We start from the raw sequence: 121,782 nt of genomic DNA, 5'->3' as shown, positions 1-121,782 counted from the left end.
CTGCAGCAGGATAGTACCTGTATTTTCAAGTACTGCCCCATTGCAGAGTTCATTAGCTTCCTGTGCCCTAATACAGACACACGTGTCGACACTGAGAGGTTTCCTGCAGGGCTAAATAGTAATCTCTACAGTAAACATCTCATGTAGATTCAACCACACAGGCACTACTTGTCCAAGGTTAAATGTAATACTTGTTCTTAGCTTAAGATAAATGATTGAACATGCTCTAGAGACACGTCTATTGATGCCAAGAAGGACAAGTTCATGTAAAAATGTTACAAAATTGAGAGTAAAGTTCATTTTCTATCACCCATCATTCAAGCACATATCTTTAAATTAGCCTGACATTAATGTTTTGCTTTGTGATTCATACACTAAAAGCTTCTTGGTTTTAAAGCTTTCATAATCTTTGTGCCTGCTAAATTATTTTGAATGGAGAGGAAGTAATTACATGTAATATATTTAAAAGTGCTGTTCATAATGTTTATTTGATTTTAATGAATAGGTCAGACTCATTTAACCAGAATTTCAATTATTCAGGTATAAGATCAAAATCCTCAGACATTAGGAAATATCTGATATAATAGTAGTTGAGTATCCAACCTGCACACTGTGTTTTCAGTGCATGGATAACAAAGGGATAGAGGGATTAAAGGATAGAGGTTCTATCTATTTATGTAGATAGATAGATATTTTAAATGATATTTCATATCCCTTTGTTAGCCATGCACTGAAAACACAGTGCGCAGGTTGGATGCTCAAGGGGGTGTATTAAGATTGTATTAAGATATATATAGATATATATCTACATATAGATATATAGATATAGATATAAACATGTTATTAAAGGTTCCTTGGGTGAATTTGATATCTTTTATTAGACCAACCCAAATGGTTGGAGAATAATTATTAAGCAAGCTTTCGGGTTCAAAAACCCTTCATTAGGCTAAGAAAGCTGCAGCAGTTGGTGTGTGCTCTTCCTGGATGCAATGAAAAGTAAAGAAGCCAGGGGCTGGGCTGGGCGGGGAGTCAGTTGCCAGGCAGATTGTAATGTATCAAAAATCCAATGTCTGTGTTTAGTCCCTGATCTCTAGTATCCTGCAGGTTGATGAAATGGAGCTCATAGGCTTGTCTCTGGGAAGTGTTGTGTAAGTTTCCCTTGAGGATCAGGACAGAGAGAATGGAGAGAGAGTGGCCCTCCTGTGAGAAATGTGCCCCCACCGGTAATTGGGTGTTTCTGTCTTTGATGGATTTCCGGTGTGCGTTCATTCTGCTGCGCAGTTGTTGTCTGGTCTCTCCTACGTATCTTCCATCAGGGCATTTGGTGCATTGGATGAGGTATATCACATTCCTGGAGGTGCAGCTGTAAGATCCTGGGATGCTGATGGCTCTGTTGTGGGGTGTAGTAATAGTGGGGGTGGTGGAAATGTGGGGGCAGGTTTTGCATTTCTTGTCATGGCACGGTCTGGATCCTTTTGGTGTGTTCTGGGGTTAAGGAAGTTTGCTTCTGGTGATGAGGTTGGCGAGGTTTGGTGCTTGTCTGAAGGCTAGGATGAGTGGCTCTGGGAAGATCTTTTTAAGAATAGGGTCTTTTTCTAATATGGGTTGCAATTTTTGAAGGATTTTCCGTACAGGTTCAAGGGATGGGAGATAGGTCATAACCAGCGGTGTGCGATTTGTGGGTGTTTTTCTTCTGTACTGCAGCAGTTATTCACGTGGTATCCAGGTGGCTCTTTCAAACGTGCGATCTACCTCTCTGGAGGAGTGTCCTTGTTGGGTGAAAGCCTTTTTAAGATTGGTGAGGTGGCAATCCCGGGTGTTCTCTTCAGTACAGGGCAGTGAGGGGCAGTGGGGATTGCCCCCTTGCTGGGCAGTAGCTAGTAAGTACAGGCTTTTTTTTTTAAGAGTCAGGAGTTGGGGCTGGGCAGGGCAGCCATGGGTGGGTTTCTGGGAGAGCGGGTGAGGTTTGGGGAGTGCTCAGGGAGGCTGGGGGAGCAGGCAGGAGATGGGGCCTGGCAGGGGTCCCCCCATGGTCTCCTCTCCCCTCCTCCAGCCTCCCCTTCCCTGCCCCCTACTTACCAGCGTGGTGTCCGGGTCCAGCTCCCTGCTGCAGTGAGCAGAGACTGCCCAAATCATCAAAGCTCTTTGAATCTTTTCTGAATCAATTTGGAGAACTTTGAGTCAATTCAGACATTTTAATTGGTCTCCTGATTCGATTCAGATTCAGAGATTTGGCCACCAAATCGGGCCGAATCTCCTCCAAATCAAATCAGCACCCAAAGCTTTGCACAGCCCTAGTGTTTATGCACCGAGTCTGGGGAATATAGATGTTGTAGGAGCTCAGGTTGGACCTTTCCTTTCCTTTCCCTGCTAGTGCTGCTCTGGATGAATTATCTTCTGCTAAGGATTTACTGGTGGCCTTGGCTCAGTCAGTGATATTGTCAGGTTGCTCTTCTTTTCCTAAGGAGCATAAGAGATGGGAAATGGTGTTTTTGAACTATTTATGACTCATCCAAACCTGAATGTCATTTTAGAGAGCAATGAGGAGGAAATTCTATAGCCTGAAGGGATTCCCTCTGTTGAATATCAAAGCACAGATGCAGCCTTATTAAATAGCTTCTGAAAGAGAAGGTTGAAAGGACTGTATACAGGGAAAGTGTGAGAGAGCCAAAATATAGGGTTCGATATCACCTCCTCCCTGAAAAGGGGGAAGAGGGCCACAGGATTGTAGGTTTTGCATATTTCCTTAATGCTTTTTTCCACATGCATCAATGTATACATTGGGAGTGAGAGTGACACATAAGTCATGTCTCCTTCTTTTTAAATTAATGCACATGGGGTCAATTAATGAGGTTACAGGATATCTTGATGTGTATGAATATTATTTTTAGTTTGGTGAAAAGGGCATGGGGCATGATAGCTGTTTTCAGGTATTTGAAAGACTGCCATAAAGAAGGAAAGCAACTCTTCTTCCTTGCCACAGAGGGTAGGAAAAAAGGTAATGTGTTTAAGTAGTGGAAATGCAGATTTAGATTACAGATCAGGAAAAAACAATCTTTTCTGTCAGAGCATTAGGAAACTGGAACATGCTGGCCAAGAAAATCTTTCACTGAAGGTTTTGAAAAAGAGGTTGGGCATTTGTCTGGCATGGTATAGAAATACTAGTTGCTGCATTTCTTCAAGGGGTTGGGCTAAGTGACCCTTGAGGTCCCTTCCAAACATTACTTTATGATGAAGCCTACAATTCAAGACAGCATGCCACTACATGTTTGAAAACAACAAAATAAAAGCATATATTTAAATGTTTTCCTGAATCAGAACGTAACTTATTACTTGATCTGTTTGGCTCTTAGAAACTAATGCAGACATGGGAACTGGAACTATAAAGTGAAGTTAATTTTTCAAAAAACAAATAAATCATTCCTGATATGATTTCCAGTAAGAGACTGGCGCAGTGTCAATTCAATGGAAAGATTCCCCCTGACATCATTGAATCAGGCCCTATGTGAATAATACAAAGTACAAAGCATTTGCGTATGAATTGCCATTTTTTTCCTGTAATTGTTCTATTGTGCTTGGGAGAAAATCAGAATTTTTCAGAAGATTTCATGTAGGGTGACTCGGCTGATCAGGAGTGAAGATGAAGACTGGATTGGTACCAGGACATCATTATAGAACTTTTAAATAACTCAGATTCTTTTATATTTGGGGTCCAGAGGGGCCATTATAATAATCTAGTTCAGTGGTGCGTAACCTTTTGGCTCCACATGGCAGCTGACTAGCACAGAGGGTGCCTATAGGCCAAATCAGGTCCTGGAGGCCTGGCATTGCCTCTCCTTCCCCCCATGTGTGCTGGGATTGGGCCCTGGGGGCATGGTACCACCCCCTCCAACCCTCCTCATACTGTGTGCCAAGAAAAAAAACCCTCTCACCCCCCTGCTAGGATTGGGCCCTGGCACCCAGTGCCCCTGCCCAGCCCTGGGATTGGGCTCAAGATCCACAGTCCCTGGGGCTATCCATGGATCCAGAGATTTGGCAGCAGGGAATCAGTGCCATTGCTTCCCCACTGTCAAATTTCCAGACCCATGAGGGGCACGACAAGTCTCTCACTGGGGTTGTAGAGAGGCAGCAGCAAGGTGCCAGACTTCCATGAGTAGACCCTGAGACAGTGCAGAGTCGCTTGGAAGAACTGGATGCCTTTAAGTTGGCAGGCCCGGATGAGCTCCATCAGAGGGTGCTGAAGGCACTGGCCGACATCATTGCAGAGCCACTGGCGGGAATATTTGAATGCTCGTGGTGCATGGGCCAAGTCCCGGAGGACTGGAAAAGGGCCAACGTGGTCCCCATTTTCAAAAAGGGGAGGAAGGAGAACCCGGGCAACTATAGGCCAGTCAGTCTCACCTCCATCCTTGGCAAAGTCTTTGAAAAAATTATCAAGGCTCACATTTGTGAGAGCCCGGCAGGACAAATTATGCTGAGGGGAAATCAGCACGGGTTCGTGGCAGGCAAATCGTGCCTGACCAATCTAGTTTCTTTTTATGACCAGGTTACGAAACGCCTGGACACAGGAGGAGGGGTGGATGTCGTATACTTAGACTTCAGGAAGGCCTTCGATACGGTATCCCACCCCATACTGGTGAACAAGTTAAGAGGCTGTGACTTGGATGACTACACAGTCCGGTGGGTGGCGAATTGGCTGGAGGGTCGCACCCAGAGAGCCGTGGTGGATGGGTCAGTTTCGACCTGGAAGGGTGTAGGCAGTGGGGTCCCGCAGGGTTCGGTCCTTGGACCGATACTCTTTAATGTCTTCATCAGTGACTTGGGCGAGGGAGTCAAATGTACTCTGTCCAAGTTTGCGGATGACACAAAGCTATGGGGAGATGTAGACACGCCGGAGGGCAGGGAACAGCTGCAAGCAGATCTGGACAGGTTGGACAAGTGGGCAGAAAACAACAGGATGCAGTTCAACAAGGAGAAATGCAAAGTGCTGCACCTAGGGAGGAAAAATGTCCAGCACACCTACAGCCTAGGGAATGACCTGCTGGGTGGCACGGAAGTGGAAAGGGATCTTGGAGTCCACTAGGACTCCAAGATGAACATGAGTCGGCAGTGTGACGAAGCCATCAAAAAAGCCAATGGCACTTTATCGTGCATCAGCAGATGCATGACGAGTAGGTCCAAAGAGGTGATACTTCCCCTCTATCGGGCGCTGGTCAGACCGCAGTTGGAGTACTGCGTGCAATTCTGGGCGCCACAATTCAAGAGGGATGCGGATAACCTGGAGAGGGTCCAGAGAAGGGCCACTCATATGGTTAAGGGCCTGCAGACCAAGCCCTACGAGGAGAGACTAGAGAAACTGGACCTTTTCAGCCTCCACAAGAGAAGGTTGAGAGGCGACCTTGTGGCTGCCTATAAGTTCATCACGGGGGCACAGAAGGGAATTGGTGAGTATTTATTCACCAAGGCGCCCCCGGGGGTTACAAGAAATAATGGCCAGAAGCTAGCAGAAAGCAGATTTAGATTGGACATTAGGAAGAACTTCTTCACAGTTACAGTGGCCAAGGTCTGGAACGGTCTCCCAAGGGAGGTGGTGCTCTCCCCTACCCTGGGGGTCTTCAAGAGTAGGTTAGATGAGCATCTACCTGGGGTCATCTAGACCCAGCATTCTTTTCTGCTTATGCAGGGGGTCGGACTCGATGATCTATTGAGGTCCCTTCTGACCCTAACATCTATGAATCTATGAGGAGCATTGTGGGCCAGATCACACAGCGCTGTGGGCTGGATGTGGCCCACAGCTGTAGGTTGAGCACCACTCATCTAGTTTATTTAATCTCTTCCATAACAACAGTATCTCATCCAGTAATCATTGAATAAATCCCTTGAGCTTTGTTTCACCAAAGCATGTCATATTTTCTTGCATACCACATGCCCATCCCAACGAAGAGACATCTTTTTTTTGGCAGGCACAGTGTAGAAACAAAAAATTCCACTCATGGCTGGTTGCATGACATACAGTCTCCTTGGAAGCATAAAGTGTGGCAGTCTGGGTATGACAGTCAGGTTGAGGCAGCAGACACTTCCTGTAGCAGGAAGTGGACAAGACTAAATCCCAGACCTTTGCAACTATGGTAGCAGGACTGCTGCTTCTTTTCTGTAATTAGTTATTTAGTTCTTATAAATAATGAAGTGCTGTTTCCACACCACAAGTTCAGCAAGACACTACAGTCTTCATGTGGCAGTGCACTTGCCCTAAGGTAGCTCAGTTGGCCTTTTCTGTCAGACCACAGGTCCTTCCAGTCCATTATTTTGTCTTTTACTGACCAGATGCTAAGAGCTGAGACAGAATGATGTATTCCTTGCCCCCTTCCTCCTACAACTTCAAGTATTTATTTTAGAGGGATGGAAAGTTTGGAGGTTGAAGCCTCCCTATCTCTGATACTATCATTTGAACCTTTTCAAAAGAAAAGAATTCAAATGGAAAATTGGAATAAAATGTTATTTTGTTGTTTAAGCACCAACAACATGGTTGGTGCTGTATATGACACACTAGGACTTGGGAAAAGCCCAAGACAGTCAAAGGAAAGGCTTTTGTTTAAAACTCTAGTGAGTTTTGAATCAGATCCAAAATGAAGACAATCCTTGTCCCACGGGGATAAAAGACACAAAGAGAAAGAATGCATGGAAAAGTCTTTGGAAGGTATTAACATGGTATTTTGGAAAGTATTGTCATGTGAGCTCATTTCTTGTCCTAATCAGAAGAAGTTGAAGGAGGAAAAGGAGACGATGACGATAAAGTAGGTGAAAAAGAAGAAAGCTTAATTTTCTTCTCCATCACATTAGGGTTAATTAGAAGTAATTCCAAAGAAGATTCAATAGGGAAGCACGCAAAAGCTCAGCCGCACTTGAGCTAGAATAATTAAGAGTAGCAGATGCATAGTAGTCTTCCACTCTCACAGAGACTGATGGCTTGGACAACAAAGGTGAAATAAAGCATTAGTAGAACCTATGCAACTTGTCTAGCAAGTATACACATGAGTCTTGTGATGGAAATGATGCAAAGCTTGGTAATTCTGCTGGCTGAGGGACCTGGTTCTCTGTTTTTTTCTTGCCCAGTCTTCTGTAAGACCTACTCCAAAAATAATATATCACTATGGGTCTTTTGAGAGATTTGTGATAGAAGCAACCAAGACTGTATAGGTTTTTATGTCTGTTTACATAGGACATAATGCTACCACTTCTACTCCACAAACAGTGTCATCAGTTTCTCTTTGTGAGTTAGAGTGGCAAAATGAGGAAGGCGCTTAGGTTTTACTGGTTTTTATTTTAAATAGCCACCTATGTTAAGTATTTAAGAGACACTGTTTTTGCTTTTATCTTTATAGAGACAGTAGAATCCTGCATTTTCATTGTACTGTGTGAATAGAGCCATTGTAAAACTATAATTTTCAGCTTTCTACAGTTAGCTGTTAAATTGATAGTAACTATGTCACAATAGATATTGCATTACATACATTGCACAATTATATGACTCCAAGCAAATTATTGGAGTGTGTTGATGCTAATTTTTTTTATACAGATGGTAAAGAAGCCAAGTGGGGGTTAGAAAGCTCTTCTAAACTTGCTGCTCACAGACAAAGAGGAATTGGTTGAGGATATGAAGGTGGAAGGTACATTGGAAGACAGTGACCACAAAATGATAGAGTTCAAGGTACTATGGGGTGGAAGGAAGGAGAACAGCAAAATAAAGAGAGTGGACTTAAGAAAATCAGACTTTAGCAAACTCAGGAAACTGGTGGGCAGGTTCCTTTCGAAGGCAAATCTGAGGGGAGAAGGAGTCCAGGCAAGTATCCTGTACTTTATGGAAGCCCTTTTAAGGACACAGGAGCAAGCTATCTTGAAGCAACAAAAGCAGAGGAGGTTCAAACAGAGACCATCGTGGCTAGACAACAATCTTTTCAGTGAGCTGAAACTCCAAAAGGAATCCTACAAAAAATGGAAACTTGGTCATAGTACTAGGGAAGAGTGTAAATCTATTGCAAGGTCATGCAGGGAGAAAATTAGGAAGGCCATGGCATAGGGTAAGATGAAAATTGCAAGGGACATAAATGGTAATAAAAAGAGATTTTACAAATACGTTAAGAAGAAGAACAAGGAAGCCATGGGTCCTTCATGGACGACAGAAGACAGTTTAGTTCCGGAGGAGGAAGAGAATGTTGAAGTATTTAATGCCATCTTTACTTCAGTCTTCACAAGTAGGGTGTAGTAGGGCACTAAGGTGCCTGCTACTTGTAAAGCAGGCATAATTACCCAGGTACAGGTTGCTAGAGGCAACCAGAGTGAGCTAGTGACCCACACCTGCCAGCGGTCAGCTGACCGGAAGGGACAGGCTTGGCTCACATTTAATCTTCAGGCCTAAGGCCAGGGAGGCAGTTCCCGGCCAGCAGCCAAAGGGGGAAGGAAGTCTCCCAGAGAAGAAAGGAGAGGCCTGACTGTAGGAGAAGCTTCTGACAATGCTGAGGGATGGAGTATTCCCTGGTAGGCTTGAATGATATTTTAGCCGAGCAGCTTGAATTTATGTTACAGCCCAGGGGCTTCTGTTTTGTTGCTGTTTAAGGACCAGAGGTTTGGGTGAAGCTATTAAGGGACAGAGGAGGCCTCATTTTGGGGGGCACAGACCCCAGTGCTAGTGAGGGCACAGCTTTTTGGGGGGCACAGCCCCAGCGCCAGTGAGGGCCCAGTTTTTGGGGCACAGACCCGAGCACCAGTGAAGGCGCAGCCTTTTTGGGGGGGAGGGCACAGCCCTGGCACCAGTGAGGTGCACAGTGAGACAGGGCTGCAGAGAGCCCGAGTGCCAGTAAGGGCACAGTTTGGGGCGACACAAATCCTGGTACTCAAGGAACAATTGTAAAGGGCTGGAGAGGCCTGGTGCATCTTGGGGGTGTGGGTATATTTTTGTTTTTGTTTGGACTGGTGGTGTCACGCCCTGGTTTTGAACTTACAGCTCCCTTGCTGTGGGGCCGCCAACCATGCCTCTGGGCTGGGGAGTGCCATGCTCCAGAAGGGAGCAGGAAAGGGGTCCATGAGCCTCCAGGCACTGGAAGGAAAAGCTAGAACCTCGGAGTCAAACCCTGGTTGGTGGGTTTGGATGGGGAGGCCTAGCTAGAGGAAAAAGGGGTCTAACCATCCTAGGAGAGACCTCAACATACCCAGTATAATAAGCAGTCTCCTGCTCGCATAAGAATTTTCCATCAAGACGTGGCAGCCAAGGTTAGGGTGGGACAGAAGGATTCCTAGAGGGCTCCAAGAGCACCCCAAGCAGAGGGTGCGAATGACCACGAAGATGGCACTGGGAGGAGTGAACTGTGACATTGGGTTTGGATGGGGAGGCCTAGCTAGAGGAAAAAGGGGTCCAGCTATCCTAGGAGAGACCTCAACATACCCAGTATAATAGGCATTCTTCCGCTTGCATAATAATTTCCCATCAAGATGTGGCAGGCAAGATTAGGGTGGGACAGAAGGATTCCTAGAGAGCTCCAAGGGCACCCCATGCAGAGGGCACGAATGACCAGGAAGATGGCACTGGAGAGGGCAAACTGTTACATAGGGGTAGCTATCAGATGATGAGGGCGGTTGATAGCAAAGACAGGGAAAGCCAAACAGCTTAGAGTAATGGCAGAACAGGTTAGGGAATACCTGGAGATGTTAGATGCTTTCAGGTTGGCAGGGCTGGATCTGATGCATCCTGGGCTGAGATAATTTCAGAGCCAGTACCTATACAGTACCTAGGGATAACAAGGAATAACGGCCACAAGTTGTTGGAGAGCAGGTTCAGATTAGACATCCGTAGGAGCTATTTCACAGTTAGGACGGCTAGGAGCTGGAACCAACTTCCAAGGGAAGTGGTGCTGGCTCCTACCCTGCGGGTCTTTAAGAAGAGGCTTGATGCCTACCTGGTTGGGGTCATTTGAGCCAGTTTTCCTTCTGCCCAGGCAGGGGGTCGGACCTGAAGATCTACAAGGTCCCTTCTGACCCTACTTCTATGATTCTATGATTCTATGATCCTCTTTGAGAGCTCGTGGAAGTCAGCATAAATGTAATGCGCAGAGGGGTCATTTATCTGCCATTTATCTGCTAAGGTGTTGCTCTGAGGTGGTGCCCATGACTTTATGACATTATTCTCATTCATCTTGTTTTGCTACAGACTCAAAGAGAGTTCTTTCAGTTGCTACACATGCACAGCCTTCCCTTGCATGTGGCTGGTCTGAATTGTGGTTCCCTGTTTTTCTGCTGCTTTCCTTCTACGTGGCCTTCAGTTGTGATTTTGTCCTGTGGGGTTTGGCATTCTGGAAGCAAAAATGAAATGAAGAAGGACTTTCAAAAGTGTACTGAGAAAGATACCATATCCTCTGAGATCTAGATTGAAGACCACACAGACAACCTGATTAAGAGTTTGGAAAGTGAGTGGTGAAATGAGTGGGGCACTGAAGTGTGTTGGAACTTCTATCTCTTTCTCCAAAATGTAGACACCTGGCTCAGGACTGAATATCAGCCTCCTTCATCTGACAGGCTCCAGAACTCTAACTTGTCTTCTGATAATAGATGTGTAAACAGGGTGTAGGCTTCAAGGCTTGGTATCAATGTCAGGATAATGTTTAATTTTTAGAGCACTCTCCTAGTAAATGAGAGACCTGAGTTTTAGGCCCTTCTCCACTTGAAGGTGGTTCAAGCCTAAATTTCAATAATCCCAGAAGAGTGTCCATAACACCAGGGCATCGAAGTGTTTCCCCTGTTGAAGCTGGTACGTAAATGGTGAGCATGCACACCCCTGAGTTTTTGAGTGAAATGGCCGTGGCTTCTGCATGTATGTACTGACCACATCTAATGGAGCAGGCCTCTACAGGGCTGAGGTGTTTCACCTCCATTCTGGATTGCAATGGAAGTTCAGCAGGGCTTAGGAAGTTATTTGATCAGTCATTTGGTTATTTGAGTTCTGCTGTGAAATCACAGATGCCTAAGTTCAGGTGAACAGGACATAATGGGTTTATTTTTTAGGTGCCTAAGGGGTTTTTATGGCTCCTGGAGTCATGGTTAAGTTAGATCTCAATTCTACCTTAGTCCCATTTAGACAGACTTCCATCCAGATCAGAATGGTAGCCTTTCCCAACCATGTCGATATCTCCCTACATAATGTTAAAGTCTGAAGTGGGTGGAAAAACAAGGTCAATGAGAGGCCCTGGTGGAACGAAGAACAGGGAGAGGGAAGGGGCTCTGAAGAAGGAAGTTTAGACTCGAAATGAATCATCTAAGTGCCCAACCCCATGAGCCAAGCCAGCTGAAGGGAGTGTAAGACTGATGCTGTAGCTATATTTTTCTGTATAGCAGTAGAATTAGGAAATGTTTTTATTGCATCCTGCCTGGGAAGATATACCACTCAATGAACGCACACAAAATAGGATTTATATATCACACACACCCCATCCCACCCCCAGCATGATGGCTCTTTTAGACTTCCAAGCCAGCTAAAAGTAAAATCAGGGATACTTTGATGGGGTTTATATTTTTAATCCTTATTTTATCTATATGTGCTCAGGGTGCCTCTTGGAGCCATCTATGTAGTTTAAAAGCACTAAAGAGAATTTCAGTTTAAGAAAACCTTAGTCATGAGAGAAGCATAATTAAGAGAAGCATCTTGTCACATCTAAAATATAATGTGTGGACAAAACGGAATAACTCTTCAGTTATTGGTCTGTCACACTACAGCTCTGCCCGGTTAGTCATGCCCATCTCGACACCAGGGGAAGGAGAGATGAAGCCCTTAATGACAGTTGTCTAACAGCTTTCACTTAACAGTTAATAAGAGAGGATGCCAACGGGAATGGCTCTAGTTTGCTTTTCCTGACAGCGCCACAACTACTTACAGCTGAGCGAACCTACCAGTTGGGGCTGTATGAGAGACGCTCATTCTGGCCTTTATAGCACTCAGACATCTCAGCCTGCGCAGTCAGCGAGGCATTCTCCCTTGCTATGCTGGATACTGTGGAAAATGCAACAGGCACCTTATCACACAAAGCAGAAGCCTCCGGCCTTATCATGAGATGCTTCCACCTCCCTTCAAACCCAAATGTACTGTCTTTCTGTAGCTTTTCAATGTATAGTAAGGCAGCTACTACCTCTCATATAGATGTCCATTAAAAAGGCTTCCTAAAACAGGGAAGTGATGGCTAAGTTGTGTCTTCCAGAATAACTGGAGGAATCACAATGTCAGTAATGCCTCTAAAGGTTTTAAGAGAAAAAAAAAAAAAAAAGGTCTCATTCCTCATTGCATAACACAGGGCTGAGTTTCTAAATTGCTTGGCATTATGCACCTTTCTACATGAATGTTACTGAATCTTCCAGAGTACTACCTTCCATGTAAGTATTATGGAGCAGCTGTCACTGCAGTATGAGAGCTACGCCCACTTAAAATTACAAGTGATCTCCTTTTTTATTTTCATTCTGCAAAAGGAATTGCTTGCTTCATATAAAAAGTCTCTTCTTCACAATGTTTGATCAACTTTAAGGCAGGAGGAACACTTGCACCTTCTTGCCTCATCTCTAACCCTCCAACTACTCTCCTTGAGTCCCATAACTTTTGTTTGGCACAAGCATATCTTCCTGGAAGGTATCAGTCTTGACTCAGACACTTCAAGGAAGAAAGGCTCCATTTCCACTAATGTCAAGCTACCCTCAAGCCATATATACATGTTAAATAACACAATTTAAATAGCCTAATTTGGACTGCCCCAGTCTGCATGAACTTTAATCCTCATTGAATGTGGATTAGTTAATTCAGGATGGATCTGATTTTAATTCAGACTACAGATGTCCATGTGTATATAGTAATGTAGCCTGGATTAAACCTAGACAAATGTAATGTTTAAAAATGGCTATAGATGCTGGTTGCTGCTCTCCCTTTCCATGCTAAATTCAAGTACTATAGAAGAGGTTTTTGATGTGCTTCCCTCTTTTAACGGCAACATCTCTGTCCATCTTAGGCTCATTTGCACTTCACTGGTTTCACTCAGGTGCTTACTTCAGTGGGCATTGGGAGCACTGGGAGAAGAATAATTTATGTTGGATATGGACAGTATATCAAATCACTCCCTGAGTTTTTGTTAGGAAGAGTAGCATATAAATAATATAAATAAACTGTATCTTAGTAATACATCTACCTGTGTTGCCTTGCCAATGGTTTCTTGTATCTGTTGAATACAAAAGGGTATAGAATAAAGCCTTACAGACACCCAAAGGGGAGGATTCTGGAGGAAAAGATACCTTTAATTAATCTCTCAGTTTGCTTTGACAGAAATCATTCAGATCACTTTAGGACTTTTCTAACCTCAGAAGGTGGCATCAACAGAACCAAGTCATGGTACATTTAATGGATTTTAGATCCAAGTCTAGCTCTGTACTTTGTAAATCTGAGACCTGATCCTGCTTCCACTGAAGTCAATGGAATTTGCCATTGTCTTCAGTGGAAGTTGGACTGGCCTGCCTTATTCCTGAGAAGCATTAATAATACAAAGGAAATCTTGACACCGAGGCTATAGAAAACTTTTATTCATGATAAGGAAATAAAGCATTGCAAACCACCTCCTATATTCATCAGTTTGCCGGATGCCTAATCCTAGGACTTTGACAAATGTTAAAAGAGGTCTTTGTCCTTTATTTTGCTTTTATTGTGTAGAGACTATTTAGAGAGAGAGCAAAAACACAGGCAGAGGCTGGCAAGGCTGTACTGACAAGCTGTTGGTTGAGCCACAGTAAGCTGCAAGCCAGAGATAAAGGGTCGGATTCTTGTTTATACAAGGATGACTTCATATTGGTTTTTATGGTGGAAAAGGACACTAACAGGGGCATAACTGTAGTTAAATCACACACTGAAGCCCTATTAGCCTGACAGAGAAAGGTACTCCAACAGGAAATGAGAAATAAAGCCTAGTGTGCTCTTTGCTCCGAAGGCATAGGGAGGATTACAAGCTTCTTTTCCCCTTGTCTGTTGAAACAAGTGTGCCACCTAGTTCCTGCCTCTCCTCTGTGCTTATCTCAGCTGGGTGTGGGAGAGAATCTACTTATGTCCTTATCAATTGAAAGAGCCCTGGTTAAGTATTACTCTCAAATAGGCAATGAAAATCAGTGCCAAGAAGCTGGAGTTGCACTTGTAAAAAGGGATGGATGAAGTGCTTTTAAGTACTGTGAATTACGGCACCCAATGAATCAGAGGAGTTAGGCAAAATAAAAACCTACTACATATTTCAGCATGTCCTTCCCAATGTGGGATTGCCCTGTTTGATACACAATTAGATTTGGGTGAGGAGGATTAGAGGCAAAGGAAAACACTTGTGAGAAGCAGTGTGTCTGTGTCAAGGTCAAAGGCTTGCCCATAGCTTTAGCATGGCTAAGGTACAATTTCTGGAGCCAGCAGGTCATCCGGGAGTGATGCACCATCCCTGGCTGCCTTTGACACCTAACCAAAATGATCAGGTACACCTGGCTTGACTGGGGGCAACCTTTGAGAAAAATCAAGAATGAGGCTTTCAACTCATGCATTCTCAAGCTGTATTAGGATGGCTTCACCACTCTGCCATCACTCCTACTGGTATGTTGTAGGCTGGGACTAAGAACAATTGAGTTCTCACTTGTGTGACATCAAGTAAGTTACTTGCATTCTCTGCATTTCACTTACCTTTCTATAAAACAAAGCGGGGCTGGTTTACATTTGCCAGCTTGGCTGCCATTTGCACGTTCTCTTGGCCACAGAAGCTGCACCAGACTTTTAACGATTAGTTTTGTGTTTCCAAATAGGGATGTTTCTCTTAATCGATGCAATGCCACACTATTACCTTCTATGTATGCTTCATTAGCCATAAAGAAAGTCTAGAATATTAGTGTAACAACTCTAACAACACTGCTCCTCTTTCCTCCTTAATAACAAGTCATGTTCTAATCATAGCTACTTCATTGCACCCTCCACCAGAAGTTTTAACATCCCTCAAAACTCTTCTCCATAATGTTTATGGCACATACTAATGATGCAGAATGTCCAGTAATGATACAATGCTAAGTCCAAAGCCATAATTCTAGTGGATGTACAAGTAGAAAGACAGGGATTTTACCTTAAATGCATATCGGGCATGTCTACACATGTGCTTTACTGCTCAGTAGCCTAATTTACTACAATGAAGCATCACCCTCTATATGTGTGCTGTACATTAATTTACTTCGGCGTAGGATAGTCCCATCAGACACAGATGCTATCTGATGGCAGACTAAATAACTGCGCTTAAACACATGTGTGGACAGTGACAGTCATCAGGATCAATTTACTTTGGCTCAAATTATGCCAGAGTTTATTTAGTTGCATTAACGGCCTGTGTAGCTGTGCCCATTGATTTCAGTTTGCCTGACTTCATCTACCTGTGGAATTTTTGTAGTGAAGTTTGGCACTAGTGGAAAGCAGCTTCTTTTGTTGCCCTGTGGGATCAGGCCAACTCTCAGGATCTCAGTATTGCGCTGTTAGACAGGAGGGTGTAACACAATTACACATATACAAACACACAAATCAGTTAGGTACTGACTGGTGTATGCACACTACCAGCTCAGGCACATACACATTCAAACCAGCCTAGGCACATGCATACCTATTACCAATTCAAGCACATACACTATACACCCCAAAAGATAGACACAGATCACTAATTTGTATATCATGTACACAACGCCATATATATATATATCTATATATATATATATATATACACACACACACACACCCTCACACTAGCAACTCAGATATACACACATTCAAAATAAATAGTTTAGGTTCATGCACACCTATCACCAGTTTAAGCCCATACACACTACACGCACCAAATTTTGACAGAATCAGTTACCAGTTACCAACACCTGAACATCCAATACACATACGTGGATTACTAATTCATATACCACACACACACACAATAATATCTATATAGGTATATATATATGTGTGTATTTACTAATTTACACACATCCCACCCACCTACACATACACACAGGTGAGTTCCTAAGTTGGGTGTTGTGATGTGTATGTATGTATGTGCTTGGTATACTTGGGATACTTGGGGAAAGGTTAAGATAAGAAAGTAGAAGTGTAGGGAGTTAAAGTTACCAGGACCAGGATTAGAGCTGGTAGACTACAGGAGCCTGGGCTGAAGAACTGAGGCTTGGGGGTAACTTTAGTTAATTGATCTTAATTGATTAAAAGACAATGCCCAAAGCCTGAACAACAGGGAAGTGATCCTGGCACAGAGGCTGAGACTGGGACTGGAGCCAGAGCTATGGGGTAGTTGAAAAGGTAGGTGGGGAGAGGGAAAATGAGACTAAGGGAAAGTGTGGGTGTTAAAAGGGGGCTCTGGATGTGGGGAGCCAGAGGATGGCTCTGGGGCAGCTAGAGAAGGTGCAGGGAGCAGCAGTAGGTGCTGAGAACTGAAAGAAGGCTCCAGCTGCTGGAGAAAATTGAAGGACAGCCAAGGGGACCTGGGAAGCTGCAAAGGAGGGGTGGGGGAGAGGACTACACAAGGTGCGGGGGAAGCCTGGAAACAGAGAGACAAACAGCAGAAAATCACAGGAAAAGCAGCAGGAGAGACTGAAAGGTGGCAGAGTCAGTGGGAAAGCAGAGAAGGGCAGCAAAAAGTCACAGGGAAAAGGCAGTAGGAGCATGGGAAGCAGGGGGACAGCAGAAAATTACAGGAAAAGTGGCAGGAGAGACTGAAAGGCAGCAGGGACAACAGGAAAGCAGAGAAAGGCAGCAGAAAGTCATAGGAAAAAGGCAGTAGGAATTGAGAGGAGACTGGGAAACTAGTGGAGAGGGGTGGGGGAGCTAGAGCTGAGAGAGAGAGAATGAGGCTGGAATTTAAGATAAGGAAGGGATTGGGATTCAGTAAAACATGACCCACCTCGGGGTTTCAAATGACAGTGGTTTTATTGAACAGGGGAGATGGTGACACAATGTCTTATTGGTTCCTGTGCACCCACACCCACACACATAATGACAGCAGGGGTTAGAGAGGCTTGGTGCAGGGACTGAAATCCACTGAAATCCAGGAGGAGAGAGAGAGACAGGGAGAGAGAGTCCAAATTGTAGGAAAAGGTGTGCAGGCAGTATCTACCTATCCAGGCTGGAAAGGGGTCTTTGTCCAGTAGGTGTTGTCCAGAGGGGGGGTCACTGGCAGGGCCTCTGGGTGGATAGGTGGTGTGGCATGGTGCTGGTTCGGATGGAGAGGGCCTCCCACTGGGTCTGTCTTTACTGCCCCTTTTTATAGGGGCAGACTTTGTGTGACTCTAGTGACAGGAGGCACGCCCAGGCAAGGTTCAGCCTCTGGTTTTGCTACACTTTGGGTTCTTCACTCTCTGATCACAAGGCCATGGCTCCCATCATCTGACCAAGGCTCCCATCAGCTGTTTAGAAGCCACAGCACAGTGTCCCTAGAGTAACTACTGGAAAGCATTTTGCAGCCGTACTTTCAGCCTCACCAACGCAGTAAGTCATTGACCAGCTCTACAACTTTACTTTACAAATGAAGCATTCATCAGGGAACACCAGGTCTTGATTTGCTCTGTAGGCACTTAAGTGGACTTAGGTGCTTAAATGTGACCCTATTCCCGCTTGATCAAGTCCCAGAAAGAATGCAAATTTGAGGGGGTCATCCTCTTTATGGTAATGGATTTTCTGTGGTTTGCGCAGGGTGCCTAATTGGTGCAACAGTGTCTGGCCCAGAGATACCAGCTATTTGATACTGACAGATCTTTGAGCAATAAATGTTCTATGCTACATCTAGAAGATGCATCTATCTGAAGTAAAAGCCAGTTATTTACTTCTGTAGACATTATTCTTGACCCACGAATATCATTAAAATGGAGATATTTGACTTGGATCCTAAATGTCATAAGCTTACTTTTAATTTTTACAAAAATGGTGTATGTTATTCAGACTTACAGGATTCAACAATTACTTATTTTTCCCCTCAAATGACTAAATATTAGGGAAGGAAATACTGGTTTGTTTGTAGCTGGGTGTAGACAGCATTAAAACCATTCCTTTTGATGTAAAAAAATCTACTTATATTACTTTTTAAGTAAAAGGAAATAGGTATTAAATCATACTGAATCCAGCTGTGACCTAGTGCTATTGACCTGACTAGATTAATATATTACTTCCTTGAAAGAGGGTAAAAGTAATTCAATGCATGGCTATAACTCAACATATTATCTAATACACATGCCTCCTTCCTGGACAATATAAAAGTGGAGGGGCTTGTGTGAATGAACACAGAGTCAATTGGTGATTAATCATAAGTTGTTGTCATTTGAAAGGGCAACCGCTCTAGCAGAACCTATGGAGAATAGTTTTAAGTTTTAGTATTCTGAAACTGTTTAGAGTTTTACGCAGCTACATGATGACAAAGTTGGCCTGTTTTGCTTCAGTAAAACTGTGATGTTTCTACCATGCAGACTATATTTCATACAACTTTTGGAAGGGATATAAAACAATATGTGATCCTCATTTTGGTGACTTTTACCTCCGGAGAAAAAAAAATGCAGGGAGCCTTTTAGATTGTAACATACCCCCAGGAAACTATACAGAAATGATGAGGAGGATGTCAACTGGAATTGACCCGAGCAGGGTGTGAGGCCCAGGGAAACTCAGCCAGTGTGGGGCCCCGCTCCTGGACATGAGGAAGCCAGTGGTGGATGATTTAGCGGTGGGGGGGGGGGGGTGGTGCAAGCAACCAGACACAACAGATTCGGCAGCAGATTCAGTGGGGAGGGGGGGAGGGGGGAGGGTTGGCCAGACGTAAAGCTGGTGGCAGCATGGAGTTACCATGCCACTCCGCCCAACTCTGTGGGGCCCCCCACCAAAGCACAGGGCCTGGGGCGGTCACCCTGATTCATCCCCGTCAGTCCCTGTCCCCTCCCCGCCCTCCCCCTCCCCACCCAGGGACGGCCCTCACTGGAATAAACTTGACAACATTTGTTTTGATCACTAACTTCATTGTTTTAAAAGAATGTCTATAAATTACATTAGAGCGATTTAAAATGTTCTGCCATTGCTCTATTGGGCAGGGAGAAACCAATATTGGCAGGTTAATTAAACAAATAAAAGTCACAGTAGAGCGCATATTGTGCATTTGTTTGTGAATGGAAACATGCATATACATATCTTATTTTTACCGTTATTTCAGAGGACCAGCTGGACCAGTCTGTGCAAGATACAGTTACCATCCTATTTTCCATCACTTGCCTTCTATCCCCCTTACTTTCTCAGGCATGCCACTAAATTAATGGTTCACTAATAGGAAAAAAGCTTAAGAAAAACTGTACCAAAATCTTTCCTGTCACAGTCTCAGTTCAGTACGTGGCCAGATTGCAACTGGGTATAAATCAACATGAATCCAATCTTTAAAGTCCCTTCCAGCCCCTAACAACTATGAAACTATGAAAGTAAATGGAGCCTGATAGATTTACATGTGGCTTACAATAGAAAAATAATGCTAGCATTTAAGAGTTGTCAAAAGTAAGAAAAAAGAATGATTTTTTTTTGCCATTTTTATTTAAAAAAAAATAATTTCCTAGGGTTTACTGATTACCAAAAGGATAAAGTGATTGTCATGCTAACTAATTAAAACTGGATAATTATCTAAAAATTGCTTGAAGCAGCTAATAGGATGTGGGATCAATGCTTTCCTTCCTACTTTTCTGAATTCATTTAAAAGTGATACACTCAGCAGAATGACTTAAAAAGGAAGGGGAAAAAAAAAAAAAAAAGGGCTCAGTCCCTCTACTAAAAAAATGAAGATGATCCATTCATCTGAAGTTGTCACACATGGATTAAAATCAATTAATTGTGTTGTATGCAGCATAAAAGATGAGCCATAAATATTGAAGAGTCAGAGTGGTGGAGAAAAAAATTGGGAGAAAAGAAAGATGCAAAAATTCTTGTGGTTGATATCTTTTACTAGACCAACTGCATGGTTGGGATAGACACAGGGTGTAAATGGCACTGTCTTGGGAGCAGAGTCGGGTAGGGTCATGGGATGGGTCATGGCACAGTCGATCTGCTTCATTGGCATTTACAGATGTAAGCTGGCAGGCCTGTGTGAACAGCAGGTCTGTGCAAAGTGGCTAGTATTCGCTTTGGCTTTGGATTTGGCTGGAAAAAAACCAAACATTGCATTCACCAGCTCCTGCCAGGCTGGGCGGGGACTGGGGGGAGTGATCCCTGCTGCCCACCACTGCCCTGCTTTGTGTGGGGGGCTGTGCCACAAGCCCCCATCACCCACCCGCTCTCTCAGTCCTGTCAATGACTGCCCCGCCTGGCCCCAGTGTCCTGGCGCTTTAAAAATAAAAGTCCTACACTCAGCAGCTGCTGCCAGGTGTTTGTGTGTGTGTGTGGGAGGCGGAATCCCCACCTCCCTGTGCTACCCCATGCTGCATGGGGGGGGGGTGTCTCTGCTACAAGCCCCCAGAAGCCCTAACAACTGCTGCAGCAGCCAGTGAGTGCATGGCTTTTTTATTTTTTAAACAGCCAGGACGCTGGGGCCAGGTAGGGCAGCCACTGACAGGGCTGGGAGAGCAGGCGGGGGATGGGGACTGGTAGGGGTTCCCCCATGGCCCCCTCCCCTCTCCCTCAGCCCCCTCTCCCCACCCTCTACTTACCAGCACGGAGTCCGGGTCCAGCTCCCTGCGGTGGCAAGCAGGAACTGCCCGAATCTTGAAATCTCTCTGAAGCTCTCTGAATCTTTTCTGAATTGATTCGGAGAACTTTGAATTGATTCAAGCCTTTTTGTTGGTCTCCCAATTCAATTCAGATTTGGAGATTCAGCCGCTGAATCGTGCCGAATCTCCTCCAAATTGAATCAGCACCCAAAGCTGCGCACAGTCCTAGCTAATAGGAAAGTATTTGATTTGGATTCGAATTTAGCTGATTCAGAGAACAGTGATTTAATTCAGAGATTTGGATCACTGTCCTGAATCAATTCAACCGAACTGGCTATGGAAGATTCAGCACTGATTCAGAGAGATTTGGTGATTTGGCCATAGACCATAATGGGGAATCACTGAAATACCTGTAACTTTGTCAGTTTTTGGCAGATTTGGATGAAAGCAGCAGGGATGGTAGCTCCTTCTGAGGGCATGAAGCCTACCAAGTTTCAGGGAGATAGGTACAGGGGTTTCTGGGAAACTGTACCTCAAACCACTGAAAGAAAAACTCATGTCGTGTGTGTTAGCCCTTTCGGAGGGCATGAGACCTGCTAAGTTTCAAGGACATAGGTACAGAGGTTTCTGGGGCACCTCAAACTCTTTAAAGCAAAACTTATGATGTGTGACTTTGTGTGTGTGTTAAGGCACAGCGGGATGAAAACAGCAGGGATGATAGCCTGTAACAGGTGGCCTTCCTGGTGCTGGTTAGATCTTTGCCCACCCAGCTGTTTCTGGGCCAGCCGCCTGCCTCTCTTTTGCTCTGGCAGAACTGCTCACAAAAGGGACAGAAAGGCTCCAGACAGAGGCTTATGTGCTGTTTCTACGCCCCTTCCCCTGTCACCGTGATTAGGGAAAGATCATAGTCATTGGCCAGCTATAGATGTCAATCTTTGTCCCCCTGCTCCCCCTCCCTCTTCTCAGTTTCTGTTCCCCTGCAAGACTACCTTCCAAATTGGCAAATCTCTGAGTCTTTTCCTGACTCTTTTCTGAATTGATTCGGAGGCTCTGGATCTATTTGGAGGGTTTTTTTGGTCTCCCGATTAGATTCGGATTTGGTGATTCGGCTTCTGAATCAGGCTGAATCTTTTCTGAATGGAATTGGCGACCAAAGCTTCACACACATCTATTAGCCGGGGCTGCTGTCCTGTAGAGTTGGGTCCTTGCCACTCCTATGGCAGATGCCTAATCCAGTGCAATAATAATGTCTGGAGTTGGGGTTCAGAAGTGAGATAGACTGCAGGGGATTATTTCAGCACACATCTGCAAGTGGAGGAATGCCCACGGGCTCTTGGCATGGCAGCATGAAGCTGGATAGGTGGAATGGCAGCATGAAGTTCTCCTGTGTGCAGACATGCTACCCAAGTCAGGGCACGGGAGCCTGATATGAGTGCCATGGGAATCCCCTGCAGGTGATTCCTGGAGTGCAGGGAGTGCAGGTCTGTATGTGCACCCTGGGAACTCCCTGCAGGGGAGTTCTTGGCACAAGGAATGAGCAAACAGCTCATAAGGCTCCACACACTGTGACAACCTTTGGTTATGGCAACATTTTTGGGCAATTGGAGCAGATAAGGGGCTAGGACATGTGTTTGCTCACAGCTTGTGCCTCCAGAACAATTTTTCTGGTGCCACAAGTTTGACATCGGTTTGCACCAACAATACACTTCAAAAAAGCCTCTGGAAGAAAAAGAGACATAGCAAAGCAAAGTAACAGACGGAACAAAAACTTGTGTACAATTCCATATGTAGATGGGGACAGGATATAAGAGAAATGGTTAGGTACTCAACAGGCAGGAGAGATGCAGTGAAAACCTGATAAAGGAGAGATAAGATGGTTTAGGAGGGTTGTTATCATTGGTGAAGTTCAGAGGTTAGTGAGTACCAGGTATCTTATAATGGACCATGAAGATATTGTCCATGTTAAGTCCTGGCACGTCACATCCATTGGCTAATGCCTTTCTGTTCCCACACTCATGTTGTAAAGGCATTGGGTAGAAGTCCTTTGAGCACAAGAATTGTGAAGTCAGACAGTGAGTGACTTTTCTGTGAAAAAAAAGTTCTCCTACAAGGGCTCTAGTGTCTCTGTCCTTTATCTTTTTCAGTGAGAAAGAAAGAAAAGGGATTAGGATGTGTGTGATTACTCAAGATTACCTTAATTTCCACAAATCATCAAACTGAAGACTTTGGGCACTGCTGTGAAGAAGCTGATTCAAATCAGTGAAGGTACACCTTCTTCTATAAGTGCTCTTAGAATAAAAATGCCAGCTGAAAAGTTACAGGCTAAAATGCTGTGCTGCTTACTCAGGGAAAACTCCCGTTATGATCCATGAATCCACAGATGTTTCACTTGAGGAAGAATGGCCTCACCTCCTACCCCTGATTGAATCACACGGAAGAAGCAGAAAATGTTGCCTCTTTTTGAGATCCCTACCCAGGAGGTTTTCTATGGAAGAAACGAACTCCAGCCCTTCACAAAATTATTGTAGTGGGAAATAATATAAATTTGGTCAGTTATCTACTTTTATGCTGATCAACTGCATTGATGGGCAACCAAAGACACTAATACAAATGAATGGCTCTCAATGATATGCTTCAATATTCCTGATGCCAAACCTTACCCAAATTGTGTTTATTTCTGACTGCTAATTCAAAATGCTACTTGTTTCCTTTACCTCCCTCTCAAATTGATAGCTTCAATCCTCATCTTTGCTTTGAGTTGCAAACTGTCACCATGTATATTCTTTTCTCTCGTTGTCTCTTGGTCTCTTTCTTTCTTGATGATGAACACTGTTTGAACATCTCCTCCTCCAGTTTAGTCCATGACCTCTTGCATATTTGGAATCTTTTCTAGCTCAGAAAAGTGTCCTGATAATCAGCCGATTGTCCATCATAAAATGATGCAGCACCTGCTGTGACTTCACCGCCTGACACAGGGCACTTTCACGTGAAGGAAAACATTAAATGGTGTGGGCTACAGGAAATGATTCAGGTTTAAACACACCAAGCTAGCTCTTACCAACACTTCCTCAAGCAAAACTGCTGATTACTTGGCTTAGGGAAATAGGATTTTTGTCTTACTAAGAACGATGTGATTTGGCTAGTAATATTTCAACTGATGTTCAGTAATATTTAAACTTATTATCATGGTGGCATATCTTGTCATGAGGTGACTTTATTAGCCCTGGGGGGTATTAACAACTGCCAATGGTTTGTCATATGTAGTCCGCCTGACCCACCTTTGGGTAGGAACCTGCTAATTTGCTTGCTTGACTGAGTCTTTCAGGCACTTAGCTCTGGATGTCCCATGATCCAGTCCCTGATGGTGCTCTCATGATAGTCGTTATATTGAGAATATACTGAAAGTAGGACCCAGAAAGGTCCTGCCATCGTGTGACTGTGGGGGAAAACTGCAGAGGAGGCTTCACAGGTCTCAATCAGGCAGAAGCAGCTCAAGTAGGGTCCTGTGGCTCTTCAGGATATAACTACACATCTATTTATGAATGCGCTCTTGAAAGTGCTCTTGAACCTTGGGTTGCCACCACACCAGGTAGCACTTTGATTTGCTCTAAGGTCAGAGCCCAAGGCCAGATCCAGATGTGCAAGCACATGTGGTTTGGGGAAACCACAAACCTCATGTGCTGCCTTTTAAACAACGTGTGGTGTTGCTAATTAGCAGCACTGGGGCAAAATTTACTACCAGGATTTCCCAGTAGCAAATAAAACCCCTGAAAAATAAAGTGGCACGAAGCACGCCAAAGTGCTATGTGCCAGGACAAACGCAGAGATGGGGGAGCAGGCAGGCTCTTCCATTTCCGTGTGCTGTGGAGCCCCTGCACTGAGGCACCCTGCACCCCAGCCAGCCACTCCCCAGCTGGCTGGGGTGCAATGTGCCTCTGCGTGCCTCGGTTGGGGGCCTCTGCTGAGGACCCCCATGCTGAGGCAGACAGAGCCCCTGCACTGCAAAGTGCGCCCCTGCCTGCTCCCTTGTCTTGAGGCACACTGCACACTATCCAGCTGGGGAGTGGCTGGTTGGGGTGCAGGGTGCCTCAGTGCAAAGGCTTCGCAGCACGTGGAGACGGGGGAGCTGGAAGTCTTTGGTCACTCCCTGGGTGGTTGGGGCACAGGGTGCCTCAGCATGCAGGCTGCCTGCTGGCTGGCCTTGTCCTCAGGCACCCTGTGCTCCAGCCAGCCCCTCCTGCAGCACATGCAGCAGTGGGACAACGTGTCCCATTGCAAACTGCAGAAACTGAGGCATGCGCTGCAGCAGAATGTGGAAAAATGTGTGCTGCTGCTATTTGTGTCAATGAAAACATGTGCTCCTGCTCCTGTGGACGTGGCCCAAGTGCGCTTTGGCCTCACCTTGCATTCAAAACCCTCCCCTGCTCCTGCAGTGTCAGTGGAGCTGATTCAAGCTCTGCATGGCACAGTCCCTTGAATCCACCACCACAAGCCTCTCTATTCCTTGTTGAGCTGACTTCACTCTGCTGGATTGACTGGAAATTTCTTATTGAATTCCCTGTGCCTGGTTTAGCTGATCGGGGGCCATTGTTTTTGGCAAGCATGTCTCAAATTAGCCCCATACCCCACCCAAGTGCTACTCCAATTCCCTTCCCCTGCCCAATCTGCTGCTCTGCTTTCTGTCCCCTGCCTTATTTGTCACTGTGCTGCCTGTCCCATCCCTGATCATCTGTATGCCACACAACGGGGCTTTTTGAGCCACTTATGGGACCTATGCTATAAGTTGGCCACCCTTGGTTTAAATTATCATTTCCCTCATTGGTGACACAGCTGTTCAGTGGACTTGTTTGAGCTCCCAAGCATGGCCTCTGACTGACTGATCTATCAGCGCCCTGCAGAGCACTGCTGGATTTTGATCATTGGGAAGTCATATGCAAAGGAACATCACTAAGGACCTGTTTATTGAGAGATTGTGCCGAAGGCTGAAGCAGTAAGCATTCACCAAATCAGGAACTTCTCTAGCGAGTACACCAAATGAACAGAAAAGTAATGGCATATGAACCTGGGACAATTAGCAGAAGGTCCATCGATGTCTGTTCCCCATCTCTCTCTATGAGGATGTTGAGAGGTGTTTGAGGATGTTTGGAGCAGACATATTGGTGGAGGCTGACCAGGAGCTTTCTAGGGTTGCATCCAAGGCCACTGAGACTCTGGAGTATGTCCCAGAGGACACCAGGCTGGAGGTGGTCAGGGAACTGTGGAAGAAGTTGCTCAGTGAGGACAACACCATGCCAGAGAAGTGACCGATGCCTGTTAAAGGAGGGAAGAGTTTTGTTTTGGAAGGATCTTTTTGGCTTATGTATAGAATAGGGGTCATGCCATGTCATGGGGCTTGGGGTTTACCTCCTTGCCACAGTGAAAGAAGAAAACAGAATGAACAGAGGACCCCTGTGAAATCTCTCCCAGGTCATAACACTGACTCGCATCTCTTTTTTAATGCCACCAGATTGTCCTCATCACTGCCTGGAGACGACAAGATAGGTTTGTGCAGCACTCAGCTCCCCTCCACTAAATGTTCTTAGATTCATAGATTCATAGATGTTAGGATCGGAAGGGACCTCAATAGATCATCGAGTCCGACCCCCTGCATAAGCAGGAAAGAGTGCTGGGTCTAGATGACCCCAGCTAGATGCTCATCTAACCTCCTCTTGAAGACCCCCGGGGTAGGGGAGAGCACCACCTCCCTTGGGAGCCCGTTCCAGACCTTGGCCACTCGAACTGTGAAGAAGTTCTTCCTAATGTTCAGTCTAAATCTGCTCCCAGGTAGCTTGTGGCCATTATTTCTTGTATCCCCCGGGGGTGCTTTGGTGAATAAAACCTCACCAATTCCCTTCTGTGCCCCCGTGATGAACTTATAGGCGGCCACAAGGTCGCCTCTCAACCTTCTCTTGCGGAGGCTGAAAAGGTCCAGTTTCTCTAGTCTCTCCTCGTAGGGCTTGGTCTGTAGGCCCTTGACCATACGAGTGGCCCTTCTCTGAACCCTCTCCAGGTTATCCGCATCCCTCTTGAATTTCTGCACCCAGAATTGCACGCTGTACTCCAACTGCAGTCTGACCAGCACCTGATAGAGGGGAAGTATCACCTCCTTGGATCTGTTCGTCACGCACCTGCTGATGCACAATAAAGTGCCATTGGCTTTTCTGATGACTTCGTCACACTGCCGGCTCATGTTCATCTTGGAGTCCACTAGGACTCCAAGATCCCTTTCCACCTCCGTGCCACCCAGCAGGTCATTCCCTAGGCTGTAGGTGTGCTGGACATTTTTCCTCCCTAGGTGCAGCACTTTGCATTTCTCCTTGTTGAACTGCATCCTGTTGTTTTCTGCCCACTTGTCCAACCTGTCCAGGTCTGCCTGCAGCTGTTCCCTGCCCTCCGGCGTGTCCACATCTCCCCATAGCTTTGTGTCATCTGCAAACTTGGACAGAGTACATTTCACTCCCTCGTCCAAGTCGCTGATGAAGACATTAAAGAGTATCGGTCCAAGGACCGAACCCTGCGGGACCCCACTGCCCACACCCTTCCAGGATGAAACTGACCCATCCACCACGACTGTCTGGGTGCGACCCTCCAGCCAATTCACCACCCACCGGACTGTGTAGTCATCCAAGTCACAGCCTCTTAACTTGTTCACCAGTATGGGGTGGGATACCGTATTGAAAGCCTTCCTGAAGTCTAAGTATACGACATCCACCCCTCCTCCTGTGTCCAGGCGTTTCGTAACCTGGTCATAAAAGGAAGCTAGATTGGTCAGGCACGATCTGCCTGCCACGAACCCGTGCTGATTTCCCCTCAGCATAATTTGTCCTGCCAGGCTCTCGCAAATGTAAGCCTTGATAATTTTTTCAAAGACTTTGTCAAGGATGGAGGTGAGACTGACTGGCCTATAGTTGCCCGGGTCCTCCTTCCTCCCCTTTTTGAAAATGGGGACCACGTTAGCCCTTTTCCAGTCCTCCGGGACTTGGCCCGTGCGCCACGAGCGTTCAAATATTCCCGCCAGTGGCTCTGCAATGACGTCGGCCAGTGCCTTCAGCACCCTCGGATGGAGCTCATCCGGGCCTGCCGACTTAAAGGCATCCAGTTCTTCCAAGTGACTCTGCACCATCTCAGGATCTACGTACGGAAGTCTGGCACCTTGCTGCTGCCTCTCTACAACCCCAGTGAGAGACTTGTCGTGCCCCTCCCTTAGGAACACTGAGGCAAAGAACTCGTTGAGGAGTTCAGCCTTGTCCCCCCTATCTGTCACCAATTGTTTCTGCCCATTTAGTAGGGGTTCTATTCCTCCCTGGGCCTTCCTTTTACTCCCTATATATCTAAAAAACAATTTCTTTTTGTCTTTTACTTGGGTTGCCATCCTCAGCTCCATGGTAGCTTTGGCCTGTCTAACTGCCTCCCTGCAAGCACGAGCAGAGGAGGTATATTCATCTTTGGTGATCTCTCCCTGTTTCCAGTTTTTGTGTGCTCCCCTTTTGGCCCTTAGGCTGCCCTGGATTTCTCTGGTCAGCCATGGAAGCCTCCTGGCCCCTTTCCCTTTTTTGCCTCGCTCAGGGATCGTCTTGCTTTGTGCCCGAGGGATCGTTTCCTTAAGGCGCAGCCACCCTTCTTGGGCTTCCCTTTCTTCAAATCTCCTACTCTGCAGTGCATCCTTGACTGATCGCCTGAGTTCATTGAGATCAGCTTTCCTAAAGTCTAGCACTTTCACCCTACTAGTTACCTTACCCACTCAACGTCTTATGGTGTATTCTATTATTAGGTGATATTCTATTAGAATATATTATTAGGTGGTATTCTATTATTCTTGTCCACACCCACCCCGCACCACCATGAGGTCCTTAACTGCAAGCAAAGAGTAACTATAAATGGATCCACAGCTGAATGGCAGGAGGTTTTTAGTGGGGGTTCACAGGGGTCTGTCCTGAGGCTGGTGCTTTTTAACATGCTTATGAAAGATTTGTATGCCAGAATAGAGAGCTCCCTGACCAAGTTCACCTATCAATAAGACCCCAAAAGGGACTGAACACATATCACTGAGTCCAAAAATTGGTGGTGCGTTTTGCAGCAGGAAAGTTTTGTGGACTGACAGGTCGCGTGCCACCTCACCTGGGGGCTGATGAGGAAAGACAAGAGAGCTGCTGCATTATTTCTAGAAGGGCTCTGTTTTCCTTGACCTCAGGGAACATGGGATACATGCTGCAGCAAGGCATGTACCACAGCAAACACATTGTGGAAATACTTTGGTGTACCAAGGTCAATCCACAGAAGATGCTGGTACTTGTGATACACAGACTGAGGTCCCTGGAGTACAAGAACACAAACTCAGGCATGTGCCTTAAATATCGATATAGAACTGCCCTCAGAAACAACTTTCTATGGTACTCACTGGACTTTCTTTGCCTTGTGTTGATTTTTTGTGTATTCCTATCCACTTTCTCCTCTCCCCCATAGTGTCTTCCCCCCAGCTTCACTGTATAACTATCCTTTATGCTTTCCTTTCCCCTTACCCATCTCACCTTTCCCTTTCAATGTGTTGTTCTCTCCACTTTCCTTTCCATTTAAATAATCGCCCCCCTTCTCCCCTGCTCTGCTCCAGAAGTGTCATGACACTAACATGTTTCAGGAGTGTAGATTGTAGCCGTGTTGGTCTAAGGACATAGGTAGACATGGTTCTTTGGGTAGATCCCATATCAACTCAAATAGTTGGAAAAATCCTTCTTAGCAAGCTTTCAGGTGCAAACACTCTTCATCAGGCTGAAGATGGTCTGTGCTCTTCCTGGATTTCATGGTAAAGCAACCAGAGGCCAGTAGGTATGCAAGAAAACCAGTCCATTAAAATATAAATCAAGGTAGTCAGTAAATTTACAATTTACGTTTTAATGGACTGGCTTTCTTGCATACCTACTGGTCTCTGGCTGCTTTACCATGACATCCAGGAAAACCACAGACCATCTACAAACGTTTCCTCCACCTGACGAAGGGCATGTGTGCCTGAATGCTTGCTAAGAAGAATTTTTCCAACTATTTGAGTTGCTCTAATGAAAGATAACAGATTTGCCCAAAGAACCTTGTCTACCTATGTCACTAACATAGAATTCTTGCTGCTATCACATCACCACTATGAATCACCACCCCTACCTATACCCTGTCTGAAAGGGACCTCTTGGGTCACTGAGAGAGCCTGAGAACCATACTTTTGGGGCTGTCCTGTGCTGTTGCTACCAAACATCTGTGAGCTGAGGCACATTCAGAGCACACCCAAATGGGCAGGGCTTATTTTTCAGTGGCAGGCCTGTTCTCACACAGGACGTGCAGTAGATATACCCCTTGGCAGTTTACAGACATTCTGTGATCAGTTAGTACAGCCAGTTTTTTCTAGCTGATGAGCTCCCAGCTCTTAGCAGAAATGTTATTAGACCCTGCATTTCATGCAATTGCATTTCTTCTGAGTCCTACGCCTTCAATATTCAAGAACATCCAGTTCTTCCTGCTGAATTTGGTTTGCACTGGAAGTCCTTCTAACTTAGTGCCATCAGCAGATTTCATTAGTTCACTCCCACTTCTTGTAACAAAGCCATTAATAAAAGCAAGATCTGTCTCAAAAAAAAATGATCCTTGAGGATTGTTCAAAGGAAAGAATTAATCAGGAGGCTCCAATGTGGCCTCTACAACTCTCTCTCGATGTGATCTCTAGAACAGTAGTATCCAAATGTCCCTTTCCTATTAATGACATTAGCTTCACAACATTTCCATGAGGATTGAGACGTTTTATTTGCAGATGGGAAACTGAAGCATGGATACTGACTCCAGTGGAAACAGATTGGACCCTGCGTTACTTGCCCATAGATATTCAAGACATTTGATAATGGAAATGTAATTCTTGGTGTCCTAGTCCAATGCCTTAACCACAAAGGTCACAGGCACTATCCAAACATGTAGGGTCAAGGTTCAGGGGCTAAAGGCACAAACCTGGGAAGTCCAAGAGCTGAAGGGGTCATGGGCCACAGGTCAACCCTGTCCAAAGGTCTGAATGGGGTCAGAAGCTGGGTGCAAGAAAGGAGTTAGGTGAGGATGAAGGACAGGAGGAGGTTCAGGCAGAAAGAGGAGCATTAGGGACAGGGAACCGGACTAGGGAACAGAGGACCAAAAAGCAGGAAATATGACTAGGAACTGAGAACCAGGACTAGGAGAACAGAATCGGGATTAGGGAAATGTTTTGTTGGGAGCCTTAGGAGCCCTGCAAGGGCTGCTGCTCATATGGAGCAGCCATACCCAGGCACTTAACTAGCACCAGCTGGGGACACTCAGGCACTCAGCAGCTGGTCCCACCCAGGCTGTCAGGGCCAGCTGGGGACTCCTCTGCCTGCCTGTCACCCTAGCTCCCCGCAGCCATCCTGAGGCACGTGGGGTGGAAAGATAATTTAAAAGCTCCTTCTACTTTTTGACAGGTCTTTGTCTGCAGGAAATACCATTGTGCTGGTATCAGATTCTGGCAACTCTCTTGTGGTTGAAGTCCTGGCGTTATTCAAATATAATGTAGTCTCATGGGAAAATGTCATTGTGAAGAGAATGCAGAAACGTTCCTATTCACAATAGATGATATTTATGGAAGGGCCAAATTGCCTTTGGATGTTTCCTAGGGTTTGTACTTCTTTCAAAAGAGTGCTTTTTAGGGAGTCGGGGGCCTGCCCCTTCCTGTGTGACTCCCTTTATCACATGCTCAGCAGCCTCACAAATTAAAATGAGAATCTCCTAGTTTCATAGTAGTTTCATAGTTTCATAGTAGCTAGGGTCAGGAGGGACCTGAACAGATCACCTAGCCTGACCCCCTGCCACAGGCAGGAATGAATGCTGGGCTCACAAGACCCCAGACAGGTGATTGTCCAACCTCCTCTTGAATTTGCCCAAGGTAGGGGCGAGGACCACTTCCCTGGGAAGTTGGTTCCAGATTTTGGTTACCCTAACTGTAAAAAATTGCCTTCTGATCTCTAACCTAAACATATTCTCCATCAGCTTGTGACCACTGTTCCTTGTCACCCCAGGTGGTGCTGGGGAGAAAAGGGCTCTACCTATTTGCTGTTGATCTCCCCTGATGAGCTTGTAGGCAGCCACCAGGTCCCCCCTCAGCCTCCTCTTGCCGAGGCTGAACAGGTTAAGGTCCCTCAGTCTCTCCTCGTAGGACCTGTCCTGCTGCCCTCTCACCAAGCAGGGGGCCCTCCTCTGAACCCTCTCCAGACTGGCAACATCCCTTTTGAAGTGCGGCACCCAGAATTGGACATAGTACTCCAACTGCGGCCTGACCAAAGTCACATAGAGTGGGAGTATCACCTCTCTGGACCGGCTTGAGATGCACCCTTGAATGCATGACAAGGTATGGCTGGCCTTGCTGGCTGTGGTCTGGCATTGGCGGCTCATGTTCATCTTGGAGTCAATAATGACTCCAAGATCCCTTTCTGCCTCTGTGCTTTCAAGAAGGGAACTCCTCAGCCTGTATGTATGCTGTGGATTCCTTCTCCCAAGGTGCAGCATCCTGCATTTGTCTATATTGAACCCCATCCTATTCTTGTCTGCCCACTTTTGTAGTCTGTTTAAATCTATTTGCAGCCTCTCTCTCCCTTCAAGTGTGTCCACCTTGCCTCACATCTTAGTGTCATCAGCAAACTTGAACAGTGTGCTTTCCACCCCGTTTCCACCCCCTTGTCCAAGTCACTGATGAAGATGTTAAGCTTTTGCAAATGTTATCAAACACCTGATGCTGCCATAGAATAAAACACACAGTTGGGACACCTGTTACAAAAACTGAGTATTACTCAAAGCATAACATGTAGATATATTCCTACAGAGAAGTCCCATGGACTTCAGTGGATGGGGCTCATTATGCTTTAGCACTAGCTAGTCTATGAAGAATGGCCATGTGTTCTTGCATACGCTACTCCGTTCATTATGGTTGATTTCTTAGAAGGAGCACATGCAAGCAGGCTGCTGAGCATGGATGGCCTTTTGAAAGGCCAAAAGGAGGATCCATAGCTAGACACAGATATTACCAAGATGAGGGTATGCTGTATACTGTGAGTCATGACTGGGAACAAGCCACTTTGGACTCTGGTCTGGAGTGCACAGGAGTGTTCTCCGGAAGCTGGAAGCACGAGCCCCATGTGCAATTAAAGGTTTGAGAGGAGTGAGTGACAAAGTAATGGCACATTTATGGTGTAATAACATTGTTGCTTATTCCTGGTTTTATCACACTGTGTATTGAACAAACTAAAGCTGTCTCCAGCGTAATGTGCCTCAGAGGTCAGGGGAACAGAAAGCACAAAGGATTCAGAGTTTTTGTGTATGTTGAGTAAGGAATAAAATGTGCTACACTGCAGCAAAAACAGTTGTTGAGCCAAGATCGTGGTTAATGCACTCCACAGAGAAATCTCAGGCTCCAATTCTTGGTATCAGGTTATGCGTTGTGGGATTGTGCAAGGGACAGATCCAGACTGGTTAACTAGGCACCTCAATGGGATGCAGGAGGAATTTAGGTGCCTGAGTTTCACAAAGTGATACAGAATAACCCTGTTCCAGTGTCCACCTCCATCTCTCACCTCAGGTGCCTAAATCCCTCTGGTGTATATGTAAAAAATCCCATGTGCCTAAGCAAGAGCTTCTGAGCATGTACCAAAGCACTCCCGTCTAATCAGTGAGATACGCTCTCTCACTTAAGCTCCACCATGATCCAGAATGAAGACGGGAAGGCGCCTCTCCTCCATCTAAGTCTTTGGAGGAGCCTGATCTTATAGGCAGGCTGTAAATAAAAGCAATGTGCACTCATATAATTGGGTTGAGCATAAAATATATCCATGGCCCTGATCACCCAAAAACACAGCTGGAGAAGGAAGACCCCATTTTTTGCACAGTAGCTGGAGCATTCACTAGCAAGTAGATGCCCTGAGATCTAGATTCTTCTCTGACTGCAGGGATTCACTCCCATGTCTCCAACTTCCCAGGAGAGTGCCCCATCTGCCAGTTGATGGAATAGCTTGTTGGGGGAACATCCTTTCACTGTTTGTGTTGAGGAAGCTGAGACACTAGGCATAAAGGAATGCAAAAATCATGCAGCAAGAAGGACGGCAAGAAAAATGGAACATGGCTATATAGGCTAGTGGTTAATGCATTCCACAGAGAAATCTCAGGCTCCAATTCCTGGTATTAGGTTATTTCTCTTTATTAATCAATGACTGACTATTGTAAAATGTTTGAGGAGCGAGCAAGGCCAGGCCTCAGGACACCTTCCCCCAAGCTGAGAGCCAGCTTCACTGGTATAGAGAGTAACAAGCTCTTTTGCTTGGTCTCCATCTATCCTGAGGACTCGTGCATTCCTCTCCATACAGTGGCCAAGCTTCTCCAACTGGAGGGGTGCAGCATGCCCCTACCCAGACAGTTTTATAGCCTAGTGGTTATGACACTCTCCTGGCAAGTTGCCAACATGGATTTGAATCCCTTCAACTGGGAAAAGACTTAAAAACAAGCTCTCCTACACCCCAGGGGTGTGTGCAGTATCCACCAGGCTATCCCAAAAAGATCAGTGCTGTTAGATGCTGATCCCAAGAGGAAGGAACTACCTAAAGTTCATTCTTGAATGAGATGCTTCAACCCCAAAGAGACACCAGGGTTTGGATGAACCTCTTATCTCAATGCAGTGTCTCGTATAGCACGCCCTGTTAGGACCTAATCCTGCTGTTATTGAAATCAGTACTTCCATGAACCAGTAAAATCTCTAAGGTTTCTTTAGACGTGCAGGGAGCCTGCTCCGACGCACTAGAAATTCAGTGCATTGGAGCAGACTAAATTAATCAAGTCTGCCAGAGCATGGAAATTGATGTTCTCTGTCAGCCTTCCTCATCAAATGTATCAGCATCACCACACTGAAAAATGGTGGTGGTGGAGCTTTGAAATAAAACATGTTTAATGAAGTTTAGGTCAAAGCACCGCACTGCTATTTTGCAGCGTGGGGATACTGATACACATGACGCACGGGCGCTTGTAATTAGCGTGGCTTGCTAATTAAAGCACTCGGCACCACATCCCAAAGCACATGACAAAATGCCCTAAGGTTCCACCTTACCGTATCCATTGACTTCACTGGGAACAAGTTAGACTAGGCATTGCTCTCCTTTCTCAGCGTTATAAATTCTTGAAACCTGTAGTGACTCTTATATACTACAATTAAACATATGATCATGATATGCAAGTCCTGGATGGAGGTTGCCCTGTAGAAAAGGGCACGTGATCAAGCTAAGTTAACCTCTATATGCCATACAATTTCCATAACCTGGTATTATAAAATATATATGGATATATACACTAACAGTAAAACTTACAAACCCCCCATGGAAACCTCATTTGATTCTATAAGGCATTAGCTTTTTTTAATCATTCCAATAATTTAAAAATAATTTTCACATCATTGACAGCTCTTGATAAGCAAACTAAAATGTCAGGTGAACTAAAATTCAATGATGTCCTCCAAAGTTGCACAACATAGGCTGGATTTAAAGAAACCACATGCTGACTGTATCTACATGAAATGTTGACTGTACATTCATTTTGTACTTGCATGCACAAGTACTAAATGACTGTGCAGTAACCAGTGTTACTGCACAGTAGCATCCCTCCACAGCTTCCTCGTAAGGCTGACTGCACAGTAGCTTGTTACTACTGCGCAGTAGTGTCGTATCAGGGTTGGTGCCATGCGATGCTACTGTACAGTAAACGTCTCCGTAGAATCTCAACTAGTACACAGTTTGAAATCTGATTGCAAAGCCAAATATACTCTGGTCACTGTACTTATGAGAGTGTAAACCCAGAAGACAGATTACCAGCTTCCCTCATTTACTTAAAATCTTTTTCTCTAAACTTTAAAGTTACTAGAAATTTAAAAATGTAGTTGTACAGTAATCATTTTACTGTCTTAAGAGAAGTTAATCTTATGGTTAATCTTCAGAGCTACATACAGCATAGAGTAATGAATCAACATAAAAGAACCATGTAAAAGGGCAATATAAAATCATCTTGAATGTATAAACTTTGTAATGACCTTTCTTTTTTTTTAATATAATGCTGTATAACCAGTACTCAACAATAACAGACCCTTGACCTTCGCAGTACTGTTTTTTAAAAGACCAATTAGAAATGATCCTGAATCAAGAAAGAAAAGGGTGTTCTTCAGAGCTGGAATTGGACATTATGAAGTGGAGGTTCTGCATTTTCTTCCAGGAAGCAAAAATGGGAATGTTTCTATTTCTAAGCAAATATTATTCTAATCCATAATGGGAATTTTTGTGTTTGTCTGTGAAACAGTAGTCAAAACTTCACTTTCCCTATTTCTCTGCCAGTAATAAGTACAATATGCAGAGTTCAAATTGATCTCCCATGCAACCCAGACTATTATAACCTATGTAGATTGTGTGATGAACTGTGGTGGCCGATAAGGGGTACGAAGTGGGCACTATTCGATTCGGATTTGGATTTGGCCTGAATCAGGGACAGTGATTCGATTCGTTGATTTGGATCACTGTCCCTGGTTAGATTCAGCCAAATCCAAATCTGAAGATTCGATGCTGATTCAGAGAATCAGTGATTCAGACATAGACACAGCTTTAAAAGTTTTTTCTACATATCTTGAGGTAGCAGACGTGACTCATGAATGCTGTGATGCTGGGGTCCATGAAGTGTCCCACAGGAGTGGCAGGGGAGCCCTCCATGTGCTCAGCGGCAAACCCAGAAGTGGGGCAGAAGTACTACTAGTCCACTTCTGGGTCTGCTGGGGAGCATGCTGGGGTGCTTCTCATCACCTTTCTGGCTTGGCGATCAGCCACAGGGGGACCCCAGGTGCCCCCCAGACCCAGGAGGCACCAGATGCCAAGCTGGAGGGCACAGGGGAACCCCCAGCACACTCCCTGGTGAACCCGGAAATGGACTGAATGTACTTCTGGTCCACTTCCAGGTCTGCTGCTGAGCGCACTGGGGAGTCCCCTGTGCTTCTGTGGGACACTCAATGCACCACAGCATCACTGCATTCACGAGCCTCTGCTACCTAGCAGTATATAGAAAAAACATTTAAAGTTGCGTCTATGTCCTAATCTCCAAATCTTTCTGAATCTCTGGATTCTGATTAGATTTGGAGAGATTAAAGGGTCCTGTGATTCAGTTCAGATTTGGAGATTCAGCCACCAAATCGGGTTGAATCTCCTCCAAACTGAATCAGGGACCAAAGCTTTGCACAGTCCTACTGGCCCATACTGAGAAGGACAATATTATTGGAATCAAGCCTTCAGTGACACAGACAACATCTCCGTCCACTGAATGGGAACGCTGCAATGCTGACCGCACGCTCTTTGGAATGTTTTCTTCAACATGCTGTACCTTTGCACTTTGTGTGCAGAGGAACAATTTTAGTAGAAAGAAAAAAGCTAGGGGAACAGGAGCCTGGAAACTTTGCTTTAATCTTCATCTTGGCCATTCACATAGTGTATAGTCCATGGACAAGTATTTTAATTTTTTTTGTGCCTCTTATGTCAATCCAATGAGCAGAGCATAATGTTCAATGTGATGGGAGATGTTGAAGACACAATCCAACTTTGAGGTCTACGTTTAAAAAACATAACACTTTAAATTCTATTCTGTGTAGACAGCATGTGCTATATGTATTGTCCGGCTCAATTTTAATGCTATTATTGAGCTACTAATAACATTCTTGGACAAATACCCTTAAGGGTGAAATTTGATCTGTTTGGTTCTCATGATGAAATGTTTGGAAAACCTGAGCAAAAATCTAAGCTGATTTTTTAGATACGTAACCATGAAATATTTTTTTTCCCAATTTTATGTTTCACAGACTCACAGACTTGGAAGTTATGGCAAGGCTCATCTAGTCCAAACCCCAGCACAGATACAGGATTTGTACAGGAGGTTGGACTAGATGCCTCCTGAAGTTTCATCTACTTCTATAAGTCTCTCAGCATGTCTACATGTGCTTTTATGCACACCAAAACTTAACGCGCATTTTCCTCACGCACATTAAGATGATTTAGGCATGTGTCTACACATGCATGCACTAAGGTGCATTAATGCGGTGGGTGGACTGACTTGGGACTACACAGCGTTAATGCGCCTTAGTGCATCTGCATGTGTTTTAAGGTGCTTTAGCTATTTGCACCTAAATTTGATACCTGCCTTTGCAGAAAGATAACAAAATTCAAGACTGAAATATATATCCATATATGAATTTCTCTATGCCCAGATGGCTTTGTAAGATGATAGATATCCAACCCAACTGCTCCTCTTCAGTATATTTTTAAACTCCAACATACTCGGTGTAATGTGGATGGGGCAGTTCATTTCCTTGTTCCTATCTGCTTGCATAAAATGTTCTTCTCCTGACTTGTGGCTCAACTGATACATAATTCTACTGTAGGTGTGGCTGAAAAATATGACATTAGGAATAGCAACATTTAGACCTTCTTTGGATCTTCCTAAACATCCAGTAACGTTCATAGCCTGACAACTTGTCAGGTTATCTCAATGTCACAGCTGTAGAGAATGAAGCCAGAAAGTTAAATGTCATGTCCAATGCCTGAACAACTGCAGTTGCTATCAAACTTTTTAATTAATCAGAAACTCCTGTCTCACATTTGATAGGACCTTTTCACTGTGCAGAATCCATTTCCGTTGGCAGCAGGATCCAGGAGAACAGGATGAATAACGGAGGCAGGAAGCCTCTTAATTCAAACCTTGCCTTTGACATTGACTTGGTGCAGAGACTTCTACAAATGAGTGATCTTCTTTCTTTAGCCTTGTTGCTTGTTTGTAAACTGGGGCCTCTGGTAGGGCGATTACATGATCCCACCTGAAATGTATGGAGAAGGCAGGGGGTTGGGAATACTTTTGTACTTTATTTTAAGGAAACCAGAGAAGAGAGGTGGATGTTGGATCTAAGAGAAATCTGTCCTCATGAAGGGAGACGCCTAGAGTCACTGGCTCTTGTAAGAGCATGGACTTGAAATTGGGGTGGTTTTGGCTACAGGTTGATGGTGGGAAGAGATGGTCATTTGGTTTCTGCTCAGCTGTCAGAACAGAAATCCCTTCTGAACACCACAATGGGTTGATAACATCCCTGGGGTCCTTGAGGTTCAGCTGTGGACCATTATTGGTTTATCTGGCTATTTGTTCATGTCAAACATGCCACAAGCTCTGCACCTCCTCCTCCAGAACCTGCTGTTGAGGTTCTGGCTGCACCTTTCCCCACACCTTTTTATTTATGTACTCCCCATCCACTGTCCCACTAAGGCCCGGGACCTCCTGGTCAACCTCCTCCTGGCTCTGGTCAAGCTTACCATCTGGCTAACTCGGTGGGAGGCTCTGGCCAGGAGGGTTCCCAGGGACATTGGGGCATTTTTCCTTGGTGTCCTCCGGTCGTGAATCTGAGTGAAGCATCTCTGGGCAGTAGCCGCCTGCACTCTTGCTGAATTCGAGGGCCAGTGGGTGCTGTCCGGTGTGCTCTGCTCAGTGTCCCCCAGGGAGCACTTGTGTTGGCCCTTTGACCTTCACGTGCACACCCTGTTTTTTATTCTTTGTCCCCCGTATTTAATTGGTTTTAAAAGAGGCTCTTAGCTACCCAACAGTGGTGGCCCACACAATTTTAGTGGGCTAGGCCCATGGACCTTTTTAATCAAATGTGTCAAACATGCCACATTATGGACAAATCTTACTGACTAGCTCATCAGTGGCTAATATACCTATGGCTCAGAGGTATGTAGAGGATAAGCAATTAGGCTCAGATCCCATTCCACCACTGGAAATCTAAGCTTATGCAGCCACTTAGCTGAAAATAAATGACTTGCCTCAGGACACAAAGCTACTGCACAGTAGTAACGAGTTACTGAGCAGTCAGCATCACCAGAAAGACATTCGGGGATGCTATGGCACAGTAACGCCAGCTATTGCTCAAGCATTTAGTACTTGTGTATGCAAATACTACTGACTGTGTAGTAATAACTGCACAGTCAGCATCTCGTGTAGATGCGACCACAGACTCTCAATGAACATCCTGGTGTATCTCATGAGGCCAATCTCTTCTGCCATAGAGATGCCATAGGGATGGGCACAGCTCTTTTACCCTGCCCTGATCACTGCACCACTGAAGACATCTTTCTTCCCTCCTGTTGAAACTGGGCCACTGGACAAAGACTGACTCCTAGGATCAAAAGGAGAAGCAATGAAAAGAGGACTGATTCTTCACCCCAGTGAGGTGAGCACTCTGCTGGGAGGGAAGGAGCCCTCGGTTTTGTCACCAATCCCAAAGCTGTTTTTACCTTAAATGCCTATTGGAAAAATGAATCCAAAGTGCTGGAGTCATTCATTCGTAAGCTGAAGGGCTGAGCACAGGAATCAGATGCTGTCATTATATGACAAGAATTTGTTCCCTGCAGGTACCTGCAAAACACGGAAATTCTCCTTCATATATGTTATGGATATTATGAAATTTAGCTTCATACCAGAGGGGAAAAACCCCAAATTCTGATAATTTATGTAAAGCAAAATTCTGAAAACAAAACAAAAAGAATTGACAGTTTTTCAGATGTTTGTTACTTTCACTTGAAATGATGTACTGTATTAGCTTATACATAAACTAAATTAAACAGTTTGGAATGAAAAGTTGGAGCTACAAGGGGTTTTCTTCAAAATAAAATCCAATTCCAGAAAAATCAATTTAATCTCATGGGCATTTTAATTTCAATGGGACTGTAGTTCTGTTCTAACCAGTTTTACTATCCATCATGATACACTTAAATGCATTGAAAATGAATGTTTATGACAGCTCTGATACTTTCAACAGTGTTTAGAGGGAACATCCCAAACTTTTGGGTCTTGTTACATGAGTTAGGGTTTGAGATGCTTTTTCTGTATCTGCAGCAAAGACAGCAGGAAGGCAACAAATCCTGGAATGCATAAAAATGATGTTTTGAATGTTTCTTTTCTTACACACTATTATTTATGTACCAACCAATAGTGTGCCATGCACTGCCACACGTGAAACTCTATGAGTAGTAGGAAAATAGTGAAAATATACATACCAAAGTGTAAAGGAGCTGAAAGTCAGAGCTGGTCCAATAATAAATGAATTATTATTTACTATCAGAAGCCATGGGGGCAGAAGCTCTCCTCCACGCTGGGAGGAGAATTCAGTAACTCTTGTTCCCAGACTTGGGCTCAGATGTCTATCCTGGAAAAAACCACTAAAGAAAACAAAAATAGGGTTTTATTTCTGTAGACCACTTGGCATATTTAAAAAAAAACAAACCTCAAAATACTTTTCATTAGACATGGGCCATCAGACTGGTAAGTTTTATGTTAGGGGAAGTGTTTAAAAAGCTGTCTGAAATGTTCTTGCCATTTACTTAGTTTTAAGCTCTCACAAAATGTATGTAAGTGCCTGAACATCAGCGTTTACAGATAAGAGCGTCTCTTACAAAAGTAGCTGCTGTTATCTCTTAGCACATGCGCTCCCTGTAAATGTATTTGGCATCCAAATAGAACTATTAAAGAAATTCCTCATGCAGTAAGTTTTGCCATTGAATTGATCTTGTTAGAAACACAAGTGTATAGTTTTATATATTTTATATACATTTTTATATAAATTATAAAGTATATTCAATATTATCATTTTTATTGTATAGTTTGACACATGCCAACAAATCCTCATAGAAATTAGACCTAATCAAATATTTCAAAGGTAAGCACATGAAAATGGATTCTAGGAAAGAAAAGAATTGGCTGACACAACATTTCTGAATGTTACACAGGATTGCTGTAATGTATCCAGGAATACCTTTTACCTTGCTTGCTAGTCATAGTCAAAGATTTCTATAACTTTCTGGAAGTACAACTAGCTCTTGTCAAGTTGGTTTATTTTATTTTACTGCATGATTTTGAAGAATGCTATCTATGTTCATTCATTGTAAAAGTAGCATTAATCCCCATCCTTTTGTATGTGAACTTTTCAAGAACAGATGCAATTGCTATTTGGTTTAGAAGATATACATGGTATCTTCTGGAATTCAGTGAGATTCGGTATTTGTAATCTTTCTCCTAGTTTCAATTTTAACCTTTAAGTATTTCTTATACTTAAAAAACCCTAGAAACCAAAACAACATCTTTATTGCAAAACTTCAGACAACCAACTTTTATAAGCAGCTTACTCTGCCTGCTACATTTACCAAAAAATGACTTCAGAAAGTAGGGAGCATTAATGATCATATGTAACTGTGTGAGTATTGCACATCTGTCTCCAAATGTATTGCCGGTATCTGTTGCAGGTAGTAATGCATGTTTCCCATTTCCATTGGAATGAGTTTAGGCAAGAAGTGAACCATACAGATAAAAAAAATGGGTGCCATACAGAGTGGACTTTACATTATGAGCAAATCTGTTTGCTTTTTATTCCCTGTCTTTCCATTTGTGCCAAAACACGTGTATGCACCGCCCTATAATGTAAAAGGTGCATTCTTCCAAAAAAAACCCCTACATTTGAAATCATTTGTCTTTTTTATGATAACAGATAGTTTACTTTTAGTGTAATCCAATTTAGAAGGAAATCTCACAACTGTTTTGATCAAGCTCACACATTTTTTATGTAGCTTTCCCTTTTCCCTACCATGAGATTATCACCTGTAGCTGAATAGGTCTGTGGGCTCAACCAGCGAAGAAATCTCTATGCAATACCTACCTCATTAGAGACTTCATAAAATGCTACTTAATGCTTCACAATGTAGGGGTGGGAGAAAGGTTTTGAAATCAAAACAATATCTATTTCCAAAGTCTATTTCCAGTTCTGCTCCTTGTCCTATAATGGATGGGACTGGGAACCCCAATTTAAAAAACTTTGAGTGCTGAGAATATTGCTTTTACTATGAGCAGCTTGAGTCCATCTTTAATAAAACTGTCAACTCTCAAAAGACAGAAAGAATGCAGATAAAGCAAAGATTTTTTTTCACATCACTGTTAATAGCTGGACCAAGGAAGTTTGAGATGTAGGAGAAACACTATTAGCTCATGAAGCCCTCATGAAATATGGAAAAAGCGCTGAGCTTGGAGAGGAAAAAGCCATGAATCTTTCAAACCACTGAAGGAAACAAGGCAAATAAAGCAACAGTTGAGATGGAAATGGATTTTGTTATCTGCTCATTTTTTTAACAGGAACATAAAGGTCACATTCTAGAGACAAGGCTTTCCCTGGGGAGGAAGTACAATGCTCAACATCCTTATAACAACAAAACAAAAAAAGACACTAGCACACTGAAAAGTTCATTGTGTGTCAGTCCTAGCTGATGAAGGCCCTATAGCTCAGAAGTGATTCAAAATTTAAAGGGAAATAAGATTCTCCTTTGTCCAGAGTTTTCACTGGTTTGTAGGAGGTGCCAGTCTCTCACAACCCCCTTGTATAAAAGAGGTTGAAAGGCGAAAGCAGCCCTGAGAAAGTGGTCGTGGGAATTACAATGAAGAATACCACGATCCTTGCTCAGGAGTACACATTAGGAAGTCATTGCTCCATATGCCTGATAGTACTGCAGCCAGACCCCGCAGAGTCGCCTTCTGCATTTAATAAAACCAGCTCGGCAATGCAAACGTCTCCAAACTGCAACTGGTATCTGTTCTCCTAATAAGATCTAGGGGATGGGCTGGGGGGGAAGGCAATATGGCTTTCTTGTCTCCCCCCAAATGTGATATTTGAAAATTTGTTCCCATTGTATGCTGGACCTTCCAAGGCCAAGACCCTTTCCACATTTTTCATGAGACATGAGAGAGGTACGCCCTGCCCACCCCACTGAGACTCAAGTGATCCTAGAGATTACAAGAAACTTTACCAGATCCGGGGTGCTCAACCCCCAGTGCCAGGGCCAGATCCAGCCCCTGTCACTGTGAGCCAGCCCAGAGGGCTCCTCACAAGCCTGTCCTAGATCAGGCATTCAGGGCATTTCAGGGCTCAATCCTGGCAACCTGGGGCCAGACAGAGGCAATGAAGGGCCCCAGGGCCTAATCCCAGCACAAGTGGCCAGGAGTTGGCAGTATGGGACTCCAGGACCCAGTGCCAATATGCAGGGGCAGTGGGGGGCCCCAGGCTCCAGTCCCAATGTGCAGGGGTCAGCCAAGGCTCCACTGGTTCCAACCCAGGCATGCAGGCCTGATGCTGGCATATGGGGCCGACCAGCCCATGGGGCCAAAACATTGAGTGTCACTCTGCTAGGTGGTTCAAGAAATCCCTTCTCATTCCCTGCATATTCTTCCAAACCCCAGGGAACATGCAAGCTTACATTTAGGTCATCCTAACCAGGGTGAGGTTGATCTAAATGCCCACTCATGCAAGCATTCAAAGGGCTTAAATTGATCAAAAAAATGCCATACGTGCTCTAAATTGGTGCATTTCAGTGGTAGAATATTTGTTTGCCCCATGGGAGACCTGGGTTCAATTCCTAGACGTGCATTAACCATTGAGGCACTGAATGTCTGGACTCAGTCTGGCATTTGGATGGTGAGTGTCTCAATGGTCTAAAGGGGGAGAAAAGGTCTGAGCAGCCTTCACTCCTTCATGTTCCTGGCTTGTGCGCCGAAGGTCTTGGTGACCTCTCATGCATACACCATGATCTAGAAGGATCTATGATTGCCTACTACTGTATTTTACCAAAGAAATAATTTCTAGCCAAAGCTTTGCCAAAAATGGTGCATTCTTATGAAAATGGTTGGGTTTTATAAATTAGTGTTTTCTGGTGGGGGCAAGGGGGAACATTTCACTGGAAAAATTTAAAATACTTTTATTCCCAACAGCTGCTTCTACATATGAGTAAGTATAGTTTTACAGATGAAAACTGCTTATTCTGGGATAGAAAGCTTAAGGTTCAAACAAGTCTTCTGACATGTAGAAAACCAGTGGTGTAAAGAATAAACAGGATTATTTAGTGATTTAAAGCACTGTCTATTTAGGATAGTAAATTTAGCTACAATTGCTCAGCAAAGAGAGGATGAACACAGCAAAATAAAGAGCAAATAATCCCTACACACTTTGACCATGCAATATTTATTGATTCAGGCAGTACCAATGAAGCAGTTCCATGCAGTAAAGTAGTATCATCGTATAGTAGGGGGCCCAGAACTTCATTTACAAAGAACAGAAAACCTCAGCATCAGGGACTTCCCTTAAAGTTACATTTAAGCGTGGCCTGCCCCACTGTGCCTATAATAGGAACTGCAGCATACAAAAATTTGCTGCTATTTCGTGGTTCAGCAAGCTAAAAGAGGATGAAGATGTTGTTTAATGCTGAACTCTCCAACACACCCCCTGCCTGATAACAGATAGCTCCTGTGGAGATGAAATGCAGTTCCCACTTGCCTGTATGCATGTGAATTGATATTTATTTCAGTACTACCAGAGGTATGGAAATAATATTTTTGTTGGAAATATTGCCACATACTGACAGGACTAAGAATATGGATATTACAGCTGGGAAGATATTTTGGTGAACTGTTTGCTGAAAAATACATTTTTTTTTTTTGCCTTCTGAATACAAGAGGAAAATTCAGGACAAACAAGGGAAGGAGGAGGTCTAGTTGGATTGCCCAGTAATACCCAAGAACCCAGTGCTCACAGTACTCACCAGGAGGGACAACACCTCGATTGTAGTCACTGTTCCAATGAATATTTGAGTATTTTAATAAAAGCATAACAGAGTTAACGGGAGAGAGAGAGTAAAACCCACCCAGGAAGGCAGTAATGCCAAGGAGGAAGATCTCAATTCAAGTCTCTTCTCTGGATTACATAGAGAGGGGATTTGAACCAGGTTTCATAGGGTGCATCCAGATGAGCATGCACATGTCCTTTGAGTCTCCTCAAAGGCTTTTGAGGTGCTGCAAAATGCATGTAGTGCACGTGAATAGTGTCTCTGCATTGCATATTTGCAGTGTGGAGGTAAAATTAGATACAAGGAACTCCTGTTATTAAAAAAAAAAATGTTTAAATAAAAGTGGGGTGGCACAAGTTGTTGCACGGTGCACCACTGGAAACTAAAGCCTGGCTGGCCAGAGCCATGCTTTGGCTGCTGGCCAGGATCCATGTGCCTGGATTGCCACTGCTGCAGCCCTGGGAGGCCCTGAGGACCCTGGGTAAGGCTCCTGGGGCGAGCCCAGGTTCTGGTCCCAGCCTCCCGAACCCCACTCAGGGCAATGCACACAAGAGCATGCATGCAGGGTCATTTTCAGGGATAAGGAACAGAAGCACAACTATGTTGCCACTGCTATTTGTCCCTGGGGAAATGCATGTGCATGCTCATCTGGACGTGCCCATATAGACCAGAGAAGTGCCCTAACCACACAAAGACAGAAAAAACAGCAATGGCACCTCCTCCACTGTAGCCCTATGCCCAGGAAAGAAAGGAAATATTTCATTTTGAATCAAATAAAACACTTCATTTGTCCCAAAACACGTTGCTTTGTTTGGCCACATCTACACAAGGAGTTAATTGTAACAAATATGCAGTCAGCATCTCGCGTAGACACAGCCTATGTCACCGGAAAAAATCTGAAAAAAGTCTATTTTCAGATTGGCTCAAAACAAATTAATTTTTTTTTCCGTTTTCTTCATTTAATAAACCAATTATTTGTACAACCCCAAAAACGAATAAAGGCTACTAAGAGAGTGCTGACAGAAACAAGGCAGCATAAAAAAGGAATCAGCTCTTCCATCAAAAAGTGGGAGACAGTTTTGAAGACTCCTACGCAGGAAGTAGCTTTGGCCTATCAGGCTGGAGTTGCCTGGCAGCGAGAGACCATGTTGTGCCAGACATACATCTCAATAGGCTCTGTGCAGTCCTTGCAAAGAGACCAAGCTTCCAGGGTAGAATCAGGCCTATTTATTGTGCTAGGCCAGGGGTTGTCAACCAGAGGTACGCCTACCCTCAAGGGTACTTGAGAAGGCCCTAGGAGGTATGTGTGGGTAGGCAGGGATGGAGCACCACCATGCACCATCATCCCACGTACCGTGCGGGGGGAAGCTTGCACGCAGCAGCTGCTGCTATTCCATGTATGCCACATGCCACCCCCCTTCACTCCACGTTCGGATGTGCGCCACGCCTCCGACCCTGCTCCACATCTGACCGCTGGGGGTACACTGATCCAAAAAGTTTGAAAACCCCTGTGCTAGGCAGTATTGTGGGCCTCAGCCCACCAAGAAAAAAATGTAAGCCTCCCTTAATAAGGGAGGCCACTGGAAATTGCTTGGGACAAATATAAAGCAAAAAGTGAAGGAAGTGAGTGTCACAGGCTCAGGATTAAGCTTGAAGAAAACTTCTTGTTCTGGAATGCAACAGCAGGCTTGGATGAATGGGGAACACTCAGCCCTGTGCTCCCTAAAAAACACCCTACCATCATCATATACACAAGCCCTTTGTGAGATGCATATTTTGGATCTTGGACTTTTATGAATAAATCCAGACCTTCAGCTTCAGAATCTGAGCCATAGTCTGAGTCGGTAGGGAATTTACTGGTACATTTACACTGGTGGCAAATCTTAGGAGTAAGTACATCTACAGAGCAGTGGGAAAGACCACTAGGAAACAGTCTACCTGCTCTTTAAATCAGGATTGGATGCCTTCCTAGAAAAAAAAAAAATGCTTTCTTCAAATACATGTTATAGGGCTCAAAGCAGGAGTAACCAGGTGAAATGTTGCCTATGCAGATAGACTTAAGTCATCTAGGAGTTACTTTGGACCTTAACAATCTATCAATAGCCCTCCATGGCATGAGCGAAGGAAATGGAAAAATGAGGGTTTATTTATGGTCTCGTCATCAACCTTATGCTTTCTGCGTATGGGTTGAACTGACATTAGGGCTCGATGTCTTCTTTTCCAACTTACCCACCTTTTCACAAGCTTTTTTGTTTTTGTTTTTGTTTCTGCTTTCTCCCCCAAATTCCCCATACTTAAGGAGTTATTTTTTTAAGAGAGCTTGGGGCCATGTGTAGACAAAATGAGGGGTGTGTGTGCACAACACTTTAAAGTGGACTAAATGCTTTTGCACCACTTTAATGGTATTGGTGTTTGCACGCCTTGGCGGCGTATTGCACATTAATTCCAGCTGCTGTAGGAAATTTGGCTTCCTAATGCATCTTAAATGACTTGGGTGTTTTTTGCACCTTAAATGACTCCTTTGAGGAGTTTTAGTTTGCTGCCCTACAGCCACAGAATGAAGCACCAAGCTCCATGCAGCTCTGTGGCTCTGCAGGAAGCCTTGCACACAGCCTGGCAGCAGCCCAGGAAGGCAGGCTCTGCCCAAGAAAAGCGGTGAGCCTGATCTTTACTCCCCACCCCCCTCCCCCTGGAGCCTGCCTGCCTGAGCTGTGCAGGGGCCCGGTGCTTCCCTCTGTGGCTGCGGTGCCTCTTGGGACTGCCCAAGCCGGGTGTCTATGGGCAGGTGGTGCTGGGGGGCTTGGCACTGCTGCCACGGAGTGAAGCACCAGCCCCTCTCCCCCCTGCAGCCTGGGGACCACTCCACCCGCTAGCAGCTCACCTTCCCCCCCCTGCCAGAGAGGCAAGTAAGCTGGGGGGGGGGGGGGGTGTTCATGACATGGGGGTTTCATCAGCCCTAAATTGAAACGGTGTTTTTTTTAAAACCCACTGCTTCAATTTAGGATCCCCATTTCATCTACACATGCCCAGTCTCTCAGGGGCTTGTTACACATTAACTTTAGGCAGCTTCTGGAATGCGTACCTCCTGGATTATCCATACAGAAATACCTAAAACTAGTTTTAAACATACTTTGGATGGCTTAAAATAACACCACTCCAGGGCAGGTTTCTTTCTGATCCATGTTACCCAGCTCATGTTTCATTAATGCGTGGCCACTCCCCACAGATTAACCACCGAAGTTGCCAGCCTCCAGCATCCCAGGATGCCGTGTCCCCTCTCCCACCCTCCTGTTCTGTTTGGATGAATATTCCACCCCTCGAACTCTACTGCCCAGGGGTGGTTCTGGCACCAAGCCACTGATCCCTTCCGCCCCCAGAGGTGCAACTTTCCCACCTCCTGGGGAGCAACCCTGTGCAAACAGCCTGCAGAGCACATGCCATCTAGCCAGGTCACAGGGTACGGACAGGTCCAGGAGTGAGCTATGGGGTGGGTGGAGGGGAACAAAGTAGGGGACTGCATTGGGTCCCCATGAGCTGAGGCTTCCTCTCTGGGGCAGGGGCGCTAGCTCCTCATAAGTTGCCTTCCCTCACTGTTCCCATTTCCTGGCCACCCCAAGAAGCATGACCAGCAGACCCCACATGCCAATAATAAATACTAAATCCCAATTTATTAAAAGATGAGACCTTCTTTAATTTACTTCCTCTTTGTTTCTTCTTAAATTCTTTCTTTTTTGCTTCCTTTTTTCCTTCATTTCACCATCCTCCCTCCACCCCCATTTCCTTTTTGCCTCTCATTTCATTATCCAGCCTCAGCCCATTACATCTTTACCTCCCAGCTTCCTGTTCCCATCACCCAACCCATCTTTCACACATGCCTGCCTAGAGCTAGAACAGGAGTCTTTCCTAGCTCACCATCTTGTAGTGGCAACTCACAGCTGTAGCTCTTAGTCAGGCCCCTGCTCACCAGTCCTCTAGTCCTGTGGTTTTCAACCTTTTTCGCACCAGGACCCATTTGTGAACATTGATGGCCAGTCCCGACCCAGTGCTCCTTAATCCTGATCTATTGCCCTCTACCCCCAGACCCCAGACCCCAGTGGTGATGTGTCGGGCATGCATGGGGGTGCATGTGCACCCCCTGAGGGTGCCAGTGCACCCCTTGACTGGCCACCCTTGATATTTAGGCAATGGGAAGAGGGGCAAGTAGGAGCTTCTGGGAGCAGCTGCAGTGATTGGCCGGTGCTTGCTCCTAAAAGTGGCTGTAGCAACTGGTCATTACAGAATCGCCTGGGAGACCTCCCTGGCAGTCTGCAGGATCACCTGTGGGGGGGGAGGGGAAGGATCCCCTGACTAAGGCAGCACCAGTAGTGCATACCAGACCCCTGGTGTGTGGGGTAGGGGGAGGGTGTGTGGGGTAGGCATGGAGGGTCCCAAGCATCCCCTTGAAGGCTGGAACTCTGCCGGCCTGCAAGGGAAAAGCCACGGTTTCCCATGTTTTTCCCATATTTTTCTCCTTGAAAGGAGAATCCATTTTTAAAGTTTTAAAGTTTGTTGGTGACCCTTTCATATATGCTTGCGTCTCACTTTTGGGTCATGCCCCACAGGTTGAGAAACACTGCTCTAGTGGCATGTCACAGCTGTGCAGCTGGGGGACATTCAAAAAATGTTTTTAGCCTTAAGGTGTGACTACTCCAAACTCAAGAGAGCACCACCACTGATCAGTATTTGACCAGCTCCAAGTGCAATGTGGAACCAGGCTCTTGCTTTTAAAATTGGTGGCTTAGCTTGGTCAGTGAGTCCTTTTGGCTTGGAGATGATGCTCTCAGGGGGGTATAAATACAGTGTGGTAGCAGTACGTTGTGTCCATGATACCCCTGACAGCACCTGGCCAGTACACCCCAAACCCAGAATAGCATCAGTCTGCTTGGACAGACATTGGTCTCTTATGTGCCTGACAGTGGCTGCTAGGGATGACTCTAGCACCTTTTCCTTGATGTTCTTCTGGGTTTAGAGCAGGCTTGGGTGGGTCCACCCAGATCAGGCTGCTGGTGAAATGTAGGCATGAGCTGTTTGTGGTGGGGGGGGGGAGAAGAGGGTTGGAAAAAAAGGTGGTGTTTGCCTCTACCAGAAGTTCTTCATAACGGCATGTGGGTAAGAGAAGTAAACATTTAAAGCTGCAACAGCTTCCTTTCCCGAGTTTGTAATTTATTTTGAACTGACCACAGAATTTCAACCTCTTTTCTAAATCCTAGGAACTAATTTTTCAAAGGTCTGTGGTTGACTTATACTCGTCCATATGAGCTTAGTTGCCTTGCAACTGGAACTATACCATCCTATGTGCAATTTCCCCACTTTTAGAAGTTCTTGGGGGAGGAAGCCCTCATTTTTCAACTTTAGAGTCTTAATTCTTGTTTGGGAAGCTTAAGGCAGCTCTGTAGTTTGAGATGCTAAAGGCAGTTCTTTACCTAGAAATTCCTTGGTCAGCAAAAACGCGTGGTACAGAATGTATGTTTTGGCAGGTATCAATACGGTACATATCATCTATGCCAAGGAAGTGTATATCCTTTTACTGGACATCACATTTTCAATGTTGTGTTGAGGAAATGTGTTGGGGAAACGGTGCTCTGTTAATGGTCTCAAAGCCATTGTAATTTCACATTTTAAAACTTACTCTCAGAAGGTGCTGCCCTAGGCAGGTCTAGCATTTCTGGGCTTATTTGGGTCAGAAACCCTGGTCACACAAAGCCCTGTAATGTCTCTCAACTATATGGTTGGTCCAATAAAAGCTATCACCAGAAGATATCACCATATTGCCTGAATGATCACAGTTACAGGAGTCCTCTAATCCTACTGAATGCAATGGGCTATTTATACTCGATCCAACAACTGGCAGGTAACTTGACCAAGAGAGAAAAAGAAACCAAATGTAAACAGTTTGGATGCATCTTAGTCCTATCAGCGTCTCTGTGCAAACGTTGGGTGAAGCTGATAGAACCAGCTTGCATTTGATCAGATTATTATTTTACAGTAGGTTTTATCTAAATATGCTTTTGCCCTGAGTAAATAGTTTTTAGTTACAGGTCACTGAATAACTTTTTGTCATTATGCCAGAAAGCAGGACAGCTGGCATGACGATAGGGTCCGTCCCCCTTGAGACAATCACAAAGTACTGAAAGATAAGCATAATTTAAACAAAAAACTCAGTTTACATAGAGTTGAACCAAGCATTTATTGCACAGCATTGCATTCATTTTATAAGCAAGGAAAAGGTCACAAAGAAAGTTAACCAGAATCCAGTATGCAGTATGGAAAGTAAAGTGTTTAAGGACTTAGAAAATCTTTGGGAATTCTATTATTGGGAATAGGGAAGCATATGCCCATTAGTAGCTAAAACTTGATTATTATTGCATCTAAATTTACTGCAGCAGTAATTTCAATTGATGGACATTTTTAAGGACCAATATATAAGCGTATTGTCATTATAGTTTTACTCAGAATTCAATATATGCCAAAAACATTGGGAATGGATTTCTTAAATCCTGCATTCTGTTCTTTTCTAAATAAGATGATCACAAGGAAGACCGAGTGATGCAGCAGAATATTATTTTATTTCAGTGGTGCATTTGCAGGTAGCTGGACACTTTTCTTTCACCATATCAGTGCAACCAAACAGATCTTTTAAGGTGCTGCAGTCTGAGCCTGTATCATGGAACCTGCAAGGGTTGGCTGAAATAAAGCACAGCATAAATAGTGAGACATTAAAAGACATCATAGAGAGAAAATGATTTCCCTTTTAAAATATAGTCTTCAGTTCTTTGCCTTTATAGCCTAAGTAGTCTCAATAGCCTCTGGGCCTTATCTTGCACTCAGTTAAATAGGCTTCATCTGATTTCAGTGAAAGCAAAATCAGATTTTTTCTTGTGCTTAGGCCAAGACAAATTTAATTCACTGGCATTCATTGAATGCCACTTAGAAAAGGAAGAAGATCCACTATGTCATGAAGTGTGTTGAAAAGTCAATATGCCCAAATCAGATCTTACAGATCTTTTCAAACACCACAGTTAAACCCTGGCTGTTCTATAACACTGTATATATGTAAAAAAAAATGGTTTATTTTCATTCTGGTTTGAAATTACTGCCTTGAAAACAAACCAGGCGCAGAATAGCACTTTTCAATTGAAGCTCTTGAAATGAAGCTTTATTGAATGAAACTTCAGAAGGGACTTATGAGATAGTAAGTGCTATATTTCCAATTTTATCAACAAGACATCCGAAAACCAGAAGTGGAAATTATTTGCATTTCAAACTATAAGCATACTTTGTCTTGCATCAAACATAGGTCTACAAGGTTTCAGTGCATACTGCAAATTTCTATGGATAGATGCACCTTGACAATTTTATGCACACTTGGGCTTTGCAGGTTTTAGGGAGCGGAATAGTAAATTGAATGTTTAAAGTAGTGCATCATTCTCCCCAGTAGAGGGAGCAGATATCATCACATTGATTAGATAATCTTTTATGTGAATTCAGCGGTGAAAGAACATCAGTTAAAGTATGTTACTTACTGCAAAGTCCATTTTCACACGCATCCGGACAGTCACCACATTTTGGTCCAGCTTTGTATGGTCTAGCTAAGTCCTCTACAATATTCCCTCTGAAATTGTAAAGACATCCAATGGAAAGTGTGATCAGAATTACATCCCCTGACCGTTGCAAAGGATCTTAAAATAGTATATTTGGAAGAAGTGCTGACATATGAAGCATGTTCCTAAATGATCGTGTCTTTTACCAAGCTGGTATAAAAAGTGTTTTGATTTAAAAGGAAAAGAAATTAGCCATACTTTCTGCACTTACTTTTAAATAATATTTTAACAACAGCAACAACAAAAACAAATGCTAGCACCTTCCATCGAACAGCTTCCAAATGTTCCTGGGTGGCAATGAAATAAGTCTTTCAATACCCTTCTGCTGTGTGTAATTATTAGAGATGAAACTTGACCTCCTCACTCCCAAAATATTAATTTGCACTCAAAAGCCGGCTAATACTCAGTTATGTTTGTTGCCTTTTTTATTTTTTTTTGCTTTCCATGAATATCTGAGTATTTGTTCTCCCATTCATCTGTCCATTGAACAGTGCACTTAAGAGCCTTGTGAAGTCTCCCCTCTGTCCATCATAACATGAAATAAAACACACATTAATAATCCGATTAAATATCAGTGAATGGGAGTATCAGCTTTGCTTCCTTTGCATCTAAAGATGTTCACAAGCTTGATACCTGAAAATTTATGCCAAATATATGTACTAAATATGTACTAAATTCTAGGTGAGACTATAGAACAAGCACATGCTTCCCCATTTCCCCATTTTTAATGTGTGGGAACTACAGAAGAATTGGAAAAGATATGCAGAAATATTTCATAATGAAGGAAGTTCATATTGATACGTACGCAGGACAGTAGTGGCAAACGTAGAAGAAATTAAACTGATCGTTAGGACAATAAGCAACTCCGCATCCGATCTGGTAAGAATTATACCAGACTACCTGCAGGCATGAAAATAAATGCAATAGATTAGGGTCATGTTTCATTCAGAGATGATTCATGAACTATGCAAACTCTTATACAAAACACATGCCATACTCATGAGTAGGGAATATCCCTTTAGAAACTGCAGTGATTGCTCCAACAGGTGAGTAATATCCAGGAAGTTTTAAATGTATTTTTTAATATAGAAATTAGGTGTCAGGAACAATAAGGAGGATCCAGTGTCATGTCACTAGTCATCTTTAGGAGAACCTAACCATATGTTGTTGTTTTTTTAAACAGAACAATACATATTTCATTTTGCATTGATATTGTTGGGGGTTTTTTTTGCTGGATGAAAATTTATTTTCTAAACAGCTCTTCTTAAATTAGTTTCAACACCTGATAAAATGAATGAAATGACCCTCAATGAATTCAGTGTGTTTTTGATCAGCTGGTGACTGGTGCCTAATAGCAATGGGAGATATCTATCTGATGGTTAAATCTTCCAGCTGCCCTTTATTACACTGATGATACTCCATTTATTGCCACAGAGATGCTTTCTGAAATGTGTTTTATTTGAAAAAATGGCAATGCTTTTCTGAGATTTCGTGGCAGAGTAGCAAAGGTGTCTCACTATAGTTCTAGAGCAGGGATGTCTAACCTTTTTGAAAGTGGGGCCGGATCATGAATTTTTTATCAACACAGCTCATACAGCCTGTCCAGTCCAACTGTGGCCTGGGGGTGCAGGGGTCAAGGGGCACCGTCTGACCCCGCCGTGTCCTCCCTGCCACCTGGGCAGCCTCGAGGATGCTCCCACACCTGTGCACCTGGGCTCAGCAGCCAGGGGGACATGCAGGGACCCTACAAGGGAATGTGGGATATGCAGGGACACCCCCTGCTTCCTCTCCCCCAGGGAAGCCTGAGCCCGAGCCCGACTGGCAGGGCTCCCTCCCTCCCCAGGGCTCACGACTCACCACCCCCAGCAAGATGTCTGCAGGCACGGGGGGGATGCAGGGAGGCAGGAGCAGTGCCAGCTTCCTGCCCCGACAGCCACAGCCACAGCAGCAGCAGCAGCAGCATCTCCTGCGGGCCCGGCCACAGTGTCCCTCCAAGCTGGCATCCATGCCCCCCGCACCTGCCCACCCACTGCACCACGACCTGCTCCAGCCCACGTGGCCGGTGAGGCCTGGCACAGGGCGGGGCTGGCATGCAAATGAGGAAGGGAGTGGTGGGGCTAGGAAGGGACACCGTGAAATGAGGGGGGAGGGGAAGAGCTGCATTGTGTCGGCAACTTCAAGCTAGCGCGGTGCTTGAGGGAACCTTATCCCTTCTCCAGGCCTTCAGCAGCCATTAGGAAGGTGCTGAGGGGCTAGGGGAGGGACAAGGGGTGGGAACAAAAGTAAACAATGTTTACTTTCATTTCCCATCGCAGCACCGCAGGCCTCAGAAAATGGCTTGGTGGGCCTCATGGTGGCCCGCGGGCCATATGTTGGACAAACCTGCTCTAGAGGCATGACTTCAAGCCCTGCCCTGGGTTCATATTGAAAGTTGTTCCCAGCTCCAAGCAAACACTTGTTTTTCCAGGCTGGGGAATAAAGGGTGCTTGGCTGTGATGTTGCCTTTTGAGATGGTGGCTAGAGCAGGGTTGTCAACTAGGGGCACTTGGGAAGGCCTCAGGGGGTACATGACAGCAGTGTGGAGATGCAGGACCACTTCTGGTTTCACCACCAGTGATTCTGGTTTCATTGCCACCCCTGCCCTTCCTCCCCCACTCATCGATTGGCTGCCAGGGGACCTCTCCCCCCACATGCCAGTGACTGGGGGACTCCCTACTTCCTAACCAGTCACCAGGGGTACACCAACCAAAACCTGGGCTAGAGAAATGGGTGTGCTTTAACCACCCTTATGCAATAGCATGTTAGCTATAGATTGAACTGGCATTGCTTTTCTCTCTTACAACAATATGTCAGGAGTTAGATATTTGCTGTTTCTATCCATACCTGAGTATAGGTATTAAAGCTTTCATTTTTGTCAGTTCCTCCAACCCCATACTTGAAATATTTCACACGATCATACCAATGTTGGATCACAGCACTCCATGATACAGGTCTAGATGATTGGGCTATAGTTTCCCCACAGTGGACACCTGAATGTAGAAGTAAGGCAGTTTCACTGGATGGGACCAAGACAGGCAAAACGTGTGTGGGGTTGACAGAGTGAGTTACAGCCAGAAGTGGGAGTAACCAGCAGGCTTCTCCAATGCCTGCTCACAATGGGGACTTTCTGTGTTTCACTTCCATAAAACAGTACTTCTGAGAAGGGAAAAATAGGTCTAATCCAGTCTCAGTTAAGTCAGTGGAAGACCTCCCATTGATTTTGATAGGCTTGGGACCACAGTTAGTTATTTGCCAGCTCATTAACCAATGTATCTCACTGAAGATACTGGATGAGAAGAACAGATTAAATGTATATGGGTTTCTAGATAAACTGTAAGGCCATTTCTTTGGGAATTAAGAGGAGATTCAATATTATTTTAATAATAGGGGTCACAAAATGAAACTGGTAAGTAGTAAGTTTAAAACTAACATAACGAAGTTCTTTTTCACACAATGTATAATTAAACTGTAGAGCTCATTGTCATAAGAGGTGGAAGGTGACAGTTTACCCAGATTGTAAAGTAGATTGGAGAAATATTTGGAGGAAAGGAAAGGGGCATCAGTAGCTATTGAAGACCCACACTTCAATCTTTTTTCCTTTCTCATGCCCTTATGACAAGGTATTTAACAGAATTGGCAGAGCTGTTGGTATCTGACAAAGCCACGTTGCAAACACTTCTGCTGTGGCTTCAAACTTGTAACCTCTGGACTGTCATCTAGGTGCCTTAGTGCCCACACCAACCCAACACACTTCAAGGCCCTGATCAACATTAGGATGCTATCATGGTAGGACATTGCACAGACATGCAATAAGAGCCAGTCCCAGCCCTGATGATCTTAGGGCACTCATACACATGTCAGGGGTTTAGTCCTCACGGCTTTATTTTATGCTCTCTAAATTGAAACAGTGGGTTTTGAAATTGAAACCCACCATTTCAGTTTAGGGGCTTCAATCATGTTATGGCATGGGGGCCTGAGCCTTTTTTTTCTTTTTTCTGGTAGAGCCTACCTGCAGTCAGGGGGTAAGCTGCTGGCAAGTCAAGCAGCCCCAGATTTGCAGGGGATCCTCGTCTTTCCCTCCAAGGTGGTGGTTCCCCCTGGGGCCACTTGAGCAGGCTGCTAGTGGGCCAGGACTACCCTAGCTTAAAGGCAGCACCCGGCAGATGCAACTCTTTCCAGAGCCCGCCAGAGCTTCCAGTGCCCCATGAATGATCCCTGCCACTTTCCCACTGCCTGGGCCCACCCAGGAACAGGTTGGCTTGTCCCTGGGGCAGCACAGGGGGGTAGCAGGAGGGCAGCTGGGTGTGCTGGCAGGTGGAGAAAGCAGTGAGCATCCTGCTGAAATACAGGTGCAATCTGCACATCTCCATATTCTGTTTGCAAGGCTTTCTTAGCTGTGGCAAGTCACCCTTCACTTACCCCTCACAGTGCTCTCTTCGTCAGGGCTGATGGTGTTTTGACATTTATTTGCCCATTTCTGAGCACTAGCTGCCACGTCAGGGTCCCATTCCTTAAGGAAACAGAGAGGCAAATATTCATGCAGTGTAAGCACAGCTCATAACCGAGAATGTAGAACTGAAAACACATTTAGAGATTTGGGCTGCCATCACTCAGCACAATCCTGTGCATGTCGTTGGAGTTAGGCCAATTCATGCCTGAGGACCTGATTCAGAGCAGTCAGCTTTTATAATGCTGAAGATTATAACTGCTCAACTATTTATTAATGTGGATAGATTCCTTAAAGAAAACTGTTCAAGCCAGCACTCCCAAAGGTAGGACTTTTATTGCCAAGTCCACCCAAGTCTCCATGTCTTGGAGACTACCCTGGATGAAGGCATCTTATTGAAAAGGGACATCATTTTTGATAGTTCAAGTATGCTACCCTAATGTAAGCGCTGTTACCTCTCAGCTCTGTGTTATTAGGGAACCCTGGCACAGGACGCAGCCTGTCAGACTCACAAAGGTCTTAGCCCCCTCCCCAACTCTCCCTGAACAAGAACTCATTAGAGGACAGACTTATAAAAGACAATGAAGATGCGGTGGGAGACCCACCGAAAGCCCTCCAGACAAGGGTGATAGGAGTGAAGCAACTCCCCTGATCTCATTTACATGGGAGATGGGACAGGAAAGCACCTTCATTAGAGTTCAGGATGGAGAACAGAGATTCCAAGGCAAGGAGTGCACTGAATTCTGGGACCAGAGAAGCAGGGGAGCACTGCATGATGGGGGATCCCAGCTCCAAATGCTAATCAACCCAAGTCTGCACACACCCAGCTCAGCTTTTATCAGACCAATTCTAGTAATGACTCCTTTATTGGTACCTAAAACACTGAATCTGCCTGTCTTTATTGTGAGCTTCCTCAGAGTAATGCCACCAATAGCCAGGAGTGATTAATTCCTGTTATCCAGCACATGAGCCATCGTTTACGTCGTTTATCCCTAAACAAACCTAGAATTTCCCCTTGAGCCATTGTTAGTTCTCTAGAAAATCTTACCCAAGATCAGGTTTCTGTCCTGGTGCTTGGATCCAAAACTGCACCCGTTTCACTCCTTTTCTGCCTGGAATCCCTCCACGGGTCACGCTGAGGGCTCTGCCTGTCTGCAAGCTCCCACCAACACCTGGGACCCTCGACTGGTTCAAGCTTCGCTGAGTGGTGAGACCCCAACTCTTTCTCTTTCTGACTCTAGGAACCTGACTTTTGCTTTCTTACTCCAGACACAACTTTCTAAACCTGACTTTTGTTTTCTTACTCTAGGCACAGCTTTCTAAACAGGACTTTTGCAGATCAAACTTGAGCTAGACTTCCCCAAATACCTAATTGAAACCAGGTAATATTGTAACTGTTTTATTTGTCTCTTTCATATGCCTATTGCTACTGGTATCATCATAAGTTCATATATCTGGTGATACATAACATTTATGGTCAAACTGGTTGCTCTGCTCTCTCTCTGAACCTTACTTACTTTTTTTTTCCCCTTGACCTCCCCATTTGCTCTGCAACAATGCTTCTTTTATGGAAGCCAAAGACCCCTGTAATGCACAAAACTATGCTGTGGTCTGCTCATCAAGGGAGCTACTACTAGGACCACTGTGACAAGAGATTGGGACATGTTGAGTTTTGAGGCGCATGAGGGTATCAGCTGAAAGTGCTGATCAAACCCAGCCTGCTCAGACATACTCTGTTAGTGTGTGTGCATGTGTGTCTAACTGCATTTATTATTGTCCTGCTGAAATAAGGGATGAACTGAGTTTAAGACACATGAGGGTGTCAATGCTGAATGGGTCAGGATACAAGAGGGTTGGGGGGAAAGTAGTGGGGGTCTACTATAGACTGCCACACCATGAAGATGAGCTACACTTGGGATTTTCCAGACAGCTCTGAGAGGTCATACAGTTGAGAGATATGGTTGTTATGGGTGACCTAGACTACCCGGACATCTGCAGGGAGGAGCAGTCAGCCAAATCAAACTACTCACATAGGTTCTTAACCTGCATACAGGACCTCCACCTAATGCAGGAGGTATACAATCCCACTAGGGGAAATGCCTTGCTGGACTTGGTGTTAGCTACAGGGGATGACCTGGTGGGGAATCTGCAGGTACAAGGTAACCTTGTAGTGACCATAGATTGATTGAATTCACTACCTGGTGAAGGGTGAATAAACTAACCAGGAGGGCTGAAGAGCTAGACTTCAGAAAGTCTAACTTCAATGTGCTTAGGAGATTAGTTAGTGCGGCATTAAAGCTTAAGAGCATTGGCAAAATGGGAACCCAGGAAGGGTTGTTGTTCCTCAAGAGAGCGATCCTACGGGCTCAGGAGACAATTCCATTGCACATAAAAGAAGACAAAGGGGCCAAGATGCCCTCTTGGCTGAACAGGGAAATGCAGGAAAGCCTAAAGGCGAAGAAAGAGGTACACAGGCTGTGGAAATGGGGTAGCTACCAAGAAGTAGTATATCTCCTTGGCTCACACTTGCAAAGAATCAGGAAGGCTAAAGCAGGATTAAAACTTAGGCTGGCGACAAAAGTTAAGGACAACAAAAAGTTCTTCAGGTATACAGGAAGCAAAAGGAAGGTGTAGGATAGCATAGGACCCCTACAGAACAAACTAGGGCAATTGGTGATCGAGAGGGGGGACAAAGCTGAGCTCTTCAATGAGTTCTTTGCATCTGTATTCCTAGATACAGACCAAGACAAGTCTCCCAATTGAATCATAGATAGACACAGGAGGGACACCAGCCCACCAACTGTTAGCGGGGACTTAGTGAAGTGGCACTTGGAGCGGCTGGATGTGTTCATATCAGCAGACCCAGATGAAGTTCATCCAAGGGTGCTGAAGGAATTGGCCAGTGTCATAACAGAGCTACTATAATGGCTGTTCGAGCACTCATGGTGCTCTGATCAGGTCTCAGAGAACTGGAAAAGGGCCAATGTGTTCCTATTTTCAAGAAGGGGAGGAGGCAGGAACCAGGAAACTATAGGCTAGTTAGTCTCACCTCCATCCTTGGGAAAACTCTGGAAAAAATCATTAAGGATCACATTTGTGGGAGCCCAGCAGGGGAACTAATGCTGAAAGGAAATCAGTATGGGTTAATTACAGGTAGTTCCTGCCTGACTAACCTTGTTTCTTTTTATGACCAGGTCACAAAATGCCTAGATGCAGGAGTTGAGGTAGATGTCATCTATCTAGACTTTAAGAAGGCCTTCGATACAGTATCTCATTCTGTTCTCGTAAATAAACTGACAGGCTGTGATGTAGATGATTACATGGTCAGGTGGGTGGCATATTGGCTTAGGGGTCGCACGCAGAGAGTGGTGGTGGAGGGGTCAATATTGACCTGGAAAGATGTGGGCAGTGGAGTCCTACAAGGCTCAGTCCTTGGATCGGTGCTATTCAATGTCTTCATCAGTGACTTGGATGAGGGCATAGAGAGCACCCTGTCCAAGTTTGTAGATGATACCAAATGATGGGGCAAAGTTAACATAACAGAGGGTAGGGAATGGATCTAGGTGGATCTGGAGAGGTTGGAAAAATGAGCAGAACAAAATAGGATGCAGTTCAACAAAGACAAATGCAAAGTACTGCACCTGGGCAAAAAGAACCACCAACACACTTATAGGCTGGGGGACGACCTTCTCAGCAGCACGGCAGCAGAAAGGGATCTTGGAGTCATAGTTGACTCCAAGATGAACATGAGTCATCATTGTGATGAAGCGATCAGCAAGGCTAACCACACTTTGTCATGTATTAGCAGATGCATGACAAACAGGTCCAGGGAGGTGATGCTTCCCCTCTATGCAGCACAGGTCAGGCTGCAGTTGCAGTACTGTGTCCAGTTTTGGGCACTGCACTTCAAGAAGGATGTGGAAAATCTCAAGAGGGTTTAGAGGAGGCCACTCATATAGTTAGAGGCCTGTAGGCAAGGCCCTATGAGGAGAGACTGTGGGACCTAGATCTCTTCAGCCTTTGTAAAGGAAGGCTGAGAGGTGACCTTGTGGTTGCCTATAAATTCCTTAGGGGAGGGCAGCAGGGAATACGAGATGCTCTATTACTAGGGCACCTCCTGGAATAACTAGGAGCAATGGCCACAGATTGACAGAGACCAGATTTAGGCTGGACATTAGAAAGAACTTCACAGCAAGGGTTGCCAGAATCTGGAATGGGCTGCCATGGGAGGTGGCTCTCCCCTACCTTCAGATTTTCAAGAGGAGACTGGACAAGCATCTAGCTGGGGTTGTCTGACCCCAGTGCTCTTTCCTGCCCAGGCAGGGGGTCTGACTCAATGACCTACTGAGATCCCTTCCAACCTTAACATCTATGAATCTATGAATATCCTGGCCTGACTCAGATGTGCTCTGTTAACCCATATGCTTGTGTTTGACTGCATTTTATTGTTTCCCTGATGAAAAGAGTTCAAGTTATATGAGTTTTAGCCTGTCAATGCTGAATAATCTGGCCTGGCTCAGGCATGCCCTGTTAATCTATGTGCGTATGTGCATATATGTGTTTGACTGATTCGGTGGTTGGAGGAACCCAGCCCCATTTATATAGAAACACAAGTAACATGAGGGGCCCATTGATAGAATTACAGAAACCCCAGAAATGTACCCCTAATAAATGAGCACAGCCCAAAGTGATGGGCAAATCTGGTAACAGTGCCTGCAACCCACTTCCCATCCTGCTTTAATAATTGTGTGATTGCCCTAGAGGACATTCATCCTACAGTATACAGGATGATAGGGCAAACTTGTGCTCCACTGCACAAAACTCCAGTAGGCAGCAATGCCTGCAAAGGGTACGTGGTAGAGCCGTCGCTGCTATCCTGTGCTATGCAACACTAAGAATCTCGGCAACCTAGATCTCTGCGGAGAAATGAGACTTGATCTCCTAAAGCCCCTCTAATCCCAGGATCTCAAAATAATATTATTAGATCTGTAAATTAAGAGTTCTCTTCACCCTGGAGGCAAATAACTCTTCATTACATTTGATAGAGAGAGAAACTGATGTAGAGAGGTTAAAAGCGGATGAGTCAACAGCATGTGGGAATTGTGCTTTAGAATCTATTGTATGATCTTGCCACTCCTTCTTGCCCAAGGTCATAGGAAAAGCCTGCAACAGGAGTAACAGCAGTAACAAAGCCCAGGTCTCTCAGCTCCTGGACTAGGTGACCTCCTGAGTCTCAATCCAGCCTTACTCTTCCATGACTCTGTGATTTGTGCCGACACTATGTGACATACCATCTTCAGCATGTTGCTAGCAGCTGGGCTCACGTTGCTCCTTAAGTCATTGAACTTGTCAACAATCACCTTGTGGTTATCCGCAGTAGAACGAGACAAAGCAGTAAAACCCAAAGCAGGTCTCTAAAGTAAAAAAAAAAACAACAACAACAAACACCACACAGGAAAGGTTTCTTCTATGTTAACGTGTATTAATTTCAAGTGAATAGGTTTCCTGGTAGGTTTTCTCAGCATACCCCTGAGCTATGGAACACCGCTAGGAAGGGGCAGCTTTTCCTCTCCCTCTTCTTACGGAGGTAGCAGGAGACTCACGGGTGATGGGAAGTGGTCATGTCTTGGAATACTTCTGTGACCTATGACAACCGCAGTTTCTTTCCCAGTATAACAGCATGCAATAAAGGTAAGGAAAGAGTTATCTTTCACCTGGCACTAGGGAATGGATGGGTGTTTAAGCTGGTAGAGAATAGGATAGCCAGGGCGCTTGTACACATCACGGGGTTTTAGTCCTTAGAGTTGCATTCTATGTCCCCTAAATTGAAACGGTGAATTTCTAATTGAAATGGTTGGTTTTATTTTTCTGTCACTGTATGTATGTTATTCTTTTGGTGGTCCCAGGTGCCTGCTGAAGGCAGAAGCATCAAGGGACCCAATAATTTTTTTCTTTTCTTTTTTTCCCCTTGATGGAGCCTGTGCTCCTCTCGCGTAGCCAGGGGGACATTAATCTGAGCCATTAATCTGTCATCTTGCCTCCCACCAGCGGAAGAAGCGGGCAGGCTCTGCAGAAAAAAAGGATCAGGCCCCTTACTGCTTCTGCCTTCAGCAGGCTCCTGCGGCTAGCGGATTCCTCAGGCTGCCTGGATGGGCTGGCTTGCCCCTGGGCCAAGCGAAGTAGTAGGAGGGTGGTTGGGTGTGCTGTCAGCCAGAGAAAGCAGCAGGGACAGTGCACAGCTAGCTGGAAGCATGGGAAGGCTTGAGGAAGTGTTGGATCAAGTGCCTAAAAGCTGGGGCAGCACCTGGCAAGCTAGCAGCCTACCCAGGCAGGCCCACACCTGTGCACCATCCCTACCACCTTCTTCAGCTGCCAGCACACCCAGCCACCCACCTGCCTCCTCCCTGCACTGCCCTAGGGGCAAGGCAGCCCATTCCCAGGTGGCCCCGGGCATCCTGATGGCTGCGGGAGCCTGGTGAAGGCAGAAGAGGTGAGGGGCCCAATCCTTTTTTTTCTGTGGAGCCTGCCCACCTCTCCTGTGGCCGGGGCGGCCAGGGGGGGCAAGCTGACCAATGGCTGCAATATTCCAAACTAAACTACATTGCATTAGTTTGTAATGTTGCAAACTAAAGTACATTGGGATGTATTTTAGTTTGCAATGAATCAAACTCATTTAAAACCCCCAGAACTCAGATATGCGTAATGTGTGACGCCATTAAGCCACACAAAGGGACATTTTCAGTACATGTACATCATGACATCAAGGTAAATTTGGGAGGTTTTACATACAGAAGAAACCAGAGATTATCTTGCAAGGATTGGTGCCCAGGAGGTATATCAAAAACTCAGCATGGTAAAATGCCTTGGAAAAGGGGACTCAGTGGCCATGTCCAGGTGAGCAGGGGTGTGTTCTTGCAGTGGCAAAATAGTGGGGGCACACAATTTATGCCACAACTTTTTGCCGCAGCGCAGGCCCCTGCATGTGCTCTTTGTTGCAGGCCATGCCCAGCTCCTCCCAGCTGGGCTCCATGTGCTGTGAGAAGGGAGGGGCACTGTCTGGGGCACAGGGTGCCTAAGCATGGGGCTAGCTGGCAGGCAGACCCTGTACCCTGTGCCCTAGCCAGCTGGGGAGCAGCAGGTAGAGACAAGGGAGCAGGCACCCCAGCACTGCTTGCTCCCCCATCTCTACCCACTATGGAGCCCCCACGCTGAGGTACATGGAGACAGGGGAGCACCAGCCCAGGGCTGCCGCTCCCCAGTCTCCATATTTGTCCCAGCGTTTTATCCCGGTGCTTAACTCTTTCCATGTTTGTTTGTGCTGCTTTTTTTTTTCTTTGGTTTTTTTTTTTTTGTTTCTTTTGTTTTGTGATTGGGAAATCCCATTATCAAATATTGCTCCCATGATGCAAATTAGCGGTACTTTGCATGGTTTAATGTGCAATGCATGCAGTTTGTGGCAAAGAAGTTTATGGTGCCACGAAACACAGGTGCCTGCATGTCTGCATGTGCCCAGTGTGGACTCCTCTCCCTATGCCTCCAGGGGACAGAAAGAAAACACAGCCCCAAGTCTGGACCCTAAAGGGCCATGGCTAGTTAGAATTGTCTGTCTGGCTGACCTGACATTTGGTTTGGACTTTCTAATCCAAGGACTCTGCCTGCTACATTGCAGTTGTTACCCAATAACATTTATTGTTTTAGCAAGACTTCCTGCCTTGCTACATTTCCCTTCTGATTGCCATCCATCTTTTAAAGGGGAAAAGACCCCATCAGAAGCGAAACCAAGTGGAGCTCATTGTCTGATATATGGGGTTAATAAACACTGCCATCACCTAAAGAGCCTAGTGTCCATGTCCAAGGAGCTCTGGGCTCACCCTCATGAAGGGCAATGTCTAGGCTGGTTTCAAGGGAGTACTCAGACCATGTGAAGACAGAGGACCTTAAGCAAGAAACCCTCAGTGAAATTCATGATAACACTTCCATGCCTTCCCAATTCCTTCCCTTGGCATCAGGTCCCCATCATCTTGGAATTAGGTGTTTGGGACTATGTCTTTTGTGTGGGACATCTAGGAAAATTAAGAGAACCAAGGTTCAGATAAAGGACATTCTTCTGCATATGAATAATTTGGAATTGCCTGGTGTCTATAAAACAATGATTTAAAATCTTTACTTTAGGAGTAGCCAGTAGGAAAGTACCTTCTCCCCTATTTGTTTCCACGAGGGTGACAGAAGACTACAATGGAGATCCAAAAAGCAGTGGCATCTAATGAAATCATCCCAGCTATACCAATAAGCAGAGTTTGGTTTGCACTTGCTTGCACTGAGGTAAAACAAATATACTTACTCAATGGGGTTACGTCTGTATACAACTAGGGCACGAGGAGTATCAGTTCTCTATATGTGCCCACACACAGGAGCAGAAGGGGAGAGAGGGGGAGTCCATACTATGTCCCCCTTTCCAAGCCAATTTACCATGCTGGTGTCACAACTCAATTAATTAGTGCCCATGCCACTAGCAAGAGACACCATTCAGACCATCTTCACTTTGCACACAGTAGTCAATTAAGGGTTAAAAGAAATCCTTGCCAGAAACTCCTGAAACAAAACCCGGAGGGAGAACTGCATATAATTGGTCAAGAAACAAGCGTAAGCCCCTCACTCATAACCTCATATGTAACAGGCAGGAAACCTGACCCACTACCTTTTAACCTGATAACACAAAGAACTGCTGCTTTTCCAGAAAATTTAAGATTCCACTTATCAGCCCATCATTGGATACCTCCATTAGTTATCTCTGTCTATAAATAGTTTAGCAACTTCTGCCTAAGTTGGAGAACTCTGGGGAATCTCTGAGGAGAAACCTGAGCCCATCATCAGAGTGACTTGGCGGTTTGATCTTCCGACAATGACTCCCCATCATCGTAAATCTTGTCATAGTAAAGCCCTGCAGGCACAACAGTTCATTCCGGCACCACGTTCATCATCACTCGACTGTAACCCGAACCTATACACTTAACTATAATCGAAGCATCTGTAACGGAACAAAGGCTCAGCCTGTGTTGCACATCATTATCTGGGCGACGTAAGTAAACAATCTCCTGTAACCAACACGCGTCTGTGCCTGGTTAATTTCACCCCATCCATTAATCACCCGCCTGTTGAGGTGAAAGTTTTACTGCTCCGCTGGGAGTTAGAAAGCGGCTGCCGGCGGCTGCTCTGATTCCCAACAGCTGGGTTTCTGATATGCCTGCTGGGCACCATGGCTTCCAGTACATGTGACAGTCAAAGATACTCATGATCAAATCCCACTGTACCTGTGGACTTCTGAATTACTGACTAATTAGAAAGTAGCTGAGTACAAGACTCAGCCTCTTCCATGAAGCTGAGGGCTCCTACCTGTCCAACAGATTGGTGCAACATCACCGCCAGACACACGAAGATAGCTAGCAGATGCATCTCTAAGAACTGAAATAAATAAATAAAAACAAATCATTTAGTCTATTTTTTTTGTCTGAGTATTTTTTTTGTCTGAGCTTCCTCTGCATTTGGAGAAGCAGTGCTCTTATTTATTGGGACATATATCTCTAGAGGCAATTAGAAGTTGACATAGCTTAATTGCACAGCAATTTACTTTGTCTTCTGTACGTTGTATTAAAGGACACAGCCTCATTCTGTTACTTGGTAGGTTGGGATCATGCCTCTGGTCTGCTCAAACAAACAGGATTGGCATTTGTATGTAGAAGAGAGATACTCTTTTAACATATAGACCTTTAAGATGCATATATACATCCACTGTTCCCTGCCAATCCCATTCCTGAGTGACCCCAATGGGTGACCCAGTCCACACCCAGTTTACACACATTGCCCAGTTCTCCATTTTGTTCTCTTTTGCTTCTTTCTCTTTCCCACACTGCTTCTCCATTGTGGCTGCTCTACTCTCTAGGGTTTCCCTACTTAGCCTTTTGCCATCATAGCTGTTTTTTTTACTCCAGTTCTTCTTGTTCTTGCCCTGGGTCAGGGATCAGAAGCAGGCAAATGGGCCAGATTTAGACAACATCAAAATTCAGCAATTCCATTCTGTGTGAAGTTCTGGCTTTTTTAATTTTTTTTTTTTAACTGAACTTGGGGTAGAAAGCCACAATTGCCATCATATTTCACAGAAATTCCAAAAAAAAAAAAAAAAAAATCAGTTCAGAAACATCCGAGCATTTCATTTTGTCTCTTTGGGACTGGACCCATGCCAGTACTTACTCTATCTCATGAGCCTATTCCATTTTATGGACTGGGCCACTTAGATGTACTACGTTTCCCATGATACAATATGGCATCTGAGTTATAAGGATGACTGGAATAACCCATGGGAGATGCAATCCAGATAAGGAGACCAGCCTATAGAGAAGGCTGCACTAGGCACCTAAAATTACAACTTCCATGAGTCACAGCAGGCATTACTGCTGAGATGACCAAAATCAAGGTATATACCTCAAAACCATATTTTGACTGGGATCACCTTGCCACAAAACTAATTTTTTTCCCCAAAATTTCAATTTTTGGGGAAAAAAATTCAGCCAGCTTTGTTTCCAGACAGTGATTATTGCGTTTCTGCATGCACTTTGCCTTCCAGATGTGGTGGAAGCTAATGGTTTGGTATGTTAAATATTGAAGATAACATCCATAGGAAGGCAAGTGCTGGTGGGTCAGAAAATATTACTTATGTGTATGAAGGTTGTGCCAAAGAGTTATGTCAGACATCGCACAAACATGGTTTAGAAATATTTACAACCAAAACAGGTAAGGCAGGCAAGGGTAGGGCATGCAATAGAATACACAAACAGAATGTGAAATATGAAATAAATAATAAATAAATAAAAACGATTAATAAAAATAAATAAATAAATAAAAACAACATTATAATAATTCTGTGGGTTTTTTTGTGGCTTTACTTAGGAGGGGATCAACTAAATGACAGGACAGTCAGGGGAAAGAAGGTATGTTGGGTACATAATACAGAGAGGGTTGAAGGACATATATAGACTGAGCTTGAGGTGAAGAGTCTGTGAATGGAGGAAAGAGGAAGGTTGGATGCAGATGTTTAGCTCAGAGCAGAGAAACTGCTGTCAAAATCTAGAGATGGCAATGAAGGTCCTTGGGGGTCCATGGTGTGGCTGCTTCTCAAGCTGCTTTACCAGCTGGAGTCTATCATTGGCTACTCAGTGCGGCTTTACCCCACAGGATGCCTGGGAAGTCAAGATAACATCTGCATCTGGGAAACTGCAGTATACAGTGGTGTCCCCTGTACAGCTCTGAGTTCAGGAGCTGCTTGGGAGAGGGAGATCATGGCTGGTCTCCATATCAGTGTGTAACTGTTCCTTCTTTGGTTACCTATGAACCTGCTTTTACCAGCTAGAATACTGAGAATGCAGGTGAAATGATTGATAGATGTTTCCAGGCAGGGGAGCATGGTTTTAATAATCTGTCAATCATACCATTTGATCCGAGTCCTTGGCTCTACGATACCTCTCCATGGCTCTTGGCAAACCTCTGGAAGGATCAGGGTACTCTTCACGGAGCTCTCTAATTCTTCAGACTTCTTGAGAAAGCCGAGTGTGGGGAAGGATAACTGCTGCAATTCAATGCTTATTCCCTCTGAACCTTACTGCCATGTATTTGCATTCTCACAGACCTGTATTTTGCATATTTTTTCTAGTCTACCCAGGAGAGCAAACAGACACCAAACAGACTCCCCCTATGCCTGAAGAAGGGTGTTTGTGTCCGAAAGGTTGCAAAGAACATTTTTTTCTGACTAATTACTTGGTTTAATAAAAAATATCATGTGTAGCCAAAGAACCTTGTCTGCCTATACTTAAACCAAGTGTTTTGTTTCCCTGCAAAAATTTGAGCAGATATTTGCAGATCCTTATTTTTCAGAACTCACCCAGCTCTACTGCTTATCTTTATGGGGATGGATAATATTCTAGTGCATACGCACAGAATAACCTGAGCTGTGTTTAAATGTAGACCTGTTGATGAATTTGTGTAAGTGGCCAGGTGATTTACAAGTGGGCACATAGTCCTTCTGATACTAGAACCTACTGCCGAGATAAAATTATTTCATTTGTTGATGAGTCATGCCCAGCTTGTGTAGACAAATTGCTGTTCTTCAGGTTGGTAAAATGATTTCCAAGGCAATGTCCCAATTGAAAGAACATTTCAGCTCCTCACTGTCTCTGAAGCATATACACAACGATGTCCATACCTAAAAGTACCTTTAACTCCAGCCAATAGCCTAAATACAAAAACAGGGCAGTTCTGAAGTACTATAGAGGTCCGGTAAGTCTCCTTTAACTCAGAAGTGGCAGTGCTAGCACCTGTTTTAACAGCACACAAAGGAAGATCATAAAAAAGGGAGGCATAAGTTCTTACTACCTGATTAAATAAACATGCTACTGTTGAAAACAGGTGAGAAGCAAAAAGTGAAAAAAAGGGTGCTGAGTTTTTCTGACTGATGTAGAAATCCTTCAACCCCCTGTCTGGCAAAGAACAAGAGAGAAGTAACACAGTACTGCAGGGGCAGGTTACACAACAGTCTCCTTTCAAGAAGTGGTCACCTATTATTTCCCGCTCCTTGAAGCAAGATGTAGAAACTCTGGCACATACCATGGCTCTGAAACTCATTAGAAAGCAATTTTAAACATGTTACATTTCCTGTTGATGAGGGGCCTGAACCTCTGGTCATTTAAAGTGGTTTTCTACCTATCAAAGTCAAGAAACGTGCTTCTGATTTACATCAGTGTTAATGCAAAGAGATTCCAATCCTAAATCCCTGCCGCTGAAAATGGCTACCGACTGGAGTTAAAATGCATAACGTCCAGGTGTAGTGCCAAAGTTTGGGGTGACTTTTTTGCTGATAAATATAACAGAGACAGGGATGAACAATGCAGCTGTTTCCAAACAAGTGGCAATATGAACATGATAGCAGCTGTATATTGCCACTGAGTGAGGCAGCATGCTCCACTACTTATGGCCTCATACTGGAAATTGTTAGGTCAGAATTTGAATGATCTTTTTGCCATTTAAATACTGTGGATAAAAATCCCCTCTCTGCCAATTAAATTATAAGGCTCCAGTCCTGCAATGTTTCATATTTACATTTAACTCTCCGTTAAATTTCACTTTGAAGCATACAAATACCACAAGTTATGCAAATCTAGCCGTCTTTGTAAATGAGTTTGTGTGCACTGGAAACCTTAGGGCAGTGGTCTCCAAACTTTTTAAGTAGGAGATCACCTTTGGCATTTAAAAGCAACCCAAGAGCTACCGTGTGCTGCTGTCACTCTCTCTTCCCCTCCCCACCCCCCGCCCCCCAGCAGGTAAGTCTGTAGGGAGGGAAGGTGGAGCGCAGATTGATGCAGAAGGAGAAAAAAATATTTCGGGGTGCGCCTCCCCAGCAGGTAAGTCCCACCTGGCCGGGGCCCCACTCAACTTACCCTTGCTCCTGCCTTTGTGGCACTGTCCCTCACCGTGGGGGCCTTGATCTAGCCCCTGCCCCTTCCCTCCCCCACAAACTGACCTGCATGCACCTGGGCACTCAGCCCCGCATCCCAGCCTCTGACTCCAAGAGGCTTCGAGATCTACCAGTGGATTGAATTGAGATCCCCTGGTTGGTGACCACTGCCTTAGGGTGTGGACAGATTATGCATTTATCCTGGGCAGTTTACCTCATATTTTACCCTGGAGTAGAATTACACCATTGACCGGAGCAGACACATGGCCAGTTCTCCAGAGACGGCTGTCTAGAGTAGGTGTTGCTGCAAACGGATGGAACCAGGTGTCGGGTTTGCACTGGATTTACTCAGTAAAGAGGCTACCCTAGGATGTACACTGGTTTAACTTACCCTCCCATTTCCTGAAGGGTAACCTTACCCCAGAATGGAGTGACTTACACCAGGGTCAAACTCTAGGTTGGATGTCTGCTCTACTTTTACCCCAGAGTAAGTCAAGCAAATTCTGTGTGAAGGCATCGTGTGCTTGATCCCTTGGTCTATAACTTTGAGGCATACAAATACCTCAGGTTATCCAAGAAATAAATTGTGACAAGGGAAATGTAGGTTGAATATCGGGAAGAACATTCCCACTATAAGGATGGTTCAGCACTGGAGCAGAATCCCTAAGCAGGTTGTGGCATTCCCATGTGCTTGGAAATATGGAAAAGCCGGTGAAGCAAAGGCATGACTGGAACAGCTTAAACAGGGATGATCCTGTCTATAAGTGGGGAGTTGGACTAGATGACTTTCTGAGGTTTCTTCCTGCCCTATTTTTCTATGATTCTGTAATTCTGGTTTACTCCCTTATTCACAGGTTAGCACCAGAGGCAACCTCAGTTAAGTGTACTCAGCCCCATGGTGGTGAAGTGGGGCTGGGGAGACCTTCTGTACTCTTCCATGCTCTGTGTGTGCTATCACAGAGAAAGCCCCCACCACAAACCAGGCTTCGTGCATAATGTGCATCATGCATATGCTCTACCTCCTACTGGACATAACAGAAGTGAGAGCTAATCCTGCAGACACTAAAGCTAATGGCAAAGCTATTGACAGAGGGAGGTCTCAGTTCTGCTGCTGTTTGCACAGCCATTGTTCAATTGTCACTCCGAGTACATACATTTTCGCTGTGCATTAAAAGAATATGAACAGGAAGGGTAGCAGTGTTGTGGTTATTGTAATGCCAAATACAATACTGATTCTAACATTAATTTTCAAAGCCTAAAATTTCTCACGTTAAGTGCTACACTGAGACGTACAGAACACTTTCAACTCTACAATCAATTGTTTTTTTGACCAACTTAAAATCAGAATACACATTTTTAAAGACACAAAACTTAGAATCAAGTTAACCTCCCATTAAAAAATATATGAGCTGATACTTTCAAGTTTGGCAGACACATTCCTATTTAGACATTTTTATTACAAGTCAAGGACTCATATTAAATCACTAAAGGATTTAATATGATATAGGAGACTAATATTATATGGCATGAAATCAGGCATGACAATTGTGGCCAACTTATAATCATATATTACCAATTCCTATTAAAAAAAAAAAATTCTAAAAACTGAAGTTCAGTCTTGCTTTATCCTTCTGTGTTGCCATCACACATGGCCTTTTGTTCCCCTGCCTGATAAATATTTTTTACCTGTTTCATGCTGCGAGTTTTCTGAAAAAAAATGTTGACTGTCTTTTTAGTTTACTTTGTAACATTTTTCCCTAGTTTGGACATATTTTATATTTAGGATTTCCATATGATAACCACATTCTTCCTAGTTTTCCTGCTTTTAGTAAGATTACACAAGTTTTTTTTTGTGCAGTTCAATACATTAGGTGCCTTAATAAGCTGTATACATGAGACCTTTTAGAAGATGTTTGACAGCACTACAAGACAACAGTCAGTGTTTACTTGGTTTAAGGCATGGCTAATGCCACTGAAGCAACACCAACATACAATCAAAGTGAGAGTAAAAAGAGATTTCCAACTTTGCAAAATCTGTAAAGTTTCTTGTGTTGAAAATTTCTTACATTGTAGCCCAGATTTTGAGCTCATTTAAATTGTGTGTGTTAGATCTATTTAGTGATGTTATTTCTCATTTACACAGGTTCAACTGAGATAAGCAAGTGGCCTGCTGAATAGAAAATATCATTGTATTCTGCCTTTGGGATTACTACCTAGAAACTATAGAATTTTCTTTTAATTAAAATAAAGGCATTTTGGTACTCTTTAGATATTGATTAAATAATATTTGTAACACTTTACCTATTAAATACTAGTAAAGTACCTTTTCCAATCACATTTCTGTCATTAAAAAGAAATCCTGCATACATTACCTATCTCCAGTGAAAGCCTCTCTGTATCTTTGGAACAAGTGTAAGAATTAGAGGTTATCTCCACTCCAGCAGAGTATATATGCCACATTTACTTCCTGTTCTGTAAACGTGTCCTACAAAAAATTACATCATCAGGATTGTGCTGCATTCTTCAAAAAGAAGCACTGGGGGATTGAAAGTGAGCCAAATTCAGCTTTAGTGCTCTTTTCATAGCTTCAAAGAAAAAAAAAATACGAAAAGATCAGTTTGTTCAAAGAACAGGACAATAGTTTCCCTGCCAAAGTACCTCCATCCTGACCTGCAGGATGTATAGCTAAGGCATGGAGAAGATCTTCAAGAAAGTAAGAGCAAATACTACTCTGCAAATCTCACTTGCAGGGGAGATGAGGAGGCTGCCAGTGTCATCATCTGCAGTGACAGATAAGGAAATGGTTAATAGATGCTCAGACTATCCTAGGAAGAGGGCTACAGCAGAAAAAGGCAAATACCACATAGACTCTGCCAACTTAACCTAAGCTATGTCTCCCATTGACTCCAAGATGAACTGCCATTATTGACTCCAAGGTGAACATGGGCCGACAGTAGGTCCTAGTGGACTCCAAGATGAACATGAGTCGGCAGTGTGACAAAGCCATCAGAAAAGCTAATGGCACTTTATCGTGCATCAGCAGATGTGTGATGAATAGATCCAAAGAGGTGATACTTCCCCTCTATCGGGCACTGGTCAGACCGCAGTTGGAGTACTGCATGCAATTCTGGGCACCGCACTTCAAGAGGGATGCGGATAACCTGGAGAGGGTCCAGAGAAGGGCCACTCGTATGGTTAAGGGCTTGCAGGCCAAGCCCTACGAGGAGAGAGTAGAGAAACTGGATCTTTTCAGCCTTCGCAAGAGAAGGTTGAGAGGCAACCTTGTGGCTGCCTATAAGTTCATCATGGGGGCACAGAAGGGAATTGGTGAGTATTTATTCACCAAGGCGCCCCCGGGGGTTACAAGAAATAATGGCCACAAGCTAGCAGAGAGCAGATTTAGATTGGACATTAGGAAGAACTTCTTCACAGTTCGAGTGGCCAAGGTGTGGAACGGGCTCCCAAGGGAGGTGGTGCTCTCCCCTACCCTGGGGGTCTTCAAGAGGAGGTTGGATATGCATCTAGCTGGGGTCACCTAGACCCAGCACTCTTTCCTGCTTATGCAGGGGGTCGGACTCGATGATCTATTGAGGTCCCTTCCGACCCTAACATCTATGAATCTATGAATCTATGAATGCAAGATCACAGCCAGTAGGGCTAACCTTACCTTATCATGCATCCACAGATGCATCTCAAGCAAAGCCAAGGAGGTGATCTTCCCCCTCTATGTGACACTGGTCAGGCTGCAGCTGGAATACTGTGTTCAGTTCTGGGCGCTGCACTTCAGGAGGGATGTGGACAGCATTGAGAGGGTCCAGAGTAGGGTCACCTGCATGATCCGGGGACAGCAGGGCAGACCCTAAGAAGAGAGGCTACAGGACCTGAACCTGTTCAGCCTTCGCAAGAGAAGGCTGAGGGGGGACCTGGTGGCCATCTATAAACTCACTAGGGGGGACCAGCAGGGTTTGGGAGAGACATTGTTCCTCCTAGCGCCCCCTGGGATAATAAGGAATAACAGCCACAAGTTGTTAGAGAGTAGGTTTAGACTAGACGTCTGAAGGCATCATAGTCAGGGTGGCTAGGATCTGGAACCAACTTCTAAGGGAAGTGGTAATGGCTCCTACCCCGGGGGTCTTTAAGAGGAGGCTTGACATCTACCTAGCTGGGGTCATTTGAGCCAGGTTTTCTCTCCTGCCCAGGGCAGGGGGTCAGACGTGATGATCTACAAGGTTTCTTCTGACCCTACAAATCTATGAATCTATGATCTTTACAAGGAAGACAAAAGAAGGAGCATGGACATTACCTCACTGTAAATCTTAGTGCCATTCCTAGGAAAAAGAACAGAATGAATATTATTAAAGGAAAATTATGAAGCTAGTTTATCACCTCTTCTCATCATAGAAAGCTCAAGAAAAAGGAAGCCTAGGGCAATATAAGTGAAGGAGATCCTGAGCTGAGACAAACAACCGTGTTGGGTCTGTATCAGTATGAGAATGGGAAGTTTGGGAAACAGAATTTCAAGAATCTGGGTAGTTCAAATGACCTTAGTTTGAGGATGAGCTTTACCTGAGAAATAGGCTTCCTGTTATGCTCTATATTTTTCCTGGACCTTTTGGGATAAGACCTCCAATTCACTTTTGTTAGGGTGACAATATTTGCATCTTGAGGAGCACTAGATTTGCAGCTGAATAAAGGCATGACCTGTGGCCTAGTAGAGCTGCTGACCACAAGGCAGAATGATAGCTAAGCCAGCCATTTGCTTATGCTAAGTAACCATCTTAATTGTGTCAATCATTTTCTGAAAAAAAAAAAAAACAAAACAGCAAGTGAGTCTGTGTAAGTCTGCATGCTGTGAATGAGGTGAAGTTTTTGGGATGTGGAAGATAGTACAACATGGGACAGAAAAACAGACTGGAATGTGAAAAACAACATGTAATTGGTAGCAGAATCCAAAATGAACATATGCAAAAGGGTGAATGGTGATTGGTGAAGAAGCTTCCAGGTTTTAGTCAAAGTCTGCCCATTGACCGAAGAAGTCAATGTGAGCTGAAGTGTGAGCTGAGCGGGGAACAGGCTGCCCAGCCCCACCATCAGGGAGCTCCTAGCACCAGCTCCATGACCATGGGGCCGGCACTGGGAGATCCTTGTCTCCCAGTGCCAGGTCACTGAATGTGGGGCTGGTGTTTGGGGATCCTTATCTCCCAATTCTGGCTCTGCGGGATCTTCCAGGCCCCCACTCCCCATTTGCAATGGTGAAGCAGGGGCTGGGAGACAATGATCTTCCAGCTCCCGCTTCCCAATTGTGATCTCAGAGCCGAGGGCTAGGAGCTACCTGCTGCTGAGGCAGTGGGACATAGTCCCTGCCTGAGCTCCAGTGGCAGAGGCCACCCTGGTAGAAGGTGGGGGCAGGGAACAATCTCCGCCCCCCTCCCTCCCCAGTGGCACATGCTTAGTGTGCAGTAAACTATGCTAATTCGCAGGAAAGTGTCTTGTGTAGATGCACCCAGTATGTAACTATGAGCTTCTTATTGAAGAAGAAACACATAAGCCAACACACAGGCCACTGTATTATAGAAGTGAACTGGAAATATAGATAAGCTGCAGTGCCAAAAATGAAATTAAATATTTACATTGTTAAGGACCAGAACTCAAGAGCCAATATAAAGAACCCAAATGATTTTAAACTTTACTTTACAGCATTCCCAGATTATATTTAGATCATATAACACCTTTGTATTATTGAATATTGCAGTTCATTACCTAGAAATAAAAGAAGCAGGAAGAAAGCAAAACCCAATAAATCTGATATCTATGAAGGAAGTACAGCAACTTATTTGACATAGTAGTTAACTTTTCTCACATAAGGTAAATAAAATAGAAGTGTGTTTTCTTGCAGGAAAGGTGCGTGATTTATTCGTACTGATTGTTACTGCCACCAATGACCTATTTTCAGTGCTACTAGAGTTTGGTTTGAATAAGCATGCAGCAACTCTGCAGTGGCTAGGTAAACTTACTCTAGCCTTTACTTATGCCATCAGCCATGTGATCAGAGCGGGCAACAGCAGGGACAGTGCAAGGTTCAACACAAATCCAAAGTGCATTGCTGTTGTACTCTTTTTATGCATTCAAACTGCTAACATACAAGCCCACATGATTCTCTACATATGCTCAATCATGTCTGGTGCCATGCATCTTACAATTTATGGCTTAATTAACTTAATTGCAACATTCCTACGTACCACTGATTTCTATTGAGCAGGTTTGGTTGTAGCATCCTACCTGCTTCTCTTATCTATTATATCACTTTGTACTAATTCTGTCCATCTCAGGATGTTCTTTAATAAATTCCAAATGATCTGATGCACTCTGCTGACTTCCACACAATGTTGCAGGCTTTGAACAGAAAGTTGCAGGCTTTTAACTCTTGCTGCTCCTGATCTGCTTTATGACCTACATATCCCACTCCTTTTTTTTTTTTTTTCTGCCATTGCTTCAAGCATGCTTTGTTTGACATTAATGTTTTTGTTGTTTCGTGAGTCTCGTTAATGAACAGCAGCACCCCTATATTGCACTGATGGAGACTACCATTTGAATTCCCATGAAAACTAAATTTGATGTCCTAACAACTGGGCAGAGACGTACAGTTTCACAGATGGTCCACGAGGGTGTGAATTAGAGCTGTGCGAAACAGCACCGTTTTGTTTCAACTTCCATTTCACTGTTTTGATGGGGCAGTGTTTCATTTCATCGTTTCATTTCATTTGGTAACCACTGTTTCGTTTTGTTTCGGTGGAACAGTTTTGCTGTTTTGAGGCTGTTCCAACATTTCACCCATAGGCTATAATGGGGAAGCACTTGCCTGATTTGGATGCCTGATTTGGATGAAATTTGCAGGGATGGTAATCCCTTCTGAGGCCATGGAGCTTGCCAAGCTTCAAATAGATAGGCGCAAGGGTTTCTGGGAAACTGCACCTCAAAGTCTTGAAAGTAAAACTCATGTCACGTGTGTGTGTTAAGGCACAGCGGGGTGAAAACTGCAGGCATGGTAATGTATCTCTCTATGATGAAGCTGTGATAGTCCAAAGCACGTGCAGTTAATCTTTAGTGCTGTTAATTATCCTTTCCTCTGTCCTTGTACATAGTGGTTACTGCCATGTGTATGCTTGACTTTGTCATCCATTTGTACTTTAACTTCATGCATTTCTTTGAATACTGGATGACAAGCATCTACCAGATTCATTTCACATTCATGAGGTAGCCTTTCAGCCCTCTTGCAACCCTACAGATTGAGCAGCTTGACCTCAATCCCAGGAAAAATCCTTGAAAAATTTCTCAAGGAGGCCATATGCAGTAAACTTGTAGAAGGCAAAATTCTGAACAGCAGCCAGCACAGATTTGCCACAAGTAGGTCATGTCTGACTAACCTCATCTCACCATCTGTATAAGGGAGATGAGGTTGGAGTCATTTACTTAGACTTTAGGAAGGCCTTTGACTCAGTGTCGCATGAGGCGCTCAAGGTAAAACTAGAGGACTATGGGCTCAACAATTCAACAGTCAGATGGGTGGGAAACTGGCTGCAGGGTCAGACCCAGATAGTCTACCTAATGGACGAATCTATGTCAGCCTGGCAGAAGGTAGCCAGTGGGGTCCTCCGGGGTTTGGTACTTAGACCAGTGCTTTTCAACATCTTCATCAATGATCTGGATGCAAAACACACTGGAAAAGTTTCCAGTGACATTAAGCTGTGGGGAAGTCCAGCCACTCATCAGGGTAGGCTGACAATCCAGGAGGACCTAAACAGATTATTTAGCTGGATTTAGGTGGACCCACAGGAACAGAAACCTTCAGTTTCCTCTGTGCAAAATGAAGTTTATTACTCTACCTATGGGGACATTTACCACCTTTAATTTCCCCTCAGCCTGAAGAAGGGTGTGTGCACCTGAAAGCTTGCAAAGAAATATATATATATATTTTTTTTTTTTTTTTTTGCAATTTCTTAGTTGGTTTAATAAAAGGTATAATCTCAATACTGGGACAGTAATTTTTAACCATGGTACTCTGAGATACTTCGAAGGATGCTGTGAAGTGCTAGCATTGTTAGGTGTGCAAATATGATTCACAAAATAAATCCAAAGCTTTCAACTAGGAGATCACAGTGTTAAATACATTCTGACTTGCTGGAGTTTTTCTGAGTTCTTTGCAATAGAAGAATTGATGTAATATTTTTCCTGCAGTTGAAAGAGGTATGAAAACCAAAAGCTTACATTTTGTTTCTGGGTACCTCAAGTCTAAGAAGGGGTATCTTGAGCCTACAAAGTTTGAGAACCACTGAGCTAGGAAGAACTGAATGGGCTGCCATGTCATCCTGCTGGTTTGTGCAGTGCAGTTCATTTTAGGAAAATCTGAAATACCAGGAGGGAGAGGGGCTGCCTGGGAGAAAAGGAGACTAGAAAGGGACAGAGGAAGAAAGAGGACACAGCAGAAGGCCTGGTGTGTCTTAAGTTGGGTTCCTTGCTGATGCATTGGTGATGGTTACTCATCCCCATATGTGTGGTGAGATTAGGATGTCATGATAATAAAATGATGCTCAGAGCCATGAAGAAAGAACACAGTCCTTGGAATAAAGAAGACTGGTGGACTTTCTCACTTCTTTGGGAATTATCTACTCAACTCTCTCTTGTAGATAAACAAAAGGGCTCATGGGGGAATAGCTCATTTTGTTCTCTATTTAGGCAGATTCCTGAAACAAATTTTACTTACTGATGTCGGTTCCTACTTTTAATTATTTCCCCTGCAGTTGAACTCTTAATTGATGAGAGCTTGCTAGATCCCAATTACTATAATGGTCTTTTCCAAACCCACCTGAAAAGTTACCAAAAAATATAGGGGGGATAGCTCTTCAGGCCTGTAATCATACGAGTGACTCTTTTCTGGACTCTTTCAAGCTTCTCCACATCCTTCTTGAAGTGTGGCACCCAGAAGTGGATGAAATACTCCAGCTGTGGCCTCACCAATGCTGAGCAGAGTGGGAGAATAACTTTCTTAGTTTTGCTTGAGATACATTGATTGATGCATGCCAGCGTATTGCTTGCTCTGCTAACTGTAGCATCACATGGGTGGCTCATATTCATTTTATGGTTAATTATGTCCTACCTTCTTGTAGCAGCTCGCATGATGCTGAAGAAGATGAGAGTCTTGGGGATGCAGGGCATCAAGCCAGGAAGAAGGGAAATTATCCCTTAAATAGTACCCACCTTCCAAATGATGTTTTAGTGTCCTCTTGCACCAAGGATACTTCTTCAAAGGAGGGAGCCCCACAGGAGAGAAGGAGACAGGTGGTGGTATTGGGCAATTTGATTATTAGGCACATAGATAGCGGGGTTTGTGATGTCCAAGAGGACTGCATGGTGATTTGCCTTCTAGGTGCAAAGGTAGTGGACCTCATGATAGACTACAAGGAATGGGCTCAACATCTTTTGAGGGTCTAGACTAGGGCATGGGTCAGACATGCCTTTAAACATTTGGACTGATAGGTCAATGGTATCCATTGGTAAAGGTTGGAGCAAAACTAGCATTGATCACCCTGTGATGCAGGGTGTTGCACTTGGGCAGTAGGAACCAGCAGCACACTTATAAGCTGGGAAACTCCCTCCTTGAGAGCTTGGTAGCAGAAAGAGATCTTGGAGTCATTATTCATTATACATCTGGGGGAGAAGCCAGTGGCTGTGGTCCATGCACATACCAACAAGACATATAAGTGTAGCATAGAGGTCCTGGGAACTAAATGTAGGCTCTTTGGTAGGAGGTTTATGCCCAGGACCTCCATAGTAGCTTTCCCAGAAATCCTTCCTGTGCCAAGAGCAGAGCCAGCTAGACAGGCAGAGCTCCGGAGTCCTAATGTGTGGCTGAAACGATACTGTAGAGAGGAAGGTTTATTAGGAACCTTCCTACCTAAACCTTATTTAGGTTTATTAGGAACTGGGGGACCTTTCAGAACAGGGGAAGCCTGTACAGGAGGGATGATCTTCACCAGAGTCAAACTAGTGCCAAACTGCTGCCATGTAACATTAAAAAGGTGGTAGAGTTGCTTTGAGACTAAAAACTGGGGGAAAACTGCGAATTGCTAAACAGGACACAGTTCAGACTGACACACCCTAAAGGGATGAAACCATAAACAATGGGGGTAAGTAGCCGGAATGGAGTAGATGGGTGAAACACAGAGAAGACCAAGTAACAAGAGTGATTTAAAGGTCCTATATAAGCAGCCAACCAGGCAATAATAAAAACTATACATGTTTTTATACTAATGCTACAAGTCTAATGTCCAAGATGAGGGAACTTGAATGAATGATTAGCAGTAAATAACAATATTGACATAATAAGTATCACTGAAACATAGTGTAATGAAGAATATTAGTGGGATGGTGTAATACGAAGGTACAGGAAATATAGGAAAGGTTATACTGGTGGTGGGGTGGCACTCTATTTCAAAGACTACATTGAATCAAATGGGATAGATTTTTCAGCAGATAAGAGGTACCACAGAATCTCTGTCGATAGGAATGTTGTGTTTTGATTTAAAAAAAAAAAAAAAAGGATATCTGAAGATATAGCGTTGGGTGCCAGACTAGGATGGCAGCAGCAATCTAGAAATGCTAAGGGAGTTGAGAGAGGGGGTGAGAAAAGAAAATTCTAATATAATAAAAACCCTAGCACTCCTGGTTGTCTGTCTGTCTGTCCATAATGCTCCAGGACAACTGTGCATGCATCGCAGCCTTACTGACAGACACACACACACACAGATGGAGGCAGAGGTGGAGGTGGAGGAGGGAGTACCTGGGGCCAGGGTGTGCTCTCTGCTGCGGTGCACAGTGCGGGGACTGGCCGTGCAGGAGACGTGGCTTGCCACTGTGCAGGGGTGTGTGGCTCGTGGCTACAGGGTGTCACATGGGGACTGGGCAGGACGGGCGCCCACTCCCCATGCAACACCCTGAAGCTGTGTGCCCATGCACCATGGCCCCCATGCATTGCAAGCTGTGCCCCCCCCATACGAGGAGCACCCGCCAGCTGTAGCTGCAGGGCAAACAGGGTGCGTATGGGGGTGTGTGGCATGGGGCACCTGGCGGGACATGGTATTCACGCTTGCAGCCGCAGGGTGCTGTGAGTGGAGCTGGCATGGGGGACACACACCTTGGGGAGGGTGGGACATAACGAGCAGCCACAGGCTGGCACGGGGGGAGCGGACAGGGAGGCATCAGCAATGCCTGCTGGCTGTAGCACGTGGCTGCAGGGCAGGGCGTGCCCCCCATGCCTGCTCCCTACACAATACCCTGTGGCCACAAGCCATGCCCCCCCATGTGGGAAACACCCACCAGTTGCGGGCAAGACCGGGGACATAATGCATGGGATGGCGTGATGCATTGCCGCAGGGTGCTGCAGGGGGAGCGGGAGTGGGCAGCACCTGCCAGCTATAGCACCCAGCCACAGCATGCCTGCTCCCCACACAGCACCCTGTGACCATGCACCCCCCCACCCCATACACCACACCCCTGCGTGCCCTCTGCCACACCCCAGGGCTGCACTCCACACCATGTGGCCCCAACTACTGGGTGCTCACTGTGCCATGGCTGCTTGTGGCGTCACGTCCTATGGTCATGTGCCACCCTTCCACGCAGCTGCACACCACACCCCTTGTGTGACCTGTGCCACACCCTGAGGTTGCTCCTTGCACCATGATGGGTGCTCCCCATGCCATGGCTGCTCCCCACATCATACCCCACAGCTGCATGACATGTCCCCTGAGCATCTTGAGTGAACATCAAAGCTACTCCCCTCACGACATTCTACGGTGGTGCACTATCCCGCCCCTGCACTGTTGTGCAACATGCTCCCTCACACACAGAGCGGTGTGGGGATGGTGGAGCAGGGCTGGACCTAGAGCAGCAAGGGGAGTAGGGCATGACCCAGAGTGGCAGCCAGAGGTGGGGAGCAGGGCAGGACCTGAAGCAACAGTGGGGGTGGGAGCATGGCTGGACCTGGAGTGGCAGGTGGAGTGTGCAGGGTCAGATGCTGTCTCTGCCCCTACCCCCGCCCCCTCCATCGTTCATGACAGGCATTTTTCTAGTACTGTCATAATGGGTAACTTCAATGATCCAAAGACAGACTCAAATAGGATCAATCTGGGATTCCGAGACCAAATTACTTGAAGTTAGAAAAGATTGCTTCCTGAAATTGTTGGTCCTGGATCCTACAAGAGGAAAGGCCATTCTTGTTCTCGTAATGTGCAGGATTTGGTGCAATAGTTAAGCTTGAATTGCATTTGACATCCATATAGGAGGGGAGACAAGAAGAAAATCTACCACAGCTGCCTTTAACTTTAAAAAGGCAGCTGTGGTGACATCAAAAAGAGAAATATAATTAGAAGTTAAAAGGATCTACTAGAGGGGTAAAGAACTTGCACATAGCATGGGGATTGCGTAAGAGCACAGATCAAATGCATACTACAAATAAAAAAAAAAAAAAATTAAAAGGGAAAAAAAGCCGGTATGGTTTAATGGGCAGAGTTGAATGGCAAGGGCTTCTTTCTAAAGGTGGAAGTCAAATCCTGATGAGGAAAATAAAAAAGAGCACAAATTCTGGCAAATCAAATGTAAAACTGTAATAAAACAAGCTAAGAAAGAATTTCAGGGGAAACTTGCTAGAGAAACAAAAGGAAACAGCATCAGAGGCTTTTAATAAAATTAGGTAGTGATGGGATCACAGGACATGGACAACTAAATGACAGATGACATTCAGTGTAGAAAAATGCAAAGTAATGTGATGAACATGGGTAAAAATAACCCAAATTATATGTACAGTATGATGGGCTCTGTGTTAGCTATTTCCACATAGGAAAGAGGTCCGGGAGTCATTGTGGACAGTTGGTTAAAAAGTTCAGGTCAGTGCTCAGCAGCCATCAAAAAAGGAAACAAAATGTTAGGGATCAATGGGCGTGTCTACATGTGCTTTTATGCGTGCCTAAACTTAATGTGCATTAGCCTAATGCACATTAAGGAGATTTATGAGCATGTCCACATGTGCACGTGCTAATCCTCATTAACGTGGGTGTGCAGACTGACTTGGGACTAAAGCTAGTCCCAAGTCAATGGAAACACACAGTGTTAATGTGCACATGTTTGCTAATATGATTCAATTATTTGCAAATAAATTTGATACCTGCCTTATGTAGGTATCAAATTAAGCTCAAATAGACTTAAATCACCATTTTAAGGTGCATTCATGGTGCACACATGTAGGCACGTGCCCTTACTGCACCTTACATTGAGTTAAATGACCATGTGTAGACATACCCAACAAGAAGGGATTTGTAAACAAAACTGAAAGTATCATTATGCCCCTTATAAATCCCAGGTGCATCCACACCTTGAATATTGTGCCCAGTCCCGGTCTCCATACCTGAAAAAAGGATACAGAAGTACTAGGGAATGTACAAAGAAGAGCAAGAAGGATGATTACTGGTATGGAGGGGCTCCCAGATGAGGAAAGACTAAAGAGGTTAGGTCTTTTCAGTTCAGAAAAGAGACACTTGGGGAAGAACATGATCTAAATTTACAAAATACTAAATGGGGAAAAGGGATAAAATAGGGATTTATTATATACTTTCTCTCACAACACAAGAACAAGGGGTCATGAAATTAAACCAGTAGATAGTAAGTTTAAAATTAAGAAAAGAAAGTTATTGTTCACATGGCTTGTGTTTCAGATGTGGAACTCATTGCCAGCAGATGTTGTAGAAGCTGACAGTTGAGCAAGATTCAAAAAGGGATTGAACAAATTTTTGGAGGAAAGGGGCATCAGTACCTATTGAGCATGGGAGCTAGGCATACAGCCTCTGAATCAGAACTTCCTTGACTTTAAATGTTGGAAGCAGCAAATGAGAGAGGAACAGCGGGGGAAAAACTCCTCTGGTCATACCCATTTCACTCTCCCTTTCAGCATTCGCTCTCTCCCACCGTGTGACACAAAATACTGAGCAAGATGGACAAGTAAATAACAGTTCTTATGTTTGTATGCAAGGCTGTCACAATAGACACCATTGGGCCAGTTCCTTCTGGGAAGGTTTTTCTAAGCTGTATTGGGCAACATGGATTATGAGGAAAACAATGTGACTTGGACTGCTCACACCTAGATGAGGCCCTTTGAAAAGAGTTCCTTCCGTGTTTCAAACCTTTAAGTAAGCATTGTAGTGGGGTGGGGGAAAGTGAACCTGAGGTCATTAATCCAGAAGAATGTTAGTTAAAGAGTTATGTCAATCCCATAGTTTGCTTAGGACATTGGACACCTCTCTTCTGTGAATAGGTGGTTACCAACCATGGAGAAAACCAAATGAACCTGTTTGCCAGGTGGGATAGATAAACTTAGGCAAAACAAAATGCTATTGTATTTATGTCAAACAAAGTTTGGCTTTGTTAGAGTAATTTAATATGGGGGTGCTCCTGCATTGAGGTGTACCTGTGCCTGTGAGCGGAAATCAGCTTAAGAGTGGAACTAATATAGAGAGGAGATATGAAATATGCCATGGACAAAATGAGATTGCTTGCTTTAATAATTCCCTACAATCAACTCATTCTGAGTTGGCAGCCTAACATTGTCTTGCTTCAGTGTTGCATATGGGACTTCTTTTATACAATAATAGGTAAGTCTCATTGATATAGGATTTTTTCCCACTGCTTGCACAGACCTGGAAGGACTGGCTTCTCACCTGGCTTAAACGACATGCTAAAAACTGGCTTACTGATGAATCTCAAAAACCCCCCAAAAAAACAAAAAACAAAAATGAGTATGGGGAACCTCAGGAAGTGTGGGTATTTCAAACAGGACTTGACAAGGATCAGCTCTCCATTTGAATTTGTGCAATTACTAAAGAAAATATAAAACGATGACCAATAAGATGGCACAAATTGAGGAAGCAATGTCTACCGCAACCCATTTATGTAAAGCATCTTTGAGCAGCTGGCAAGCTGGGCACTGTCACATATTCATTTTAATGCAGTCAAATACAAAAGTATAAAAGTACAAAAAATAATGCGTGCTAATGTTCTAGGGTAAGGACGTAACAGTCCTTATATATAATCAAATAGTGATGGGATCCCAGTGTGATTCAATGCCACAAACCCCATACCCACCCACCCATACTTCCCAACACCCCTGCACACCCCACACGCTATATAAGAGTAAGTCCATATTTTGAGTTATTATGCAATTACTTCTACATATACAGCACAAACACACACAAATCAAGACAGAAATATAGATTTTTAATTAAATTAAAATATAGTATTATGAGTGTTTTAGTATATTTTTAATATATAATTTGTTGTTTTTTCCCATTGTAAGATGGAAAACCTTCTTCCCCAAAGGTGTACTTCCAGGGGCAAGGGGAGGGACTTCCAGTGGCAAAGGTCAGAAGTTATGGTTGGGACTTCCCAAGATAGCAACCAGGAAGGGGGGCACCTGCCAAGGGGCGGGGCTACCCATGTGGCCCTCAACAGCTTGCCAAAATTCGGTAAGCGGCCCTCCACCCTAAATATGCCCACTCCTGTTCTATGTTGTATTCAGTGGGAACTGGGAGGTGGTATTACCAGAATATGTAGCATTTGCAAGTATTGAAATACTGCATCTAATATTGGTGTCTGTACTTCAAAAAATAAATGTTATAAAAATGGAATACTTTGGTTGTTCCTTAGAATCAGTGGTGTTACACTGAGACATTTAAGGGGCTCATTCTATTTAGTTGACCAAAAAGAAGATTAAGAGGTTATTTGATGGGGCTATGCGCAGCTTTGGACTGTGCTTTGGATCTGGAGAAGCTTTGGATGCCTTGGCATCCAAAGCAGCATGTCCGGATCTAAGCTCTGGCTTCGTTAGGCTTTCCAAAGCGGTTTGGAAAAGCTTCGGAGCTGTTTTGGAGATCCGGCCATAGTGTCTAATGGGGAAACAATGAAATATCTATAAATATCTATAACTTTGTTGGTTTTTTGTCTGATTTGGATGTAGTTTGCAGAGCTTCTAGTCTCTGATGAGAGCATAAAGACTGCCAAGTTTCAGTTCGGAGGGAATTGCATCCCAAATTCTTGAAAGCAAACCTGATGTCATGTGTATGTGTTACATCATGGAGTGGGCGGTGAAAACTGCAGGGATGGTGGCCCCTGGAGAGACCACAAAGCCTGCCAAGTTTCAAGAAGATTGGTGCAGGGTTTTGGGGGGAACTGTACCCCAAATTCTTGAAAGCAAAACTCATGTCACGTGTATGTGTTATACCACAGGGGGCTGAAAATTGCAGGGTTGGTGGCTCCTGGTAAGGCCACAAAGCCAGCTAAGTTTCAAGAAGATCGGTGCAGGGCTTTGGGGGAACTTCACCTCAAGCTGCAGACAAGCAAAACTCGTGACAGGCAGTTGCACAAGCACCTATGTCACAAGTTTTGTTTGTCAGCAGCTAGGGGTTCAGGGCCCCAGAACCCCCCTGCACCGATCTCCTTGACAGCTGGCAGGCATCATGGCTGCAGCAGGGGCCACCATCCCTGCAGCTTTCACCCCGCTGCACCTTAACACACACAGTGTCACCCATGCCATCAGTTTTGCTTATCTACAGCTTGAGGTGCAGTTCCCCCAGAATCCCTCCACCGGTCTTCTTGAAACTTGGCAGACCTCATGCTCTCAGCAGGGGCTACCATCCTGAAAAGTTTCATCCAAATCATACAAAAAACAACAAAGTTATAGATTTTTCATTGATTCCCCATTATACCCTATGACTGGATCTCCCAGGCAGCTCCGAAGCTTTGGAGCCACTTCAGCTGGATTGAAGCAGAAATCTGGTCCGGATCTCCGGATTGGATCCCTGGCATCTGAAGTGGCCAGATCCAAAGCCGGATCAGATTGCTGCCAACTTGCAAAGGCCTCTTACATGATGGACTTACAAGTACACAAAAGAGAAGAAGATATCTGAAATACTGCAAGGCTCTGAAATGCAGCAGACAAAGGCTTAATGAGATGTAGTGGTTGGACTCTGAAGGTACTAGGGCTACCAATGGACATCACAAATGAAGTGGATCAGCTTTGCTGGGATGTGTCCATTGAACTTGTAGGCAATGGGCAAGGTGTTCTCTTGGTCCTGTGCACTCCAGGAATTGCTGTGTAAGATTGGGCATCTCAGACATCAAGCAGGGAGCACCTGCCCAGCTTTCCTCTCTTAAAGAAATGTAGCCCCAGGATCTCTGCAGGTGCTTCTTTGCAACCAGGGAAAAGCCAGCTTTCATCACTTACAGAAGTGTATCCTAGGATTTCCCAGTGTATGCCTCTAAGAGTGGAAAGCCAGGTTGCTCTGGAGCTTGAACAGCCTGATCCTGAGTGGGAATTCCTGGGGTGTGCAGGATTTACTCCCCCCTCCCCCTCCCCAAATCCCTGGAGCACTTGCTTGGGGCAAGCAGAGAGTGTGGGCATCTCTGGCCTGCTCTGGCTCTCCTGTCACTAAACATCCCCCACTAAATAGTGGCATAGATTAATACCACCTGCCAAATTCTGTGCATTTGTGGCCTGACAAGGGGCACAGCTACCTCTTTACTTGGCTTTTGTGCCATCATCAAAATATTTTTGATGGCCCAAAGGCAATGAAAGGCAATTTTTTTTTTTTCTCCCCACCTTCTTTCTAACAGACATCGCCAAATGAGAATAAGGCACCATTTACTAGTGAGGTTAATTAATCATTGGAATAAATTACTAAGGTATATGCTTACATGGTTCCTTGGGTAAATCTGATATCTTTTATTAGACCAACTCAAATACTGAAAAAAATTCTTCTTTGCAAGCTTTCCTGTATAAATACCCTTCATCAGGCTGAGGAAGCATCTGCAGTTGGTGTGTGTGCTCCTCCTGGAAGGAATGAATAGTAAAGAAGCCAGAGGCTGGTCTGCATGCAAGAAAGCCAGTCAGTGAAGAGTTGTGTGTAGTAGTCAGAGGACTGTAGATGTTTGGTCCCCTGGAAACGATGTTGTGTTTTGTGTATAGGCTTAGAAAATATATATCGCTGTTGAGTTTGGCTTCTTTCTTTTTCATGTTGTGTAGTTTCCATTTCAAACAGCAAAATTTCATATCTTCCATGTTACAGGGTTTTAAGTCGTAGCCGTGTTGGTCTAAGGAATATAATAGCTTCTCTATCACTTGGTATCCTTGAATCAGATTTGAAACTCTGTCTAGATGTTATGCTGCACTATTTTAACTACAAGTTATTGGGCTCAAAACTGGATGCAAAATCAATGGTCCCAGTTCTTCATAGTAATCTGGGGAATTGCAATGGTTCTTTAAATCTATACATCAGTTTTTCCAGCCTGTGTAAGTTGGCATTGATTTCAATGGAGATATGCTGAAAGTCTAGCCTGTGGCACTGTGGGAAAACCAAAGTAACAGGGGTAGATTTTGTCTAAAGTTATTAGTTTCTCCTGACTGACACTATCCCCAGGGTAAGAGGGAGGATTTCCAGCTTCTTGGTGCAAGCCTTGATTTTCTGTTTTAGCGTTCCTTAATTCTTCTCTACAGTCCTGACTGTAGAAAGGGTCCCTCCTCAGGGAAGCAGTTGAGTTTCACTGATTAAAATGAGACTTAAGCATTCCTTTCATTTAAAGCTTGTGCTTAAACTGCTTTGCTGTGAGTAGAGATGGGTTGAACCACAGCCTTAAATGCTTTCCTCAGGATCTAAGAAGCTCATTGGAAATAGTTGAATAACATCTTGAGGTTTGCCTGTTTCCCTACATGTCTGATCCTAAATTCAAACTGACAGGGATTAGATGGTATTCAGTTGGTCTTCATTACTGTGGACATGCTTTCCTTGAAAATATGTTTTTCCCCTCACTCCCAATATCCTTTTGGCCTCAGTATCTTAAGTGCCCTCTGGAGCTCTTTTCTGTAGCCTCAATGAAGTCCTTGATTGTTCTCTTAGTATTTGCATTGATTATGTTTCAGGAAACCCCACCTCTGTATATCTGGGAAGCCACTAGACCTCAACAACTTCCCCATTCCCTTCCTCCTGTTTGATTAATTCACAAATCCTGGTAAAATTATACACACCTGAATTGACTCACCACTTATTGCTAGCTGTCAGGTTGCAAGCAATGGGAAAATCCATATTTCCTTTTTTCCCTTAATAAAGAATTTCAGTCTGCTTAGTCTAGGTCAGTCTTTGATAAATGAAACATTTAGTAGTATATTTTCTTTTAGCATTTATTGGTACAACCCATATATGGTCCTAAAGTATAGAAAATAAGAACACCCAAACTTTTGGTTTCCATATTTAATTCTGACCAGTTACAGGTTTCCAAAGAAGAAACTTTCCACATTCGTTTTTTTGCTCAAGTTTACTAACTGCTTTTTTATATATTCCCCCGCTCAGACTCCTTATGTTAAATACCAAGTACCAGCAGAAATTTCTCAGTCACATGATTCCAGCTGTTGGTGTTCTTTGATCAATTCTCAATTTTAATATAAAAAAGTAGATGTCCTAACTGCAGAATAAAGGATGAAAACATGGTCTCAAATTCAGGGGAACTGACCTATAGGTTGTGACTACTTTTGGGATTAATAATATTACTACACTTTTACTTTTACTTTGGGATTAGTAATATTACTATTTTTGGTGGCATAATTTGTTAGACCCTCTTTCAATTTAAATTGTTTGTTTTTTGTGGGGGAGGTTTTTAGTAACTTTTGTCATAGTAATAGGTTCACACTGCAGTAACATTTCCTGGACTTCTACCGTTTACAAACATTGGCATGGCAGTACCTACAGTCCCTCTGTTCCTGATCTTCCAGTACAGCATGAAAGAAACGTTATCCACAGGTCCCTGAGACTTGTATGGAAGAAATAGGCTAGAGCAGGGGTGGACAATTATTTTGGTCAGAGGGGCACTCACTAAGTTTTGGCAAGCCATCAAGGGCCTCATGACAGGCAGCCAGGGGCAGATATATATTAATTTTCTAAATTTTTTAGGGGCCCCATGGGCTGGATAGAATGAAGTGGCAGGACACATCCAGCCCACGGGCAGCGTTTTGCCCACCCCTTGGCTAGAGTCATGTTGCTGCAGGGGGAACTCAAAAAAACCCAATTGTTGTTGGGATGGTACAACCTGCTCACCTCACTTCCAGCCATAGCCTCACCCACTTCCTCCACCTCTCTCTCCCTATACTTGCTGATTTGGATTTACAGTTTAGTTCAAACCCAATACTAGTGAGACTCCATTGCACTCTGAAGCAACAGGAATAGACAGGAGGATCCTTCTCAAAAATAAGTATCAGAATTCTTACTTTTGTCTTTCATCGGTGCAAGCTTGGAAATCAATACCACATTTTGAGTCATGTTACAAACTCAAGTCTAACCTTGCGTTCATATTCTTCTCGGAAGATAAAGATGTTATCTAAAAATGGTAGGAACAAAGTTAACAATGGTTAAGTCAACTGCCAATAAATATTGCCAGTACTCAGGGGTGGATCCAAGATTTTGTAAAGAGGCGTGTGGGAGCAGCAGCCCATGAATTAGGGGTGGCTTTACCCCCCCGCCCACCGGCAGTTTCTTCCTTTATTCAAACCTCTCTTGCTCCCACTGGTGAGGGCAGACCAGGCAGGGAGACCCTCTGGGAACTTTTTAAAGTACTGAAACCAGGTAAGAGTCCCACCCCACTTCCCTCCCTGGTTAGAGTCATGCCCTCGTCCCACCCCTTTACCCCCTCCCCTATCTGCCATCTGCCCCTGATGCATTCTGTACTGTCCCAAGGTGAGGCAAGTTTAGAGCTGCATCTGCCCACTCCATCTGGGTGCACAGGGGCTGGGGTTAGTTAGGAACATGACAGGACAGTGGTGGCAGTGATGTGTGGGCAAGTGGATTGCCACTGCTGCTGCTGTCACTGTCCCAGCTGAGCCCAGCGGGCAGGAGCAGCTCTGAAGCTTCCTTCACCCCTAAGGCAGCATGGAGAGCAGCTGCAGGAGTGAATGCAGGTGTGGGAGGGGAAGGGACATGCCTCTGGGCACTGAGGGGAAGGAAGGAGATTCTTACCTGCTTTGGGGAACTTTAGAAAAGACCGCCCCCTGTGTGGCCCAGTCCTAAAGGTGGATGCAGCTGCAACTGCACCCCCTCTGCAAGAACCCCTGCCAGTACTTATAGATGTTAACCAAAGAATTTAAGTGAGCAGATTGCTGGCATATGTTAACAATTGCTCTTTTTAAAGGTTTCCCCCCAGTACCTCATATCCTACCTCTAAGGTATGTCAGACCCACTTTTGTACCTTGTTCTATAGAAATTTGAGAGCATGTTCTGCTCTGCTTTCTCAGCATCTAATACAATAGGGACTTTATAGAGACAGAAATGCAAATAATATGAAGAAGGAAATAGAGGGGTGTGATAACAGAATAAAGAAGTTTTACTGAAAGCACAGAGACAGACTATACATAACACAGTAACTGGGAACCACTGTAACAGTCTAGCTTTAGGGTTTTCTCTTAGAGGCATTCCTTTATCTAGAAGGGAAATGATTCTTTTTTCAATTAATCTTTAAAAAATATCATTAAGGGTTTAAATTAATTAACAAGACAAACATGCAATTGTGGGAGAAGGATGAGGGGGTCATTTTTTTTTAAACAATGTAAAAAAAAAGTTATGAACAAGCTGTGCAACTGCAGAAAGTGTACCTATACCTGGAGGAAGCATGTTCTGGTCAGTAAAGGTGCTGACCTTTGCAGGAGGCACATACTATGGAGAAATTCAGGTGACTAAATTTGTATGGGCAATAGCATTGGATACACTCTGTTGCCTCAGGAGGAAATGCTAGCTCCCAGAGCCAATGGAGCTGTAGAGGGGTGAAGTAATGCAGGACTTTTGTGGCAAGCCACTGAAAGGCTGGGCAAGAGGCCATGGCCATGGTTTCCTGTGCTGCACAAGAATGAATGGCAGGGGGAGCAGACAGTTAGTTGTGAACAGGAGGGTCCATTTGCTCACAAAACCCAAAGAGCAGGGGCAGCGAGCCAGGGTCACTACAGCTGCCTGTACAGTGAAACAGCAGCCTGGACTCATTCTGTGCCTGTGGGTTCAGGTTAACGCTGCTCCTCAGCTCCATTACATGGACAACCAAGTTTAATTGGGCTCTATCCAACTAGACTGCAGTCACATGTGTTTCTCAGAATATGGGCTGCATGGTGGTGGGAAGGCAAGCTAAACTTTCATCTCAATTTTAAGACAAAATAAAGGACCAGATGCATGGCACCGGACCTATGGGAGTGGAAGTAAACGACTCTTATCTGGGCAGCCTCTTAGTGCAGGAGAAGACACTTTCCCTGGACTAAAAACCTTCATTGCTCTAGGAAGCCAGTAAGACTACAAAGAGAAAAGTGCTTGCATGCATTAAGTGTGTTTCCCCCTTAGGGAAAATGGTACCCTGGGTGAATTTGTATTTTGGCATTTGAGTTTAAGTATGTAGTAGTATTGCCTACTTCCACACCCCCGCTACCAAGTCAGTGGTGCTGCTGCAGGCAGAGGTAGCAGCAGCGGCAGCGGGCAGGTGGGCAAGGGTATGGGGCACCATTCAGCAGGAGGGTGGAGTGGCATGGTGCACCAAGCGGGTAGGTGGGCAGGCACCACTGCTGCTGTGCAGGAAGAAGGTGGGTGGACTGGAGCAGGCACCACATCACCCACATGTACCCGGCCCGGCTTCTCCTGCTGGGCTGGGCACCACTTACCTGCCTGGGGTGGAGTTGAGCTGGGGTGGGGTAGGCAGAGAGTGCTCCTGTGAGCGCTGGCTGCTCACACACATGTGTATGTGTGGTGCCCTCTGATCACAGTACCCTGGCTAGTCACCCATGTCACCCACCCATAATGGCAGCCTTGAGTGTATGTGTGTGCACTGCTCTGTATATGCCCTAATGACCCTCTGTGTTGGGAAAATGTGGGTAGGTACAGGGGGAAAGCTTAGTGCTACCTTCTTTCTGGCCTTTTGCGGGGTCCAGTGTACCTGCAGGGCCCAGTTATGGATCCCGACACTTAAGCAGAGGAGCTGTGTCTGTGAAAGTCTGTGCAGAATAGCAATGTCCTCTGCACACAAGCATAAAGTTATCTGCAGGTTAGCCAACACCCAAAGGAAAAGTCTTCTTCCTTTCATGTTGCCTTGACTCCCTGGAGCTTCCTTACCCTGGGAAATGCAGTGGTGTAATATGAGCACCACATCAATAAACAGCACTGATCCATGTGCCTTGAATCTGTAAAATGATTCTCTAATCCATCCAGCAATGAATTTACTCATATGCCTGAAGTCAAACAGCCGCTTAATCTCAAAGACAACGGGATTGCTTACATATTTATGTGCTTGTGCTGCTGCAGGAACAAAGTGTTTAGCATTAGAGCTGAATGATTTCTTCTTTTTTTCTAGCCAGAGCAAAATTCACTTAAAAACAGTGTTTTAGTTTTATTGAAAATATTGTTTGAATTTGGGTCAAATAGACACAGGTTTATCTATATAACAAGCAATTCCTGTAATGCCAAAAAGCAAAGGAATTCTAAAGGAATCCCAAAGTTTTATTTTACTTTCCTTTCCTACCTGCAAATGCTTTGTATTGACCTTATCTTGGCCGTTAGAAACAAGATAATTAATACCTCATTCATTGCATTTTCATGTTTTCTAGAGTACAGTCCTGCCCACCTATGCCAAACTCTTTTACACAGACAGCCTACAGGTATCACTTATGTTGATAAAAAAAAAAAAAAAATAGCCTTGGTCCCTTCTCTTTAAATTATCAAATCTTTATCAAGTCTGTCAACATGAAGATAAACTTCTACCTGTTTTATTCAGCTCCGCTGAATGTGTTTTTTCTCCTTAATATTGTACAACCAGTTTATCCTAGAGACAACCTATCAATAGGTGATGACACCAGTAAGCAATTATTGATCCAATGTGGCAAAGCACAGTTTTATTTTATACACATTTGTCCTTCGTAGGCATACTTTGTTGAGATCTGTAACTGAAATGATGCCTCTTATAGTTCCCTACATTGCAATAAAGGCTGGATTAAAGAAAAATGAACAAAAATGTCATATGATCCTGGCAACCAAAAATGGAAAAACCAAGAAACAAAATCTACAAGTAATTTGATGAAGCACCTGCATGGCTAAAATCTGTAGACTGTATAATAAATATGAATAAAGGCTATACACACATCTCAAAGAAAGAAAAAAAGGAAAGCAGGACAATACAAGCAAGTTCAGAGCAAAGAGCTGTGTGGTTTAACGAAAAGAGTTTGCTTAAAATGTGGTATTGGCATTAAGTGACATATAGTTACTGGAAAGGCCAATGCTTTTGCTTGGCAGGATTTCAGCAACAGTGGGAAATGATTTAATCATTTGAAGGTTGCCACAGTCTTGTCCAGAAAAGAGCACATGAGGAAGGAAATGTGACAAAATTTTTAGTTTCATCAATGTGCCCTGGAAATTCAGGAAGAGTATATCAATGCTGATTTATCGGGGATAGTGACGATGAAACAGCATTATTTCCTACAGAAGCATAACTACTACAGTTTACATCCTGGGCCAGCATCCCCTTTTTTTCACCCTGCTCCCCTGTTCTTGAACTCCAGTCACCCACCACTACTGTTTTCACATGTGATCCTGGATAAGACCCACTGCCAGAAAGGTCAGCTGCACACTGGTGGGATACAGCAAAATGAGAGTGCCTGGTTGCTGCAGTCATGGCAAGGACAGACAAGCTACCCATTCTTTCCCGTGGAAAATGGAAACAGCCTCAGGGATTTAAAATGTCAGGCACTTACCCACTAAGTATGAACACAATAGAAAAATACACAATATGTGTCATTTTGCTGAATAGATCAGAATGTTGGACACAAAGGGATGAGCGCAGGCGTCTGGTTCCCCGGAGACAAGTAGCAGCGCGGCAGCTACTTGTTCCCGGGGAACACCCATGCCACGTGTACTTTGGCATACAGCAAGTTACCTTGGGTGCAATAGGAGAGATATTTGTGCTGCTGCAATTTGTCCTCAGACACACCCTTGCACACGCACTCTAGCACGTGACAAAGTTACCTGGGTGGGGAAGGGGAGGTTGGGGCCAGCACCTGTGTCTTACCTGGAGGCCTCCCAGGGCAGCAGTGGTGCTGAGCCAGCTGCTCAGAGCCTGGCCAGCAGCCAGAGTGTGTTTCTGGCTGGCCACACTGCTGCCACATGGGCCACATGGCTGTTTTCAAGAGCATCCTTTTTTCAGCAGTTTTTTGTTTCACACTTAAAAAAAAAATTAGATTAGCTTGATGTGATTTGTTCTTGACAAAGTCTTTTGGGTTGCTTTTTAGTCAGCTTTATGTGTGCTGTCTGTCCTCCTGGACTCTGATGCCCCCGAGGGGACAAGCTAGACAGCACAGCAGAGGCTGGCGAGTGAGAAAAGTGGGAAGGGGAGCTGGCAGGCCTCCTAGGGCCCAGTGGTACCTGCAAATGCATGTACACACACAAACACACACACCACCTTTGGCTGCTTAAAAGCCCAGTGGTGACATGGGATTGGCACCAGCAGTGGCGGGCTCATCCTTGAGTGTGCAGGGCTGAGCAGAGCCTGGGAGCAGGTGGGGAGAAATCCCATTGCTGCACGGTGGTGGGGACTGTGCATGCACCTCCCTCTGGCTGTTGCCAACAGCAGCAACGGGGATGCTGTTTGCCTTCTCTTGTTGGAGCCAAAATGGTTTTGAGTCCATGGTGTTATCGCCTAACCTCTGTATGGCCTCGTATGCATGCGGGTTAAGTAGGTCAGTGGATGAACTTTTTCAGATCCATTGACTAAAGGGTATGCACAGTAATACCTAGAAGACACTGGAATCGGTACCCAGTGCAGCTCTCAGGACCATGTGCAGAGCCCTGGCGTGCCATGTGCACCATCCCTATAAAAGGTTTTGGTGACTCAGACCCAGCACATGATCGGGAGGGGTGTGTGGGTGCCTGACTGTGAGTGTGAGTGTGGGATTATGTGCTTAGGTGCTTGGGTGCTTAGCTACTCTAAGTGATTGGATGGAAGAGGCCTTGTGGGTCACGAGTGCTATTGTGTTGCTGCTGGTTTTTTGGTGTTGTTGTCTGGCTGTTGCAGTGTGTATATATATAGAGAGAGAGTGAGACTGAGCAACTGGAGCTGGACCAGCACTAAACTGTGGACTCTGAGGACTCCCCTCCTGGGTGTGCTCTGCACACAAGTAGCAGTTCAGATAGCCTTGGTGAGTATTACCCTTCCTAAGGGGACTTCTTTCTGAGGGAAGAAGGGGTTTCTTCCTCCAGAGTGGTCCACAGGATCGGCACCACACTGTCACTGTCTAATAAAAGCCCTTCGCCCTTGATTGATTCCTGATTGAATAAGTATATATAGAGAGATAGCAGTTGTAGTTATATTGGCTGTTGCTCCTGTAGTTGTATACCCTGTTGTTACTTACCCATGTCTTTAAGAAACAGATGAATTCGTTTCCGTTCCAATTTTGAGTCCATCCTTAATTAGTTGAGATTAGGATCTTGTACAGGACTGGTAAGGCAGTGAAAGAGACAGCTATTTAGTTCTCTAATTAGCTCAGCGCCCAAGAAACACCTTTATACCATGGAGTCTTTTGTTGTTGAATTAATTAGTGAATAAATTGACCGTCTTATTTGATTCATTTGGGGCCCAACAGACTAGTATTCTTTGGGTGGGCTAATTAATTTGAGACAAAGATTTTCCTGGTCTAGCACTCTTAGGATCTGCATGGTCCCACGTACTCAGGGGCAGCGTCTCTTCCCGCTGTCCCTGTGACTTGGTCATGAGGCTTAGTAGCCAAAGGGAAGTAGGGGGATGGGGGCAAGATAGGCGGTGTGTGAGTGTGGACCAGGTTGTGCTGGGTGTGTGTTGCCATTAGATTGGGAGAGCAGCACAGGCGTGGAGCAGCTTGTCAGCTTCTAGCCATACACCTGCTCACCAGCCCTGCTGTTTGCAGCATGTGCTAAATTTAACACTGATCTAATATCCCTTACATTTAGCAGGTGCTGCTTGTAACATGCAGGTGCCTACCAGCAGATCCAAGATTACCTTGTCTAGTTCCTTCCATTCCTTACCCTGAATTCAGACCAGGTCTACCTGACTACTTTTATGTTGTCTATAGATGTTTTACCCTTCTATTGTTTTCCATCCTGGCCTGTATGCCCATGTGCAAGTACTTCTTGATTCCTGTAACAATGGCAAAGCTCTTATGAATAGGTGGATTATGTCACGTGTAATGAAGAGGGCCAGGACTTGTCCTGAACTTTAATGCCCTATTTGCTCACATCAATGCTCTTTTTTTCGTGACAAGACTTTCATGCTGTTGAAAAGGACTTCAGATAAATTTAAAGGGATTATCTGGGCAGAGCAGATGCAGAATGATAAATATTCAGCTTCGGTGGCCACAGAAGACACACTATTTGCCATTTTGCTAGCAGGGGACCCCGTTACCACTGCAGAAAGAGAGTGTAACTGTACTTACACAACACAAAAACAAGGTCCAGGAAAGAGCAGAGTGATGAGCATTTTCTCATTGGGATTTAAAGGTTAGGAGAGTTTATTTAGTTTGATTTAACACAGGTCATAATGTTCACCCAACGATTCTTTGGCTTGGATTGTATTGGATGTTTAAGAGACACCCTCATCTTCTTTAGAAAATAAGTCACTAATATTAGGCAAAAAGCAGAGTAGATTTGCATCTCATAGACTAACTAAATCAGATATATATATATATATCCTAAGCTCATTTAATCAGAATCTGATATAGTCTTTGAGGTTCAAATCTACCCTGCCAGCTGCCTGATGTTGCCTTTAGGATTTCTTTTCCCAGAGACCCCCAAGGATTGACACAGCCCCTTGTCCAATTTGGTATCAAGTGAACTTTAATAGCACTCCCTAGGCTTTATTACAGGTTTCCTCTCCATAATACTACCTGGCAAGCGGTTCCTTAGATGTTACAGCAGCGACCTTTGGAGGTACCAGGCCTCAGATTCTCTACTGGGTGTGCTAGCTGTTAGTTTCTGAATTCCTCGTTGGCTGAACAAGAATTTCAAGGTTGCTCCTGTCTCCCCAGGGTGGCAACATAAACCACATGTGTTCCCTTGTTTGTCCATCACTTTTGTCACTTTTCTCACCCCAAATTGTCCAATCCCCTGGCTTTGTGCCAAGCATTCCTTATGTGGCGCACCAATCCCCTGGCACTGTGCCAGCCATGTTCCTTATAGGGAAACTGTTGTGCCTTGCTTGCCTAGTGCCCAATCATAGCACTCGTATCTCCCAGTGCTACTGAAGGTGCTCTGTTCAATTTTGTTGCTTAGTTCCAGGAAGGCCTGGACGATGAATAAAAAGCCTTAGCATAACTCAGTTTGCCCACTACACCTGACTTCAGACTAACATGGATATGTATTTCTCTCTGGCTTCAGGCATTTCTACCATCGCCCACAGCAGTGTTTCTCAACCCTTTAAGTAGCAAGTGCCCCCTAACTTCTGAAAACTTTAATAAGTACCCCAACATTCAAATTTCCAGGGGATTTTATATTTACAGACTAATGTGTGCCATATGTTGGAAGAAGGGCTGTGTATATAAGGCTGTGATATGACAGATGTCTGATTTGGTGTGGGTAGGGTTGCCACCTTTTTCACCAGGGGTGCACAACTCAAGTATGTACCTGGGCTAGAGAGGATGTTGATCAAAGCTAGGAGGGCTGAACACCAAATTATTACTGGGGAATTTAATTGTTTTTACTTACACCAATGTTTTTGCTATAGTTTTGAGAGGAAAAGAGGGCAAGAGAGAGAGTGTTGGGGTACCTGTGTACGCCCTGCCTGTGTCTCAATTCAGCATGTTTTATTCTGGTAGAAATCAGGAAGTGAAGAAATAAGTGACAACAGGAATGGAAGGAAGGTCATTAAATATTTTGAATATCAAAATTAATTTTATGATAGGGACATTTACTCTGGCAACTCCAAGATGGACTTTCCTCTCAGATGAAGATCAAAACTCTCCGTTTACTCTGCATACTCAGTTTCTCTTCTTCTCTCTGTACCACCCTCAGTTTCAAATTCAAGACTTAAGCAGAGAAATTGTTTTTGCCCTAGAGCAGCTGAAGGACATCATTGCACCTTCATGCATGGGGATTTCATAGAGAGTATAGTTGGTCTCATGGGGCATCTTTACACATGCTCTACGATGGAGGGGGGCACTTTAATAAGAGCAGCTCTCAGGATCTGCTCTAATTAAAATGCCAAAAGTATCTTATGTATTAAACATTCCTGTGCTCCAAAAGGGCAGCAGAGTGCTTTAAATAAAGCTCATTGAACAAGCTTTAAAGAGCACCCACTGCTATTTTGAAGCACAGGCTGATTGAATACATGTGATGCTGAAGCTGCTGGACCAGCCCCAATCATCGATTAATCTAGTCTGGTCCAAAACATTTTAATTAGAACGTATCCAAGCAGCCATCAGGCACATATAAAGGTGCCCATGGTTTCCAGTTTTTAGACTTGGAGCATGTTGCGGAAACTACTGGACTCAACAAACTTCTGATGGACCATTAGAAAGGGTTTGCTGGAAACCCTTTTTCCTCCCAACTAACCTGGTGGGCTGCTGAAGGCCCTGAGTTTCCAAGGTCCACAGTTCTAGGTCTGTCTAGTCATGTTCACTGCCCCAAGGCGTAGGACTTGAGAGGTTCCAGATTTCCAGGCCAGAAGCCTTTGACTAAAAATGACATTCTCCTTATCAGTTTCATATGGCCTCCTTCTCCCGCACTCCCCTAGGCACTGGCCTTGCACAGACACTCCATTTCTCCTGGAAGAATTGCTTAAAATCACTTTAAGGTTTTAATGCTCAGACAATCAAGGAGTTAAGAGCACTGGGAACTGCCAAATATTAATGTGTAGCAAGCCCCTGAGTGAAATAGTGAGACTTTTAGGTAGGAGTCTCTGTGTTTTCCAGTTATCAGCAGCATACCCAGTCAAAAATTCCTGGCTTTAAATCAGAGAAAGACAAACGCATACACATACATACACAGCCCCCCAACAAACACTGAATTTTAACTGGGATATGTCAGGCTTCTCATTAGAGGCCCTTGACCCTCCTCTAAGGGTCACATTGATTGTCACTGTGCGGGCCGGGCCCCAATCCCGCCCTTGTCGCCATGCGCGGCGGTGATTCGAATCCCATCCTGGCCGCCATGAGCTAGCCGGGGGCAAACCGGGGTCGTACCGGACCCGTCTCCGGTGCACGCGGGCTGTGGCCGTCAGCCCGGACACGCGGGGTGGGAGAGAACTGCGGGGCGGTTTTGCGCACGTGACTTAGAATTAGTCACGGAAGCGTAACGGTTGATTGAAAAGATTGTTTACTTACACCCAAAGATGGTATTGGTGTAGGCTGGATAAGTTTCCAGGCACAGCTCCCACTTGAACCCTCGTTGGAGGACTCTGACAAAACGATTGCTCCCATGGAGTTTGCTAGGCTCCGCGGGTCCGGTTAAGTTGGGTTCGAAAAGTTTCCCCGGAGTTATTCAGGCTTCGCGGGTCCGATAAGTTTTCCCCAGAGTTTGCTAGGCTCCACAGGGTCTGAAATTATAGGAAAGGAATATGTCTAGGATTGTGCTCGGCGACGGGGAGAGGCGAGAAGCGAAAGCTCCGTAGGCTCGGTTCTATTGCCTCTCTTGCCTGCTTAGGGGAGGCGTGTCGGGTCCGCGAGGGTCCACCACGCTTGGAGATCTTCACACAGAATCTCTCTCTCTTCCTCCCTCCTCCGGCTTGGGCAGAAACTACCCAAGCCTTTTGTACGGCTAGCAAGCCAATCGCTAGCCGCCACGTGTGCCTAAATTAGGAATCGGCCAATAGCATGGCGTGGATCCTAATACAAATGGCGGGAACTTCTTTTCAATGTGTATCACTACGGTGCAAGAAAGAGATGCACCCTGAAAAGAAGTTACAATTTGGTGGGAAATCCCCCGCTGCACCAGAGTTCTCTCTAGCAGCAGAGAGCTCTACCGTGCAAAGAAAGCGACAAATTTGGTGGGAAATAATTTAGCAGTGCCGAAGCGCACACACAAACAAAAAATCACAACTTTGGGTTGTGACAGTCACATTTGGAGTCAGGAAGAAATTTTATCCTATGGTTAGATTGATACAGACTGGGTATGTCTACATGTTCATTAATGAACCATAGTTGCTGTGCATTAAGTTATATCATGCAGTAGCATATTAGCATGGTTTTTGCCATGATGCACTACCGTGCAGTAGTATTAGGCTACTTCGCGCTTATTGTCTCATGGAGATGCACCCACTGTGTGGGTATTTGCTTTCCTCTGCAGTGGAAAGCATGGCCCTCTTCCTTGGATCTCTCAAGTATATTTAACACCCGTTGCAATGGTAAGACACTGATGGTGTCCTTGTCCTCCTGCTTTACTGGTGGAGCAGAAGTGTTTTTGTTGTTTGTATGGGGTGATTTACATAGGTATGATACTGCCTTAAGCAAGGGTTTAGACTAAGTGACTTCTTCCTACTTCTCTATGATTCTAACAAAAATGAGCTGACTACAGTATTGATAAGAGGAAAAAATCCTTCCTGACCCCAACTCGTGACCAGCAAAAAGTCTAATGTAGATGTTTTGTACACAAGAGCCAACTTATTCTCCAAACCTGGGGACCATGAACACAAGACTCTACATCATGTACTCTAATTAGAAAAGCAAATCACTGAGGTAGTGAGGTACGCCTTGTAGAACAGGCTTGGAAGGGTTAAAGCAGAAAAGCCTTTGAAGAGATGATAGGTGAGGTTGTTTGATTATGAGTGGCTTGCATCTACATAGCAAGGGCAACAACTAGAACTAACTAAAGAGGCCTGATGCCTAGTGGGAAGACTTAGGGATGCTTTGAGTAGTAAAAAAGCATATCTGCTTAGTTTCTCTGTTGTGTATAGGATGGCAGAATTATAAAAAAATAATGGTCCACCATGATTTAAGAAGCAAGGATAATTTGGGCACCAGATATAATCTAAATAGGATACAGGTTCTACAGGTGATTAGTATTCTGCTTGGCTAGTAAACCTGATTTGGGAATGTGCCTATGCAACCAAATGTCTTAGCTAATTATTAGCTAAACAACATATTCATTTAGGTATGGAAGACTTTGGCCCTAGGTACCCTTTCAGTTAGCTCCTCTGACAGCTCCCTATCACTTTTCTGGAAGAAAATAAAGCTATTTTTGCTATACTCACTGTTTGTGCTGACTCAATCTGTGTTGCAGCAACAACCTTGGAGCAACAACATCATCAACTCCATGTCCCATCATACCATCCTTCCATGAAATTTCCCGTTCAATTTTAAAATGATTCAGGCTCTCAGACCCCATCATCTGTAGGACCAGTCCAAATCTTCATTGCTTCAATAGTTAGAAATCTTCTAGTTTTCAATCTATATTTATCCATAGCTACTTTGTAGCCACTTGATCTTGTGCCCAGTTTGCTTCTTTCAGCCTAAAAAGCTTTTCTTCTCCTCGTATAATATTCATGGTACTTGTGAAGAGTGATTATATCCCTTAATATCCATTTTGCTAAAATAAAGATAGTGTGCACAGTAGGGTTTAACACACATCTTGGTGATTTACCTTAACTCTGTTCCTGAGGACACTCAAGAAACATAACCTTGGACTATCGGGATCAACTTCTTGAAAATACTGACAACAAGGATCTACATGTTCAATAACTGAATAGTGCTTGGTAGTGTTGAGATGATGCAGTTGTCCCTATGGTTCAGGAAATATATGAGGGGCAAGAATTTTTGTGGGTAACATCTCCAACTGAACCAACTTCCTGGTTGGGATAGACACAGGGAAATCTTTGGGTATCACATTACCCTGCCTCAGGCCACATATTTTCCTCAGGGAGGCCTAAGGAAGGGTATGGTAATAACCCAAAATGTTCCTATGTCTATCTCAAACATGCAATTGGCCCATATACCAGGAACCCCTCACCCTATTACTGGGAGGGGGCTACAGAGCCAGCAGAACTGGAGAGGGCCCTTGAAAGGAAGTATTTTTTTGACCTGGGTGAAGGCAGCTATCTAAGCAGGGTCTAATGAGTAGCCCCTGTTATCAGGCCATCTAATAGGCCAGATTGGCTGGAAAGGGAAGGGCTCAGTGAATAAGTAGACTTGCCCTCAGGCTGGAGAGCAATCTGACCCTGCAGACAGGAGGGAGAAGAGCTCTTGAGCAAAGGGGCTGCTGGGAAAGGACTGATGGGCATTGGAGCTGCCCTAGGAACTACAAGTAAAGGGCTTGTAGGGAAGTTTGATCCAGTGTGGACATTGTTTTAGTTACAGCCACTGTGCTTGCATTTTTTGTTTAAGCTTTAAACCAGTGGACCAGGTGTGGCAATAAGTGGTGAGAAGGAGGCCACAATGGGGTGCCTAAGGGGTTCACTGAGGTTAAGCCCAAGAGGGGTGAAACCAGGGCCAGGTGCCCAGGGACTGAGTGGGTTGAGACTGGGGCTGGAGCCTGGAAGCCAAGGTCTAGCTTAGTGGATCTAGGCTGAGAGGGGCCCAGCCAGAAGAAAGGGGCTGAAGATGGTAAGGACTGAAGCCCCAACAAGGGCTTAGAAACCTTAGAAATCCTAACAGTTTATTGGGACAGGGTATCCCATTAAAGTGATAACTGATAATATCTGCGAGGCACAGGCATGCCTGTAGGGGTGGAAGGAGGACACAGATTTAGCCCTTAAGGCAAGAAAGGATTAAGGAAGTAAGCGGAGAGAAAGAGGGCACCCTAGGCTCACCTACCTGTGAGGGCAGCCTCCACTCATTACCCTTTCACATCAAGACATGGCAGGAGAGGAAGCAGGGTGAGACCCTGGGAGGCAGAAGCAGAAGCCAGGCAGGAACAAGGCAGCCAATAGAAGGGCATCACCGTAGCCCTCAGGTGCATTCCTCTTACATCCCAATAAAAGATATCACTTACAAGAAAGCTTGCCTCTTTCTCGTGCTCACCGTATGTGATCTGAAAAGCAAACACTGCAGACAAATGAGGTTCTGCACTCAGCATCTCATAGCATTTGCCAAGAGACATTGCGTATAAAAAGTTTTGTTTTTTTTTTCCCCCAGGAATCCATATTATGTATTCATTGCCCTCATGTCAGGGTGTGTTTTCATGTGCTTCTATCATGAGATTCCTCCATCTGATCAATGGGAATGTTATTGAAATCTGTCTTAAAGGGGCAGCTCAATAGTTAGTACGTTGAGACTCCCGATAGATACAACAGTTGCCTCCTCATCTCTCCCCCAAATTTTCCTTTAATCTTCTTCCCCTGATGCATCTTGTTGAGCAAGAGAAATCCATCAGAAATCCATCATAAATTTGAGCAATTATCCAGGAGCACTTCTGCGAGGGACCAGCAGCGGAGATTATGCTTAGGGGCAACCAGCATGGGTTCATTAGGGGCAGGTCCTGTCAGACCAACCTGGTGGCCTTCTATGACCAGGTCACAAAGTCCTTAGATGCAGGGGTAGCAGTGGACATAGTCTTTCTGGACTTTAGGATGGCCTTTGACACTGTCTCTCACCCCATTCTCATTAAGAAATTATGTGACTGTGGCATTGATGCCCACACAGTCAGATGGGCCACAAATTGCCTGGCGGGCCACACCCAGAGAGTGGTGGTGGATGGGTCTTATTCGACCTGGAGGGATGTGGGCAGTGGGTTCCCCCAGGGCTTGGTCCTCGGGCCTGCACTGTTCAACATCTTCATCAGTGACTTGGACGAGGGGTTGAAAAGCACCTTGTTCAAATTTGCGGATGGCACTAAGTTGTGGGGTGAAGTGGGCATGCTGGAGGAGAGGGACAGGCTGCAACTAGATCTATACAGGTTACAGGGGTGGGTGGATGAGAACAGGATGGGATTCAATACTGACAAGTGCAAGGTACTGCACCTGGGGAGGAAGAACCAGCAGCATACCTATAGGTTGGGGAAATCACTTCTAGTCAGCACACAGGCAGAAAAGGATCTTGGGGTCACTATTGATGTCAAAATGAACATGGGTCGCCAATGTGGGGACGAGGTCAGGAAGGCCAACCACACCTTCTCATGCATCCAGAGATGCATCATGAGCAGGTCCAAGGAGGTGATCCTCCGCCTCTATATGACACTGGTCAGGCCACAGTTGGAGTACTGCATCCAGTTCTGGGCACCGCACTTCAGGAGGGATGTGGACAGCTTTGAGAGGGTCCAGAGGAGGGCCACTCGCATGATCAGGGGGCAGCAAGGCAGGCCCTACAAGTGGAGGCTGAGAGGAGATCTGGTGGTCATCTATAAATTGGCCAAGGGGACTAGCAGGCTTTGGGAGAATCTCTGTTCCCCCGAGCACTACTGGGAGTAACAAGGAATAACGGCCATAAATTGACCAACAGTAGATTCAGGCTAGACATCAGGAGGCACTACTTCACTCTCAGGGCGGCTAGGATCTGGAAACAACTCCCAAGGGAAGTGGTGCTGGCTCCTACCCTGGGGGTCTTTAAGAGAAGGCTGGATGAACACCTCGCCGGGGTCTTTTGATCCCAGCATTCTTTTCTGACATGGCAGGGGGTCGGACTTGATGATCTGCTCAGGTCCCTTCTGACCCTACCTACTATGAAACTGTATTAAACTATCAATACTGGGAACAGCACAGGCCCAGCCAATGATCATTCTAGCCCACCGTCCTGTTTCACCGTCCCAAGTGCTGCATACTTCAGAGTAAGTTTCGGGGAATGCCTACATACTCACTGGGGAAGGGTCTTAATCCCCATCAGTTAATGGATTTTCTGTGCCCTGAAGGATCCTTTCTATTACCTTTTATCCTCATTTAATTGCAGATATTCTGCTTATTCACATCTAACTTTTTTTTTTTCTCTGAAATCATATCATCGAGGCAAAAAAACTTGGTATCTAGTGGCAACAAGTTCCCATGGCTGGGATATACATTGTGCAATAGTTATTTCTTTTGATCAGCCTTAAATTTGTTGCCTTCCAGTTTCATGGGCTCCCTTGGGGTTTTTTAGCTGTCAAATGCTCAGAAGAAACAAACTGAAGGGACTGACCCAAAACACGTTGTAGTCAAAGAAAGTCTCCTGTGGTCCAGGAAAGTAATGAAGCAGCTTTGGGTACAGCAGGGAGGTGGTGTTAGATCGCTGCACAGCCTTTTTCCTAAAGAGCAAGTCAGATCAAGTGAGGGAGTGCAGAGAGCCCTCGGCATTCTACCTCTCTTTACTCCCAAGGTGTATTTTCCTGAAAATCTTTTGTCTTGTTTCACACACACAGCCCAGGGAAGGGGAAAAAAAAAAGTTTCCCTTCAACTGTGAGACTGTCTCCACTCTCTTTGAATGCTTTGTATGGGAAACAAGCTCACTTATTAAATCACTGACTGGCAGAAGATATATCCCAAGAGAGTGGTTATATTTAAGCTATTAGTGCTTATGAATTGGACTTCGTCAAATCAAGAGTAGTCGGTAACCATCAATCCTTCTGGATTATGGTGTAGGCATGAGAGGTCACCAGGCCTAGGCAGCGGTATGGAGGAGTAGAGGCTATCCATACTTTCCATCCTGACTTTAGAGCATTGAGACAGAATCCAAATGCCAGACCGAGTCTGGATGTTTGGTGCCTTGATGGCTGTAGTTACCTGGGAATTGGACTTGGGTCTCCCACGTGGCAGACAAGGAAGAGACTACTGACCACATAAAGTAGCATGTTTAACCCTTTCCTATTTACCAGTGAAACCATTTCAATTATGTCTGTTTAAATTTCCCATAAGCTTGCATGAATGTGTTTCTATTGTCCTGTTGAAGCAAGCAGCATGCAGAAATTAGACACAAACAGTTATCTGTGCAGGAAAAGACCTACATGTGCAGATACTTTTGCATGAATGCATATGTATATATGTATGTGTGTGTATTTAGCTTTCTCCACCCCGCCCCAGCTGCAAATTAATGAACCTGAAAGTGTAAAGGTAGGTTCAGCTTTTAACATTCACAAACTACAGAGGTCAAAGATGTAGTTTACTGTTCCCACTAATGCTACAGTTACAGAAACTATTCTCTTTTACCAGGTACCTAGGTTATGTCTGCAAATATTTAGTTGGTCAAAAAAAAGATATCACCTCTTCCCTGAGCATTCGTCTCTTTTACCATGCACAGATTAATAAAGGTGGTGCCGTGGTGCCCTCTGCTGGACAAATGCTATATTCTGCCTCCGCAACACACGGGTTTGGACTTCTGGAGTGTACAGAGAATCTGCCCTCTGCTGGACTAGAGTCACGCTCTTCAAGGGTGATGACATGCATTTAGCTGCCAAGAGCTCACGCTGATTTTCTAACCCAGACACAGAAGCTTTATACTGGTTTAATTATTTTGATCAATGATATAAGTGTTTTTTTACTTATACATCTGCCTCCATGGATGCCGGTGCATTAGTATAAAGGAGAAGGTTGCCTATATATTGATGGAATAGCTAGACCACTATAAGACACTATTATACCAGCACTATCATGGCCATGTCTGGCTTTTAGGCTGCTTTTAACTCCACTGAGGTAATAAAGTTGTTACATTTACTTAGAGACAAAACTCCTTGGATCCTTTTGGTTTTGTCATTCTAGTTTGGCTAAAAAAAAAGTTTAACACTGCTCTCTGTTTTGGAGAAAAGAAAAAGGCAAAACATGATTATACTGAACCCTTACACCATGGACTTCAGGGGAGCCAGCAATCAGTTGAGGAGGCTTTCTGTCGTAATAGTGGGCTACTGATCTTTCTGGAAATATTGCAGCCTGATTTTTTTAGCCCTGCTCCCAAGCCAGTTACAGATTTTGTTTGCACAGTCACAGATATTAGGGTCGGAAGGGACCTCAGCAGATCACCGAGTCCGACCCCCTGCCCCAGACAGGAAAGAGTGCTGAGGTCAGACGACCCCAGCCAGCTGCTTGTCCAGTCTCCTTTTAAAGACCCCCAAGGTAGGGGAGATCACCACCTCCCTTGGAAGCCCGTTCCAGATTCTGGCATTTTCTCCTCATCTATTACTGCCTGCAGTGCAAAACTCGCACTTTTATCTTTTGCCTCTGCCTCTTGTTCCGATTTTTTTGTTTAGATATGGTTACAAGGAATCATGATACAAGGCCTTCACCCAACAAGTGCTACACATGAATAGACCCTGCCAATCTTGCTGAATACCACTGAAGGTGATACGGATGCATGAGCATGGAGATGCTTGCAGGGCTAGGACTCAAGACTGCAAGCTTTTGAGGCACAGACTTTTTCCCCTGTGTGTTTATAAAGCACCTAAATGCAGAGGGGCCCGTTTTCTGACTGGTGCCTTTGCAGTGCTTTAACACAAATAGTTACAGCTGGTTGAAGATATCCTGGGCAGAGACTAGGAAGAGATCTTCAATGTATAGACTACGAAAGCATTGGGGGGGGGGGAGTTAAGTATAGTGTGGAGAGCTAGGTAAGATTTCAAATCACTTAACCACATCCCTGTACATTTATTGTTCTCTATCTTAAAACTAAGTATTGGTGATTCTCATATTAGAGGCTTGTTTGAAAGCCGCACTGCCTTTGTGGCAGAGGCATAATGGAGTAATTCTGTGCCTGGGGCAGTGATGGCTCACGGGGTGGAGACAGTTTCCCTCTCCCGCTCCCAAGTCAGTGCCCAGGGCTGCTGTTTCAGTCACTGCCTCTCCCTTTAGTTATGCTACTGTCTAGTGGTCAAGAACCTTACTTTCAGTCTAAATTGATTCATGGCAAATTAATACCATTTGTCCTGTGCCAACATTTTCTTGCAGTTGAATTAGCTTTTGTCCTTTCCTAGTGTTAACCTCCTACCCTCCCCCAAAGTATTTAGAGACATCAATCATAATCCTTTTCAGGCTTTTTTTTTTTTTTTGGCCTAGTGAAAACAGAGACAAACTCTTCTAGACGATTCAACTTTCCCCTAGTCATCCTAGTAGCCCTTCTCTGTACCTGTTCTGGTTTGCATTTTAATGCTGAGAGACAGGAACTATATGAAGAGAAGGTGTCGCCAGTGCAGTTAGTACTTCTTTATGGGAAATGAACCCTGAAATTGTATCAAGAGAAGCAATTTAACTTTATCAGGGCCTCATCGCACTGGCAATGTATGGCCATCTTGCGATCAGCTGACACAACTAGACCTCTCAGTTCCGCAGTTTTTTCCCAGTTGACGTGCCCCTAGTTTATAGCTGAAGTGTTATAGATCCAGTGCGTGACACTGAATTTTCACTGTCGAATCCCATCCTAAGTTTTGATCAGCTGTATTCATTTTGACGTGCATGAGACACCTTTCTTCCCACAACTTATTTCCTCTGTCTTAGACGGCTTTGCCTTTAACACTAATTGCAGTGTTTAATAATCATCACTCTCTCTCAACCATTCCCAGCTTGCTCTGATCAGTTCTGTGGGGTTTTAACATAATGACTGTAGAAGAGAGAGTGCTCAGACATGCCGGTGCTTTTGGCTTTGCTGGTTGAATTCTGTCGCACTTTCTGTGCTGTGCTGTGCTGTGCTGCATATAAAAATCACTGTCGCTGAAAAGAATCCATACCAGTTCTCAGCACACAGTCAGTCAGTCAGTCATGAATTTGGGACCAGATCCAAAAGAGTACTTAAGCAGAATTTAGGTATCTGAATCCCAAACTGCAAGCCTGAAAAAACCCTGCTCTACTTACACCAAACCCTGCATGTGCTTAAATGCCACATGCATCTCAGTTTTTGTGCTTTAGCGTTCCCCAAGCACCTAGAGTTCCAGTGAAAGGTAGGGGACAAGTACCACCATGAATGACGTGTGCTCTCAGCAGCTGGGGGGGACCGGCAGCACTGGCAGTGGTGGGAGCGCAGCAATGCTAAGGAAGGAGCTTCTGCAGATGCCGCCAGCACTGTCAGTGGCAGGGGAGGATGGGCGTGGTGAGTACCGACTGTCTCCAGGCACCACTGACCGTGTTGGTGGCGCCTTTTTGTAGGTGGTGCACTGCCACACTCAGGGGGTGCATGTTCACCCGCGTGCACTCCTTACACATCACCAATGAGTACCACAGTGGCAGATAGAGCAGGAAACAGAAAGCAGAGCAGCAGATCAGGGAGGGGAAGGGGTTGGAATAGCACTCAGAGAGGGTGCAGAGCTAATTAGTGACATGCCTGCCAAAGAGGTTTGATTCAACTTCACTAGTCTTACGCTGCAACAGTCTGGTCCAAAGAATAGTGAGGTCTTATGATATAGTAAAACAGCTTTAGGCAGATGGATAGGGAAACACTCCCCCTTGCCCTGGCATAGCATATAATTTGGGGATTAAGACACCCTTCACGGGGTGCATCTACATGAGACACTTTACTGTGCAATGGGCATATCTACGTATGCACATTTACTACACAGTAACCAAAATTCCTGCGCAGTATGGGTGTGCATCTACATGTGCACACCCATACTGCGCAGTAAATATGGTAATTTTTATTGACTTGAGCATAAATTTGATACCTGCACCATGCAGATATCAAATTTATGCCTATTTAGTTACTGCGCAGTAAGTAATTAAATGGGCATAAATAACTACTAACTTTAGTTCCAACTCAGTCTACATACAACATTAATGCACTTTAATGCCTGCACATCTAAACACTAGCCTATTCACGCTTACTGTGCAGTAATTTACTGCATAGTAAATTTAAGCTGGCATAAATGCATGTGTAGACACACCCAGTAGAGCTAATTTCACTGCTGACACGTGCTGATTCTTAATGTTCAGTAATTTTCTCTACTCAGCAATTAATTTGTTACCTGCAAATGCAAGTAGCAAATTAAATGCTGAGTAATTACTACATAGTACGGCACATGTAGATGGCTGACCGGAAGCAAATATGCTCCCGGTCAGCTGGGCAGCATGGAGCAAGAGATTGCTCCCTGCCCCCAGGAGCTGCCTGCTGCTGAGGTGGGCTCCTCCATGAGAACCTGAGTGGGGACACTGCCCCCCTGCCCCGGCACCAGACAGCTCCCAGCCCCTGCTGCATGATCACAAGGGCTGGAGGGAGCAGGAGCCAACTTCTGCCTGGAGCAGAAAAGCTGTTCCCCAGTCCCCACACATGTAGACACCTGCCCAAGGTGGGTTTACTCTTGAGTAATTTACTCTAGAGCAAATCCACCCTGCAGCATTTGCATGTATAGATGTACCCAGGGAGGTGAGATTGTGGGTCTGAATGCTTTATGTTTGAGGAGGACATTGAACTTCCCAGGAGAGTCCTCTAACCCTTGAACTATTTTGTAAAGGATATTGCTGCTATCACTTACTCTGAGTAGGGCTTAAAAGAAGAATGATGCTCTTTGCAGAGAAGTCCTGGAGAGGGGCAGGACTTCAGACATGTCCTTGTCCTTGGCCTTTCTCTGTGGGCTAGCTCCTGGCATGACTCCCCAGTATGTGTGTGTGTGTGTGTGTGTGTGAGAGAGAGAGAGAAGGAAAGCAAATTTCTCTCTATATGCACAGTATAGAGAGTTTAGATACCTGAAATACAGAATTGTGGATTCCAGTCCAGGGGCTCAGCACAAGGAAATGAAGTGCTGCAACACTTAAGCCCCTGTGGTTACAATTTGTAGTGCCAATTTTTAAATTGCACCACGCTAACAAGCATAGTTCCTAGTGCTTAGCCCTGTTGCACAATAAAACAAGATAAAACACAACTTGAAGAAGCTGCCACACCTTTGAATGGGGTTTAGCGGCAGATCTAAAATTTAGATGCGACTAAGTGGCACCTCCCATCTGTCTTATGCTTTACATTTACACACAGTCTGTATGCACAGAACGCCCAGGCTGGAGCGTGGAACTGGGGGCAGATGATTAGGAAAGCACTTGTGTACATCCTGTACAGAAGCAGGATCAGGACCTGAGTGATCAGTATGAGAAACATATGCCACTGCCCTGCAGGCACTTTTTAATTTCTGTTTTCAATTGTTATCTAGAACAGAAGGTAGGTGATGTACCTTGGATATTTTAAAGACTCCCATTTTCTTGAGCCAGAGGAAAAATCAATCAACCAATCAATCAACCTTTGTCTGTATCCCAACACATTGATTCCTTGTCCATGCTTTGTAGTTTAGACCCCAGCAAAGTCAAAGGAAGCCTATTAAGCTTTTATAAAAATTAAATCTCTGGTTATTCCTATTAGCAATAAGGTGTTACAGTTTATCAGCCCTTCTAATTGTGAGGGCTGATAAATTAAAAGGTGTGGAAATCTTTAAAAAAAAAAAAAAACAACTTATTTTGAATCAACAGATACCAGAACACCACCTATTTCTCCAAAGTCACTAGTCTTAATTTCCAGTTAAATTTCCAGCCCTGGACCCAGACCTGAGCCCTGCAATGCCTCCTGACTTGGGCAGAAGGCAGAAGCAAGCCTAGAGACTTTAAACCTCCAGATGAGGAATCTGACACCAGATCAGTCACCAGAGGGAGCTCCCACATTTTTAATAAGGAAAACATGGGGAAAATATTATGAATACTGACTTCAACATATTTTATGTAATTTTAGTCAAGATCTGACAAGCAGCCATTTATCAGATCCAATCTACTTTATGGCAGGTTTCCACTTGAGCAAAATAAGAAGCTAATTTGTGTACCGCCGCTCCCCAACATTGCTACATCTGATTACACCACTTTATACTATACAGTGATTTCTCTCTCCATATGTATTGAATTACGTACCTTCAGAAAGACATTGCAATCGCTTTACAAACTGATGCATTTTGGTTTTAGTGGGTAATAATTCCCCAAATAATTGTTGCATCTTTGAATAGATACATATACTCTGAGTCTGAAATTAGAGGTGGAAGAGACCATTAGCTTGCCCTGACCCCTTGTTCACGGAAGAATACTTAGCACCATAGGGAACAAAGGGAAAGGTTAAGATAGAGGCCCTGGGGGTAAGAGTCATAGTTTTGGTTCCTGATGCCATGAATGGCTTATAAGGGCTTGAGCCAGTTGCTTATTTCCCATGATTCATCTGTCAAATGCTTTGGTATTCCTACCCATTTTACTTCTGACTTTGACGGCAAGATGTTTGGGCAGGGCCTATCTTATTTTGTGTTTGTAAAATGCCTAGCACAGGCTGTAGGCACAACAGCAAGCTGAAAACAACAGCCAGGTGCAGGGCAAAGGTATGTACTCAGAGCACTGCATAGCATTTAAGAGCACTGTGCAATAGTCCTGGAGGTTTTCAAGTCACAAGCTCCACACAGGGGACAGCTGGGTGTCCAAGAAAACCAGGACTTGCCCCCCCCAAAAGTTCTGCTAGGGCCTGATTCAACATTTATTCTACTCCATGGGACAATTCTCGGCAACTTTAATGCTTTAATTGGGTGCGGTGTAGTTCTTTATATTACTAAGATTATGGTTTCCTGACACACACTATTCCCCTAACAGGAAATGACACCTAGCTCATTACTTTAGGGAGACGCTAAAGTTTATAGTGCATGTGTTACATGCAGGCTTGATGAACTCAAGCTCAGACCCAGAGCTAGGCAGGAAAATAATTTTCTTCCTGTGCAAGGGACACTGGAAGTTTCCCTGTTTTGTATTAGGATAAATGAAAACCTTTAAAATATTTGTAGGATACAAGACAGGCTGTCCTGGAATAGCCACTGGGTCACTTCCCAAGTCATTCTGCAGGGTGGCAACAATGCAGATTGGAGTCCCTGTTCTCCCATACACAAGATGAGTGCAATAGCCACCAGACAACTGGCTGTTCTGAAGTGGGCATCTCAAATTCTCTGTTGTGGGAGTGTAAGTATTTCTTTAAGTACATTTTTAAATATGGGTCTGACACCTCCCAGCGAGTACTTCAACTAGTAGGATATTGGCTATTTGAGACAGAGAATGCTGCAACTCTCCTAAATCCACCAAAAAATATTGCTTCTACTAAAAAAAAGTCTTTGTAGTGAAATTCCCAACTCGGAGCTAAGACAAGAGGGTCACGTTGGTAATGGAACAGCTTTGCCATTCATTTCAATGCTGGTTCCTAATAAAGTTTCTGGGTAGGCAGCTTTCCACTTATCCAGGATCCAAGTTATCATAGATTCATAGACATAACACTATGTCTTTGTACAAGAGCACAGCCATGCAATGGATACATATGACTAACTCTGCCTACCAGCCAGGCACTGTGCCCCAGCCATTGGCTTTGAAAGCCAATGAGTCACAGAACAAGCCAGCAACCCTCCCGATAGGTGATTATAGATTTCCTCTGTCATAGGGAGGATGGGTGACTACATAAGTGGCCCACTTAAATTACACTTAAATTATCATCAGTGAGGAAATAATCAGCAAATGGAAGCACGGTGTTCATGCAGGACAGAAGATAAACTAAGTGGCACAGACTAGTGTCATGTTGATGGAGACAAGTAACAGGGACATTTATGTCATTCAACCTCCCACAGCTAGTTGAAACACCCTCCGCAGTGACAAAAAAGCAACAAATAACTATTAAGTCCCCCAAAAGAAGCATTAAGGAAATCTAGATGGGTGTAAGTCCCTAGGCAGGAGTTGTGGGTGTAAGCACAGGTGGACTCACCATAGGGATTAACTCAAGAGTGACAGGAGGGAATAAAACCTACACGTACAAGAAGAACTGGAGACTGGAGCAGAGTCTAGAGGAGTGAGCAGAGACCTGATAATGAGCTTCTCCCCAGAGTTTTAGTCTTACTACCACCACTAATTCACTTAGTAGCCTCAGGGCTTGTCTGCACAGGGACATTGACATGGACTAGCTATTGCTGAATAAGCGATTCCACAATAGCTATCCTGGAATAGCTCTTTAGGTGGACACTACTCCAGAATAAAAGTCACTTTTTCCTGACTAGAGCATCCAACAGAAGGATCTATTCTGGAATAGCTTATTCAGCAATAGTTATTCTGCTCAATTTTCCCCATATAGACAAGCCCTTGGGCTAGTCATTTAAACCTCTGACTCAGTTTCCCTCTCTGCACCAAGGGGAAACTAAGCAGAGCTTGTTAAAATTCTCCTTGAAAACATTTGACAAGAGCTGTCAAAAATGGAAGTTTCCATGGAAAAGGATGCCTGACAAAGTTTGCCGTTTCATCAAAAGAAGAGCAAAGGCTGAAAACCAAACTGCAGCCAAAGCCAATAAGTTTGATTTGGGGCTGGGGATGGTTAGGGGAGGAGGGTGTTAGACACCTAGTCTTTTGATGAAGAAGGGGGAAAAAAACAAACTTAAATGAAAATCAGTTTGAAATTGTAACTAGCAATCTTTCATGGGACCAAAAACTCCTTCCTAACCAACTGTCACATGACTATTGATACCTAATGAACCTTGACTAATTAAAGTTTTGGTTTTTTTTTAATAAATGTATCATAGGTAGTTATTAACATAGCTGGCAGAGGAAAGCATGGGAGGAAGTTATGTATTTAGTTGTGATACACTGATTAGGGACCACAGAAGATATGGTGGAAGGAGCCCATGCTAGGCAGCTTCCATGTCCTGAGTACTGCGCAGACAGTGACAAATCCTCACAACAAATCTCTGAATGAGTAAAGTAGATAGCTTTCCCATCCCCTTACAAGAAAAGAAATGGAAACAGCGAGACAAAGCAATTAGCTCAAGCAACAGTATCATAGAGCTAGTATTATAATTCAGAACAACATGATTATTGATGATAGAGGTCACCTAGTCTGTGGCCATGCCTCATAAGATGGTCTGCACTAAATATGCAAAAGTTTATATACATTTGAAATCCTTGTATTTCTGTGGATTTGCCCCAGAAATAATTGCTGGCTAAAAGGTAGCTAGGGTTTACATCTAAGGACACACCGGGAATAATGGATCCAGACAGAAGTCAATAGGCTAGTGCTCATCTGGCCAAAGTTAGATTCAGCACCCTCTTTAAAGAGTCACGTGAGTCAAGTTCAGGGGCTCTGTTCAAAAGTTCAGAAGATCCCAGAGCAGACACGCTGAAGAGAGGGTCTTTGGAAAGGCTAATGCAACAGCCTGTCATTTCAGCACACCCCGGGCACTGACTTGGGAGTTTGAGTGGGTCTTCCGCACAGCACAGCACTCAGGAGATGCCTGAGCAAATGGGACCTGCTTGACCAGACAAGGGTAGGCTTAGTTTAGGAAAGGCAATAGACATTGAAGTATGGTTTTTATCCCTTTTTTGCCTGCTTGTGCTGTTCCTATAGATCATGCAATTTGTTGTTTTGAGCAAGCCGCATTCTGCTCCTGCCTTCACCAGCAGTCACAGGCCTTGAAGAAGAGTGTACACAGAGGGCTTGAACTGAACATAATACAGTGAGTAAACAGGAGTTGATGTAATCAGCTGGTCCAGTCTGAAATGGTATGAATTGTATGATTTCATTCAGCAACAAAACCCCACAGATATAGGCATCCTGTTGGCAAGGGTATTGATAGCAGCTCACCCTTGTACTACAAAACTCTGTTTTAGCCCCCAAACCAGATCCCATCAGAAAAAAGAAGGAGAAGAGGAAAGAAGAAGATGCATTCCTAAATGGCCATAAAATCAAAGTAGATAGCCATACACAATAAATACAATGCTTTTTTTGGTAAAAGCTCAACTTTCCCTCTCAGTGGTACTTGAACAACCATGTACTCTCAGTCCCAAATGCAGAAAGGCAAGTGAATCTGTTATCTATTTATTCATGTGGCACTATGAGAAGATGGTCTGACTTCTTACCACGTAGACATCTGCCTCAGTTTCCCCATGAGAAATTGTATTTCAATGCAAATTCATCTCTGAAAAAGTGAGTGCTGGATCTCTAAGGTTGCTCAGCCATTTTCCCAAAGGAACTGGAAATCCAGGGTAGTTTTCTGGTCTCATTCCTTCCAGCCTCCACATAAGGGGCAGTTCATATCCCCTTGCTTGATATGCTGATACCACAACAAGACCTTCCATCTACCTCATCTTCTAGTTCAGGACTGTTCAGGAAGATCAGCTCTCCTCCTTTTTAAGTGATGTATTTGCTTTATGTCTCCAGACCATTTCCCATCTGCCTTTCCCTAAGTTCTTTCGATTGTTCTATATCTCCTCTCCGAGGCTAGCATGGGCCCAGCATGAGCCCTTTGAGCAGTTTCCATCACTTCTTGTGCACTGCCTATAAGGTCCACTCACCCAGTATGACCTGCGAAGAACTTCCTACACTATACAGTTCTCTAACTAAGCAAGCTGCCTGTTGTAACTAGTGTCAACACATCCCACCATGGGAAATAGTTAATTAGGGGCAGAAGAAAGCTCCCTTAAAGGGAGTAAATAAAAGGGCAATGGGAAAATGAGTTAAACACCTGGTTTAAATACATGATGTTTGTGCCATACCACACAAACACTGATAACAAAGAGTATGTCTACACAGATCGGTGCTGAGAGAATACAGAAGCCTGAGTCAATCTCTATGCTGAAGTAATTATACAGCTTCTGGGTCCCCAGCCTTCTTGTTCAAGGAATATCTCCATGGTAGCATAGCACAGTGTTTCCCAAACCAGTGCGCCATGGCACAAAAGTACACTGTCAGAAATGAACAGGTGTGCCACACAGTTTTGCCATGGCAATGAGCTACAATAGGTATGAGGATGGGGAATGCCTTAAAAGGTAAGCCACAGAAAAAAAAAATATTAATGTAAGTGTTCCTTGGGATGGAAAAGGTTGGGAAACACTGGCATAGAACCATACCTGAGCTAGCATTGCTTGAGCTCTCTCTCAAACTGGAAACACTACAGCCACCAAACAGTATAGCCACCAAGCATGGTGCTCTGGTGAGGTGTCAGAGGATTGGAAAAGGGACAATGCTGTTCCCATTTTCAAAAAAGGGAGGAAGGAGGATGCAGGAAACTATAGGCCAGTCAATCTTACCTCAGTCCTGGGTAAGCTTTTTGAGAAAGTTATCCTGGCACATGTCCGCGAGGGGCCAGCAGGGGAGATTATGCTTAGGGGCAACCAACACAGGTTCATTAGAGGCAGGTCCTGTCAGACCAACCTGGTGCCCTCCTATGACCAGGTCACAAAATTCTTAGATGCAGGTGTAGCAGTGGACGTAGTCTTTCTGTACTTTAGGAAGGCCTTCAACATTGTCTCTCACCCCATTCTCATTAAAAAAACTAGGGGACTGTGGCATCGACACCTACACAGTCAAATGGGTCACTAGTTGCCTGGAGGGCCACACCCAGAGAGTGGTGGTGGATGGGTCATTTCTGACCTGGAGGGATGTGGGCAGTGGGGTCCCCCAGGGTTTGGTCCTCGGGCCTGTACTGTTCAACATCTTCATCAGCAACTTGGACGAGGGTGTAAAAAGCACCCTATTCAAATTCACAGATGACACTAAGTTGTAGGGAGAAGTGGGCACGCTAGAAGGGAGGAATAGGCTGCAATCGGACCTAGACAGGTTACAGGAGTGGGCGGATGAGAACAGGATGGGTTTCAACACTGACAAGTGCCAGGTACTGCACCTGGGGAGGAAGAACCAGCAGCACACCTACAGGCTGGGGAACTCCCTTCTCATCAGTGCAGAGGCAGAAAAGGATCTTGGAGTCATTATTGATGCCAAAATGAACATGGGCCGACAGCGTGGGGAAGCGATCAGGAAGGCTAACCACACCTTGTCGTGCATCCACAGATGCATCTCGAGCAGGTCCAAGGAGGTGATCCTCCCTCTCTGTGCAACACTGGTCAGGCCGCAGCTGGAGTACTGCGTCCAGTTCCGGGCGCCACACTTCAGGAGAGATGTGGACAGCATTGAGAAGGTCCAGAGAAGGGCCACCCGCATGATTGGGGGAAGCAGGGCAGGCCCTACAAGGAGAGGCTAATGGTCCTGAACCTGTTCAGCCTCCACAAAAGAAGGCTGAGGGGGGATCTAGTGGCCATTTACAAACTAGTCAGAGGGGACCAGCAGGCATTGGGGCAGTCCCTGTTCCCCCGAGAGCTACCAGGAGTGACAAGAAATAATGGTCACAAGCTGGCAGAGGGTAGATTCAGGCTAGATATAAGGAGATGTTACTTCACTGTCAGGGTGGCTAAGATCTGGAACCAACTTCCAAGTGAAATGGTGCTGGCTTCTACCTTGCTGCAAGCAGACCTGGACAGGTTGGACAAGTGGACAGAAAACAACAGAATGCAGTTCAACAAGGAGAAATGCAAAGTGCTGCACCTAGGGAGGAAAAATGTCCAGCACACCTACAGCCTAGGGAATGACCTGCTGGGTGGCACGGAATTGGAAAGGGACCTTGGAGTCCTAGTGGACTCCAAGATGAACATGGGTCGGCAGTGTGACGAAGACATCAGAAAAGCTAACGGCACTTTATCGTGCATCAGCAGATGCATGACAAATAGATCCAAGGAGGTGATACTTCCCCTCTATCGGGCACTGGTCAGACCCCAGTTGGAGTACTGCGTACAATTCTGGGCACCGCACTTCAAGAGGGATGCGGATAACCTGGAGAGGGTCCAGAGAAGGGCCACTCGTATGGTTAAGGGCTTGCAGACCAAGCCCTGCAAGGACAGACTAGAGAACCTGGACCTTTTCAACCTCCACAAGAGAAGGTTGAGAGGCGACCTTGTGGCTGCCTATACATTCATCACGGGGGCACAGAAGGGAATTGGTGAGGATTTATTCACCAAGGCACCCCCGGGGGTTGTAAGAAATAATGGCCACAAGCTAGAAGAGAGCAGATTTAGACTGGGCATTAGGAAGAACTTCTTCACAGTTAGAGTGGCCAAGGTCTGGAACGGGTTCCCAAGGGAGGTGGTGCTCTCCCCTACCCTGGGGGTCTTCAAGAGGAGGTTAGATAGGAATCTAGCTGGGGTCATCTAGACCCAGCACTCTTTCCTGCCTGTGCAGGGGGTCGGACTCGGTGATCTATTGAGGTCCCTTACGACCCTAACATCTATGAATCTATGAATCTATGAATCTTGGGGGTCTTTAAGTAGAGGCTGGATGAACACCTCACCGGGGTCATTTGACCCCAGTAGTCTTTCCAGTCATGGCAGGGGGTTGGACTTGAAGACCTGCTAAGGTCCCTTCCAACCCTACCAACTCTAAAACTATAAATGTATTTGTGTCCCTTCTACAGAAGAGAGTTGGTAATAACAGTGCCAAGCATAATTGTTGTGTTGCCTGTTGTGTGAGAATGGATGGCATTTCTACATTCATGAGTTGTAATGAGAGAAAACTCTTCTGCAATCACTATTAGAATGTTTGGATCATGGGTTAGGAAGCTATGGCCTGTGAACAGGTTGTATCTGGCGTGCATCAACACACCATGGCAGGCATCAACAGCATACAGAGACAGGAAACCTCCTCTGTTCTGCACCAGGATTTCCTGTGCTGTGTACTGCCTGTCTTTTTGCAGTGTCCAGCAGCTAAGGCCCGAGCCCTCCCTGGCATTAGCAATGTGTAGGAGGTGTACGGGGGTGCACGTACACCCCCTAAGAGTGCCAGTGCAACCTCTGACCAGCCACGCTCGCCACTTAGGCAATGGGCAATGGGGGCAGGTGGGACTGTTGGTGCCCCCTCTCCACCTG

The 121,782-nt window shown here is 44.7% G+C and overlaps 1 protein-coding gene and 1 long non-coding RNA gene across 2 annotated transcripts; one reads left to right on the top strand and one right to left on the bottom strand.

The window, feature by feature from the left end:
* The first annotated feature begins 16,697 nt into the window (after positions 1-16,697).
* On the top strand, positions 16,698-40,545 carry LOC109284097 (uncharacterized). Its single transcript, XR_009461482.1, has 2 exons — positions 16,698-17,563; positions 39,921-40,545. It is a non-coding gene; the product is annotated as an uncharacterized LOC109284097 (long non-coding RNA).
* Positions 40,546-51,716: 11,171 nt separating this feature from the next.
* LOC102561092 (serotriflin) lies at positions 51,717-73,577 on the bottom strand. Its single transcript, XM_006267396.2, has 8 exons — positions 73,509-73,577; positions 67,029-67,097; positions 62,927-63,049; positions 57,608-57,698; positions 56,033-56,178; positions 53,955-54,049; positions 53,072-53,160; positions 51,717-52,232 (listed from the first exon to the last, which is right to left on the bottom strand). Exons 2-8 carry the CDS (start codon positions 67,086-67,088, stop codon positions 52,108-52,110), a joined length of 729 nt encoding a protein of 242 aa, XP_006267458.1. The 5' UTR covers positions 67,089-67,097; positions 73,509-73,577; the 3' UTR covers positions 51,717-52,107.
* Between the last annotated feature and the right edge of the window lie 48,205 nt (positions 73,578-121,782).

This window comes from Alligator mississippiensis, chromosome 1 (genome assembly GCF_030867095.1).
Source record: "Alligator mississippiensis isolate rAllMis1 chromosome 1, rAllMis1, whole genome shotgun sequence".
Classification (NCBI taxonomy): domain Eukaryota; kingdom Metazoa; phylum Chordata; order Crocodylia; family Alligatoridae; genus Alligator; species Alligator mississippiensis.
The sequence above is the reverse complement of the archived record's forward strand: the minus strand, read 5'-3'. Positions and strand labels throughout refer to the sequence as shown.

Bases quoted from the DNA above. Each gene is read 5' to 3' on its own strand.
- LOC102561092 (XM_006267396.2), bottom strand. From the start codon at position 67,088: ATGCATCTGCTAGCTATCTTCGTGTGTCTGGCGGTGATGTTGCACCAA. The intron at 63,050-67,028 runs GTAGGAGCCCTC...TTTTTACTTTAG, and splicing joins TGCACCAATCTGTTGGACAG to AGACCTGCTTTGGGTTTTAC. The intron at 52,233-53,071 runs GTAAGTAACATA...GCTTTATTTCAG, and splicing joins GTGTGAAAATGGACTTTGCA to CCAACCCTTGCAGGTTCCAT.